The sequence below is a fragment of the Malaclemys terrapin genome, chromosome 10, assembly GCF_027887155.1.
Source record: "Malaclemys terrapin pileata isolate rMalTer1 chromosome 10, rMalTer1.hap1, whole genome shotgun sequence".
Taxonomy (NCBI): domain Eukaryota; kingdom Metazoa; phylum Chordata; order Testudines; family Emydidae; genus Malaclemys; species Malaclemys terrapin.
Window position 1 is genome coordinate 71240904 of NC_071514.1, and position 100958 is coordinate 71341861.

A 100958-nucleotide genomic window follows, 5' to 3' on the forward strand; every position below is an offset into this window, starting at 1 on the left:
AAGTTACTGCACCTTACAAGTATCCCAGAAAGGCAAGTACCTCCGAGTGCTGAATGTAAGGGTAACTACTGACAATGCACCCCAAAATTAAAACTGTTCTGATCCAAACTAGAGATCAGATTAGAAATGTAAACAGATTTTACTTTTTAGTAAACAAATATTTTCCTCTTTATACATATCAATACTAAGCTTGGTATGTATAAATTGCTTCCATCCACTGTTCACTGGGCTTTTAGTCCAAACACTGGGCCTGATTCACTACTGTGTTACTTCAGTTTACACTGGTGTCATTACATTGATATCAGCTGTTAGACCTGCATAGAACTGGACAGCAGTGCATCAAGCTCACAGTTTATAACTGAAGGGCTTTACATTTCCATTTGGTGTTTGAGTGGGTACTCCAACATCGGGTGGCTCGTCAGTAGCACTTGGTTTAGCTGTTATAGCCATATATCAGGGGGTAGCCGTGTTAGTCTGTATCTACCAAAACAACAAGGAGTCTGGTGGCACCTTAAAGACTAACAGATTTATTTGGGCATAAGCTTTCGTGGGTAAAAACCTCACTTCTTCAGATGCATCCATATAGACACCCACCGAAGGCAGGGCAGAGTCTCATTGAAGTCCTAGTGGACGGAAAAGTCTGTACTATCAAATACCATTGCAGGATCAGGGCCGTAACTGGGAAATCTCTCTCTCAGATATTCGATTAGTATGTGCTCTGAAAAAGAAACCTCACTTCAGTGGATTACAGGTCCTGTCCTGCTCCCATTGAAGTTAATGGCAAAATTCCCTAGCTTTCAATGGAGCAGGACTGTTCCTGGAAAAGTTTAGGAATTACTGTGTGAGCAACTGGCTGCTCCATTTCCCTAGCAAGAAGCTCGTTCTTTTATGAATGCTGGTGGACTTTCTCCAGGGTTTATCCTGAAGGAATCTCTAACCTTTACAATAGAAGTTTTGTTCCAGAAAGCAAGACAGCACCAAACCACATTTAATTTGCTATTTTTTCATTATTATTTTTATTTTTTTATAAATTAGGTGGAATTTGTTCAACAGCTACCAAAGACAATCTCTGGGAAAATCCGAAGGAAGGACTTAAGGAACAAAGAGTGGGGGAGAACTTAGCTTTGTTGTGGAGTTAAGAGTATAAATTTTCATTTCTGCTATAATCATTCATTGCTTCTTCAGGCTATGACCTGTCCTCTGTTGATATCAGAAGGAGCTAGATAGTATTTGTGATGAGGAATAGACATTGTCACTGTTTGCTGTAATTTGCATTGTTCCGGGGCCTTGGGATGGTTATGAAACTCAGTGGACTTGATTCTCCTACCTTTTACACTGATGTAAATCAAGAGAAACTTCATTGAAGGCAATACTGTGAGAGGAGAATCAGACCCTAAACTCCTCTTCATCTTTCTGTTTGATTATTTTCCATCTATGCCTTATCATTCAATACTGACTGTTACACTGCTGGCAGGTATGTGTCAAATGTTGTTTTGTGAAAATATTGTGTCATTATTTTTAATGGTCAGATTAGCTTTATAGAATACTAGATAACTTTGAGGTGGTAATTATTGCTAAATTGTCTTCTATCAGCCACCATCTTTTTGTGCATGTTAGTTAGGGTTACCATTCGTCCGGATTTACCCGGACATGTCCTCCTTTTTGTGCTAAAAATAGCGTCCGGGGGGAATTTGTAAAGCACTCACAATGTCCGGGATTTCCCCCTCCCCCGGCACAGCAGAGCGAGCGGCTGGGAGGGCTGCAGGAAAGTCCCGGGCTGGACTCCGGAGCAGCTGGAGAGGAGCTCCGCCCTGCATTCTGAGCAAGTGTCTCAGCACAAAGTGCAGCCCTCCCCTTTTGCAACTGGGAGCGGTTTCTGCCATGCAGGGTAGCAAAACGGGAGCGAGAGCACTTTGTGCTGATACAAGGGCAGCTCTCCCCTGCAACCCGGTCCGGACCAGGGACCGGGTTTTGTTGTGCAGGGCCAGGGACCGGGTTTTGTTGTGCTGGGGAGCTCAGCCACGTGTCCGGCTCGCACAGAGCCCAACACCCTGTTCTGAGCAGCAGGGTAAGGGGGGGCAGGAGAAGGGGCAGGGAGGTTCTGGAGGGGGCAGTCAAGAAACGGGGGGGGGGCTTTTTGGGGGGAGTGGAGAAAGTTTTGGGCAGTCAGGGTACAGGTAGGGGGTAGGGTCCTGGTGGGCAGTTGGGGGGGGGGTCTTAGGAGGGGGCAGTTAGGGGACAAGGAACAGGGGGGGTAGGGGGCTGGGAGTTCTGGGGGGGAGCTGTCAGGGGGCAGGGGTGGGGAGAGGGATCGGAGCAGTCAGGGGACAGGGAGCAGAGGGGTTTAGATGGGTTGGGAGTTCTGGGGGCGGCTGTCAGGGGGCAGGAGTGCGGAGAGGGATCGGAGCAGTCAGGGGACAGGGAGCAGAGGGGTTTAGATGGGTTGGGAGTTCTGGGGGGGGCTGTCAGGGGGTGGGGAGTGGTTGGATGGGGCGTGGGAGTCCCAGGGGTCTGTCTGGGGGTGGGGGTGTGGATAAAGGTTGGGGCAGTCAGGGGACAAGAGGCAGGGAGGCTTAGATAGTCCTGGGGGGCAGATAGGGGCAGGGGTCCCAGGAGGGGGTAGTCAGGGGACAAGGAACGGGGGGAGGGTTGGGAGGTCAGGGGGGGCGGGAAGTGGGAGGGGCAGGGGCGGGGCTAGGGCGGGGCTCCTCCCGTCCTCTTTTTTGCTCGCTGAAATATGGTAACCCTAATGTTAGTTTAAAAAAAAATAAAAGATTTCCTGGATTGTGAAATTGTTAGGTCACAAAATGTTGCTGTGACAACCAAATTTTCCTCTCCAGTACGCAAGCAATGATCTACGTCAGTGTCTTCATTAGGCATTATTAGGAGTCTGGGCCCAATGCTTGCAGCCATTAATATTATCCTACTGAGTTCCACGGTAGTAGGCACTATTCTTGTTCGCAGCATCAGGTCTCGCTGCTTCCCTGACATGGTACAAATAACCACCTTTGAGGTCAATGTTACTTGTGCTCTGTGGGGGGATACTCTGACTCCAGGACTGCACAATACTGTATATTAAGAGTAAACCCACACGCTGAAGACACTGTGATATGCTTTTTATTACTCTTTTAAAAGAACATGAAAGACAACTGAGCTTTGTGACTAAAGCAGGTTACATTTAGAGGTAATATAAAAACACTGGTAAACCAGTAAGTACAAGAAAAGTGTTATTTTATCTCAGAATCTCTGGTTCTGCTGTGAACTCGCTCTAATTAAGGCTCCATGTCTGTCATGGAGGACACAGAAGTCACGGATTCCATGACTTTCTGTGACCTCTGTGACTTCTGCAGTGGCCGGTGTGGCTGGCTCCAGGGCTGCCCGAGCAGATCAGGCAGCCCTGCCTGGGTCAGTCGCATAGGCCGCTTCTGGGGCAGTTTAGGTGGGGAAAGGGGCTCAGGGCTGGGGGTTAGGGTGCAGGGCGGTGCTTATCTTGGGGGAGAGGGGCTCCCTGAAAACAGCGGGCACGTCCCTGCAGCTCCTAGGCAGAAGGGTCTGGGGGCTCTGCACACTACCCCTGCCTGGAGGCACCACCCCGCAACTCCCATTGGCTGCAGTTCCTGGCCAATGGGAGCTGTGCAGCCAATGGGGTCTGCGGAGCCAGAGTTTGAGCTCATGGCGGGGGTAGCACGTGGAGTCCCCCTGGCCTTCCCCCCCCCCCCGCCTGCCCCAGGAGCTACAGGGACATACCAGCTACTTCTGGGGAGCTGCGCGCAGCCCAGTAGGGAGCCTGCCAGCCCCACCAGCTTTCCTCCTTCCCTCCTCCCCCTCCAGCACCAGCAGGGGTCCCAGGACACACGCCGCCCCCGCCCCCCCGCCCTGCCTCCCAGCACCAGAGGGGGTCCTGGGCCACTCCCCACAGCACTTGCGGCACTTCTGGACCACTTCCTCAGAGCACCCGTGGCCCAGCCCAAGTTTTAGTCAGGGGTATATAGTGCAAGTCATGCACAGGTCACAGGCCATGAATTTTTGTTTACTGCCCATGACCTGTCCATGACTTTTACTAAAAATACCCGAGACTAAAACGTAGCCTTAGCTATAATATGGCACTCATGAGCACATCTGTTGTAGTGCTGAGGGCCTGGGAAAATAGCAAATGTTTTATGCAAAGCTGTTGATTACCTTTCAGTAGAATTAATTCAGTTACTAATTGGCAAACAAACACAGGTCCCAGCAGAGTCTGTGCCAAGAGGTTTTCTGCAGGTGAATCTAACCACTTAAACATCCTCAGGCTTTCAAATGTATATTGCTTTGCTTTAAAACTACTAAGTACTTAATTACCACTGGTGGAATACAAAGGACTATTCTCCCGCTCACTATATTGGTGTAGATATACACTCTAATGAAGGCCCTGATGCTGCATGATTGAAGCCAATGAGAGTTTTAACATTAACTTCAATGGGAGCAAAATCAGACAGCAAATGAAGACAGACTTGCAAAATATTTACATGCTGTAATCACTACATTTGTTACAGAAATGGGGGTGAAGCATTTCTGGCAGTGACTAACTGGCAAGGAAAGGGGGCTTTCTTTATTAATGAGTCCCTTGGGGTTGTTACATACTCCCCAGCTAAGGTGTGTGCTGCCTAGCCTGCCACTTATCCAAAGACACTGTATTTTAAGTAAGCAACACAAATGACAGATTTGGAAGCTTCAGCTGCATGGGGATGAAACGTGCACTCAAAAGCAGCCTTGCAAAATCCTACTTACCAAGGTCAATAATTATGTTTCAGTGAGCAAATTAAAAAACTGTTTCATTATCACAATCATGTCAATAGAGTCTGTGCATGTGCCAGCAGTTTTACAAAGCTGATGTAGAACGCTCAATCCAACACCAGGATCATGTTTTTGGTTTTAAATACAAACTCTTTGGAACAGTGACTGTCTCTTCCTATATGTGTCTGCAGCACATAGCACATTTTGCACCATTGTACTAGTCAATGAATAAGCATTAATAATATTTCCAAAATGTCACAGCTGTGACATTTACTTATCCAATGAAGTGAGGGTCACACAGGGTCTGGTCAATGGACCTTCATGCAACCCCCTGAAAATTATTACAAATCTAACCTATGCCACTCTGGGGACGGAGGCAGGGCAAAGACATAGCTGCCTAAATCCATACACACTCATGATTTTCAAACACTCCAAGCTGGTTTTGATTCCTGATTTCCACACTATTGCATTTTTATATGTTTCAAGTGGCATGTGAGTATTTGTGTTACACAGCTCAGAACCCACTTAAAGCAACCACCGGAAAGACCAACTGCAACACACAGTGTGTAGTCTGAAGCAAGTAGGGGACAGAAGAGCAAGAACATATGTTTACCCCTTTATGCGGGCATGCAATCCCAGGGGAAGTTTCTCTGCCATAAATCCCTACTTTATTGTATTGAGCTAGCCCCTTGAGATCAGCTCCATCTGGATCTCAGAGCACCCTCTCTTAATCCAGGCAGGAAACAGAGTCTTTGCATTTAAAGAGCTGCTGATCGTACAATATATTCTTCCAGGCTTTAATTGAATCATGAGATCATCATCTAATATATTTTAATTTCTTTGATGTCTATGCCCAAGGGCCTCTAAGCACCTTAACCAAAGTGCTAAAACATAATTAACCTATCTAGGCACCTTGCCTGAATAATGTCAAGAGAGGAAGCAGAACCAATAAAATACACCAGTCAAGCCACCCAATGGGATAATTCACCTTTCCCTTATGCCAGTTTAACACCAATGTAACTCCAGTGATGCAGCAGAAGTGATTGTGATTTGCACCGGTTTAAGTGAGAGAAGAGTCAGATCTGATATCTTTAGATATGATGAGTCTATAGTTTACTGTAATATTGTATGTACCGAGTTCTCAGAATAAGGGAATAGGTATGTCTCATTGGTACTGGCTTTGTGATGAGTTAAAGGGCGTAGGAAGAGTCCAGGCGTCATACCTTACTTGTGCCGGTCCAAGTCACTTACCTCCTGACATTTTTCAGGTAACACTTTCAAAAGCTTTGATGCCCAAGTCACATTTTCAAGTGATTTAAGCACTTGGCTTACAAGAAAACTGAGGCTCCTACATGCCTACATCATGTTTGAAAATGAGACTTAGGGGCTTTTCAGATTTTTTACCTAGGATCCTTTCAACTCACTATTGAATGAGCCAGTCATCCAGTGTCTAGATGCTGGTTCTCACAAGAACTAATTAATATATTTGGTTTTCCTAGGGAAATACAGCACTAACGGCAAATAGCAAGCGATTTCAGTGACTGCTAATCTTATTGTGAGCACAACTGCAGCTATGTGCCAGTCATACTGAGTGGCTAAAGCAACATGATCTTTACTCAGGTAGTTTACAGTGCAAGATAGACAATGCAAGATGTGGCTGTAAGAAAGTCAATCTTACGTCATGAGTCTTGCCTTCTCAGTCAGCTCGTGTTAATATGTCTGAAACTCAAAACTGATCAAACTCAAGGGGCTGGTTCTTGGGTAAGAATAATCACATTAATCTGTAAATCTCAGACATTTACTGCTACTACTGGAAGGATCATAATTATCTTGGTGCCTGCTTTTTAGGTGAGACAGATCCCCTTAAGAATTAACCAAAGCTTGTGCCTCAGATTCACACACTCCCTTAGAATTACAGTACAATGAGGCCGCCGGGCTCACCAGATTAGTCACTGAAAGGTTTTCAGTAGCTTAAAAATGTACCTAAGTTGTCTTGATGAATAGCATATTATTAAATTGTTGTTCTATTATAAAATAAGATGCCCCTGACAAATAGCAACTTACAGTACACTGGCACCCATCATGGTATATCTGTACTAGAAAAGACAGGCCATCAGTTTGGCAACCATTTGCATAATCCTCAGAATCTGAATGCAGTCTCTTGCAAAGTAAACTGAATGCAAACAGGCTCCAGCTCGGCAAAGCATGTAAGCATATTCTTGAATTAAACGTCTGCAAAAGTGCTATGCTGAGCTGGTTTGCTGACTCATGACCACAGAGAAGAAGTCAGAATATTAAATAATGGAGCAATATTTTTAAGGTTAATATACAAACAATAGGCCAGGTTCTGATCTCACTTCCACCAGTGTAAATCTTATGCTGCTGAGGCATATGCTGCCTACAGAAATCCCACACATCATTTGGCACATCCAACACCTCATTCAGGGCCTCTGTATGAATATAGGCCATTGATATCTTGTGTTGCTGTATCTATGTCCTCTAAATTCATATCCAGCTGATTCTTAACACTGGTCTGCAAATTTCTCTCCCTCCAACCTCTCCCCTGCCCCCAGGATCATTACACGATCGTGCCTTTCTCACTTAATGGGTTTATGGATGCATCTACAATACATTGCTTACTCAGGTTCTACAAAACTTGGGTGATTTCATAGTTTTGTTTCTTATATTGTTTAAATTGCCTGTCGCCTTCATGTTGCCATCTTCCAGACCATGTATATCTTCTGGGATCAGATGCAGTACGAGGCCCCTGTGCATGTAAGATGGTGTACCAGTTGTGTCAACAGCAGTGGTTCTCTAGCTTGAGTTCTCATTACTCTCCTCAGGGCTGGGGAGTCAGGTTTGGTCATGTCTGAACTGTTTACATTTTCTCCTCCAAATAGAATAGGTGCGATTTATTTGCACTGTGATTCCTGACACTTTTAATTACATTTATCATGCTGTGTCTCATAGAGTGTTTGCCTTGAGGATCTGATAAACTCCTTCAACTCCACTCTTGTGGTACTACAGGATGAAATTATAGATTAAGGCATTGTGAATTATCTAGTCTCCTGAAGTAATGAACCAAAAACAAGATAGTTCAGACAGTTCTCTTTCCATCTTCTCTCACCCTTCTTAAGTCACCATACCTTTCATCGGTGAATAATTGGAGAAATGAAAACTGGCTTCCCATCAGGGACTAATCCTTACCACTGAACACTATACACAGTACTAATAAAGGGCAACAACTGCTTAAAAAGACAAGTTAAATTAAATTAAAGGAGATATCCTATCTCCTAGAACTGGAAGGGACCTTGAAAGGTCATTGAGTCCAGCCCCCTGCCTTCACTAGCAGGACCAAGTACTGATTTTGCCCCAGATCCCTAAGTGGCCCCCTCAAGGATTGAACTCACAACCCTGGGTTTAGCAGGCCAATGCTCAAACCCATCTCCCCAAAAAAATAAGTGAGAAGGGATAGCTGGGAAGAGGATGTTATTGATAATGATCATGCTAGACACATGTGGATGAGTTAAAAGAAGTCTTACCTAACGATAAAATATCATCTGCAGGTAAGGGCAATGTCTTTTATGATATACTTAAAACACCTAGCGAAATGAGTGCTTTCAGAATAATTGTTAGATTATTTAAGCTTCTCTGAAATGAAAGAGCACTTCTTGCCTTCTGGTAACATACAAAAAATTACTCTATAGCAACCATCCCTATCGTCCCCCTTCCTTAGGGTGACTTGGCACATTTCTGAAGGATTTTGGGATACGGGGAAGACGCTGTAATTTTATGTTTGATGGACAATAGAATACAAGTAGCTTCTCTACATGTTAATCTATTCTATGATGTGATGCTCAGATCAATAGATGAGGTTAAAAAAAAATCAATTTTTAATGAGAATTTATGGTGTGGTCTGGACGTGAGTTTTGCTGCCTGACTTGTGTGGAACTGAAATAAGAAGCAATATGTTAAGCTGATCACACAATTACAAAAAAAAAAAAAAAAAAAAAAAAAATCTATCCTTTAACATCTAAGGCTGAATGCATAATGTCTCCCATGCTTTCATCCATAGTCCCTGCTCTAATTCAATTCATTCTTTGCAAACTGCTTTGAGGAGAACTTATATATGAAAGATGACTTAAGAAATCAAATTCACCTGTATATTTAGTGCTAAATGCAGATGTGGCAAAAGCACTAATTCCGTAAGCAAGGAGAAGAAATGGAAAAACACCCAAGAGTTATTCATGATACCTTGTCATTGGACTAATCAAATAAGGCAAGCATTCGAGGGTCACAGCCTTTTCTTCGGGCCATGCAAAAACAGTGCCGGGGAAAACATGAACTTCTAAATACATTCCCAATTATAACATAATTCAGCTTTATAAATGATGCCAGTAAGAATAATTATAATAAATATAATTTAAATGAATCTTATTATTTCTATAGCTGTAGTGCCCAAAGGCCCCAGTCAGGCTCAGGGCTCTATAGTACAAAACACTGTACCAACCCATAAGATCCAGTCCTTATCCTGAAGAGTTTGCCACCTAATTGAAGACAAGAGACAATAAAGTAAGTGTAACAAACAATGGGAGGAGATGGGGTCTGGGAGGCGTGGGAACAGTAACAAGACTATGGGGTTTCTCAGGCTAGCTAAGGCCTGGTCTACACCTAAAACTTGGGCTGACCTAGCTACATTGCCCAGGGCAATGAATAATTCTGCACCTTGTGTGATGTGATTAGGTCGACCTAACCACCACTGTAGACACAGCTTGGTCACTAGAAGAAATCTTTGCCTCGACCCACCTATGGCCTCTCGGAGAGGTGGATTACCTATGTCAATGGGAAAACTCCTTCCCTCAATGTAGGATGTGTCTACACTATGGTGCTATGGTGGCACCGCTGCAGTGCTGTAGCTGTGCCATTGTAGCTGCTGTAATGTAGCCAGCCCCTAAGTTCACAACTAGATGGTTCCAGATCAATTGAACATTTTTTTCCTCTTATGAATAAACAAATAGTTTGGGGGCAGTGACCATTTTTTGTTCTATCTTGGTACAGCACCTAGCACACTGAGGGCCAGTCCATGACCGGGGCACCTAGGTGCTACCACAATACAAATAATAAATACTAAATTAATAACTAAACGATACCAGCTCTTCTCACTGATGCTCAATCTAGCTGCAGTTGGCTGGCTACTTTTTTTGCAGCCATTACAAAAGCAGTGGGCTAGGTGGAGACATTTGAAGCAGGAGAGGGCAGTATTTGTACAGATGATCTCAGAGAAGGCATTCATGCCTAAGGGGCAGCATGAGAGGAAGCACTGGAACATTTGTGGAGGAAGCAGACAGATGTGAAAGCATTGTACACACACTAATAAATTATCTTCACAACCCTTCTGGGAAGCAGGTAAATATTATTATCTGTATTTTACAAATGGGGAAACTGAGACAGATTAATTGCCCTGATCTTGTGCATGTGCTTAATTTTATGCATGTGATGTCAGGGGGCCCACTCACATGTAAAATTAACATTTCAATGCGTGTTTGTGCACTCAGGGCCTAAGCGAAATGTTTGAGTCAGTTAACAGAGGCAGGTCTGGGATGCTGAACTCTGGGCTCTCAATCCTGTGTCTTTAACACAATTGCATCCTTCCTCCTCTCAAATCTTTGGAGAGACAGTCCTGGTGGAAGCAGATTGCTCTAAGAATCTTAGTTTTCTATGCAGGGATTTGAAGCATTACTGCCCATAACAAATTAAGTTTCTTCAGCTTGAAGTGAAAAGTTGCAGCCCTCGAATGTGCTGAGCTGTCTTGTACTTCGTATGGGTGCCTGCAATTTAAACGAGGGATAATGGCAATTTTGCCAATGCATGTCATCCTCCTTTTGTGGGAAGTGAATACTGTACAAAGTTTTCAGAAGTTTATTACCTAGTTGGAGTGCAAATCTCTCATTTAAATCTCCTCCTTATTTATAACCTGAAAGCAAATAATAATGAACAGCTGGACTTGTCTCAAGCGGAAAACCATTCTGATCTTAGAAACAGCAATATAACAATGTTGCTGCAGGCTTAGCTATTGGAATAACTGTTTTGTTAAACCTCAAAGAGGGAGGAAAGAAAAGTTCATGATTTATTGATGTGTTGTTCCTTCTATTTTGGATTTAGTGGTTTGGTACCAATCTTCTATACAACGATTGATTATTTAGTAGTACTAGAAAGAGTGAAGTGGTTCCTTTATTAAAAACCCATCCTGCAAACACTTACATACCTGCTTTACTTTATGCACTGTGAGTAGTTCAAGGGGATTACTCACATGCTTAAAGTTAAGCACATTTGAAATCTTTGCAATAGCAGTATTCTGACAGCTGCATCGTGTTAAGGCCTTGATCCTGCAGGCCTAACCAATCACAAATATCATACAGCTCATCTGGTTCTTCTGACAAGGGATGGCCTTTAGTTTATACCCCAAAGTACCTGTACCATAGAGAAAGTCTATTTTTCCTCTCGGTAAATGTAAATTATTAATGTTTTAAGTGATTAATTAGGAAAATAAGGATACATTCCAAACCAAAAGCCTGATTCTGCAATCCTTACATTGAGTAGTATGGGCTATTTGTAAGTGCCTTTAAAATATGGACTGTACAATGGGGCACAATTAGGAAACTTTCCATTTACTTCAATGGGCTTTGACTCAGGCCCCAAGTTAGCTTCTCTTTATATTCTGCAATTCATTAACTCAAATTCTGGACCTTTAATTCTGAGAGCCAAAGTTCTACAAAAGCATAAATCAACAAGGAAGAAGGAGAGTATAAGGGTTATGGATGGGGCTGCTCAAAGTGATTAAAAATATTCCCTGAGAAAATCTAAGAGTTTTTTTCAGAGTAATTTCAACTAAAAGACCATAACATGTTTAATAGAAAATACATGCAGTCAGTGTGGTACGTGGAGTTTCTGTTCTCATTATATGTAGGAGCATTCACAGAAATCAGAGGATCTAAGGGGCTGACAGGCCGATTGGAACAGAACTGTATTTTAGTTTAAATTGTTAATTCTTGCCCTTAACCCATGGAACTGGGATTTCTCAACACGGACAGAAAATTAGAGGTGCAAACAACAGAAATCCAAAGCATAAACCCAATCCAAAACCACCAACTGCAGCGCCCCACAGCCTACTGCATGCTTGTGCAACATGATCTTACTAGGTACCTCAATCCTATTGACGGCATGAACATAATTCTACTTCTATAAAAGTGCCCAGCCAGATGTTTTGCTCATTAGTAATGGGCTCTACCAATGACACCATATTGCAAGTTTAGACCACTGCAATGGGAAACAATGTGCTGGAAGAAGTGAACCATGAAGAAGCGCAGCACATTCAGTTAATAGTCAGCCGGGTGTAACAAAGCAAGTGCAAATTCCCCCCTGGTTACTGCTTGCAGCTCTGCAGCTGAGAGTGACTTTTCACCTGAAACATTAAAAAGGACAGTAAACAAAGAGGGGAAAATACTCTTAGCTTTGCAGGGCTCCCACTGATGTAAGTGGGTCAGGTGTTTCTGATCAAATTGGAACTGATCGGAATCCCTACTGAAAAATTCAACCAGGACCTGAACCGAACCCTTGGTAAAGTATCAAAATGTTTGGTTAATGTTTTTAAGTCATTTTCACTTTAGCAATTGGCTGCAGCTTTGGATGTGCTGAGACATAGCAAAGAAGGAAGTTCTTGTAGTATTACCAGGCCGAACCCATTGTATGTGGCTAATGCTGTTGCAAGCATCACAAAGCATTTTGAAGAGGGTCAAAGGTGTGTGAGTGGGGAATGGAAGATTCCTTTGCAGGAGTACAAGAGGCCAAGAGAGGGGGAGAAAGGAGAAAGCAGAGAACGGGTTAACTCAACACTGCAGCTAGCAAGCTCAGTCCGAAGATAAGATACTGGCCCTCACCCAAGGCCACTGCTCACAGCCGAGACTTGGCTGACAGCTGAGAAAGACAGAGGCTTGAATGTGCCCGAGTGGCCGTGAAAAGAGAAGAACAAAGTGAAACACAGAGTTGCAAAGATAACCGTGAGAACTGTGAGAGCAACTGAGATACAGAGCGACAAAGATAACAGCGAGACCAGTGAAGGCCAAGACAGAAAAGAAAACAGTCTCCGGAGCCGGGATGTTTTGGGAAAGGGAAAGAGACCACAGAAAGTGGTTTGGATTGGCACAAGGAGCACCAGGAACAGAGGTCGCAGAATGGAACACCCCCAAAGGAGCCCAGGACTTAAAACCCTCCTGACAACTGGAGCAGATTGAAGATTACAGCAGATCCCCCGGACGACCTGGGCCCAGGGCAAGAACTCCCGTCCACCCCTTCCCCTCTTCTTCTTACGTTACATCCAAGCCTGACCAGTTTTGGGTAGTGTGTGTATGAGTATGAAAGTGGGTTAGGGCTTGGGGCTCTAATGCTTGCTTTCTTCCCATGAGTGACATGGGAGCGTTCCCAGCACTCTCTGCTGTATTTTATTATTTTATTAATAAAGCTTTAAAATTTAAACACTCAGTGTGTTACGTCATCTCCTCCCCAAACGATCCTGCGGCATCAGCCTGATCAACTGACGCTCCAGGCAGATCAGTAACGAAAATCTGTCACAATGCTCAGGCTATAACTGATCACCATATTTGGGGGTCAGGAAGGAATTTTTCCACGAGTCAGATTGGCAGAGACCCTGGGGAATGTTGGAAGTTGGAAACATCAACAACTAGCCTATCAGGTACAATTAAGAAGCTAGACAGTGCTAATGGCCCATCAATAAGGACAATGGACCATGGAAAAGGTTTGGCCTCACCTGGGAATGTTTCAGCCAGTCTATGAATAATGGCTGCTATGACTCAGCAAGGCACGCAAGGGCATGTGACCAGCCCACACGATACTGAACTCCATTTTGGTACCTGGGCTGGGAGCCTGGCTTGGAACAAAGGGGCTCCCGCCATCTGGAAAAACTATATAAGGGGGAAGTGACTTCATGACTGGAACTCACTCCCCTACAACACCTGGAAACACCAGAGGAACAAAGACTGAACTGGGGAGAGGATCCCAGGTAGGACAGAAGCCCTGCCTGTGTAATGAAGCTAAAACTTGCTTGTATCATGACTCAGGGTGAGCTATTGCCGATTCAAATCCTATCTAGTTTGTGTGAGACTGAGTCTATACTGGAAACTTTCAAAGCGCCTCCACAGGAATGTTCCCGTGGCAGGCTTTGAAGTGCAAGTGTGGTCGCGCGTGACAGAGCTCTCCCAGCGCTCCTGGTAATCCACCTCCACGAGGGGATTAGCTCCCAGTGCTCGGACCCTGTCTACACAAGCGCTTTAAAGCGCTCAGACTTGCTGCGCTCAGGGGGGTGATTTTTCACCCCCCTGAGCCAGCAAGTTAGAGCACTATAAAATGTAAGTGTAAACAAGCCCCTATTTATTTCCTAGGTAACCTGCTTTGATCTGTTTTCTATCACTTAAAATGTAGCTGTCTGTAGTTAATAAACTTGTTTTATGTTTGATCTTAACCAGTGTGTTATTGAGTGACACGTTAGAGAACCTTAGCTCTGGTAACAAAGGCTGTTGTATGTCTTCCCCACGTCGAGGGGGGAGCAGACTATTGAACGAGCTTGCAGCATACAGACCCCTGTGCAGTGCCCGATGGTATAATTCTGGGTTTATACTCCAGTAGGGGTGCAAGGCTGAGGAGCTGGGAAATTGGCTGGTGTCGGTGTCGCTATTGTTGGTCCATGAGTGATTTAGGTAAAGCACCCAGGCGACTCAGTTGGGTATGTTGCGGCACCTGCTATTGTGCTGGGTAATAACAGGGCCCAGAGGAGGCTGGCTGTGAGTTGCCATCAGAGCAGTGTGTGAGAGACGGGGCGGCTCTAACTTTTTTGCCGCCCCAGGCAAAAAAGAAGAGCACTGCCCCGCCGTAACATGTCCCCCCCAGCGCTGCACCAGGCCGCCCAAACCCCCGCGCTGTGCCGGGCCGTCCAAGCCCCCCTTCCCCTCTCCAGCGCCACGCCGGGCCGTCCAAACCCCCAGAGTGCCGTGCCAGGCTGCCCAACCCCCCCCCAGCGCCTCGCCGCCCAAACCCCCGCCCCCCCTCCCCCCAGCGCTGTGCCAGGCCGCCCAAGCCCCCCTCCCTCCCTCCAGCGCCACGCCGGGCCGTCCAAACCCCCAGAGCGCCGTGCCGGGCTCCCCAACCCCCCCCCCCAGCTCCTCGCCACCCAAACCCCCGCCCCCCCGGAGTGCCAGGCCGGGCCAGCCAAACCCCCGCCGGCCTTGGAGCGGAGTGGAGCGGAGTGCCGGGCTGGCAAAACCCCCTCTCCGCCCCCCCAGCGCCGCGCCCCCCCAGCGCCGCGCCGCCGAAACACCCCCGCACTGCCCGGCCAAAACAAAAAACAAACAAACAAAAAAATCCCTCGAGCGCCCCACCACCACCCTAACATTGGCCGCCCCTTCTGAGGTGCTGCCCCAAACACGTGCTTGGTCGGCTGGTGCCTAGAGCCAACCCTGGTGAGAGGCCAGCCCAGCTGAAGGGTTTGGGACAGTGGTTCCCAAACTGGGGTTCATGAACCTCTGGGGGTTCACAAAATGTTACAGTGGGTTCTTGGGAAAAAATTCCCTAATGGCAGACAGAGCTGTCCCTAGGGACCGCGGGCAGCATGAGGCCAGCAGCCTGGAGCCCATGGACTTCCAAGAGATAAGCAGATCAAAGCAAGATATCGATCACACTGAGGAGATTTAAACTTCAAGACTCCTTATAAGAAATGGAAAAGGAGTGGATTTTTTTGCTGTTTTTAAAATTAAATAGGCAGCTAGTATTGTTTTTAAAATTATTATGAAGAACAAGTTTAAGCTTTGTTGTAATGTGCGTTGTTTGCCTAGACTGCTCAAGACCTGAATGCTTGTGTAGGAGGAACTCTTTGAGTTGGCTTCTTAAATACCTTCATGCTGTTTCACATCTGATGCTCCTTGATGAAACATAGGAGCCTTTCCTTACAACAGGCTTATTCAAAGCGATACAAGCTACGAACGTGAGATCTTGGAAGAGTATTGCTGTTTTCATAATGTAATAAAAATACTGTAATGATAAATAATTATTAATAATAAATAGTGTGTAATAACCATGTCATAAAAACAAATTTCCAAGATCACTGCTTTTATAATTTATATTCAGGTAAGGAGAAAATCCCTGGAAATATTCATTTTTAGGAGGGAGTTTGCGACGCTTGACATTTTAGTGAAAGGGGTTCACAGGTTGTTAAAGTTTGGGAACCACTGGTTTGGGGGCACAGCGGTTCCAATGGCTTCCTGGCTTCACTCCGGGGGTGACAACCTGTCAATCTGCATGGATCATTTGCTGGCTTAATCTAGTGTAAATGGTGGTTTCTCTGTAACCTGAAGTCTTTAAATCATGATTTGAGGACTTCAGTAACTCTGCTAGAGGTTATGGATCTATTACAGAAGTAGGTGGGGAGGTTCTGGCGCTTGCCATGCCCAAGTGGTCAGATTAGATGCTCACAATGGTCCCTTCTGGCCTTAAAGTTAATGCGTCTAAGATAATGAAGCAGCTTATACAGGATTCAATTAAAGGATTGTAATATAATTAATTCTAATCAACATGGATTTCTGCAAAATATATCCTGTCAAACTAATTTGATTTTTTTAATAAGATTACAAATTTGGTTGAGAAACGTAATCTCATTGATATAATATACTTTGACTTTGTACTATGACATTTTGATTAAAAAAACTAGAATATATAATCAACGTGGCACACATTTAAGTGGATTAAAAACTGGCTAACTGATAGGTATCACATTGTAAATGTCAACAGTGAATCAGTGTCAAGGGGGTGTGTTTCTAGCGAGGGTCCCCCAGGGATCCCTTCTTAGCCCTATGCTATTCAACAGTTTTATCAATGACCTGGAAGGAAACAAAATCATTACTAATAAAGTTCACAGCTGACACAAAAACTGGGGAAGTGGTAAAGAAGAGGGAGAAGTTACTAATACAGAACCCCCTTTCAGGTAGCAGCTATCAAATCTCCACTCATTCTTCTCTTCTGCAGACTAAATAATCCCAGTTCCCTCAGCCTCTCCTCATAAATCATGTGCTCCAGCCCCCTAATGATTTTTGTTGCCCTCTGCAACAAGGTCTGGGAGCTGACCTTGTTCATGAAGACAGAGGCAAAAAAAAAGCATTGAATACATTAGCTTTCTCCACATCCTCGGTCACTAGGTTGCCTCCCCCATTCAGTAAGGGGCCCACTTTCCTTGACCACCTTCTTGTTGCTAACATACTTGAAGAAACCCTTCTTGTTACTCTTAAGATCCCTTGCTAGCTGCAACTCCAAGTGTGATTTGGCCTTCCTAATTTCACTCCTGCATGCCTGAGCAATATTTTTATACTCCTCCCTGGTCATTTGTCCAATTTTCCACTTCTTGTAAGTTTCTTTTTTGTGTTTAAGATCAGCAAGGATTTCACTGTTAAGCCAAGCAGGTCGCCTGCCATATTTACTATTCTTTCTACACATTGAGATGGTTTGTTCCTGCAACCTCAATAAGGATTAAGAACAGCCATACTGGGTCAGACCAAAGGTCCATCCAGCCCAGTATCCTGTCTGCCGACAGTTGCCAATGCCAGGTGCCCCAGAGGGAGCGAACCTAACAAGTAATGATCAAGTGATCTCTCTCCTGCCATCTATCTCCACCCTCTGACAGAGGCTACCCATCCTTACCAACAGCCATTAATGGACTTAACCTCCATCAATTTATCTAGTTCTCTTTTAAACCCTGTTATAGTTCTAGCCTTCACAACCTCCTCAGGCATGGAGTTCCACAGGTTGGCTGTGCACTGTGTGAAGAACTTCCTTTTATTTGTTTTAAACCTGCTGCCCATTAATTTCATTTGGTGGCCCCTAGTTCTTATATTATGGGAACAAGTAAATAACTTTTCCTTATTCACTTTCTCCACACCACTCATGATTTTATCTATCATATCCCCCCCTCCTCTTTTCCAAGCTGAAAAGTTCTAGCCTCTTTAATCTCCCCTAATATGGGACCCATTTCAAACCCCTAATAATTTTAGTTGCCCTTCAATGAATCTTTTCAGATTTCTTTAAAATACAGCCAGGTCTCCTGGACTCCTTTCCCCCTCATGTTATTCTGTCAGGGGATCCTGCCCATCAGTTCCCTGAGTGAGTCAATCTGCTTTTCTGAAGTCCAGGGTCCATTTTCTGCTGCTCTCCTTTCTTCCTTGTGTCAGGATCCTGAACTCAACTATCTCATGGTCACTGCCTCCCAGGTTCCCATCCACTTTTGCTTCCCCTACTAATTCTTCCCGGTTTGTGAGCAGCAGGTCAAGAAGAGCTCTGCCCCTAGTTGGTTCCTCCAGCACTTGCACCAGGAAATTGTCCCCTACACTTTCCAAAAACTTCCTGGATTGTCTGTGCCCTGCTGTATTGCTCTCCCAGCAGATATCGGGGTGATTGAAGTCCCCCATGAGAACCAGGGCCTGTGATTTAGTAACTTCTGTTAGTTGCCTGAAGAAAGCCTCATCCACCTCATCCCCCTGGTCTGGTGGTCTATAGTAGACTCCCTCCACATCACCCTTGTTGCTCACACTTATAAACTTAATCCAGAGACACTCGGGTTTTTCTGCAGTTTCATACTGGAGCTCTGAGCAGTCATAGTGCTCTCTTACATACAATGCAACTTCCCCCACCTTTTCTCCCCTGCCTGTCCTTCCTGAACAGTTTATATCCATCCATGACAGTACTCCAGTCATGTGAGTTATCCTACCAAGTCTCTGTTATTCCAATCACATCATAATTCCTTGACTGTGCCAGGACTTCCAGTTCTCCCTGCTTGTTTCCCAGGCTTCTTGCATCTGTCCACAATTCAAGAAGGATTTTGATAAACTGGAGAGAGTTGTGCCACAAAAATGATTAAAGGTTTAGAAAACATGCCTTGTAGTGATAGACTCAAGGAGCTCACTCTACGTAGCAAAGAAAAGATTAAGGGGTGACTTGACTGAAGTCTCTAAGGCCTGGTCTACACTACGGGTTTAGGTTGACTTTAGCAGCGTTAAACCGAATTAAGCCTGGACACGTCCACACAACGAGGCCCTTTCTTTCGACTTAAAGGGCCCTTTAAACCGGTTTCTTTACACCACCTCCGACGAGGGGATTAGCGATAAAACCGGCCTTTGCGGGTCGGAATTGGGGTAGTGTGGACGGAATTTGATGTTATTGGCCTCCGGGAGCTTTCCCACAGTGCTTCATTGTGACCGCTCTGGACAGCGCTCTCAACTCAGATGCACTGACCAGGTAGACAGGAAAAGACCCGCGAAGGTTTGAATTTCATTTCCTGTTTGCCCAGCGTGGAGAGCACAGGTGACCACGCAGAGCTCATCAGCACAGGTAACCGTGATGGAGTCCTCCCAGGATCGCAAAAGAGCTCCAGCATGGACCGAACGGGAGGTACGAGATCTGCTCGCCATATGGGGAGATGAAGCAGTGATAGCTGAACTCCGTAGCAGTAAAAGAAATGGAAAAGTATTAGAAAAGATCTCCAAGGCCATGAAGGACCGAGGCCATAACAGGGACACACAGCAGTGCCGCGTGAAAATTAAGGAGCTACGGCAAGCTTACCACAAAGCCAGAGAAGCAAACGGAAGGTCCGGGGCAGAGCCGCAAACTTGCCGCTACTACGCGGAGCTGCATGCGATCCTAGGGGGTGCAGCCACCACTACCCCAACCGTGTGCTATGACTCTCTCACTGGAGAAACACACAGGGAAGACGGTTCGGGGAACGAGGAAGATGACGATGGAGGTACTGTAGGTAGCTCACAGCAGCAAGGAAGCGGAGAAACCGGTTTCCCCAACAGCCAGGATATGTTTGTGACCCTGGACCTGGAACCAGTAACCCCCGAACTCACCCAAGACCCTCAGGGCACACAGGAGACCTCTGGTGAGTGTAACTTTGTAAATATTTGTAAACATTACAAAAAAAAAGCAAGCAAGTCTGTTAACGTGTATGGGGATGGAGCGGAAATCCTCCAGGGACATCTCCAGAAAGCTCTCCTGGTTGAAATGGGGTGATTTTATTAAGGGGGACATTCAGAGGCGCCCGTTCCTGCTCTTCTGACCAGAAATGTTCCCCGCTGTTAACCACGCGGTGGGGGGAGGGGTGAAGTGATCATCCCAGAGAATCGTGTGTGTGTGGGGGGGGGGGGGGGTGGTTTACTTGTGTTTGTGCCGCATGTTAACCGGGAAACCGCAGCCCCCTCCTTTTACATTGAAACCCCATTTTAAATGGACAACCCAATTCATCCTTGATATGGGAAATGCGCTGCTGTTTGCAACCTTTCCCGCATGTTAAGAATTTGTTTGCAACCTTTCCCGCATGTTAAGAAGGTTAAAAAAGCCAAAACACTGTGGCCTACGATGGCTGCCTGCAAGCCAAAATATGCGACCTTGTAATGAAAGAGTGTACCCATTGTTCCCTAAAATGTGTCTTTTTTAACCACTTCTCCCTTCTCCTCCGCCAGCTGCAAATGTTTCTCCTTCGCAGAGGCTCGTGAACATTAGAAAGAGAAAACGTAAGACGAGGGACGAGATGTTCACGGAGCTGCAGATGTCCGCCCAGGCTGATAGAGCACAGCAGAATGCGTGGAGGCAGTCAATGTCGGAGATGAGAAAAGCCCAATATGAACGAGAGGAGAGGTGGCGGGCTGAATCGCGGGAAGAACAGAGCAAGTGGCGGGCTGAAGACGATAGGTGGCGTCAGCTTGCAGACAGACGGCAAGAGGCAATGCTCCGTCTGCTGGAGCATCAAACTGATATGCTCGAGCGTATGGTTGAGTTGCAGGAAAGGCAGCAGGAGCAGAGACCGCCGCTACAGCCCCTGTGTAACCAACAGCCCTCCTCCCCAAGTTCCATAGCCTCCTCACCAAGACGCCCAAGAACACGGTGGGGGGGCCTCCGTCCACCCAGTCACTCCACCCCAGATGATCGCCCAAGCATCAGAAGGCTGGCCTTCAATAAGAGTTAAAGTTTTAAAATGCAGTGTGTCCTTTTCCATCCCTCCTCCCCCACCCATCCCAGGCTACCTTGGCAATTATCCCCCTACCTCTGTAAGGAACTAATAAAGAATGCATGAATGTGAAAAAACAATGACTTTATTGCCTCTGCAAGCGGGAGGGGAGGGGAGGGTGGGGTGGGGTGGTTGGTTTACAGGGAAGTAGAGTGAACCGGGTCGGGGGGGGGGGGGGGGTTGGAGGGTTCATCAAGGAGAAACAAACAGAAGTTTCACACAGTAGCCTGGCCAGTCACAAAACTCGTTTTCAAAGCTTCTCTGATGCGCACCGCGCCCTGCTGTGCTCCTCTAACCGCCCTGGTGTCTGGCTGCGCGTAATCAGCAGCCAGGCGAGTTGCCTCAACCTCCCACCTCGCCATAAATGTCTCCCCCTTACTCTCACAGATATTGTGGAGCGCACAGCAAGCAGCAATAACAATGGGGATATTCTTTTCGCTGAGGTCTGAGCGAGTCAGTAAGCTGCGCCAGCGCGCTTTTAAACGTCCAAATGCACATTCCACCACCATTCGGCACTTGCTCAGCCTGTAGTTGAACAGGTCCTGACTCCTGTCCAGGCTGCCTGTGTACGGCTTCATGAGCCATGGCATTAAGGGGTAGGCTGGGTCCCCAAGGATCACGATAGGCATTTCAACATCCCCAATGGTCACTTTCTGGTCCGGGAAGAAAGTCCCTTCCTCCAGCTTTCGAAACAGAGCAGAGTTCCTGAAGACGCGAGCATCATGTACCTTTCCCGGCCATCCCACGTTGATGTTGGTGAAACGTCCCTTGTGATCCACCAGGGCTTGCAGCAGCATTGAAAAGTACCCCTTGCGGTTTACGTAGTCGGTGGCTTGGTGCTCCGGTGACAAGATAGGGATATGGGTTCCGTCTATGGCCCCGCCACAGTTTGGGAATCCCATTTCAGCAAAACCATCCACTATTGACTGCACGTTTCCCAGAGTCACTACCCTTGCTATCACCAGGTCTTTCATTGCCCTGGCAAATTGGATCACAGCAGCCCCCACCGTAGATTTGCCCACTCCAAATTGATTCCCGACTGACCGGTAGCTGTCTGGCGTTGCAAGCTTCCACAGGGCTATCGCCACTCGCTTCTCAACTGTGAGGGCTGCTCTCATCTTGGTATCCTGGCGTTTCAGGGCAGGGGAAAGCAAGTCACAAAGTTCCATGAAAGTGGCCTTACGCATGCGAAAGTTTCGCAGCCACTGGGAATCGTCCCATACCTGCAGCACGATGCGATCCCACCAGTCTGTGCTTGTTTCCCGGGCCCAGAATCGGCGTTCCACGGCATCAACCTGCCCCAGTGACACCATGATTTCCACATTGCTGGGGCCTGTGCCTTGTGAGAGGTCTATGTCCATGTCAATTTCCTCATCACTCTCGTCGCCGCGCTGCAATCGCCTCCTCGCCTGGTCCGGGTTTCGCCTTGGCATGTTCTGGCTCTGCATATACTCCAGGACAATGCGCGTGGTGTTCATAGTGCTCATAATTGCCGCGGTGATCTGAGCGGGCTCCATGATCCCAGTGCTAGCTATGGCGCCTGGTCAGAAAAAAGGCGCGAAAGTAGTATCTGATGGACTAGGAGAAGGAGGGCGGGAGGGAGGGAGGGAGGGAGGGAGGGAGGGAGGGCCGAGTGACGACATGGCGTACAGGTACAGGAACAGGGAGAAACACAAATAACTGTCACACAGAATGGTCCCCCCAAAGATTAAACTGGAAACCCTGGGCTTAGCAGGCCGTTGATTTCACGGAGGAAGGGGAAGCAAATGAACACAGAACAAATCTATTTTTTACATCTTAAGGTGGCAGCTGACGGTACAGCATGAGTGACAGCCATACCAGTATGACGACGATGGGTACCAATCATAATATACCATCATCTGCCAAAAGGCAAGGGGCTGCTGCTGTGTAGCAATGCAGCCCCACGTCTGCCAGCCCCACGTCCGCCAGCACCCAGCATCGCCCTCGGCCTCTTCTGGGTGCTTAGCAGACAATATTGGGCAATTGGCAGAAAATAGTATATTACGACTGGTAACCATCATCATCAAAACAGTAGCATGTCTGCCCAGGTGGCCATGATTGACAGCCATACCAGTATGACGATGACGGGTACCAGTCATAATATACCATCGCCTGCAAGGGGCTGGTGCAATGCAGCCCTACGGCTGCCAGCCCCACGGCTATCACTCATGCTACACCGTCTACCGCCAAAAGGCAGTTAGCAGCTGCTGCTGTGTAGCAATGCAGTCCCACGTCTGCCGGCACCCAGAGGACATATGGTGACGGTGAGCTCAGCTGAGCGGGCTCCATGCTTGCCGTGGTATGTTGTCTGCACAGGTAACCCAGGTAAAAAGGTGCAAATCTATTGTCTGCCGTTGCTGTGACGAGGGGGGAGGGGCCTGACGACATGTACCCAGAACCGCCCGCGACACTGTTTTGCATCATCCGGGCATTGGGATCTCAACCCAGAATTCAAAGAAAAGGCGCGAACCGCTTCTCGGCTCTCTGAGCTGTGGCGCAAACGTAGTATCTGACGGACTAGGGGAAGGAGGGAGGGGGGCCGAGTGACGACATGGCGTACAGGCACAGGGAATTAAAATAAAGAACGGTGGCTGTGCATCAGGGAGAGACACAAACAACTGTCACAGACTGGTCCCCCCCCAAAGATTAAACTGAAAACCCTGGGTTTAGCAGGCCGTTGATTTGACGGAGGGAGGGGGAAGCAAATGAATACAGAGCAAATCTATTTTTTTACATCTTAAGACGACGGTGCAGCGTGACTGATAGCCCTCGGCATCTTTCTGGGTGCTTGGCAGCAAATACGGGGCGGTGTATGACGATGGTCTTCAGGCCTATTGCACAATCGGCTGCTCAGGGAAGACTCTGCTAACGTACGATGACCCGACTTGTAATAGGATGGCTAACAGTCGTAATACACCATTTACTGCCAAAAGGCAAGCCCCACGGCTGCCAGCACCCAGATCGCCGATGAAGGCTACCAGTCTACTGCACCGTCTACCGCCAAAAGGCAGTTAGCAGCTGCTGCTGTGTAGCAATGCAGTCCCACGTCTGCCGGCACCCAGAGGACATATGGTGACGGTGAGCTCAGCTGAGCTGAGCGGGCTCCATGTTGTCTGCACAGGTAACCCAGGTAAAAAGGCGCGAATCTATTGTCTGCCGTTGCTGTGACGGGGGAGGGAGGGGCCTGACGACATGTACCCAGAACCGCCCGCGACACTGTTTTGCATCATCCGGGCATTGGGATCTCAACCCAGAATTCCAATGGGGGGCAGAGACTGCGGGAACTGTAGGATAGCTGTGGGATAGCTACCCATAGTGCAATGCTCCGGAAGTCGACGCTAGCCTCGTACTGTGGACGCGGTCCGCCGACTAGAGCACCTAGAGCATTTTATTGTGTGGACACACACAATCGGCTGTATACAACCGATTTCAATAAAACCGGCTTCTATAAATTCGAACTAATTTCGTAGTGTAGACATACCCTAAGTATCTAAATTGGGAACAAATATTTAATAATGGGCCTCCCACAATAAAACAATCCGCATTCAATCCATCAAAGAAAGGTATAACACAATTCAATGGCTAGGAAGCTAGACAGGTTCAGACTGGAAATAAGGCATACAATTTGCAAAGTGAGAGCAATTAACCACTGGAACAATTTACCAAGGGTTATGGTAGGTTCTCCACCATGTTAAATTTTTAAATCAAGATTGGATGTTTCTCTAAAAGATTTGCTCTAGGAATTATTTTGGGGAAGTTCTATGGCCTGTTATACAGGACGTCAGACTGGATGATCACAATGGTCCCTTCAGGCCTTGGAATCTATATTCAAGTATCAGAAGAACAGCACTGGCTGTGAGAAAGCAGATCTTAAGTCAGTCAGGATGAGGGGGGAAAGAAACACAGGAGTAGGGAAGGATTTTTTTTAATTTTCAAACTTAAAACAGTTTTACAAACACTAGAGATCATAAAACAAAACTCGTAAGACCATGTCCTTTTCATTAAATCATGATCAAGCCAGCTGGTGTTATTTGGAGCAAATGCTTTTCGATTAGTGACACCAATAGGTTTAAGCTGTAGGTGTATCATGAAACACCTAAGCCATACACTTGTACAAAAAGTGTAAAGCAACAATACTATTAGAAAACAAGCTACAGCCGCACTACATTAAAATAGGTTTTCTTTTTAATCTGGGTTTCTAGTCTTTGTAAAAATGATACTGTAACTTATCAATGATAAGTTAAATGTTATAGGAAGAGGAAAAATTCAGATGCTATTTTCAAACTGAGGCAAAACCCTCATTTTGTAAAATTGAAACCACACAAAAAGTTAAGCTTTTTCTACTAGATGCTGTGTAATACAGAGAGCTGCTTTCACATCAAGAAGTTTAAGAAGGAGGTTTAACTCAAACATGAGCACAGCTAATAAAAAAATAAAACCAATGAATGAGACTATTTAATAAAAACATCAAACTTAAATAAAGGAGTGCCACTGGCATCTGTCTGTTCTAGACAATTACAGGAATTTGAAGGAGAAGGGTGAGGGAGAGGTTTGCTTATAATACTGAGTTATTTTGATGGTGGCAATTCCTCTTCTCCACCCAACATATTTGAAAGACATGTTAATGTATTCTAAACTAGTCTTTGTAGACATCTGAACAACATACAGAAAGTCAGGTGCTTTTGGCTCATTCTGTATTTAATAAGACAAGGTTTACATAGTATGCAAAGTCATGTCACGTCGCCAAAACAAAATGGCACTGTATTTTCAAATAAATCCCCTTGCAAAATCCTGTCCTTTTCCAGACCTCTCAATCCTGCCTCTGCCACTGGCTTCTCAGAATGTCTAGAGGCAAAGGGGTTGAGTCAGCCCGGCACCCTATGGTAGTTATTTACATGTGGTAAGTGGGTGTAAAATGCTACTAGATAAGACTGGTAACAATTTACATACACATTGCACAGATATATGACCACACAAGATGGAAGGCATTGGAGAATCAGGCTGAAGAGTTTAAGTGATAAATATCACCATTCTCTGACACTGTGTGCTGCAACATTGGCTCCAATAGCAAAGACAGGATGGAGCATGACTTTTTTTTTTTTTTTAAATAATTGGTTATTTTAAAAGGCAAATTTAAAATAAAAAATTAAGCTCCCGTTTAAATGTCCATTTCAAAACTCTAAGCCAGTCTATTCTACAGTGATCTTTAGTGTTGGTCTTCCCCTTCCAGCACATTCTCTATGCCTGCTGACTGTCGCTCTCATTGGGCTTAGATTCCTCTTCACTCTGATCTTTGTCTTCTGGTTTCACTTCTTTAGAGTCCTCTTCTGCCAGTTTTATTTCTTTCAACGTCTCCTCTTGTGAAGCACTCAACAGGTTTTGCTGCACTGGTTCCTCCTTGTTGCTCTTCACCACCTCTTGTAGATTATATTTTCTGAACAAAACATAGTCTTTCACCACGCTCAAGCAACAGACGTTTTTTATTATTTCTACCACAATGGTATACTGGGGGTTATTAAGATCCACTTTGTTTTCTGGATTTAGGCTGCCCACTATTCCTACAAAATAAAAGGAAACGGTCTTAGAATCAGTGGGGAAACCAGAGTGTAAATGAGGTGTTATGTTCATCAGTTGAGCCCTCACTTAAAGTGCGAGGACTTTTAATCAGACTAGTTCGAAAAAAATCCGATAGAGGGGATAAACTTACTGCCAAACAATCAGAGAAACCTGCTGTTGTAGCAACAAGACAAAATAAGTACCAATTTCGCAAGAAAACGGTTTCCACAAATATTCTGAACACTTGGTTCTGGAACTAAAATCTCAGAGCACAAACTACACCACAAAGCAGAGGAAAACAAGGCACCTTACTTTAGCTATGGCACCTGCAATCAAGAATTTTCAGTCACTGAATTGGTCAAAATAGCAGGACAGATTGGGACTCTTAGAAACACTCTCTCGAACCAAAGAACTATTCCACAGCAACTATCAAGGAGAAAGCTGCCAAGTGAAATTAGAGTTATTTCATTAAGGCCATGTCTACACTACAAAATTAAGTTGACCTGATTTATGTTGGCATACAGCTGCCACCGTAATTACATCTCTTGTACATGTCTACACTTCGCTCCTTGTTTTGGTGTCACGTGTCCTTACCAGGTTTGCTTGTATTGATTGTACTGCCAGTTTGAGGCATTGTGGGACAACTCCTGAAAGCCAGTAACAGTCAACATAAGCAAAGCAGTGTCTACACTGACACTGCGTCCACCTAACTACATCAACCTTGCCTCTGCATTGCTTATGGAGGTGCAGTTATTAAGTCAGTGTAGTGGAGCAGTTACCTTAACGGGAGTGAAATTCAAGTGTAGGCCTTTCCATAGTTAGGTAGACATAAGCAGTCTTGCGTTGACCTAACTGTAGTGTAGACCAGACCTAAGTCATAGTCTAGGGAAACATCGACAAGCCATTTCCCAATATAATGTTCAGTATTCAAAGAATTTTTAATACAATCCTGGACGTTTGCAGGAATGGTATTGTCAAGTGAGTTATATCCAACAAAGCTGGACCGCACACTCTTCTGGTTTAAGATGAAAATTTCTGATATCAAAAAGGAGTGTTGTTAACGTCAGGTTACTTTCACAGAGCTTAAGGAAAAAAATGTGAAAGACTTTCCTAATTCAATATGCTTGAGTTTGCTATAACGCAACATTTATGTCTACTAAAAATTTTTTGCTTGAATAATTTGACCTGTTACACATGCAGTCTTAGGTAGCTTATACACTTGTCTACAATCATGCTATGTCAGATAAGTACATACCTGCCAATTCTTTGATTACTTCTTCTCTACTCATGTGACTGTTATTACGAGCTTTGTAAACAATCTGAAAAGTACCCTTATTAGGGGCTTTAAACCATGGCTCAAAGAAGGTCTCTGAATACTTTTTCATATCTTCCACAAAAGCCTTGCAGGTTCCAGAAATGGGCAACATGCGCAGAATAACTCTTGTTTTCTTCTTTTTAGTAGTGTGCAAGTCCTTTAATATATGATGCACGAGCTTCTCGGGTTCTACAAGACAAGACAACAGAGTAAGAGCAACAAATGGAAAGAATTTCCTTTTAAAAAGCAATACAGCATCAAATCTTACTTGCTTACAAGTATAAAGAAACTGAATCATCAAATTCTACAGCACCCTACTAAATTCGATAGGGTTCTTACAAAAGGGTAGGGCGTTTGAAAGTATGGAGAGATTATTTCCACAATTCTGGCTTGTGAAGTACAAGAGAGAGTACCCAACAAGGTGCAACACTGGAGGACTACCTCTGCAGTTTTTTACTCAGGCAAAGAGTTTTACCTGAGCAAGGACTGAAAGATCAGACCATACACATGTCTATTGGATTGTCAATACACTGGCTGTTCTTCTAGCTCGTATTTGTTATTTCACAACAAGGCTGAGGATCTGGGAACATCAGCCTTTTTGCATGCTTTCCGGGTTCAGCAAAAGATCAAGCCCTTTTATGTTTACAAGGGTCAGATAGTTATTTTGCCCAAGCAGAACCAATCTGGCTGTAGTCACTAGAGTGTTCAATGGGAAAGCAAAAGGGAAAGAGGAAGGCTGCACGAACATTCAGCATGCTTCACTTCTTTGGCAGTCACACCATGAAACAGTCTAATAAACTGCAAAGCAGCTTGTGTGTGTTGCGATATGCAGCAGTTATTTCACTACACACCTACACCCAGCGTTCTAATAAAGACCACATTGTTAGCTCCACTCTCCACTGACTGGAATCTTCTCAGCTTCTGTTCAGTCGAAGTGCGAATCTGATCAACTTCTTTCTTTAAGGCAGCTTCAACATCATCTTCCTCCTCTTCACTTCCTGACAACCTGCCATCTTGATCTGTAAACTGTTGAAACAAGAGGATGCATCTTAAATGAGATGGTACCGAAGGGTTAAGAAATCACATCTAATGCTCAATAAATGAAAGTCACAACCACCACTATACCCATGGCCTAAAAAAGACAGAATTCAAGAGTGATGCTGTAGACAGTTAATAAGTAGTGAGACATTTTAGGAGTAGGCACACTGGGTTAAGACAAGCACCAGAAGTTATTGCAGTGAGAATCATCATTTCATTTTCTCTATCTCTGTGGTGATTTAATTTTAAAGCATGTTACGTAAAATTTGTCTCTTGCACCATTAGGTAACAGGTGGATGATCAATCATCTTTTAAAAAAAAACAACCCAAACTCATCACCAGTTTGGAAAGCAAACTTTTCAAGATTATTACCCGTAGCAATTTATAAATGGGAGCTGCGAGTAATAGGCAAACCTTAGGCCTGGTCTATACTAGGAAATTAGGTTGGTATAACTACATCACTCAGGGGTCAAACTGACCTAAACCCCAGTGTAGATAGCTCTAAGTCAATGGGAAAATTCTCCCATCAACCCATCTACCACCTCTCAGGGAGATGGAGTACCTACACCAACAGGAGAAGCTCCTGTTGGCATAGGTAGCATCTTCAGTGAAGCATTAAGTGTAGACAAGCCCTTAGTCTGTAGGCAAAAACTTAGAGAGATAAACAGGCCAGTTATGTTAACCAGGAGTTATTAAACCAAGTGTGTATCCATAACTGCAAGAAACACTTATACTAATTTGTAGAGTGCTTTTAAAGAGAGTGTTCTCCTGTGGCACTTTAACAACAACAAAAGATTTAGATGGCCTGTTTAACATTAATTCACTTCTTGCTCTAAAATATCCACAAACCAGAACATTAACATGCTGCCTTTTTTTGTTGCTTATTATTATTTGGACAAGAGAGATGCCCAAATTATCCAGCATTGCCATTCTTGGGCATCCTTTAAGGACGCCAGATCTCAGCAGTGGCCGAGATGCCAGCAGAGCGCAGGAACCCCAGCCAATCCCAGGCCTCTGCTGGTATGGGGTTCACTTTGGTGCTGCCACAAATAAACTGCTTACAGATGACTCTGCCACCACAGGAGACTGTAAGCTCCTCGGGGCAGGGACTAGCTTATTGGTGTGTGCTCAGGTATCTAGGAGGGGGGTCCCGAAGTACCATGCTAATAATCTGGCCCCCTGATGCAGCAGCACAAAAGCGCAACCCCAATGCAGGGGACCATGCGAGGCCCGCTGCAGAATGCACAGGGCAGCAGAGCCAGGCCAGCGGCACCCAGCCCCGCCACCCCTGGCCGCACGCACCTTCTCGGGCCCGTAGAGCAGGTCCCCGTACTCGTTGAGCAGGCTGTAGGCCTCCCCCACGCACTTGCGCTCGTTCATGTTGCAGGTGATGAGGATGCCCTGCATGCCGAGCTCCAGCTGCCGCGGCCCACCGCCGCCCCGGGGCCGCTTGACCTGCTGCCCCGGCACGTACTGCGCCTTGTGCCGCCGCTTCATCGCCGCAGTCGGCTGCTCCGAGGCGGCCATGGAGACAGCTGAGCCACGAGTCCGGACTCCACGCGGGCGCCAAAACCACGCGTTACCTCGCCGACGTGCGGCGCGAGGCGATGACGCCATAGCAGCGCGACGGAAAGGGGGCTCTTCCCAGCAAGTCCTAAGGGCTTTCTGGGTCCTAAAGCCCGCCCAATATAGCGGCTCTCCGGCTCGTGCGCGTGCTGCCTGTCCCCGTAGCACCGCGCTGCTCGTGAGCGCGTGCAACGAGCCAGGCCCCCCAGCCAGCTTCGGGAGAGGCGCGACCCAGGAGCTGGCTGTGCTACCGCCTTGGCTCTCGCGGGCCGGGCCCTGCGTGCGTGGGACTGGGGCGAAATCCCAGTTTGTAGCCGATGCCCCAGTGTGTTGTAATGTTTGGCAAAGAACGGCCATTGGGGTAAAGAGAGAGCCGTGTAGTTAGCCACAGCCACACAATGGTGAGCTAGAGTCGGCTGTGTTCCCACCAGTGTCTTTAACAGCCCTTATTTATCGGTTGTACTAAAACTTTACCCCCACCCAAGCAAAGCAGGTAGACGAGAATGTCAGTTTGGTTTATCCTACAACTTTGGGTCAGGGACTGTGCGTTTCATTATTATATAGAGGGAAAATTGCCAACTCCCACCTTCAGAAATCGTGTCAGGCCTCAAAAATTCTGAGAGTAATTCAAAAATCCTGATTTCCCCTCCCTTGCAAATAATATTTTGGGGGGAAGGGGTGCAATGCTCCCCGGTGTACACAGGCTTGTGAAGAACCTCATCACCATCTGGGGGGAGCAGCAACAGCCGCCGCCGCCGTGGGGGAATCTGCCTGCAGCTCCCCCCAGACACCTCAGCTCTGTGCAGCTGAAGAGCCGAGCTGCCAGAGCGCTACCAGCTTCACGGTTTGCAGCCCCCAGACCTCCAGACCCTGCACCCGCCTGGGCGCTTCCCATCCCAGGCTCCGGCTGCACTGGGGAAGCGCCCGGCCGGGGGCGCAGGGTCTGGGGGCTGCCCGGCAAACCGTGAAGCCGGTAGCGCTTGGGCAGCTGTTTCATGTGGCTGGGAGGGAGGAGGGGGAATGCGGGGCGCTCAGGGGAGGGGTCGGAGTTGGGGCGGGGACTTTGGGGGAAGGGGTGGAGTTCGGTGGGGATAGGGGCAGAGTTGGGGCAGGAAATGGGCAGGGCCAGGGCTCCGTGGAGTGTCCTCTTTTTTTAATGTTTAAATATGGTAACCCTACACTATACCGGAAACCTACTGACCGCTATACTTACCTACATGCTTCCAGCTTTCATCCAGAACACACCACATGATCCATTGTCTATAGCCAAGCTCTAAGATACAACCGCATTTGCTCCAATCCCTCAGACAGAGACAAATACCTACATGATCTCTATCAAGCGTTCTTAAAACTGCAATATCCACCTGCTGAAAGTGAAGAAACAGATTGACAGAGCCAGAAGAATACCCAAAGTCACCTACTCCAGGACAGGCCCAACAAAGAAAATAACAGAACGCCACTAGTTGTCACCTTCAGTCGCCAACTAAAACCTCTCCAGCGCATCATCAAGGATCTACAACCTATCCTGAAGGATGATCCCTCACTCTCATAGATCTTGGGAGACGGGCCAGTCCTCACTTACAGACAGCCTCCCCAACCTGAAGCAAATACTCACTAGCAACCACACACCACACAACACACAACAAAACCACTAACCCAGGAACCTATCCTTGCAACAAAGCCCATTGCCAACTCTGTCCACATATTTATTCAAGTAACATCATCATAGGACCTAATCACATCAGCCATGCCATCAGGGGCTCATTCACCTGCACATCTACCAATGTGATATATGCCATCATGTGCCAGCAATGCCCCTCTGCTATGTACATTGGCCAAATCGGACAGTCTCTACGCAAAAGAATAAATGGACACAAATCAGACGTCAAGAATTATAATATTCAACAACCAGTCGGAGAACACTTCAACCTCCCTGGTCACTCAGTTACAGACCTAAAAGTTGCAATTCTTCAACAAAAAAACTTCAAAAACAGACTCCAACGAGAAACTGCAGAACTGGAATTAATTTGCAAACTGGACACCATTCAATTAGGCTTGAATAAAGACTGGGAGTGGATGGGTCATTATACAAAGTAAAAACTATTTCCCCATGCTAATTTGCCCCCTACTGTTACTCACACCTTCTTGTCAACTGTTTTGAAATGGGCCATCCTGATTATCACTACAAAAGTTTTTTTTAATCCTGCTGATAATAGCCCACCTTAATTGATTAGTCCCATTAGAGTTGGTGTGGCAACACCCATTTTTTCATGTTCTCTGTGTATATATATCTTCCTACTGTATTTTCCACTGCATGCATCCAATGAAGTGGGTTTTAGCCCACGAAAGTTTATGCCCAAATACATTTGTTAGTCTCTAAGGTGCCACAAGTCCTCCTCGATCTTTTTGCTGATACAGACTAACACGGCTACCACTCTGAAATCTTACAGAACAGTGAACCCTTTGGCAGTTGGTATCGAGGAGTTCTTAAGGTAACAGGAAGGATTTGCCTTCTGGTTTCTGAGCCTTTAGGGTGCATGCATGTCACATTTTCAAGCTTTTCTCTGCCACCATGGAGGCTAGAAACTTACTTTAAAAAAAAAAAAGCTGAGATTCTGACGTAATCACTAGACTACAAGAGCTAGGACTTTCAGAAAAATATTAAATATCAAGATGCTCACAATACATCTGTGGCAGTTGGTAATACTGCCTATCTGTAGCGTGTCTAGCACAATGAAGCCATGTTCCATGACTGAACCCTGTATACACTGTAGCAGCACAAACAGTAAATAACAATAATAATTAATAATAGACCTGGCTTCTCTAGGCTTTAGGCTAAACTTATACACCTCTATCCCGATATAACGCGGCCCAATATAACATGAATTCGGATATAACACGGTAAAGCAGCGCTCTGGGGGGGGGGGGGGGGGGGGGCTGCACACTCCAGTGGATCAAAGCAAGTTCGATATAACGCGGTTTCACCTATAACACGGTAAGATTTTTTGGCTCCCAAGGACAGCGTTATATCAAGGTAGAGGTGTATACACAAGCAAGCATCTGTTGTAAAAAAAACCAAGAACCTTTCTCTTATTGATATGGAAAGTATTAGGAAAGAAATTGGTCTTTAAAATAGTGATTGATCCGAATTGTTAATAGCTCGGTCTGAATGTAAAATACTTTATCCTGCTACGGTGATCTGAACACAAAGTGAATTGGAGTTTTGATAGATTAGAATCTTGTTGATTTATGCTTTTGTAGAACTTTGGCTCTCAGAATTAAAGGTCCAGAATTTGAGTTAATGAATTGCAGAATACAAAGAGAAGTTAACTTGGGGCCTGATCCAAAGCCCATTGAAGTAAATGGAAAGATTCCTAATTGTGCCCCATTGTACGGTCCGTATTTTAAAGGCACTTACAAATAGCCCCAGACTACTCAATGTAAGGATTGCAGAATCAGCTCTTGGTTTGGAATGTATCCTTATTTTCCTAATTAATCACTTAAAACATTAATAATTTACATTTACAGAGAGGAAAAATAGACTCTGTCTATGGTACAAGTACTTTGGGGTATAAAATAAAGGCCATCCCTTGTCAGAAGAACCAGATGAGCTGTATGATATTTGTGATCGGTTAGGATTGCAGGATCAAGGCCTTAAGCTGATGCAGCTGTCAGAATACTGCTATTGCAAAGATTTCAAATGTGCTTAACTTTAAGCATGTGAGTAATCCCCTTGAAGGCAACCAGACTACTCATAGTGCATAAAGTAAAGCAGGTATGTAAGTGCAGGACGGGTTTTTAATAAAGGAACCACTTCACTCTGTATCGAAATGCAGCAGCCTCTGGAGAGAATGATGATAGATGTCTTCTTAGAGCACATAGTGACATTACAAAACAATTGAAAAACACGAAGCAAAGAGTAATTTCTCCAGATGATGCTGCTTGGTGAGTTTTAGGTAGGCAGAATTTAATTAGCCAATCTGAATTTAACTAGGACACTGGGATTCAGGGCCCTACTCTTGTGAAAAGTGCCATGAGATTTCTAAATGACAACATGTAGCCCGGAAACCAGCTTTATGCCTCATCTAAAAGAATGATGCACAGAAACAATTTAAAAGATTAGGTTGTCACGGAGAGTATCATTTTATTCCTGAACCATAAAAGCTTCTCATCCAAGTGTTCTCAGCACATTTGCTGACCATGTTGTCAAAAAAACAAAAAAGAGTTTCTCCATCGTTTTCTATTAACTTTCATGCATCCTTTGTGGCAATTTAATCTTTCATTTGAGGATTCCTTAGGACGAAACTTCTATGCCTCCTCTGTTGAAGGATTTTTCTGGGTATATTTCAAAGAAACATTTAAAATCTCACTCATGCAGACCTGCTGCATGTCTCACTAACTGTTAGGGAGACAGCAACTCCCTTATTTGGGGGAATCTTTCTAGAGCCGTTTCTTTTAGACACTATGGAGGTTTCCCTGCGACAGTTAACATCTATTCTCCCCTGATGCAGGTAGCCCCAGTCTGGCATGGTCAAAAAGCTCCCAGCAGGGCAGCCGATAGTTCTTGTAGAGAAAGCACACGACATAAATGCTAAAATGCATAATAGCGGCGACATCGGTTTCTTTCCGTGTATCCTGCAACCACAGAATCAGACGATCCAAATATTTCTGATGAGAGTTTCTTCAGATTCCCTGCTGGCCCCAGAGCCACCGCTTGGGGGCTGAGGGTTGATCGTCCAGCAGCAGCAGCAGGAGGAGTTTACAAACACTATATACTTCCTGGGGCTGGAGCGAGAGGCTGTGAGTGCTCCAAGCAGATCAGAGAGGGTGTGCCTTGGCTCTTAGCCGTGCTTTATCAGTGCACAGCCGGAGTCCCTCGGGAGTTGTTGGTGGGAGGGAACAGGATATCCTGCACTTTCCACCTCGCTTCGGAGTTGTGCAGAAAAACATCAGCTTCTTTCCTGTGTGTGCAGGATTTGGCAGCCCTTCGTGTGAGTCTGGAGCATTCATGCCACGTTCAGGGTTAGCAGCGCACTGTTATCTGTGTGTCTCTGAGGGACATGGTGCGTAGCAGGGACCCCAAACAAGGGGCACTAGGCACAGTAACACAGTAGGACACTGTGTGGGATGTTGTGGGAGTCATTACTTTAGCACAGTCAGTGTGGTCTATTACATTAAATCTAGTTAAGGGCTGATATGGTCTAGTTAAGGTTTCTGATGGAGATCAGCTAGGACAACTCTGAGAGGCCCCTCCAACTGTGCGAGGCAGTGGGGCATTTGGGTCTGAAACGACAGGTGTCTCTTATAATGAGGATGATTGAAAGAGGTGCAGATAAGGTTTGGTTCTGGGGATGGCAAAGGGGGACTGAACCCCCTGGGGAGCTGCCAGGGATATTTTTGGTGTAGTGCCAGTATTAGTTTTCCTCTCATCTGTGTTTCTCTGCCTTGTTCATATTCGGTCCTCTTTCTCTGGCTTTCCCACTCTTTTACATAAGTGAGTGTCTCCTGTGTCTCTTTGTAGCTCATGTGCAGGTTGAACGCCACAGATCAGTTTTGTCCTAAACCGCCTCCTTTTCCTTAGTTGGTGCTTGTTTATTCAGTACAAACATCATTGAACAAACTTGGCATTGCATACTGTGTTTAACCGTTGGGTAAATATTTATCCAAGTAGAAGCTTCCAGCGTTTCCAGATTTATTGCTAGGTTTTGGTCTTTGGATATTGGCGAGTCCTTCACTTTGGATCTATTATCAGGAAGTTTTTAAAACTTCTCCCTCTTGTGAGGATGAATTTTGCTGCATGTGTTTCAAGGAGACGTTTAAAATCTCATTGCTTGACATCTCTGCTGGCCTCATTGAGGAGTTGTGTCCATCAGAAGCATGGCCAAAGGTTATTATGCTGCGCCTGGCAAACAGGACAATGCTGCTCCTTGCAGAATACAGTCAAGTTACTAAACATATTGCTGTACCAGGTAATGTTCTGGCTAGGCGTTAACTCACACAAGACTGTTGGTGCACTCTGCAGAACAATGTGTTCCCTGCTATTTTTCAATCTCTTACATTCTGGCTTTGCAGTGTCTATTGTTTATTCAGATTACACTCAACCAAAAGGCATGGTTAATGTGATTGGACTGTCAAGTATGTTCATGTATTTGCAAGAGCATAGCAATACCAGTGCCTCTCAATTATACATTGCAATTGAAATATTAGCAGCTGGAGTATGTTTTTTTTTTTTAATGTGAATATTAATACCCATGAATGATGCGACATTGACAGCTCTGGAGACTAGAGTTTCAGTGCTCAAGGGATGCAGAATCAGGTCCTCAACTGCAAATTCACCAATGAGTATAAATGACTCCTAGACAGTTTTGTATCCAAGGTTTAAACACGTGGTTGTTTCAGAGATTTCATGCTGATATTTTCCTTCTGTCTCTGTATACTGGTCTTTATTGGTCTCTCTGTGATGGTGCCCCATGGGTCCAGGATTTACAAGACACTGCTGTAGCAATCCCAAGGGTGGAGCATGACTATCTCCAGGCTGTCCAGCAGACATAAATGAATTAAAAAGTGCATCCTCTGTGGCTAGCCCCCTCTCCCCATTCTAATTCCTTCCTTCTACCCGGTGGTAGAATCGTTTTCATGTGCATATTGAATCCCCTAATTTATTGTTAGGCATTTTTATTGTGGTTTTCAATTCTAAAGCAGAATCAGAGTCTTCTCTTATTACCACTTTTCATTCCAAGTGCAGGGCTTCAAATATATAGGCACATAGCACAGTCTAGGGGCAGAGAGAAAGAATGACCACAGGTGACAGATGGTAGTAACGTTGCTTACTGCAATACTGGAAGGTGCACTTAGCTACTACAGTGATGAGGGCAGTATATGAACCTGTTTAGAATTGATTTGTTACTTAGTTCTGCTTTCCATGAATAGCTACTTCAGCTTGTGAAATACTAAAAAGAACAATCATTATAGCAAGTATGCATTGATCTTTTTTGAGTCATTCCACCTCTAGACACAGGCTGGGGACTGAACACTGATCACATTTACCCTGGAAAGAAGATAGTATTCCAAAATCTTCCCCACTCTGCCTGATTTTGTGCTCACTTACATGAGTTTTCCAACAGTGCAGTTACTCATGTACCCTGGTGTGAGATAAAACAGTCCCTCTGTTGCTAAAACCTCTTACAAGTGCCATCTTTGCTTGAGGTGCCGCTGCCTATACATCTGGGGTTTTGCCATGACCATGTATTCTTCTTGACTCTGAAATACCTATGAATACATGGTTCATTGAGGGGCTACAGGGGTTGTTTTATACAAGTGGCAATGGTTTAATCCCTGCTTTGGTGACTAATGCAGAATGCTAGTTTATGAGTCTTCTCCCGCTAAACACTGACACACTTTTTAAGCAAAACCAGTGAGGTAGGGGGTGGCAGTTATCAGGGACAGCTGGAGCCTGTGATAGGTGCTCTTCAGCCCTACTTGTTTTCTGGTTGGAGTGAAGCAGAACAATTGCAGTAAGAGACCCTCATAGCACAACCAGCTTATACATTTGTGACAATATTATAACAGTTCAAAGTGAGGGGCACATGCTAATCCAGGTATTTTTTTTATTAAGAAAGTGCATTATAATGTTCAATTATTTCATAATTGACCTATAAGGACATTTTAATTCTATTTTGAAACCACATGGCAATTGTTTATTTTGTGTGTCTTTCAGATAGATGGTCCACAAAGACTATCCTGACTACAGAATAACCTGAAAGGACCCATTATGGCTTGTGCTGTCGTGCAGTTTTTACTGAAAACCCAAAGCTTTAGGTTCCGGTGGACTCCCTTGACCGCATCCTTCCGATTCTCTAAAAAAGGCTACAGGGTATTGGCTCCTCAGAATTTTTTAAACTATGAATCCTTAAAACAACAGTACAAACCAGAGGTGCCAGAGTACTTCAATTTTGCAACCGATGTGCTGGACAAATGGACTGAAATGGAAAAGGTAACATTCCTTTAACTTCCTTATGCTAAGATTTTCGTGTTAGGTATCAGAGGAAAAACATAGTTGGCAGAAGCAAGTGCTATTACTTCCTGGCTACAGATTGGTAACCCTCTCAGTTCAGAGAGGCAATGCCGTTGGAGTATAGGACTAACAGCCAGGAATTCCCAAGTTATAGATGCTACACTGCTTTTGGGCCCTCTCTTATAGCTCTTGCTTACTTGAATAGCCTCCCTGAGTGCAATGAGACTGTGAGCATGAGTAACAGAGAAAAGAGGGTCTTGTGACTGAGACGCTCCCCTGAGACTCAGAAGATCTGAGCTCTGCCACTGTCTTCCTGTGTGAGTTTGAGTAAATCACAGAGGGCTCGTTGACACTTACAGCGCTGCGCCAGCGCAGCTGCACCACGGTAGGTAGAAGATGCTACCTACACCAATGGGATTGCTTCTCCTGTTGGCGTAGGCACTCCACCTCCCTGAGAGGTGGTAGCTATGTCGACAGGAGAAGACCTCCTGTCAACATAGTGCTGTCCACATCATGGGATAGGTCGGTATAACTGCATCGCTCAGGAATCCACACCCCTGAGCGACATAGTTATACTAATATAAGTTGGTAGTGTAAACCAAGCCCTAACCTCTCTGTGCCTCAATTCCCTTCTGCAAATTTCACTTGCTACCCTTCATCTGTCGTATCTACTTAGAATGTAAACTCTTCAAGTCAGGAATTATCTCTGTGTGTATGTACAAAACCTAGCACAGAAGGACCTCAGTCTGGATTGGGGACATGACTATAATATAAATACTAGTAATAGGTAGAAGAGATGCCGGATTAGACCCATAGACAAATCACAAATTCTCTGTGTCTCAGTCTTTCTGTCGGAAAAATGGGGGTGATAAAATTTATGGGGGTGAATCATCACTATTGCATAATATGAGGTTATCATTCTTGGGAAGTAAAGACAACTTTTCACAGGATGCAAGCAACATTTTTCAAGAATCAACATCTGAAGAAAAGGTCTGTGGCCAAGGAAGGAGGCACAGGATTTCTCCTTAAAATGCACAAATAAAAATCTACTCACCTTGTACCGATGCCTGACAATTACACATTATATTACTTTAAATGGAAATTGTTCTTAGTATGTACAGATCTCTGCCACTCCAGTGAAGATCTCAGCTAGCACGCTAGGCATAACCTATACTCTATTTCACTAGGAGGGTGGTGAAGCACTGGAATGCGTTACCTAGGGAGGTGGTGGAGTCTCCATCCTTGGAGGTTTTTAAGGCCCGGCTTGACAAAGCCCTGGCTGGGATGATTTAGTTGGGAATTGGTCCTGCTTTGAGCAGGGGGTTGGACTAGATGACTTCTTGAGGTTCCTTCCAACCCTGATATTCTATGATTCTAAATAACACTTGGTCCCTCGATAGCAAGTTTTAGCCAAGGATTTCAATGCATCTTACAAGCATCAGTTAATTTATCCACACAACACCCCAACACACACAGTAACCTCTGCTGACAAATGGAGAATCAGACTCAGAGAGGTTTAGATCTGCATTTTCAGAAGGAGTTTATGATTTTGGCTGTTTAGATTTTTGGACCTTTGGTCTAATTTAAAGAAGTGCTGAGCACCCCCCACTGCAGTTGAAGTCAGTATGAGCTGCGGGTATTCCACCCGCCTGAAACCCAGGCTGTAGGTATCTATCTGGGTACAACCCCCCAAACATTGAGGCATCCAAAATTACAGGCCACTCTGGAAAATATAGGCATGGCCAGAACCAAAGTGACCCTCAGTTTTCTGCACTAGCCATTGTGCAGCATTTTCTCATTATCTAATGTGTTAGCTTCAGGAAAGGAACTTGACATCTATAGACTATTCTAAATCTGGGGTGAAATCCCAGCTCCATTGAAGTCAATGGCAAAACTCTACAGATTTCAGTGGGGTGAGGATTTCTGCCTTTGTGTATAAGAAATGAACATTCCTCTGTCTTGGAAAGTTGGACTTGAGGGACGGTTACATGCATATCAAGCTAAGCACTTACAACATGCCGTGTCGTTCATTAGGAAGGAAAGAGGCCTACAAGGCTAGCCCTGTGGTGGGTAAACGATAAAGGCGATGAGGTGAGGTGGAACTTTGAGGAGCTTGGATTCCGCTCCAGAAAAGTGGCCAATGTCCTCTCTGAGGTATGTGGTCTGCAGAAAGGAGACAGAGTTATGCTGATTCTACCCCGGATACCAGAATGGTGGCTAGTAAATGTGGCTTGTATGCGAACAGGTTAGTAAAAATAATAGGAGTTATGAATGAAATCATCAATAATCAGTAATTAATGAGGTCAAAACTACAAACACATCCATGATGAGAAACACCAATGCTGTACAGCTAAAAAATGCTTTTAACATCAAGATCTGTCTTCATTTGTACTATTGGATTTTCAGGCATACTTTACTTCTCCCATTAATAAAAGCCTACTATCCTATGTGCCTGTATCACTGTCCACTGCTCATGACAAACTGCAAATGTACCCATCATATGCTCGCAAGAGCAATAGCACACATTTATATTTGTTTGTCTGGCCAAGTTTTTGCCACAGGGTTTGTTAAATATTTAGGCTTTTCTAAGTCTGAATATTTAATAAAACCCAAAGTATCTCAGTGCCACATGGACATTAATAACTTATCTCACAACACTCCTGTGAGGCAGAGGAGTATTATCCATATTTTACAGATGGGGAAGTGAGACACAGAGAGTTTAATTATTTCAGTGGGAGGCATGGGTGCTCAGAAAATCAGGCCCTAAGTGACTTGCCTAAGGTCACAGAGGAAATCTGTGCTAGAACTGAGGCCTTGTCTACACTACAGGGGAAATTCAATTTAAGTTACGCAATTTGAGTTATGTGAATAGTGTAACTTTGTCTGCAGTTGATTTAGCAGGTCTTCACTAGACCCGCTAAATCAACCACCGATGCATCGATTGCCACTCGTTGATTCCCCAGTAAGTGTAGACAAGCCCGTCGGCTCTCCTGAGTCCAAGCCCAGACCATTATCCACAAGTCCGTCCTCCCTCTCTAGTATAACCAATCACATATCTAATAATCTATATATATCTATCTATCTGCATATAGACACAGGCTGCTGGTAGAATAGGGTCTTTTATATAGGGCTTTTCTCTATGTTGCTAATTGGTTCCCATAGTAAAACATATGAGATATATGATGAAGAATAGGAATGGAAGGAAGATACTGTTTGAAGGAAGAAGGTGAAGCTATCAAACTCCTAAGAGACATTAACCCATCCACTCTTATTAATAAATATTCAACCCATCCAGGGGTGAAAGTAACTTAAAGGACTTACCGGTACTCTGGAGTCCTGAGCAGGGGGCATGGCCTCAATCGGAAGAGACATGGCCTCAACCAGAAGAGGCGGGGCCTTTAAATTCCCGGGGCCCTTTAAATCAAGATTTAAAGGCTCTGGGGCTCCGGCTGCAGCTGAGTCTTTAAATCACCCCCGGAGCTCCCAGATGCAGAGGCGGCTGGCAACCCCAGGGCTCAGGGGTGATTTAAAGGGCCCAGGGCTCCTGCCACTACCACAGGGGAGCTCCGGGCCGTTTAAATTACCATGGGAACCCTGCCGCCACTACCCCAGGGCTCCGGCAGCAGGGCTCGGGCGACGCTTTAAAGGGCCCAGGGCTCCCCGCAGGGGCTGGAGCCCCTGGCCCTTTAAATCACCGCCTGAGCCGTGGCGCCGCTATCCTGGGGCTCCGGCAACCGGGCTCGGGTGGTGCTTTAAAGGTCCTGGGGCTCCGCCGCTGCGGGGAGCCCCGGGCCCTTTAAAGCGCTGCCCGAGTCCCGCTGCCAGAGCTCCGGGGTAGCAGTGGCAGGGCTCGGGCGGTGATTTGAAGGGCCTGGACTCCCCGCAGCGGCAGAGCCCCTGGCCCTTTAGGGTGCTGCCCGAGCCCCACTGCACCGCTAAGGCTCCTGCGGTGATTTAAAGGGCCCAGGGCTCCCCGCAGCGGCCGGAGCCCCGGGCCCTTTAAATCACCGCTGTAGCCCTGCCGCCGCTACCCCAGGGCTCTGGCAGTGGGGCTCAGGAGGCAATTTTAAGGGCCCAGAGCTACAGTTGCTGCAGGGAGCCCCGGGCCCTTTAAATCACCAGCAGGTCTGGTCCATCACAGCCTACTGGTTCTTGCCGGTACGCCGTACCGGGCTGTACCAGCTTACTTTCACCTCTGAACCCATCATTCTTACAAGTCTATCACTTTCATATGAGGGAAATCTTTCTATTACTAGTTTCTCTTATCCCACTATGCTAAAGACATTTTGTGTGATAGTACTTGCTAATTTATATTGATCCTAATTTATAATTCAGTCTGTGAAAAAGCAATATATGTACAAACACAGAACCAAATCCTATTCACAGACATAACTTCTATGCTAGTGGATCTATTAGTAAGAGTGAGGTGGGAAGAATTTAGTTAATAGATTTGTACAATCCTATTATTAAATTTTAAAGCTGGCTCCTCCTTTAGGAACTATCCTTATTCCTGGGACAACACAGTTGACAGCAAAAGATATTCTCCATAGAGTACAAACATCAAAGGCAAAGTGTATTATCACTGATGATGTTTTGGCACCAGCTGTAGATTGCATTGTGTCCGAATGCCAGTCTTTGAAATTCAAGCTAATTGTGTCAGAGGACCAGAGGGAAGGATGGCTGAACTTTAAAGACCTATTTACGTGAGTAGCTGCCACTGTCAAAGTGCTGCAGTAACATGAAAGAAAAGCCTGGTGGCTGGTTTGTTAATGTTGAATATGGTGAAATATTTTCATCTCTTTAGAAGGAGGAGAAATGAACATTGGAAAAAAATACCAATGAGCATGTAATTCTATTGACTGTTAGGAACCAGAAATAGGCCAGTGCCCGTTTTGTTTGTATTTAGTGTGTACGAACTAGTATTTAACCACAAAATACATGTTCAGGCAGCATTTCCCCAGGGGTGGAACACCCCCCATGGAGGATGCAAGGGACTAGCTGGGGGTTGTTGGCAAAGAACATTGGCAATGCTAGTTTTCCCCATGCTGCCCTGCTAACATAATGGGGCTAAAATGGGGGCAGGATTGGTTTTATTTTCCTAAAAGCAGGAGCACCGCCAGCTTTTTTGCCGCCCTAGGCGGTGGAAGGTCCCGCCCCTGAAATCCCGCCCCCGACAGAGGCGGCGGAAGGTCCCGCCCCCGAAATACCGCCGACGACTGGGGCGGCCGAAGATCTGGCCGCCGCGGTCACCGCCCTCCAAATGTTAGCGCCCTAGGCAACCGCCTAGGTCACCTAATGGGTTCCGCTGGCCCTGCCTAAAAGAGTGGGGCTCAGTTATTAAAGGCTTGGGACATGCTGTATTCAGATAATAACATTGATTCCATGGTCCCAGTTCACAAAGGTGTGAACATACTGATCAAAGGCTCACACTCAGTTCTTCATAATTAGGCTAACGCTTTCCCTGGTATAACTCACTGCCCCAGCTCGGCTGTGCTTACTAGTGTTGTGGGTGGGTGGAGCCAAGGTACTCTCCCACTTATTTCCTTGGCATATGGCCAGGCTCTCTACTGGGTGTGTGATCCCCAGCTTGAGGACACATAATCGCGCTAGCTTTCATCAAGCTAGAGTGCTAAAAATATAACGCAGCCACTGAGGCACAAGCGGTGAGATGGGCTAGCTATCCCAAATAAGTGCCCATCAGAAACCTTAGACACATACTTAGGGGCAGGGCAGCTAGCCTAAAATTCTATTTTTAATGCACAGAGCTGGGAATCACACCCCTAATTCCAAATGTAGACATCCCTTTTAGTTGATTACTATCACAAGATTTTCTTTTAATGTAAAATTTTAAATGCAGATGGTGAGAGAAAGAAAAAAAGGGGAAAATTGAAATGTAAAGTTTGCAGTTTGTTTGTTTTTTAAGCCAGATCTCATGCCATCTGACCTGTTAATAGGCAGCCAAGTTCTGCGCATTATCCTTGATACGTAGTCACACTTCTCTAAAGATAAACCTGGGAAAAAGCTACTCCCTTCAGTTCAGATAAGCACCGTCTCTTGTAACTCTGCAAGGGTTATTTTATTTGAACATCATCTGGGATCCATAAGTTATATTTTTTTACTTACTTTATTCACCATCTTGTATTTTTTAAAGAAACGCTAATGCTGATCATAGGTGTGTGACCACGAGGAATCAAGATCCAATGACCATCTTTTTTACCAGTGGAACAACAGGGTCTCCAAAAATGACTGAACATTCCCACAGTAGTTATGGCATTGGACTGACTGTAAATGGAAGGTATGGATCATAACTGCTTTAAACCACATGGGTATTTCTTCAAAATGGTCACACGGCAGCAGTGAAGGAAGCATAGCACTTCACTAATATCTCTCTGTTTCAATAGCTTAGAAAATATCAAAATTCCATTTAATTCATGACAAGATTATTGTTCCAGGAGACAAGAATTAATTTGAGTAATTCCACTAGCCAGTTAAGGTTACCTTGAATCAGAGCACTGGTATGTAGTTGCTTTTCTTATCTTAAAAAAAAAATCCAAAACTATCTATTAAGAAGGGAACCAACCTCTCCTACTGGATCTTCAAAGAAGCTCAGGTGATTTATAAACCATCTGCAAGGACCTTTATAAAGAGAGAAAGTTTGTGGATTTATAAGGTTTATAAAGGCATGGGTTTATCACAGCATATGAGAAATGTACAGAACATCTCCCACAAAAACAAAATAACTTTATGAAAGCTCAGATTTGCAAATGGGATATTTTACCTTGGGAAAATAACATTGATACTGTAGTACATTCCACTATGACTGGCAAGTAATCATAGATAAGAGAAAACCAAATAAAAGTAAAGTAAAATGAGAAACTCTTACCCCCCGAAAAACAAACTGAACAAAATCCCCTACAAATTCACAAATATGAATTCAAGATGCTCTGTTTTGAGACATCATAAGCCTTTGTACTGGTACAATATTTTAATGAAAAAATGCAAAGCTAATCTGTAATAATGACACAGTGGCCATGTTTGGTGGCTTACTCTTGTTTGGGGTTTCAGCAGTTCGCTAACCTCAATTAAGACAAGATAGTGACTGTTTGTCCCAGTAATATTTTTGCTGTTATCATTTTTATATGTATTCTGTTTAAAAAAAATTGTTCACAGATTTTTCTTTACCAGGTACTGGCTGGATTTAACCTCCTCCGACATACTCTGGAATACATCAGACACAGGCTGGGCAAAGTCAGCTTGGAGTAGCATTTTTGCACCATGGATTCAGGGGGCATGTGTGTTTGTACATAGCATGCCACGTTTTGACCCAACCACTGTCCTAGATGTAAGTTACAAGAACAATGGCATTTTCCTAACAGCATGGTTTTCCTCCCTTGCTGCTCTTGCCCAGATGTTCACCTCTCCCACTGCACAGCAGACAACATGCTCCTTGGCTGCAGCTCTTTACCGAAGAGGTCACCAATCACATTTTAGAAGTGATATATATTTATATAGGTCCTGATTCAACAAATTGCTTAAGCACCCGTTTACCTTCAATTAGGTGTGTGAATCACATTGGCATCAAAGGTAAGCATGTGCATAAGTGCTTTGCTGAGCAGACCTTATAGTTAGGGCTTCTGATTTGAGGTTTTCACCAATAAACAGAGATAAAACACCCCCAATTTAAAAATAAAAGAAAGAACAAGATATCAGTGTTTATCCAGTAAACACCAGAAAAACCCTGGAAATGCTTACTTGTAACTAAGCGCTTATCTATTTGGAGCAGTCATGTGACTATGGGGATGTGATTTCTAAAGCGCGCTACCGTATTGTGCAAACACCTGTCAGGGATGGTCTAGATAATACTTAGTCCTGCCTTGAGTACAGGAGACTGGACTAGATGATCTCTCGAGGTCCCTTCCAGTTCTATGATTCTATGATTAATTGGTCTGTATAGACCCTGCTGGTGCACACTAAAAGTTCCTTAGTGCATGTTAATGTAGTGCCGTTTGAAACAGTACTATGTTAAAGTGCATTAGGGAACATTACAAAGAGATTACTCATTACAGTCTATACTGCTATACTGAGCAGAGCCCATGACATTTTTATTTGTTATCATTTTTTGTTTTATTTTTTGCGGATTTTCTTTTCTTTTGTTTGATTATGGGAGGTCTGGGAGGGGTGGGGGGCTGGGTCCTCCCTCTGGGATGGGAGGTCCAGGCGGTGTCAGATCTTTCCCCCAGGGGGTCGGAGGCTGTGAGGGGTGTTGCAGAGAGAACTCACCCTGTACTCACCCTGCAGTAGGAGCCTCTCTCCCACAGGCCTGGGCCCAGCTCCCTGCTCTGTGCATTGCAAGCTGGTGCACAGAGGTTACAGCGCCACTCAGGTTCGGCTCAGACACCCCTTTGTCACGACAGGGAGACTGCCAGCCAAATTTGAGAGAGGGGTGCTGCAATCCAACATGCCAGGTCACAATGCCACTTACTCAAATTTGGCCTGTCTCCCCCATGTCATGTTGGAAGGGCAAATGGGCCAAACCTGAGTGGTGCTGTGACCCTGTGCTCCAGGTTGCAATGCTCCAAGCAGGGAGCTAAGCCCAGCCCCATGGACAGAAGTCGCAGGAGTAAGTATAGTATGCTGTTTTTAAAATTTTTGTTGTTTTACATTTGAAAAAATATGGGGCTCTAACACTGAGTAATGTACATAACATACATTACTCATTACAATATATACAAAGAGAAAGCCCCAAGACCCCTGATTTTTGAATATCTACAGAAAACTCAAAAATTGCTAAAAATAAACCCTGAAAAATGAAATAAATAATCCCCCAAAACAAAACCCTAGTTACAGTGCATGATTCTGCAAACATTTACTGTTCGTCATAAAGTGAAGCGTACACACACAAGCATTTGCAGGACTGGAACCATAGTTTGTAAAGCACTTTAGGATCCTCTGCAGTGTTATTATTACACAGTGAACAAAGTAGTGTATACATGAGCATCTTGTATGGCATTTCAATCATGAACTGTAAATATTTCAACACTGAAGAGTGGAGATGATACAAGACTGAGTTTTTTAACCTTATAAATTGGCATTGGTATTATATTTTATAATATCCTGCACATACAACTTTGGATGCTATGAGAAACAGCCAAGCATCATTCACTTCATATGGGATATTCCACATCCCTACTACTATGGTCTCCTTACTGAAGCTGCACTTATAAGGTAGTGTCCTTAACATTGCATATCCTTTTATTAATCTGATTGCTGGAAAACACTAGCTAGCGTCAGAATATTTGGGGAATGTTTTACAGATGATACTTTTGGTTCCAATTGTTTTCTGAGTAATACGAGCTGTAACTGTAAGGAAATGCTTTGAGAATGCAAACCCTTCTGTGACAAGATGCTTGGAATGTGACGCTAACTATAAAAGCTATTTAAAGACGAAAAAGTATTTAGGACTTCAACACTTGCTGTATTTTCAAGGCTAGTCAGCATAATGTTCATGTGTTTCATAAATTGGTTGGCACTATTACATTCATAAATACATAAATATCTTACATTTAGGTTTCCTTGGGAGTAAAATAACTGTGGGAAGCATTGTTATTTTTGGTTGCAACATTTAGACAGTTTTTATTTTAAATTCTTTAGACTTTGTCCAGATTTCCCATCACAACCTTCTGTTCTGCTCCAACTGCTTATCGACTGCTTGTGCAGCATAATCTGACCAGGTAAACGATGATCAAAATATTTTATCATATTAGATCATCATATTTTACCAAAACAGTAGCCAAATTCTGCTTTTAGTTTGGTTAAGTTACTCAAGGTTTACAATGGTACAACAGAAATTTTGCTGTGTATTTCTCGATGTCTTGAATTTTATGTATTAGAAATAAAGTCAGAGTACCATAATATGAGACATGGGGATAATATAACTCCCACAAATTTAGCAAGACTTTGAAAAGCAGTTTAGCAGCACTGACAGTACTTTGAGTTTTAGTATTGGAAATATACTTTTATAATCAGATCTTAAGCTTTGTTTTATAGTCCGAGTTTATAGGAAGACCACTTTGATAGGGCAATCAAAATATTTTCCCCCATTACTGGTGTTCCTGGAATACAATAACTACCAGGTTATGTTTGTATCAAATTGGTTTGACTGAAATGTACAAGGATTGGTGATTATGACAATGCTACTATGGCATGAATAAGCTTTTGATAAAATCATTAGGGCTCAATGCCAATACTCTTCTGTATTTTAAGATCCTATTGAAAGCTTAGAGTAAGAGACTATTTTACCTTTAACATCTTGTAAAATATGGAACTTGCAGTTTTACGTGCATTCTTCCACGATGTGCCAAATTTATCTTCAGTTTAACTTCATGCAATTACATTAAAATGAACTGGGCTCAATAAATATTTTATGTATATTCTGTAGGAAGGAGACATGATAAAGGGATACAATAGTGAATGGACAAAGAAGGTAGATCAGCCAATTCTAGTCACCCTTTCTAGAAATACAAGATCAAGAAGCCATTTCATGAAATTGGAAGGCAGCAAATTGAGATTCTGATCATGTCGGTGATTCCACACAGGTGCAGCACTGACATGGAGCCCTACTGGCTTCAGAAGAGCTGTGTGTGGGTACAGGGGTCTGCGTACGCAGAGCTCCAGTGTAGTCAGTGTGGCTCTGCATAGGCACAGGAGTCTGCTCATGTGGAGTCACTTGCAGGACTGGACCATTAAAACTAACAACAGGAACTACTTTTCATGCAGTGAACAATTAGCCTGTGGAACTCATTGCCACAAGGTATCATTGAGGCCAAGCGATGAAAAAAAGACTTTATATTGCTATGGATATGAGAGGCTCCACAGCTACGGTAGTGAGGATTTAAAACATACACACAAACGAAAAACAAGAGTTCTGGAAGGATATAAACCCTCATGCTTCAGGGCATAAGCCAACTCAGCAACTCATGTCATTTAAGATCTGATTATCCCTCCCCCCTCAATTCCTCTACAGAATCAACTCCTTTTGACACATTTCTACTAAAAGAAGAGACACAAAGAATCTAATCTGCCTTTTATTTGTATTTCCTTACTGTGGCAGTTTTAACCCCTTTAAATACTTTATATGTATTTCCTTACTGTAGCAGTTTTAATCCTTTTTCTCTTTCATACAAAGCTATAAATTCAAGAGCCTGCAGCACTGTGTGAGTGCAGGGGAGCCAATCAACCCAGAAGTGATGGAGCAGTGGAAAAGGCAAACCGGGCTGGATATCTATGAAGGTTATGGCCAGACAGAAACGGTATAGTCAGATGCTTTAAAAAACACAGAAGTAAATTCCATTCAGACTGCTAAGAAAATACGTTTGAAAAAATAATATACAGTCATGTCATCTTTCAGAGGGAAAAATCAATTGTAATATTAAATGATGATGGAAAAATCTAGTTTTAATAAGTCACCCAGAAAATTAAGGCCTTTATCAGAAGCCCATTTAAGTCAGTGGAAGAACTCCCACTCCAGTGGGCTTTGGATTGGGACTTAATACTTCTGTGTTTTTTAAAGCATATTCCTCTTTATCACAGGTGAAATTCTGCCTTTGTTAAAGATTTACATTCACAACTCACATTCACTTCAATTGGAGCTATAAGCACAATTCTGAGGGCAGAATTTGGTCCCTAGAAGTTTACTCAGTGAATGTATGATTATAATGAAGCATTCATTGTTGTTTCTCGGAGAGGTTGCTATATACTGTAACTTTATTTGCCAGACTAGTTGAGTATATTAAATATAAATTAAAAACTGAATACATGAGATCGCAGAGTTTACTTCTAAAAACCTTTTGGTGCAGGTGCTGGTTTGCGGAACTTTCAAGGGAATGAAAATTAAACCAGGTTCAATGGGAATGCCGTCTCCAGCATATGACGTTAAGGTATTGTGCAGCAGATCTGTAAGCCCTAGGGACCTTTTTCTCCAAGCAAGAAGGTACTGATTTCTCCTCAGGGAGGCTCAAGCAAGTTTAGGGTAGACACAGAGAGGATTTTCCCCCCATGCTGAATCATTTTCAGTTTAGCTCTCCAGAAAGTCAGATTCCTCTTATGTTATACAAATTTTCATTAGATAGTTTGTGAAATTTCTTGCTTGGTCCCAGGTAGAGATAAGCCAATCAGTAGGGGAAACAAAAAACAAAAACAAGCCCAGGCTGCATTCAATAGTTACACCATAGGGAAGGATGATATGACAATGAATGAGAAACTCTCTCTAGAAAAATGCATATGATGATACATTGAACTATACATATATGTTATCTGAGTGATTGCACTACATCCCTACACCAGTGGTTCTCAACTAGGGGTATGCACCCCTGGAGGTACGCAGAGGTCTTCTAGTGGATACATCAACCCATCTAGATATTTGCCTAGTTTTACAACAGGCTACATAAAGGCACTAGCAAGGTCAGTACAAACTAAAGTTTCGTACAATGACTTGTTTATACTGCTCTATATACTACACACTGAAATGTAAGTACAATATTTATATTCCAGTTGATTTATTTTATAGTTATATGGTAGAAATGAGAAAGTAAGGAATTTTTCAGGAAACAAAAGAAAAATCAGACTCCTGAAAGGGGACTACACCAGTAGTCTGGAAAGGTTGAGAGTCACTGCCCTACACCAGTCTCAGTGGAAGAGTTAGTTAGAGGATATTGGAAATCAGTATTGTCTACTCCTGACTTGCTAATGCAGGCAAGTCTTTGGGCAACTTTTTGCACTTCAGTTTTCCCGACCGCTCAATTGCTATATACCTTTTTGCTCAGTTGGGTGTTACTAAGCTTAATTAATGTTTGTATAGTGCTTTGGAATCTTCAGGTGAAAATTTATTCTTCTGTTTCATTTAGGAGGGGAAGCTTCTCTTGCTGGTTACAGTCACTTCTATTATTGACTTTTTAAACTCAGTATTTCCAAATAAATATGCAGGTTTTATTAGTTTAATGAAAATTATGGCTTAAATTAAACGCCAAGATAACACCACTGTGTATTTTGTTGGGGTTTAGATTATAGATGAACACGGCAATGCTCTGCCTCCTGGAGAAGAAGGAGATATCGCCATCAAAGCAAAACCTACGAGACCTTTTTGTCTTTTCACTCAATATATAGTAAGGAACTTCACAAATTTAAATTTCACACTTGTTAAATTCCTTATTTTTATATATGTGTAAAACACACAAAAATTATAAAATTCAATTACTATTCAGCCACTGAAACTAGACATTATTATTTGTATTGTGGTAACACCTAGAGATTCCATCCCCATTATGCACGGTGCTGTACTAACACATAACAGAACGATGATCCCCACCTCAAGGAGTTTACAATCTAAGTGTCTGCAAAGTCTCTTTAGCACAGACTATACCCCACAAGTTTACAAAGCTAGATACAACTAAATGGATAAATAATAGCAAAAGATGGAAACTAAGATGAATTGGCAAGGGAGATTTGTTTTCAGACCAGATTTTCACTAAAATGAAAAGTTACAGAAAGGCTGTTACAGATGGCAGGTGCTGCAAACGTGAAGGATGTCACACTAACAGAGCCCGCTCTCTAGAAAAAGTGAATATGATACATTATATGGTTGAAAGGAAAGTAATACTAGATAAGAAGCAATGTACATGTACTTCCTCTTTACTACTATTGCAGACTAAATTAAAGCTAACAAGACTTTTCATTTATTAAAACCAACTGTGACCATGCCATCCCAACAGTGCAATGAGGGAGGGACAGGAAATATCAATGTTTAAATTACCCCCTCTAGCCAATCCAGGAGTCAGTTTAGTTAGCTTTAGAGGGAGCTATATATATCCCCTTTCTTAGCTAGGATTGGTCAACCTAAAACACATCTTTTTTTGACAACTAGGGGGTGGAGGGAAAGGGAGGAGCAGAGACAAAAAGGAAAATAAGAGCTGGGAAATCTTCCCCCAAATAAACTTAATACTACATAACAGACATCTCAGCCCATAATCCTCAAAGGTTCCTAATGTGGTGGGCCAAGATGCATATTTTGGGTAGTTCATTATGATTAAAAACACACGTCTAAAACCTAGTCAAAGACATAACCCACAACAATTATATATTAACTCCACATCTGTTGAGTTTTGCTCTGTTTATTTCATACATTATAGGCTTTGTATTCAATCCAGAATTATGAATATGAACAATGTTTTCCATTCATGTTGTTCATATCTGCTGGTATTTTAATACGTATCACTATGATATGGACTACTCAGCAAAGTTGAATTTTTGCATGCTAAATTATGTTGTAATATAAATTAAAAGCTGGAATAAAATGAGATCAGTTTCTTGCATACATTAGAGTATAATTTCTTTTATTTGCAGAAAGGTTAATGTTTGTCAAATACAATTTAATGTTTACTAGGATGATCCAGAGAGAACTGACTCAACATTACAAGGGAATTTCTATATCACTGGGGACAGGGGGATTGTAGATGAAGATGGATACTTCTGGTTTGTTGGAAGAGATGATGATGTCATCAATTCTGCTGGGTAAGAATTTGTGTGTGCATTCATTACAATGTTAGGACTAAAATAATGCAGATGATGCCAACACACAGTTGTTTTATATGCAAACTTCGCCAACTAATAAATGTATATAACAATAAAAGACTTTTCTTCATTTTAAAGATATCGTATTGGACCATTTGAAGTAGAAAGTGCACTGATCGAGCACCCAGCAGTAGTAGAATCAGCTGTTGTCAGCAGCCCAGATCCCATCAGAGGAGAGGTAAAGGACTTAAGATATCTTATGTGCTTGGACTTTTTATAGAAATAGGTATTTTAAAAAAAGCCTTAAACAGAATTCTGAGGCAGCTGGCTCCTCCAAACAATTGTTGAAACGTTCCATTCACATCAAAGCCCTCAGCAAATTCTTAATGTTCATCTAGACATAGGGGTGGCTGAAGTGGGGCCATCGCTGCATTGCAAAGTAACTGCAATCTTCGCTACATGCCATATCTTCATTTGAGCAGCCATATTGCTTATGTAGTTTTTCATCCTGGGACTTGTAGTCCCTATAGGTTGAAATTGCAAATTAAAGATAAGGATGGCTGCAATTTACTCCACTTCCTGCATATTACACCTATAAGCAGCTGCTGGACTCAAATTGTTAATGGGGCATTCACCTTGGTAAAGGTTTTTGTACCTGCACTGTAAATTAATTACTTTGTAATGTGTCAGCAAGTGAATTTTGTTAAACACTAAGACCTTGTACTGTATTATGTGCATTTTGTTTCATCAACATTTGATCTTTTAAGGTGGTGAAAGCCTTTGTTGTTTTGGCATCTGACTATGTTTCACATGAGCCAGAAAAACTGATTAAAGAGCTACAGGACCACGTTAAAAAGGTCACTGCTCCATACAAGTATCCAAGAAAGGTAAGTGCTTAACCATAAGTATTTTAGATAATTACATTACATTTAGTCAACAAGTGGCATAAGAGAACTTCCATGTACAAAAGCTTTATTATACCCGCCCCCCCCATACAAATCATAAGCAGGCTTGACAGGTTTAGATTTCTATCAGTAAATGTCAGTAAACATTGATTTTACCGTATATATAACCAAACAAAAAACATTTCCATTGAAAATAATCTAAATTTAAAGACCGGCAAAGAAAGAAAAATGCTGCTTGAGAACGAGTTTGATTTAAGCATATTTACTTTGTATATTTTGACATGTGTTGTTGACAGTTTGTTTTTAACAGTTATAAAGCTTAAACTTTTTGAATCTCAACATCTACTATCATTAAATATTGTCCAACCCCCCCCCCCATAATTTCCCATAGCTGTGAAAAATGTCAAAATAAAAATAAAAAGTTTAAAATCGATACTCTTCTGCCCTGTGAAAACTGAAATTGATAAACATTGAAAAAATGCTTAAAACTAAGCATTGATATATCAAAATGATAAAAATCACAAATCAAATTCTGCCATGATTAAAAATAAGAAGCTAACAGAGGACAGGTGAGTAAACATAATTATTCTAACATCTCCCATTTTCAATGTTTATTTTTAGCAAACATATGATATACCCTTTGTAGATGTTCATATACCAGAGTGACAAGGATAGTATAGAAATCCAGAAAAATGGATAGGAGAAAAGGGGAATTAAGAGCAGTAGGACACACAATCTGGAAAAATATATACACTTACTTGGGAGCTGTGGTTCCAGTGTTGCCTGAGAATGGATTCCTATCTTAAATAGGTTCTCTTAAAATTATCCTTTCGTCTTCTCCAGACTCACAGGATTTCATTTTAGCTCTACTGTAAGGACCAATGGATATTTGAAATAGAAATCCTCGCTCTTTGCCCTCTCTGCTACATTTAATAGCAGGTCAACAGCAAATATGTTTGTTTGAATTTCATAGCTCTACCTATCTCCACTTTATATTAAAGAATTTATAGCAATGCTAAATTTGATTCTATGGTATAGAAATAGTGCATAGAAACCCTGTGCTGCAGACTCTAGAGTGTCTATAATAGGCTCTGGGGGAATATTTGCCATTCATATCATTAATCCTCTAATCCAGGGGTCGGCAACCTTTCAGAAGTGGTGTGCTGAGTCTTCTTTTATTCACTCTGATTTAAAGTTTCGCATGTAGGGTGACCAGATGACAAAGATGAAATATCAGGATGTGGGGGGAGAGGGGGGCAAAAAAAAAAAAAAAAAAAAAAAGCAGCCAGCGTGTCCCCCCCCTCCCCCGCCAGGCAGCAGTGGCACAGCCCCATCTCCACCCAACTCTTGGCTCCTACCCCCGATACACCCCCAGACCCTCGCTCCCGGGCCCAGCCTGGGCTCCGAGCTGTGCAGTCGAGCTGTGCTCCGGGCCCCTCCTGCCGCTCCCGGCCCAGCCGCTCCCGGGCTCCGTTGCCCTGGCCCCGCAGCAGAGGCTGCTCCGCTCCGCCCCACCTGGGACACTCGCCCCCGCAGCCCCTCTCTGGCCGTGGCAAGCTTGGGGACCCACCCGGGCAGGGGGCGAACTAGGCAGCCGGGCCTGGCCCCTCCCAGCAGGAGTGTGTCCTTCCCATGCATGTCTCTGCCCCCTGCCTGCTCCACACTGCCCCTGGACCCACTGCGCTGCCCAGGGGGCTGCAGGGCAGAAGCAGCCTTCGCACTGCCCTCCTGGCCCCAGCCTGTGTGCAAGCCTGGGAGGGAGGAGGAATGCCACGTGGTTGGGGAAAGAGGTGGGGATTTGGGGAGGGATCCAATGGAGGAAGGAGGGTGCGGAGTCGGGGCGGGGGGCAAAATTGCTTGTTTGTCCCGCGTCCCGACCAAACATCGGTTGGGACGTGGGACAAACAAGCAAATATCAGGACAGTCCCGATAAAATCAGGACGTCTGGTCACCCTATTCGCGTGCCATACATTTTAATGTTTTTAGAAGGTCTCTTTCTAGAAGTCTATAATATATAACTAAACTATTGTATGTAAAGTAAATAAGGTTTTTAAAATGTTTAAGAAGCTTCATTTAAAATTGAATTAAAATGCAGAGCCCCCCAGACCGGTGGCCAGGACCCGGGCAGTGTGAGTGCCATTGAAAATCGGCTCGCGTGCCGCCTTCGGCACGCGTGCCAGAGGTTGCCTACCCCTGCTCTGATGCATTTAGCCCACATGCATGTATTTTGATGTTTGCACTGAACAAATCTTACTTTTCCTGCAGGGTGCATAAGGCTCATCCTTTAGCATTTCTGTTGCATGGAAGGGGCAGAACACTGAAAGCCAACATAGATTTGCAAAGACTCCTGGGTGGTGGCATTGCGTGATCTGTCATAATACAGACTCCCCAACCACAGATCACCCTCACGATAAGGAGGGCAGAAAAGCTGCAGAGGTTACTGAAACCTGAGGCTGAAAAGCAGCTACAGAATGGCCACACTAACACTCAGTGACTTGCAGTGGCTAGAAGGAGATCCTGTCCCAAAGAGCTTCCCAACACAAAGTTTAGTTATTCTGGCTGGGTACAGGGAACAAAAGTTGCTCCTCAAAGAGCAAATTACTAAACAAGAAACATTTATAGTAACAGTGTCAGAAAGATGCATAAACTAATTATTTCAAGATGCACTGAAATGTAACCGGTTGATGTTTTATAACTATAAAGTCTACCAACTGTTAATCCAGTTTTGGAATTTCTTCAAAATTTTATGCAAACTATACATTTTATTATGGTGGAGAACCATCTAGCAAAATGTTTCCAGCATAAAGAATATGACATTGAGAAACTGAGGAACAGAATCTTTAAAAGTTTGACACTAAAGTTTCAGTACATCATGATCATCAGTTTATTTCTCATAGTGATGGGCCTACAAGATTTTTAAAAGATAAAGTCAAAGATTTTTAATAATCCAAAAATAATCTATTATTTATTCAAAAAGAATCTATTTTTCCTTTGCTAAACTTTCTGTTGCTGATACTTTTATCCATTTAAACTCCTTACAATAGATCTCATGGAAAATGTCTTCCTTTTCCATAACTGGATCGATTTAATGTCTTCCATGTCTGTACAAGAGAGCAAATATTGTACACATGAAGAGCAGATTATCTACCTCTTACTATATATTGTATTAGTTGTAATTTCTTCTCTTTTCCAATAGGTGGAGTTTGTTCAACAGTTGCCAAAGACAGTCAGTGGGAAGATCAGAAGAAATGAATTGCGCAAGCAGGAGTGGGGAAAAGCTTAGAATTATCTACTGTTTATTTTCCATAATTTGTTCTTCCAAAAATATTATATATTGCTGATATATGGTGCAATTTTTTGTTCTCTTGACCTACTATACATATTACAAATTTAGAGCATCATCGTGCATTGTATGCACAACTAAAACTTCACTGACTGTAGTGAAAATTTAGGCTATGCAAGCAATGCAGGGTTAGATCCTTGGTGAGCATTCTTTCCCATTTGTTCTAGGCATAAAAAGCCTAAAAGCACTTTGTCTCAGTTAAAAAACCTTAGTTTTGTTATTCTCACTCCAGTTGTCTAGTTATAAAAGCACACAGGAAAACAGTGTACATAGTAGTGAGCCCCAAACCCATGTTTCCAAAACTCACCCCTTAGCACTACTATGAACTAGCTATTAACTAGAAAAGCATGCTGGGAAATAGACATGCAAACAAAAACACCACTTTTTATTTCTATTGCATCTTCCAACTCAAAGTGCTTATTAAACACTGAAACTTGCTATTCAAGATAGTCCACATTTCCAGGCCAGGTCACTAAACATGTTGTTAAGTTCTGACAGGATGATACCAGGATCCATGATTGCATGTCTGGCCTAAATCCTACTCCTGTTTAAAAATTACTACCTGTGGTAGTGGCTGGATATAAGAATTTAATAGCAAAGTTTGTGTGTTCTTGTGCATTTCAATATCCAAGATGCTTATTCAACAGCGTTCACATCCAAGCTCCTGGAGCAAACAAATTTGAGTGTACTTGCCTGCATTCAGTTCCTCCTGTGTTCTGGGCAATCAAGTTGCAAGGCTTTCCTCAGTTTAAGTGTTAATATATTTATTAAAACAAAAATTTGTAAAGACAATTAACCCGCATAAGCAGTTTTCCGTATCTGTTAGTTTTAAATAATACACATGCAATAAGCATCTGTACTCACTGCTTGCATACTCCTGGTTCACAGCTCTCAGATATTTTTTGGTTAATCCTTTCTACTACAACTGTTTCTCTTTCTATCATACATTTTTAATGCACCCATAACCCTGGTAAATTGGTAATCTAGGGCTTACGCATACATTTTCAAGTCAATGACTATGCTTTTGCTTCTCAGCATTCATATTTATGTTCACAGTAAGCAGTGGTTGGAACTGATACATAAAAATATTTTCCCTAAAATTTCCTTTTAGGGTAGGAAAATCTTCCCAAAATTGAGTTTTCACTTATGATAATCCTGGAATTTAAGTAGTCATTTAGTGAAAGTGGGTGGATTTACAAGGTAGTCTCTGTTATTAAATAAAGTACAGGTATCTAAATATCTGCCTTGACACAACATTTGACTGTCCCAGACACTGTGTAATGAGCATGGTGTGAGACTAGAGATAGACTGATAGAAAAATAAATGTTACATCAACTGAAGGGCTAACATTTTTGCTATGGTACTTTTAAGTTTATTTACTCAAAATGTCACAGGAATGTACGTTTATCTTTATTTCATTTCAATAATAAAGACTATATAAAATAATTTTAAAACCATCATTACTGCTTCAAGTATCATTTCTTAGACAGACAGTTAAAGATATATGCATACATTGTAAAGAGTTATTTATATACAGATGTATTTTTAGGAAAATGTAGTCACATAAACAAAATTTGTATCACTAACACTAATATTTAAGGATTGGGCTGGTAAAAAAAAAAAATCTAAAATACCTGATAAGAGAATAAAAATATTAAAACTTGGGATACCAGCTGCTTATACTTTCATGTTAGTCACTCTAACCTCCTCAAATTTTCTCAAGTTATTAATGTCTGACTGTCTCCACTTATGCTTCACGAGTTCCATTTTGATCTGAAGTAAGCCCAGCAATGTCACTTATGCCCAATCCTCATAAAATTGAAATCTGTGGCATCATTTGCTTAATTTTTTTTGTGGTATGAGTGAACACTTAGCATATGTTAAGATTTGGACAAAAATTAATTAATATTCAAGTTCTCATAGAAGGTCTGAGACCCGGATATTTCCTGTGAGAATTTCCTGAAGAATCTGAGTTTATTCCAGGAGATGTTAAACCAGCTGCAGTGGGGGAAAGAGTAGAAATAGCATTAGTGGATTTTTCCTTTAGAAGTACATGCTCCCACTTGAAATATCCACAGCCTCTCTTCTTCCCTTCATGTTTTCCAACAGGACAACTGTAGAATACTTTGCCATGATTTGGACCAGCACTGGACACATTTAGTCTTTTAGCCCTTCGACCACAGTTACATAAGGGTGGAGTCAGTTTGTCACTTTTCACAGCTTTTAAAGATTGGTTCAGGCAAACTGTGGAGTTTAAGAGAACAGTAGGCACTTTGTATGAACTTGAATTTCTCAAAGATAGGGGCTGATCAGAAGATGAAGCTTCATCTTCATGTACAGTGAATGACTGTTTTTTTGATGGAGGTAAAGTTTTCGGACTAGATGGTTTCCTCTTAGGCGTCTGAGAGAAAGGGGTGGAATGATTTCCAATTAATACTGTACTTGATAAAGTAGCATTTACCTTTGCAGATGGTAACTTAAAAGCAGAACAATTTAAGGCTTGCCTTTGGGCTAATCCTACATCATAGATAGTAGTATTAGGACTTTTGTACACAATAGACTTAGAAGCCTCCAAATGTTCATTACGTTGCTCCAAACATTCAAAGTCTGAATTCTTCACAGATGGTTCTTTCAAAACCATCCCTTCTCCAGAGACTGATGAAGTCTTTGCATCTGGGTCATCTTTAAGCTTCACAGAGTCTGTATTTTCTTCATGCTGTGATTCTGGTATTAAAGCTACATCTTCCCAATCAGCCAACATAGATAAACAATCAGAACTAGTACTTATATCTACATTAGAGATATTAACAGAGGAAATAGTAGTGGAGACAAGCACTAGCCCTGAACCAAGTATTGAAGAGCTATACTTGGAAGTAGAAATAAGATGTCCATTATTTAATCCATTCTGGATGCCTGTCAGTAAATTACAGTGAGAAGCCTGTAGTTGTCCAAAGGGAACAGGAAGTCTGCCAATATATGGAGGTAAGCAGCTTTGGGTTTGACCACATCCATCAATCTTTGTACGGATTCTAGATCCAACATGGACATTTGCAGAGGAACTTGTAGAACTGGACTCCTGCTGGTCTTTTCCCTTTACATTGGAGTTTATAACCATTTTATCAATTTTATTATGTTCATTCTCAGCTAGACAGCTGCTGTTGCAAATTCTATCTTTAGCTGAAGTTTCAGCACCATCATCACTTCCCAGTGGATTCTCTTCAGTGGGGTTCACATTCAAAGATCTGGACACTGAATTCTTCTTTGGATGTACCTAGGGATTCCATAAGCAAATCCAAGATTTTGAAAATTGGATGTCAACAGGTTTTAGAAATCAATGTATGAGACAAATGAGAGAGTCTGCGAAGGATGCTTTAACTCAAATTCAAGTTTAAAGTGTTTGTTTTGTTTTTTCAGTGAACTCACCTTTTGTCTGCACTCTGGGACTTGAGGCAAGAAGAAAGGAAGATATGAAGAAGTCACTAACCTTATCCAAAGATTTTGTAATTTTCATCACACATCCATCACAGATCATCCTCCAAGCAAGACGGGCAGTATTCCGAGAATCATCCAACCCTTCAGAAGACATGTTATCATAAACTCTTTGTTATTTTAATGTACTACTGGCAATAGTAATGATAAGTAGCCTAAAGACTTACTTAGGGGAGAGTTAAGAGAATGTAGTGCTTGTTAAAAGGGATACAGACAACAATGAAAAATATTCATCCACAGTACAGGTACAGGATGGGCTGTAGCAGTTCAAGCTCCTCTACATGACACTATGAGAGTTACAATCTGTGTGGGTGGAAACTTCCATGATTATTCCAATCTTTGGGGATCTCTCCATTTATCATGATCATCAAACTGCTAATAGTTTTTGTGATGTGTATTAACTGCTACCAGATGGCACCAACTTTTGGTCCTTTTTTGCACTAGTAACTTAGAGCCCAATCTTACAAGTCCTCTACACAAAGCACTGCGATTGACTTCCGTGAAAGTTCTGTGCCTGGAGACCTTGCAGAATCAGATCTTAGAAATGAAAAGCCCAGTGTCCTGAATCATCCAGTCCCTCTTATTCAGATTTATTTTTTTGTAATGCAGAACATTACATAACATGGAAATAATTAGGGTTATAATTGCTGTATTTTGATCAGCTTCATGAAACAGATTCTCTAACAAGAACTGTCATGTTGTACTCACCAGAATGTTCCCGTCCTGCAAAGTCTATCCCCAGATCCTGTAAAGCACCATTTAGTCCTTTTGGCTTTCTAGTGTAGAAGAGCTAAGAAAAAGAAAAACATTTCTAAAATGTTATACTATATTAACCAATTCACTGTTGCTGCCTTACCCTGTCAAATTCTTCAGTTACATATGTACAGTTTGCATCTAAGACAGAAGTAACTGAATAGCCTATCGGGAATACAACTATAAATTGCATCAGTCTGTTCATTTAAATTGTAGTATGTGGTGTAAATTCCTTTTAAATGGAACACAGAGAAAGTATTCCAAGAAACACCTAATATTTCTTTCAGAGTAACAGCCGTGTTAGTCTGTATCCGCAAAAAGAAGAACAGGAGTACTTGTGGCACCTTAGAGACTAACAAATTTATTAGAGCATAAGCTTTCGTGGACTACAGCCCACTTCTTCGGATGCATATAGAATGGAACATATATTGAGGAGATATATATACACACATACAGAGAGCATAAACAGGTGGGAGTTGTCTTACCAACTCTGAGAGGCCAATTAATTAAGAGAAAAAAAACTTTTGAAGTGATAATCAAGCTAGCCGAGTACAGATAGTTTGATAATAAGTGTGAGAGTACTAACAAGGGGAACCAGTGGGAGAACACTTTAACCTGTCTGGTCATTCAGTGACAGACCTGCGGGTGGCTATATTACAACAGAAAAACTTCAAAAACAGACTCCAAAGAGAGACTGGTGAGCTAGAATTGATATGCAAATAGACACAATCAACTCCGGTTTGAATAAGGACTGGGAATGGCTGAGCCATTACAAACATTGACTCTATCTCCCCTTGTAAGTACTCTCACACTTATTATCAAACTGTCTGTACTCGGCTAGCTTGATTATCACTTCAAAAGTTTTTTTTCTCTTAATTAATTGGCCTCTCAGAGTTGGTAAGACAACTCCCACCTGTTTATGCTCTCTGTATGTGTGTATATATATCTCCTCAATATATGTTCCATTCTATATGCATCCGAAGAAGTGGGCTGTAGTCCACGAAAGCTTATGCTCTAATAAATTTGTTAGTCTCTAAGGTGCCACAAGTACTCCTGTTCTTCTTTTTGCTAATATTTCTTGTTTGCTGAGAAACACAGAATATGCATTTTGCTATGGTAAATGAAAAGTGACTCTATTCAAATAATTTTAGACCAGTCAAGAGTATTTTATAGTCATTCGTTTTTACAATACCAGTCGTGCTATTTAGAATGCACTAACTGGGAAAACCCCAATTCTTGTGTTAAATTCAGAAGTGCTATCTAAGCAGAGGAAGCTTACTGTGTCTTAGCCAAGGGGGGAAAGCAGTAATGGAAGCATGACAGACCAGAAAGGAAAGAAAGCAGGAAGAGCAAGAGATGGCAGGAAAGTCAAAACAGCTGGAAAATTTCTCATAGGCCTACTGACAGTATAACAAGTGATACAGATTTTGTCTGTAAAATCAAGCCTTCTAGAATTAAAATGTGTATAGTTCTGAAGGATACACTGTTCTTTTCTATTGATCAATAAAATGTGTGTGCATGCATACAAGGAACAAATAGGTAACCCTAGTTACTTGTACCTTCACTATCTATTCTTAATCCTTTGAGGTGGAGGTGAAACATTTTTACCCATATAATCTATTGATTTTCTCACCTTGTATGTTGCTCTGAGATCAATCCAAGAGTTTAAAATATCAGGTTTTCGCAGCTGCTTCCTTTTGCACTCATACTGCAAACAAACCCCCAGATCCCAGTCTGCACGAGAGAAAAACAACAAACTTTTCACTCTTTATTTTCATGATTACTAAGTATGTGTATTGATCAAATCTGAATAAACTAGAATTTGATAAAAATACTTAATAGATCAGCAAAATAAACTAACCACAATGGTTTACAAAATAACCACTGCAGGCAGAATGCTTCACTTTCCTTATACGGGGAACTGATTGGCCAAGTAATGAAGGCACTAAATCAGGGGTGAGCAACCTTTTTGTCCCAAGTGCCACATCTGGGAATAGAAATGGTATGGAGGACCATGAATGTTCACAAAATTGGGGTTGGGGTACAGGAAGGGGTGAGGGCTCTGGTTGGGAGTGTGGGCTCTGGAGTGGGTCCAGAAATGAGGAGTTCAGGGAGTGGGACGGGGCTCCGGGCTGTGGGATGAGGCTGGGGATGAGGAGTTTGGGGTGTAGGAGTGTGCTCCAGGCTGGGACCGAGGAGTTCGGTGGGTGGGAGGGGTATCAGGGCTGGGGCAGGGGGTTGGAGTGCAGGGGGAAGCTCAGGGATACCGGCTCCAGGCAGCTCTTACCTCAAGCGGCTCCCGGAAGCAGCGTCATGTCCCTTCTCTGGCTCCTACGTGGAGGCGCAGCCAGGCGGCTCTGCATGCTGCCCCGTTCGCAGGCACTGCCCCTGCAGCTCCGATTGGCCACGGTTCCCGGCCAATGGGAGCTGCGGGGGTGGCACTTGGGGCGGGAGCAGCATGCAGAGCGGAGTCCCCTGGCTGCCCCTACATATAGGAGGCAGAGAGGGGGCCATGCTGCTGCTTCCGGGAGCCATGTGGAGTGGCCCCCAACCCTGCTCCCAGGCCGGAGTTTGCCTACCCCTACACTAAATATATGTCGAGAACTCGCTTCAAAGTTGGCTTAAATCATATAAGGACAGAACACCCTGAGGTAAGTGGGGAAATGGGATCCTGGGAGGAAGCACAAGCAGGAGAGCGCAAGAGGGGAGGACTCCTGTCTCATGCTGAGAAAGAGGGACGATCGATGAGTTATCTTAAGTGCCTATACACAAATGCAAGAAGCCTGGGAAACAAGCAGGGAGAACTGGAAGTCCTGGCACAGTCAGGGAACTATGATGTGATTGGAATAACAGAGACTTGGTGGGATAACTCACATGACTGGAGTACTGTCATGGATGGATATAAACTGTTCAGGAAGGACAGGCAGGGCAGAAAAGGTGGGGGAGTTGCGTTGTATGTAAGAGAGGAGTATGACTGCTCAGAGCTCCGGTATGAAACTGCAGAAAAACCTGAGAGTCTCTGGATAAAGTTGAGAAGTGTGAGCAACAAGGGTGATGTTGTGGTTGGAGTCTGCTATAGACCACCAGACCAGGGGGATGAGGTGGACGAGGCTTTCTTCTGGCAACTAGCAGAAGTTGTTAGATCGCAGGCCCTGGTTCTCATGGGAGACTTTAATCACCCTGATATCTGCTGGGAGAGCAATACAGCGGTGCACAGGCAATCCAGGAAATTTTTGGATAGTGTAGGGGACAATTTCCTGGTGCAAGTGCTGGAGGAACCAACTAGGGGCAAAGCTTTTCTTGACCTGCTACTCACAAACAGAGAAGAACTAGTAGGGGAAGCAAAAGTGGATGGGAATCTGGGAGGCAGTGACCATGAGATGGTCGAGTTCAGGATCCTGACACAAGGAAGAAAGGAGAGCAGCAGAATACGGACCCTGGACTTCAGAAAAGCAGATTTTGACTCCCTCAGGGAACAGATGGGCAGGATCCCCTGGGAGAATAACATGAAGGGCAAAGGGGTCCAGGAGAGCTGGCTGTATTTTAAAGAATCCTTATTGAGGTTGCAGGAACAAACCATCCCGATGTGTAGAAAGAATAGTAAATATGGCAGGCGACCAGCTTGGCTAAACAGTGAAATCCTTGCTGATCTTAAACGCAAAAAAGAAGCTTACAAGAAGTGGAAGATTGGACAAATGACCAGGGAGGAGTATAAAAATATTGCTCAGGCGTGCAGGAGTGAAATCAGGAAGGCCAAATCACACTTGGAGTTGCAGTTAGCAAGAGATGTTAAGAGTAACAAGAAGGGTTTCTTCAGGTATGTTAGCAACAAGAAGAAAATCAAGGAAAGTGTGGGCCCCTTACTGAATGAGGGAGGCAACCTAGTGACCGAGGATGTGGAAAAAGCTAATGTACTCAATGATTTTTTTGCCTCTGTCTTCACGAACAAGGTCAGCTCCCAGACTGCTGCACTGGGCAGTACAGCATGGGGAGAAGGTGACCAACCCTCTGTGGAGAAAGAAGTGGTTTGGGACTATTTAGAAAAACTGGACGTGCACAAGTCCATGGGGCCGGATGCGCTGCATCCGAGGGTGCTAAAGGAGTTGGCGGGTGAGATTGCAGAGCCATTAGCCATTATTTTTGAAAACTCATGGCGATCGGGGGAGGTCCCAGATGACTGGAAAAAGGCTAATGTAGTGCCCATCTTTAAAAAATGGAAGAAGGAGGATCCGGGGAACTACAGGCCAGTCAGCCTCACCTCAGTCCCTGGAAAAATCATGGAGCAGGTCCTCAAGGAATCAATTATGAAACATTTAGAGGAGAGGAAAGTGATCAGGAACAGTCAGCATGGATTCACGAAGGGGAAGTCGTGCCTGACTAACCTAATTGCCTTCTATGATGAGATAACTGGCTCTGTGGATGAGGGGAAAGCAGTGGATGTGTTATTCCTTGACTTTAGCAAAGCTTTTGATACGGTCTCCCACAGTATTCTTGCCGCCAAGTTAAAGAAGTATGGGCTGGATGAATGGACTGTAAGGTGGATAGAAAGCTGGCTAGATCGTCGGGCTCAACGGGTAGTGATCAATGGCTCCATGTCTAGTTGGCAGCCGGTTTCAAGCGGAGTGCCCCAAGGGTCGGTCCTGGAGCCGGTTTTGTTTAATATCTTTATTAATGATCTGGAGGATGGTGTGGACTGCACTCTCAGCAAGTTTGCAGATGACACTAAACTAGGAGGCGTGGTAGATACACTAGAGGGTAGGGATCGGATACAGAGGGACCTAGACAAATTAGAAGATTGGGCCGAAAAAAACCTGATGAGGTTCAACAAGGACAAGTGCAGAGTCCTGCACTTAGGACGGAAGAATCCCATGCACTGCTACAGACTAGGGACCGAATGGCTAGGTAGCAGTTCTGCAGAAAAGGACCTAGGGGTCACAGTGGACGAGAGGCTGGATATGAGTCAACAGTGTGCTCTTGTTGCCAAGAAGGCTAACGGCATTTTGGGCTGTATAAGTAGGGGCATCGCCAGCAGATCGAGGGACGTGATCGTTCCCCTTTATTCGACATTGGTGAGGCCTCATCTGGAATACTGTGTCCAGTTTTGGGCCCCACACTACAAGAAGGATGTGGAAAAATTGGAAAGAGTCCAGCGGAGGGCAACAAAAATGATTAGGGGTCTGGAGCACATGACTTATGAGGAGAGGCTGAGGGAACTGGGATTGTTTAGTCTCCAGAAGAGAAGAATGAGGGGGGATTTGATAGCAGCCTTCAACTACCTGAAGGGGGGTTCCAAAGAGGATGGAGCTCGGCTGTTCTCAGTGGTGGCAGACGACAGAACAAGGAGCAATGGTCTCAAGTTGCAGTGGGGGAGGTCCAGGTTGGATATCAGGAAAAACTATTTCACTAGGAGGGTGGTGAAACACTGGAATGCGTTACCTAGGGAGGTGGTGGAGTCTCCTTCCTTGGAGGTTTTTAAGGCCCGGCTTGACAAAGCCCTGGCTGGGATGATTTAGCTGGGAATTGGTCCTGCTTTGAGCAGGGGGTTGGACTAGATGACCTCTTGAGGTCCCTTCCAACTCTGATATTCTATGATTCTATGAACACTAGCCTGTTAGTAGTGTCCAGCAGTCCCATGAAAGAAATACAAACTAAATTGTTAATCTGTAGTCTTGTTTTTAGTCCAAAGTATTAGGATTGCTGCAACTTGGCATCAGAGAAAACAAGTGATGTATGTCACTTCACAATGACCTGATTAAAGAATCATGTTGGATAGGTTCTGAAGGACCTCCCGGCCAGTTGTCTTAACCTAGAAGTATGGTGACATGCCATGGTGACTATAAAGCAAAGGAAATGTGGAATGAACCTCAGAGCCTGGAAACAAAGACACAGGGAGCATCTCAGGATAAATAATCACAAATTAAATGTATTTTTTTGGTCTAGTCCCAATGTATATTGTCATCATAGACACACAACAATGGGGTACAGATCAGAAATATATGCTCCCAGAGACTGTATAGAGACAGCAGGGATGATGTAGGACTGAGGCCTGAAGTTAGGACTGTGACACACTGCAGAGCTGTGGTACAAAAGTTTGCATTTACACCTGCCTATACTATGCCAGAGGCTAACCCATGCCATCGGTGTTTCACTTTTATGAATACTAAATTCGAGCAAAAACACAAACAAAGAAAAACTGTTCTTTACCTGACCAAGTAACAAAGGTACTTGATTTTGCTTCAGAAACAGAATGGCTTGAAACATCTGAATTGAAAATAATTTTCTTCTCCTTTTGTATCTTTTGAATCCACTTAGAAAATTGTGATAAGCAAATATTAAGAGGAACCCCTTCATCAACTTGATTCTTGATAGGATAGAACAAAAGGCACATATAAACATCTGTTAGTGTGCTCATCTCATGTTTAAACAATATATGCACTTTTAGACTGTCAGAAAAAATATCTTTCTGCACAGCTGTAAACAGGACTGTTTCCAAAATTAAGATCCTAAATGTTTTTATAAGCCTCCTGTAATGTATAGTATGAAGACTTTACCTGCTTTATGCCAGTTAGTTCAGTACAAAATTCAGAAAGAATTGGATGTTCCTCAGGCTGGACGTACATGTGGAATTCAGATTCAATCTCTCCAGTTGAAGTGTTTAACAAAACTGCTGGAAATTCAACTAGATTTAAAAAAAGGTTATTTGTATAAATGATTCAAGTTGCTTTATATTAGGATTTAAATTACATGACTGTTAAGCAAACATAGATACCATACATAGGCAGAATGTGCCCCCAGATAGTGATTTTATATTAATGGAAAATTTCTCCCTTTCGTATGTATCATAATATATACAATTCTAAATAATACTTATTTCAATATATCAGAGCACGAATGTCATTTCAGAGCAAACAAAGTGTATTCTAGCAGAGTGTTAAATTAAACTATTATATCAAAGAACTCTTACTTATAGAAACATAAGATTAAATTATTTAATTTGCAAACTAATATCAGTGCAATTGATAGCCCTATCTAATTTTAATGCAACTGCTATATATCTCATTACATGATATAGACATTTAATAATCTATATTTCAAGTTGCAAAAGGCTGATAGTTTGGATATACAGTTTCTGACACTTCATAAAGTGAATAATGACACTTCTTTCCTGATTTCCTTTTAAAAGAAAAACTCTGCAATTAAATTATTCCAATTTTACCTTTAACTAAATAAGCCAAACTTTTTTTAGATGCAACTGCTATCAGACATTATTACATTTCCACTTACTTATTTCCTGGCTGTAATGACGTTTACCATCTTTCCAACATGTAGACTCAAAGTCAATAATAATTAAATAGTCAAACGACTGCCCTGCAACACATAAAAGCACCTTGTAAATCTGTATCACTGTTTATAAAATTAAAAGATTTACATTAAGAAGGAAACATACCACTTACTTGACTTGGTTCTAGTCTGATTCTTGCCATTTGAGGAAGTTATGGAACTTTTTCTAATTAATCCAAGTTGCCTTAAAAACAAAGAGAATCATGAATAAATTAGCTATTACAACTGAACCCAACAACGTACAAGATGAACTGTTTCAACTGATGAACTATCCATCAGTTGGTGGGACTGGAATCTCTAATCATACTGGAGTACAAAGAGTTTTTCTTTTAAGGGCTGATCTCCTTGGGATTTCTCTCCCTGTCAAGGTACTCCAAAATGTATGTATTAGAGTAACAAAAACATGCATCCGAAGAAGTTAGGTTTTTACTCACGAAAGCTTATGCCCAAATAAATCTGTTAGTCTTTAAGGTGCCACCAGACTCCTTGTTGTTTTTGTAAAAACATGCACCCGTTTACTTAAGCTTCTGGGTACATTTGCAAACCAAAACCACAAAAACTAACTGTAATGGCAGACTCAATTAATCTCTATGTTGGCTGCATCTCAAAAAGCTTTAGGGACAGTCTCAAGAATGCATTTCCATTGTAATCTTAGCTGTATATTGTTACTACATTTATTGCCTCACACTCACCCTCCTCCCCGCCTGCTTCCAGGTGGCAGGGGGTATTAGGGGTTTAGCTCAGTTACCAAGAATATAACATCTTGCATTGTTTACATGTTTTTGTTTTATATGTATTTTGTTAACAGCTTTGGGGACACAAAACAATGAAGTCATAGTGGTGAATGTACAATTTTCAGTTACAGTCTAATCGGTGTACAGAACAATTTGCCCCAATCAAACCATGGCACGAATCATAATGAGCTTCTCAAACTGAAGCGTTTAAAAATTGGGCTCAATAAAGTGGACCCCTCTCTGCCCCCTTACCTATCCACACCCCTCCACACACAGTCCCCCTCATTTCCCTTCACACATAGGTGTGTGTGTGTGGGGGGGGGGCTGCCACACCCCCTGGCTTCCATCAGACACAGGGGTTACAGTTTGGTTCAATGGCTCTCAGCACCCCCACTATACACATTGTTCCAGCACCCCTGCCCTGCTCCCCTCAACCCCCCTCCATCCAGTCCGTCCCCAGCGCCTTCCTCGTCCCCCTACACACCTCCCCCCTCCATTGCCCCCCGCCCCCAGTGCAGCCTCTATGGTCCGCACCGGGCCAGCTGCTTGGTCGCCATCTCCGCCCTCAGCACCTGGCCGGAAAGAGCCGCCTGCCCCGGCCGCTCCGGGGCGCGGAGCAGCCTGAGCAATTCCGGCCATTTCAAACCTCCCTCCGCCTCCCCAGAAGAGCCGTTACCGCCCCCATTGATGCTATCGGCGAATCTACTGCTCCGGTCTGGCTCCGAAGTCGCAGTTGCCCACCCCTGGGGAGCCGGGCCGTTCCGCTAGGGCCCAGGAAGAACGAGTCGATAGCCGAGGAAACGGTTGAGGGAGCAGCCGACACCGGCTGAACTGGGTGAGACCCTGGGGCAGCTGTGGGAGGCCTCATTCCTCCTCGGCGGCCAGGAGGGGGCATCCTGGGGAACCTCCCCCCTCCGCCAGTGGGGTCCGGGGGGGATCCCTCCTCTCCCGTGGGCGGGCATCGTGGGGAACCCTCCCCTCCAGCATGGCACCCCCTCGAGAAAGGCCACGTTTTTACCCATTCTGGTTGCCAAGGTGTAAACCTGTTCTCTTTTCCTGAGTCTGCAGCCAGATGGTACCAGTGCCTCTGCTGCTGCTCAGGGCTTTGCCACACTGTATCTAAGTAAAATTAACACAACCTCAGTCAGTTTCACAACTGCTCTTTGTAACCTTATTGGCAGCAGTGAGCCTGCCAAGAAAAATCCCATTTTCATTCTGCTGCTGCTTGGGAAGCAGCTGTAACTATTACAGGAGAAGGGAATTTAGCAAAGCAAAATATGAGGTTGGAGTAGTGGAAACACCCCCATGTCCTCCAGCAGGCAGGAGGCTGTGACGGAATCCTCCCTTCCTACAAAAACCAGGAGGCTTTGCTGTGGAAGCTTCAAAGAAAGAAGCCAGATACAGATGGTGAGAGAGAAGGCTTCATGTTTTTCTGACTCACTGGCTGATATAAAAGATGGAGCCTCTGAGTGGAGTCTAAGCAGGGCCGGCTCTAGGTTTTTTGCCACCCCAAGCAAAAAATTTGCTGCCCCAAGCTCCGAGAGTGCAACTGCCCAAGCAAAAAAAAAAAAATATATATATATATATATATATGGCCGGTATGCCACCCCTGGAATTGTGCTACCCCAAGCACATGCTTGGTTTGCTGGTGCCTAGAGCCGGTCCTGAGTCTTAAGAACAAAGCTCTAGAAGAAATTCCACAAACTGAAGCAGGCTGGTATGGGTGGCCCATATCACACAGACCACGGCCTCCCCAAACAACCCAGCATGGTCCTGCCCACGCTCCACCCCCAGACTGCCTCCTGCCTGTTTCCAATTCCCGCTCTTCCCCCATGGCCCGGGCTGGGGCTGGCAGGCCTGCAGCTGGGACTTGGAGCAGCTGTGGCCGGTGCTCACTTCTGCCCAGCATTCCGGTGCTGAGGCCGCCTACCTGGTGCTCCAGTGGAGGAGAGGGGACGGAAAGGGTGGAGGATGGGCAGGGTCTCAGGCAGAAGGGGGGTGGGGAGGATTGGCCTCCCCCCAGCAGGAGGTTCATGTGCCGCCCATGGGCTGGCATTTCACCAGACTGTTGCCCTCTGACCTCACTCATCTTTTGATCTCTGGGCAGTAGGAGTCTGGTAAAGTTTCCAAGCCTGGAGATAATCCTGCACTGGGAGGAGGAGGGTGGACTAGATCAGTAGTTCTCAACCAGGGGTACATGTAATCCTGGGGGTACGCAGAGGTCTTCCAGCGGGTACCTCAACTCGTCTAGATATTTGCCTACTTTTACAACAGGCTTACATTAAAAGCACTAGTGAAGTCAGTATAAACTAAAATTTCATACAATGACTTGCTTATACTGCTCTACATACTACTATACATTAAAATGTAAATATAATATTTATATTCCAGTTGATTTATAATTATCTGGTAAAAATGAGAAAGTAAGCAATTTTTTAGTAACAGTGTTCTGTGACACTTTTGTATTTTTAGGTCTGATTTTTTAAGCAAGTAGTTTTTAAGTGAGGTGAAACTTGGGGGTACTCAAGACAAATCAGACTCCTGAAAGGTGTAGTAGTCTGGAAAGGTTGAAAGCTACTGGACTAGATGGTATAGCAAAGTTATTATTTTTTATATATTCTAATTTTTGCAGTTCACCTCTTCTGTGCAATAGCTGGAGGAAAATCACTAAACAAGAGCAGCAGGGTTATGTGACTGGAGTACTGACAGGCAAAGTTTAGTACCATCACCAGTTAAAAGGTAAGGAACAAGCTCCTTCACTCTGAGATGCTGTGTGAGGTTATGATGGGATCCCCGGGGTGCAGCCTATTACACTGGGCAACATCTAGATTAAGCAGTTTTTCTCACCCCACTGGATATTGCAGTTCTTAATATACAGGTTTGTCCCTTAAACCTGGGCCAGTCCCCTCTGTTGGGGTTTTCAGTCTTCTGAGTATCTTTGTTGCTTGCAGCATAGGTGTGGGCAGGAGAAAGTGGCCACATGCTGGGCCTGTGTTCTGTGTTATATCCTTGGCCTTAGTCCATGTCTGGTGGGCATTACTGAGTCCCCAGGCAAGGTTGAGCAATTCCCCTGGTGTGACCTTATGCAGGTGAGTCATTGAATTGTAGCTCCCTTGCTGGACAATGGCTGTTAATGGTGGTTTGACACCCGCCCCGAGGTTAGTTACTTTCCTTGGCATTGTCTCTGGAGAGCTAGTATTTGGGCGCTTCCCAAACCCACAGCATATTTTAGTGACAACCATACAACACAATTCTTATAACTTCATATGCATTAATGATATGCATATTTCGATAGAACAGTGACTTTCAGCAGATCATAACCTTTCTCCTGATACCTCACATGGCCTGCTTTATATGCAATATCACAATTATATATAAATGAGGAATATGGGGGTTACCGGGTGCTCCCCCAAGGTATAGAATGTCACAGAGGTCAGTACAGGAGTTTAAATAGAAGTTAGGGTTCTCAGAAAGGTGGAATAAGAAACCATTTCTGTTTGAGTTCATCATCATAGCTTTTCCATCCAAAATTGCAGCCAAGACCTGGTGTTGTCACTTACCTTTAATAGTTCCTCAGGAGTACAGGATGTGTTGTTCTAGACTCTCAACAATCACATTTGGGTTCATTCTTCAGCTTCCACTTGGTCACATTGTCACCAGTCTTTGCCACTCTAGCTCTCTCTCCATTTAGAGCACATCAGCATAGTCATTTTAGGCCAGTGCCTGAGGGAGTTGTTCTGAAGAAACCGGATTCTCCAAGATCATCGGCATTTCCTGCCATTTTGTTACACTGTAGCCTTCCACAGTAGTATTTTGAAGTAAGGGACTTTGAGAGGCAAAGCTCTTTCTGGACTTCAGCCTCTTGCATGGTGGAATGTGTCCATGGCAGTATATGTCTCGGGGAGACAACCAGGTGCATGATCCTTTTTATTGAAGGCATCCCACTTCACAGATGGTGGTGCAGACCCTGCAAGATAGTATAGCGACAGTGTGGGAGTTGGTTTCAAAGTTCCTGTGTTAATCCTACAGGATTAATTGAGTTGAGTACAATTTGGTGTGCATGGTTTGAGTGTAATTAGACTGGGGCATAGTACTCTGCATTTGAGTAACAGAGGGTGAAACAGATTGTTCGGGGTGTGTTGTGATCAGCTCCCCATTTTAGGTTGGCTAATTTCTGGAGAATACAATTTCGGGAGTTCACTTTCTTTTTCTTGATGTGCTCTTTGAATGTCAGCATTTGGTCTAAGGCAGTGGTTCTCAGCCCATGGGCTGCTTGCAGCCCAATCAGCACACAACTGCAGCCCATGTGACAACCTCAGGGCCATATAGGGAGTATATATATTGTGTGAATGCAGCCCACATAACACAGAGAGAGCTCCATATGTGGCTACAATGGTAAATAGGTTGAGAACCACTGGTCTAATGTGACCCCAAGATACACCGGATGTTCATAGTGCTCAAAGATTGTACCATCCCACAATATCTGGAGTTTTTGTTCAGCTTGATGGTGTTTCGGGTGAAAGGTGCACAATTGTGTCTTGCTATGGTTGGCATTCAAGAACCATGTGCAATAGTATTTTTCAGTGGAGGCACTTAGAATGAGTTCAGTGTCCTCAAATCTTTCCATTTGGGTAGCAATACAAAGATCATCTGCATATGTAAATCTTTGCATGTTGGGGAATTCTAGCTGGTCATTTGTGTAGACATTTAACAGCAAGAATGATAGCACTGAATCTTGGGGCAATCCATTCCGTTGAGTACACAATCGACTTTTCTGCCATCCATCTTGACAAGAACATCAGTTCGAGAGTAAGGAGGAGATGACTATACTATCTTGTTATTTCTCAGAATTCTTGCCAATTCAGTAGAAGTGCATAACGGTTCCCAATGTCATAAGCAGGTGATAGCTCAACAAACACAGCCCCTGTAATTTTGCAGATTTTGAAGCCATTTTAGAAGTATTGAATTAGGTTTGCCACTTGGCTGCAGCATGAACGTGCTGGGTAGAAACTGGCTTAGACTTCAGTCAGTTACCCTTCCACTATTGGTACTATTCTACCCATCATCATCAGCCCCTATAGCTTGTAGGTTGAGCAGAGTAAGGATATTGGGAGGTAACTCTTTGCAGAGCTAGGGTCTTTATGTAGTTTAAGTAGTGCAACCACTTTGGCCTGTCTCCACACCCTGTGTATATGCATTATCTCCATCCAAGAGTTAAAGTGAAGCAGCCATTTCTGTGCTCTCGTCCTGAGGTGCATGTAGTAATAATAGTTCACTAGCTATACCATCGAGTCCAGCTCTCTTTCTACATTTCAGGGTTTTCATGACTATTGTCAGCTCCTCAGTGTTGAGCTGCTCATTGTGGACTTTGCTGTTTCCAAGGAGCAAGCAAAGTTCCTGTTTGACTTGTTTCATTCTGCACTTTGCTTTGTGGCCTGGTTTACCATTTAGGATGAGCTGGTGTGCCACTTAGCTGGGAGAGACTGTGGCGATGTGCTTTGCTTGTTGTCCATCAGGGTTCAGCTAGCAAATGATGGCCTGTGCTTTTTAGCTATTATGTCACAGGTTTGTTATTTCACTCCGTTCCCTCCAGCAGTTGCGTCGCTTCTCTCTAATCTCTCTCGTAAGCATTTCCCCAAGCCCAGGGGTTTCTTCACCATTCTGAATATTTCTTATATTGTTGACTTGTCTTTATATGTACCTGGGCTTTCAGAAATGTCCAGCATCCCCTAGGGGTGTGCCTTTGGGCAGTCTTCCGCATCAAGGGGACAAATTTTCCATGGTGCTCGTGTACTGGAGTAACCTTACAGATGGCTTCATCCAATTCAGAGAGAAAACCTTCCCAGTCAGCCTTTCTGAAGTTGAATCTCAGCAGATACTCTGTTCAAGTTGAAGAAGCAGGAGTCATGATGGACTGGACAAAACCTCTCCATTAGTAGCAGCAGTGCAATGAAACTGAGTTTTGAAAATCAGGCTGCTGTACATTTGGTTCCTTGCTGATCCAATCCATTGTTGTGCTTAACCCAAGAAATATCAGTGTTTAAATGGGAACCAAGGCGTGCTTAAAACAGTGCTATACTTCGTTTCAGTTTTTAGGGTATCCAGGATTGTGAGTTACCTTTTTCCCCCCGCGTGAGGGGAAATTGCTTGTGCTTAGTTGAGTGTCCGCTCCCTGCATCCAGCAGCCTGTTAGCCACCCAAGCATTCGCCTCTGGGCAATGCTAGCCCTTATTTTGCTTTGCAGGTTAATAATAGGTACTCCCCAGTCCTTGAGTCCCTTTGAAGCATTCCCCTGTAGTGCCCAGCCCCTTATTCACTTTACACTCACAGAAATACCAGATCTGCTGTCCCCAAAGGAACAGTGTATGCACCAGCTTGTATGATTCAGCTCAGGATTAGTACCTAACTTAATACTACAGCACTGAGATAAAGTGAATCCAAGGATAAGTTTATTACCAAAGATTCAAGGGGTAGTTAATAAGAATATTGGAAACAAATGGGTACATATAAAACAAAACCATAACACACTTTCTAGAGGCTAAATTTAGCTAACAGTTTAACGTCCCGTCTAAAGAAATTTATCTCACCCCGAAGTTCTCGGCAGCACTTCAAGCAAGGTTGGCTGAGATTTCATATTCATGCATGTAAACACACTGCCTGTTTAATTCCTAGGTGCTGAATAAGGGGATGTCTTCTTTGCCTTTTACTTATACTCCCCAAAGTTCATTGTCTGAACTCACAGAAAGGATAACCACCCGTGGCTTATTTTTCCTGCATGCTGCTTCCCTGTTGACTACACCTCTCTTTTTTGACTTTGAATATACATAGGTTTCCACTGTATTAGCTTACAATGCTTAATTTACATCCTGACAGAGAGACATGTGAATAAATGTCTCTTGTCTGACACAAACCTGTTTTATTCACCTCTGCTGGTGTCTCATACCTTGATACAGACATGAAGAACAAATTATCAGTATATATATACATAACTCCCTACCTAGTAGCTATACATACATTGCACAATGATTTTAATGACCATTGTGACCCTAGCTTTCATTTAAAAACCCTATTGAACAGCTGTATTATAGCTGTTCACACGATATTCTTTGGTGAACCAGAATGTATGTACCAGAATCAGGACATTCCAGCTGGCATTAACAAGTTCTTGGGTCACACAGTTAAATTCACATCATATTACAAATGAAATTGTGACTGGACTTGTTTTTAAATGTAAAACCCATTACCAAGAGTATGACTGATTTCTAGTGTTTTAAATGTAGGTACAGTCTGTTCTAAGCAATGTTTGCAAATGAAATGGCTGAGGCAACCTGCATAATTGGACACAAAAGGCCCCATGAATGTAATGAAGAAGTGGAAGAAGCCCAGAAAACTAAAAAGAAAAGGAAGGTAGATGAAGACACTTGCCAAAACCAGCACCAACGTAAGGTAATCAGTGTAATCAATAATTTGTTATATTACACATGTAGGTAGGTGGAGATCCATCATAGTTATATCTATTAGCTCATTTTCAATTCATGATCACTTCCTTCTGAAGAGGTATTTTTGCTTTTATTCCTCATGAATAGTGTGGCAAAAGTCAAACTCCCTGCTATTATATATTCCATTTTATATATGACTCTGTACAGACTTTTTTTACAATTACTAGTCCAGCATGTATAATTCCTCTCTACTTTCCTGCTCCTGGTTTCTCTCAGGATGAGCCTGCAGATGAGACCTTTGAAAGTGGAGGGGGAGGAGGGATAAGAAGATTTAAGAATTTAGGAGAAAAAAAGCACCCAGCTCTCCTCCCCCCTTAAAAAAACCTATCCTGTTTTCTTTTCAAGAGTCCATCCTTTTTCTCCTAAGATGTTGCATGTTCTTTTCCCTTCTCACCCAGCTGCTTTAGGTGGCCTGATCTGCAGGCTCAGTTTGAGAGAACCCAGGAGTAGGCCAGGTGGCTCTTGCCAAGGCCTCAACTCAGCCTGCCTCCAAAACTCATATCTCCGCACCAATCAGCCCGTCAGTCACATCTGCATCTCTCAGCCTTTTCTCAGCACATGCACAATACATGCTGAACTCGTGGAAAGTTTGAATTCCACATTTTTCAGGGAGATTTGTAATTTTTCACATCTGTGCCAGCTGTGAAATAACACAGCTGTTCAAAAGTTATGAGTTTTTGAAGAGGGTTGAGGGTTTGTTTTGTAGAATGATGATATGATAGATGTAGGCATCTGGCTGTTTGAAATGATTATTTTAATGCTGCTGAGATTTTATTGTATTACTAATTTCTTGTTAGGGCACCTAGAGCCTTGTATAGGTATTTTAGTAGTAGTAGTAGTAGTAGTAAGAATTAACTATAATAATAATAAAGTATGTGTTGTATATTATTAGTTGTAGATGTAATAATAAATTTTGTTCCTGCTGCAAAAACTTGAAACCTTGAATCTCCACTTTAAAATCTTCTGCTAGAAAATACTAATGTTTTTAAGAAAGTTTCATAAAAATAAACGTGATCCACACTGAACAACTACATGCTTTTTAAAGAAAAGTTACACCTTTGAGCAGCGTTGCAGCAGATTACATCAGTAAATCTACATCTGATGGAACGTAGCACAAGGTCATATGACACAAGTCAGCCCAAAGCAATTATTGCACAATACATTAGATACCCGAGTTAAAATTAGTGTGGTATCTACTCTGGGGAAATTATAAGCATATCAAACATGTGAGCTGAGTCTTATTTGCATCTGATTAGAGACTGAAGTGTCTAGATACCTGCTAATTGCCAGGTAGACTTTGTTAATGGAAACTGCTGCTGGACTATTTTGTAGCTCTTTCGTTAGGGTTCATTAAAAGTGTCTTTACATATTTGTTCGACCTAGCATGATAGATGAGAAACTATTATTATGAGCCGTCGTGTTTAAGAATAACCTTAGTAAAAATACTTGGACCTAACAAAATTGGGACCTTGTTTTAGACTTTTCTTATCTGATTTTATGACTTCAATATGTGCACTAGCTCAATTTTATATTAGCAGATTATTAAATACAATTTAACAAAGGGTGTGCTAATGTAATGAGAGAAGCCTTAACGGTACCTGCATTTTACCACATGGCATTTTGTGTCATGACTATCAATCAGAATGTTTCAGAATCTCATCCACAATATTTGGTAGGGGAAATATTTTCAGTGTGTGGAATAACGCTATATATGATGAAAAAAGGTCCCATCCTGCAAGGTGCTAATCTCTCCCTCAACTCCCACTGAAGTGAGTGGGAGTTGAGGGCACTCAGCACCTTGCTCACAGTGCCTCCTATATTTGGATCCATATGCTCTTTCTATTTTCCTTGTCCTGCGTGCGTGTGTGGCAGAGTTCTCCGTACTTTCAGTAGGCATTCAAGGCATGATTATTGCTTACCACACTCTATTCCATAGCTACTTTTCTCCTCTGTATAGTACAGTTCCACAGACTCCCTTTCATTTTAGCAACTGCAGCCATGGCACCTTTCCCCTACCTGCGTATAATGTAGAATATCTTATAAAATTGGATCATACAATCTCCATTGGAACTGGTTTTATTGCCTATGAAGGTCCCCAAAACGTTTTTTTTTTTTTTGCTCCCTTCTAGCAAAGTAAGAGACACATGCAGGCTCCATAAACTGCTAAACTGAATTTTGTATGTTGAGTTCTTCATTTCGACTCTAATAAAGTGATCTCTGTGACTTTTCCTGATGCAGTTTTCCTTTGATTGTGTTGTTTTTTCTGCAAGTGGACAGCAAACCCATCTGCCCAGAATAGATAGGATAGTGTAAACTGAGTAGAAAGGTTTAAACAAGTAAACCTGCATGAAAGGGACACAGATTTAGCCCTGGTTTAAATGGGCACAACTCCACTGATAGCAATGGGAGGTGTGTACGGAGGGCAGAATACCACAGCTGAGTTAACCTAGATTGTGAGCTCTCTAGAGCAGTGAAAGTTTCTTTATTGTAGATTTGTCCAGTGCTAGACGGCAGAGTCCCTGACTGGGCACCTAAGCTACTGTAACTAGTAATTAATAATAATACCATGTGATCGGAAAGGAGAATGTTGCCTAATGATTGAGGGAAACCTAGCGATAGGAAATAGTGTTTTAAATGTTCTTGGTCCTATCACACTAATAGCATTAAGATGCCCTTTTGCAATACAATCCCCTTCATTTTTTCCATTGAACCCCTACATTATTTACTTAGTTGGGCATGTAAATGGTTCTTTGCTTTCACTCACTTTTTGTAGGAGAAGAAATCCCGCTTGTCAGCTGAGTTGTTTGGTGAGGATTGTGAAATCAGCCATGAACAGGTATATGAGTTCCTAAAGTACGCAGCTTTGGGAAAACGTCACAATGCAGCTCAACCCAGGTATAGTATATGTTTATATTCTGGACACAATCACATCCCATGCCACTGTACATGTGCTAACCTACCTAAAGGCACATAAGTACTGTTTTTAAATATCCTCTGATTATTTTTTGCAACATTGTCACCATATCGGCCATCTATTATATAGATGAGTCATAGCTAGATTTTGATTGTGTACTCATTTTGATGAACATGTACATGAGGCAAGTTATGGGGATGAATACTACAGTAAAGCTCAGAGCTCTGTCTTCCCCATGTACATTGTTTACATGATGATGTGCTTGTATGGACCAATATGTAAGATAAAGGGCTAGATTCTGTTCTTACTGAAGTCAGTGAGAGCTTTGCCAGTGACTTACATGGGAACAGAACTGGTCCTATGTTTGTTTAATTTTAAAGTATTGATAACTGTATTGCTTTGATTTCTAATGCAGCTGGTGCCGTATTTATCACCAAAGATACCTGGCTAAGGTTGTGGTTATTGTTCTTCAGGAAGTCAGCCAGCTCTATTTCTACAGGTTCTATTTGCAGTTCAAACATCTCAGAAGGGCATTTCAACATGTAAGTTCCCAAACTATGTTTCTATCAAGTAAGCTTTTTCAGCCAACAATGCCCCAGTGGTTTAACTGCTACAGTGAAATTATTCTCCTCGCACTGGGAAGTGGACATCTCTGAATCCCAAGGGGCAATATGAGAGAATCCCCCTCCCTTCCTACCTGCTGTTAGCCCAGGACAAAGGATCAAGCTCTGATATTAGAAGCAGAGTGATTAAAGATTTGTAGTTTTTGAAGTCATAAAATGTTAAATAAATACATCAACAGTTCGACACTACATGTATAATATTTTCTGCATCTTCAAGAGGGTGAGGATATTCTAAATATATCTCAGTAGACTTAGGACTTGCTTTCAGTGGGTATAAATTGGCAGAGGTTCACCAGCTGAGGATCTGTCCCATAGTGTTTGCAGACCATGCTGTGTTTTATGGTAACAATTCCTCCTGTTCCTTGAAGAGATTATTGCTGAGGCAGGATGTAGTAAAGTTCTTTTAATTTGCCCAGCTACATTTAATCCCCTTTATATGTCTTATTTATTTTAACAGTGTGCTTTGAATCAGTAAAATCTTAGGAAATTCTCCCTTAGCTGCAGCAAACATATGTTTCTAATTTAGAGCAGTTTCCTAACTTTCCAGGAACAGGGAACCATCAGTTCTGCTTCTGCCAACGAGATGCTGCACTGAGCCGGATTGCCTCTGGAAAGCCAAGGCTATAATATGATAATTGAGTAGCTACAAAAGAGTCCTGTATTATTCAGCTAAATCATTGTGATGTTCCCTTGAAAATGTATTGTTCTTTATAAATGATGGGCGAAGCCCAGAAATAAGTGAATAATGAGACAGCAGTATTTCTCGGCAGTAGAGGGGAAAGGGGTGGTCCATCTGGAACAGAGGTGGAAGCTTGTGACAGGAAGATGGGGGCGGGGGGGGGGGGGGGGACCAGGCAGCTGCTTATATTTTTTTAATAAAGGTCACTTTAGTTTTCACTGCTGCTTGTTCCTTAACTCTTACTGCTGTAACAATTAACAGCATTTTACTTAAGAATATGGTGTGCCGATTGTGGATTTATAGAGCATCATGTCATGAGCAAAAACAACAAGGAGTCTTTGTAGCACCTTAGAGACTAACAAATTTCTCTAAGGTGCCACATGGACTAACACGGCTACCCCTCTGAAACATGTCACGAGCAGTTTCTCAAGAAGTTAGTTGCAAATCATACTCACTTAAACACAAAAAATTGCACTGAACCACTGAGGACACCTCTGTCTCTAACTTAAGTTAGTCTTGTATACTTACCCTTCTTTGACCTCAGTGGAATTACACTAGTGGCAAATTTGGCATGGGGAAAGATAAAGTGTCAGAATTTCCATAGTAGTAAGAGTACTGTTCCTTACTTGTTAATTTAATTTTGAAATATTTTACTTTTGTTTGTGCAGCAAAGTCCTTTAACGTGTTTTCTTTTTTGTTCGATAACAGAGATTCAGTTTACCGCCTACTTCAGCTAATTTTATAGCTAGTGTGTGTGGAGAAGGAATAAGTATGAAACATCAGAACAGCATACATGGTACCTCGCTTTGCACTGTCAGTTTCAACAATTGTTTACCCATTTCAGAGGATGTTTTGAATCTGTTTGTATCCTATGCAATCAATTTTAAACTAAATATAGTTTATGCAGGATTACAAGATACAACTAATCACTGGTTTAACTCTGAAATAAATATCCCTAGCTAATTTCTATTACTCTGTTTTGCTTATTACCAAAAGTAAATATGAAGGAAGTTTACAACAACAAAATTGTAAAAGGGATATTAAAGCTGCAAATTGTTCTCTTATGAAGCTGTTGTAAGTATTTACACTATCATTCTAAAATGTATTTTATAAGAGAAAGATCTCTGAAATAGATTCAGGCTTGTTAGGTATTAATTTCTTGACTTCTGCATTAGTCTCAATAATAATTCTTTGTTTTGCTGAACAGTGAACTAGGTAAACTACAGTGTGGTGACAGCTGGCTTCTCATTATTTATATTCCTTGTGATCCTAACTGTAATTTTAGGGATCGGTCTTACACTCTTTGCACACTCAAAACTCCACCTAAAGTCAGTGGAAATTCTCAGTGCAAAGAATACTGAATCGGGCCCTGAACGGATGAATTAGCAAGTTTTACTTTGTAATGTATTCATAGATAAAGTTTTCTAAAATCTGGACAATAAGCTACAGTCACAGATTGGAGTTTCAAATAAGTTTTTCCTGAAGTTATGCTTCTTTATGTGACTTCAAACATAACGGTAGAAAGGCTTGTTTAGTCTGGTGATCTGGGGACTGGACGGGGTGTCAGGAGGCCTAGGTTCAGTTCCTAATTTACAGGCTTCCTCTGTGACCTTGGGCAAGTCATTTAACCTACCCTGTGCCTCCATTCCCCTTTAAAAGGGGGCAAATACTGCCTTATTTCCCAGGGGGAGTGTGTGGATAAAATCCATTCTGTTTGTCACATACTATGACAATGGTTAAAAAATAACTTGGATAGTTCAATAAACACTGTAACGAACACCTTTGCTAGAACTTGTATTTTCCTAGTGTAACACATACCCTTAGTATCACCTAGTGGAGTGATCCCCAAACTGGGGTGCAGAGGAACTTTGGGGGAAAGGGTAGAGGTGGCAGGGCCAGGGCCAGCCCCCTCAGGGGTGGGAAGGGACCACCACGCTTCCAGCCTCAGTCCTCCCCAAAACCTGTTCATCCTCCCAGTCCTGCTCTGCCCTCACCCCTTCTCCACCCCCAGACCAGCTCCGGTCCCAGTTGCAGCTCCACTCTACCCCTTGCCTGGCTCCGCCCTCATTCCTTCTCTATCTCTAGCCCCAGCTCCGCCTTCAGCACAAGCTCCACTGCCGAGGAAGCCTTGGCTGTGCACTAATGGAAGAGCAAGGGCAACTGAAACAGTTTGAGCACCACTGACTTAGTGGAAAGATCTCTCTTTCTGCTTGCTTTGAGGAGTTAATAGCAACAACAGATAAGATGAAATTTTAAATAATTATAATACTTAGCATGTATCAAAGCAGGGCAGTATCATTACCCCTATGTTAGAGATGGTAAACTGATGCAGAGATAGATGAAGCGACTTGCCTAAGGTTACCTAGCAAGTCAGTGGCAGAGCCATGAATAGAACCCAGGTCATCTGAGTCCAGTCCATTGCTCTGTCCTCTAGTCAACTCTGCCACCACTCAAAGTGAAATGCGATAGTGTGCATGTTAAGTACAGTCGTTTATCCACTCTTAAGAAATACGGTATGAACTTGTTGGCAGCTTTTAAAAGTGTAATTTCTTATTATAGGCTCAGCTTCTGCCTCTAGTGGATGTATTTCTAAGAACTCAGACCTGCAAAAAGACCCGATCATTGAGAAATACGGCAAGGAAAAGCATGGTCTGACCAGCTATCTTCTAACCTTGGAAGAGATGAGAAAACACGATTATCCTTTAGAAGGTCAGGCCATATACATTTTGGTAAAAATCCCAGCCTAATGCATTTAAATAAATCCCATTGGTTTTCACTGGGAGTTTTAGTTGCACAAGGAGTGCAGGCTCTTTAGCAAAGTCATCCCAGGCTTTCATTCTCCTCATCTATACCTGATGAGTTGCATGAGACAGATTTCTTCTTCTTCTTCTCAGATCTCTTATTTTTCTTTCTAGGATCCCCTGGGTGTGAGAATTATGTCCACACACAATGCGAGAGCCCGAGGACAGACAGCAGCCCCCTCTTTGGGCTGGATTGTGAAATGGTATAAAAATACTTCTTGTCTAAAGAATGATAAGAAATTAGTTGTACAATCTCCGCTGGCTCCCAAAATAAAGCCAGCCATCTTCTGCGTGTTCTAGAGCATTTCTACCAAAAAAAGACAGTTGTAAAGACACCATCTGCACCAGCAATTCTTCTGTCAGTCGCACGAGGGCAGCCTCCCCAATGAGAGAGTTCTCAAAAAAAAATGCAGCATAGCCAAGACGTATGCATTAATGCTCCCACCATAACACTCAGCTCCACAGTGGTTCCCCACATAACATGCAGGAGGCAGGACAGGCAGATCCACTGCTATGCAGACTGTCCCTCTCTCTGCAGAATGGACATGAGGAGGATCATGGGGGCTGTTGCAGCCTTTGCACACTAGAGATGGGGAAGTGGGAGGATTTCTTCTCCTTATGCATTTCCCCAACGCCAACACAGTTGTTCAGGCTCTGTGCTGCGCTAAGGATTGCCCCTTCATGCACTTTGGTCCTTGAAGAAGAGCCTTGTTTTGGCATCACCTGCACCCTTTTTAAATAGGTGGGCCCATCTCTTGCTTTAGCACTTCGTGGCAGAGCAGTTGCAAAATTCAATCAGTTGTGGCACTCTGGATGTAAAGTATGAAGTTATTCTGTGATCAATTCTTCCTCTTAAAGATTAACTGCGTGTTACAATTTCATGTGCACCTGCTACATTTGTAATGGGCGTCAAAGATTAATCAGAACCGTCTGCACTATTGAAAACTAGTACACCGCTACCTCGATATAACGCCACCCGATATAAGATGAATTTGGATATAACGTGGTAAAGCAGTGCTCTGGGGAGGCGGGGCTGCGCACTCCGGTGGATCAAAGCAAGTTCAATATAACACGGTTTCACCTATAACGCAGTAAGATATTTTTGGCTCCCAAGGACAGCGTTATATCGAGGTAGAGGTGTAATAGATAAATCTTCCAGGTTAGTAACTTTTTTAGTGGTGATAGCAATTATTGCAATCAAAGCAGATTTTAATCTGCTGGTATTCTTGAGACAACTGATTGGCAATAAGCCCAGTGCTGATTTCTGATCTGACTTTTTTCTTTTTATTTCTGCTAGTGCCTCACTGAGAAGGGGAATGAAGTAACTCGAGTCTCAGTGGTGGATGCAGAGGGTCAGTGCATCATGGATGAGCTTATAAAACCTGAAACCCAGATACTGAACTACCTCACCAGGTATCCGGTATATAAACTTCCTCCGTGCCTCTCCTGTAAAAGTGAGAGCCAGTCAGACTGAGTCTGGTCCCTGTGGCCTTTCAAGAATGTCTGATGCACTTAGCTTTCTGCACTGTTCCAAGAAAAGCCTGGATTACAGGTTAATGATTCAGCACAGGTTACTCTTTTACTGCTAGTTATAGAAGACATGGTAGAGCAGGAGATAGCAATCCAGGCCTGTGCTCTATAAAAGGAGTATATTATTTCACTAACTTTCAGAGGTACCAAGAGCTGAGCTGTGTAGAACTTTCATAATGAAACCAGGCAAAATTCAAGCTACATTTCATCCCCAAAATTTTAAGATTGGGCCTAATTTCACGCTTTTGCACATCTGGAAAATTCCTTCTCCTACTTTCAGCAGCCTTCCTTCACCCAACAGGCCCCAAAACATTTCTTTACCAGTTTAATAAATCCCCCTGTGTTATGTCCTCATCACACTAGAATAATTTATACAGGAAGCCACAGTTATAAATCTGATATGGTCACATTGTAATCTATGTATTTTATATGTCTTGCTTGAAATAATCTCTAGTAAATGAAGTTGCTAATATGTTGGTTTATATTTGCCATTTTTGTTTTGAAGATACTCAGGAATCACAAGAAAGATTCTTCTTCCAGTGAAAACAAAACTGCCAGAGATTCAGGACAAACTAAAGAAATTGCTTCCCCATGATGCGGTATTAGTGGGTCACTCTTTAAATGTTGACCTCCACGCTTTACAAGTGAGCATGCTCTTATGAGGATTTCCCCCAGCCCTGTTGGACCTGTTTTGTCTGGTGCTTTTCATACTTGAACCAAAATAATTCTGGTTTAGAGCTGTAATCACTTATTTACCAGGCTTTTGTTAAGATGGCCTACGGGTGTAAAAATGTATAAGTTTAAAACATGAGGACTTCTAAAAAACACAGAAGTCAAGAAGTAAGAAAGCTGTAAAAGTCTTCACCAGCAGCCTTAGCTCTATAGCCTCCTTTCCCTTCAGTCATTGCTAGATACACCTAATTGTATTGTGGTAAAGACAAATCTTTCGTATGGTAAATTTAAATGACCATAATATATCATCCTACAACTGAAGAGCATAATCTGTGCCCATTTTGCCAGTTTATATTAAGTAGAGGGGGATTTCAGACCCTGTCTTGTGGTAATGTGTAGGGTATTTTGTTGGGCACCTATGGCCTGTATATACATGATGAACATGCAAAAAGTTGACCTCTTTTTATGTCTGGAATCTGGGCCAATAGTCAGAGGGTCTGTGGGAAACAATTGGGGAACCCAGCCCATAGGAGGACTTATCTCTACATTTGCAACCTCTTCTCCTTGTATTTCACCACATGGAATTCTGTCAATTCTTCCTTATCCCCCAGGCAACATAAGAGGCTATTACAAGGTTAAGAATGGGCTTATAATGGAAAGCCCGTCACAGTGTTAACTGTGGAGTTACTACCACAATTCCATAATACTGATGTTCTTTACTCATATTATTGGTGACATTCTCTCTTCTCCAGATGATACACCCCAGTGTTATTGACACCTCATTGCTTTTTGCCAGACACAAAGGTCGACGGTTCAAGCTAAAATTCTTAGCAAAAGCTGTTTTAGGGTATGTTTTTTTACTGTGTTGTCACACTTTATGCCAACGGATTACCAGTACTACTATGTAATATTTTACCAATCACAATTATTACACCAGGTGCATGAGTGTTTATCTAAAACTTAATATGTTTAGAAAAATCAGATTATATAATGTACATGAAATAACACATATAATGTGAATTATACTAGTACACTTCTACCCCGATATAACGTGACCCGATATAACATGAATTCGGATATAACGCGGTAAAGCAGTGCTCCGGGTGGGGGTAGGGTTGCACACTCCGGCGGATCAAAGCAAGTTCAATATAACGTGGTTTCACCTATAACATGGTAAGATTTTTTGGCTCCAGAGGACAGCGTTATATCGGGGTAGAGGTGTAGTAGGCGATGTATGTATTCACAGCAAAGGTATGTCTACACTGCACATTCCTTATGGCAGTGTGTTGAGTACAGACATTACAAGCCCCCCAAGCACAGGTATAGATAGCAGTGTAGATGGTGAGGCACTGCTTAGGCGAGTCGAGCATATCGTACCCTATATGGCTCTCTACACACCCAAGCAGCGCCTGCTGCTATTTCAGCAGTGTAGTGACCCATTGCCTCCCTGCTGCTGGAGCCTCTCTGGTGTGGAGAAAGACTCTGGCAGAGGGGAGGCAGTGGGGACAGACTCCACATACCCTCCATGTTGCTGCCAGTGAGCGTACAGTGTAGACTTAAGAGTCCTGCCCTGAACATTAAACAGTTGAAGTGGACATGGCAAAGAAAGGATTACTATCTCCATGTTACAGGTAGGGAATGGAGGTAGAGAGGTTAAGTGACTTGCCTAAATCATACAGTGACTATGTAGGAGAGCTAGAATTGAACCGAGATCTCCTAACTCCCAGTCCAGTGCCTCAACTACAAGACCATGCTTCCTCTAATTCTGTTAATTGTGAGCTGCTGAATCTTACATCTAAGAGGCCAGGATACCCTTTCTCAACACTTTGGCTTGAATGTGTCTAATTCACACACATGACTAGGAGACTCATTTCAAATTAGCAAGAAAGTGAATACAGCAAGCAAGGGTAATGTTTCAGAAATTGTGCTTTGACAAGTTTATTTTGAGTTTTTAATGATATTCCATAGCGTGCCAGCAAACATTCTATAGTATGTTTTGTAGACATAATGTATTCTTTAGTAGTAATAGTTTGGTGAGATGAGAGGAGAGACTGCTGTACTACATGCAAATTATGAGATGGGGAAACTAGCAGAGTGTAGCTGGTTGAAGATAAAGATCGCTAAGGTCTGTCAAAGCACAATATAGTCCAAGGCAGCTATGAAATCTTTAACAGTTGTAAGCAATATTGAACAATGCAAAAATTCTTTATATATTTCAGTGGCTTTTGGAACATTTCAGAAGAATACAGTTTCAAAGATAATTGAAATACAACGGTCTTTGAGCACAGGGATAAATATACCACCTGAAAAGAACAAGCTATGGGGCTTCTGAAAAACTAAGTACTATATCATCTAGGGTGTGAAAACTGCTAACCTTTCTGGATGTTTTACTTTGACATTTTAGGAAGGAAATTCAATGTGAAAATAAAGTTGGTCACGATCCAACAGAAGATGCTGAAGCTGCACTTGAATTGCTTCAATACTTTATTGACCAGGGACCCAGAAAGGTATGTAACTTTGTAGGATATTAAAAAATAACTTTAAAAGCTCAATAGATATCATTTGTAGCCCTCCTAAAGAAAAAGTTGATTGTTTCATGGTTTCTTTTTATTAGGATAATTGTGCACTTGGACCCTGATCCAGGAAGATAATTATGCTTTAAACATGCAAGCATCCTATTGACTTTAGTCGGACCATTGATGTGCTTAGAATCAGGCACATGTTAACGTGCTTTGCTGAATCAGGACTGCTATCATCATGTCTGGGAGCAGCATTCCCCACTTGTGGAGTGTACAGGGACACTCTATCAGTCTTGGTAGAAATTGGCTGATCTTCAGGAATGCTCCAAAATATATCCTGGGTTTTTTTTTAAATCCCTCTAGTCTCTCCGTTATGCTCATGTTATTGGTCTTTTCCCTGTTTTCAATATTACCCATTTTGGTTCCAGTTCTTTTTCCATGTCTTTTGCTAATTTAAGGCACTTGTACACTTTCACAGTTGCAGGGGATTGGCTGTTATGCACAACTCTATCTCCCAAATCCTTGGCTTCCGATTCTAAATCAGAGATGACTTTATGGAGACACATTGCTGGATTGATGCCCGTGAATGCTGTGTGCTTGAAAAGTACCTTGAAAAGGAATTAGTGTGTTTTTGTCTTTCTAGGTAGTAGAACTAAATTTGGAGACAGTGCTGTCAGCCCCAAATCTGATGGAGTTGTCACAGCAAAAATCTGCGTTACAACTGCAACAGAATGGAGTCCAGGAGCAGTCAAGTGAACCTCCAGGCATACTCAAACCACGGTAGTAGGACTTCCACTGCATACACAGCCAGTTCATTGGCGTCAGTTCTTTGTGAAATCATGTTAATACATTGTTTTACCTCAAAATGACATTTCTCTCTTCCTCTCAAAATACATTACTTGCTATTGAGTTACACTAATCTAACCATTTTTAAAAATTAAAAGGCTTAGATTACTTCATAACAGTGAATTTTATGTGATTCTCATTTTTTTAATATATTCAGGACACAAGATGATTATTTTCAGGCAGTGGGAAGTTTGTTAGTTTTAAAAATTCTCTTTCAAGGAGAACTAGCATTTTTTTTTAACAAATACTTTCTCAAAGGTTTCTAATTCAGTCTAAACTAAGAGTTAGTTTTAAAGATGAGGTGATATTTACCATGACTCTGTTAGTTTTTTAGACCATTTGAATGCTACTGGCCAAAAAACTCTCCTTTTGAGCAGAAAGGAACTAGCCTCTTCTGGCTTGTGTCAGAACAGTCTGAGCACTTTGAATAAACAGGTAAGTGAACTTAGAATAGATTGTTCTAAATATGTATCTAAGAAATAGAAGTTCTACACATTCTTGTGTGGTTTTTTGTTTGTTTGTTTGCATTTTAAAAAGTTGAGTAACCTAAAATGGTAAATGTCAGCAACAGTCTTAATGCTTCCTTGGATTAATCAGTTTTGTCATCTTTGAAAATACATTTTGATCCTGTATTGTCCTGAAATATGCCCATTTTATGGGCAAGTAAATAGGAACTAAAATAGGTGAAGTGACTTGCCCAAGGTCACCTACAGAACGAGAGGCAAAGTTGGGAATTAGAAGCTAAAAGTTCTCATTTGCAGTCCCCTGCTTTAATCACTTGACTGCATACACTGACCATCATTACTGTGTGAATTTTTTCCTCCTGTAGATACTTAAAAGAGCTATACAAGAAGTTCCTCTGTCCTCATTCAGTGTCATTCAGTTCGCTTTGCGTTCAGAGCATGTTGCACCAGACCTTGTTGCTGAAGTTTGTGAAAAGGTAACAAAGCTATATCTTAGAATATTCTTTAAAGCTGAGCTTGGAGAGGGACCCAGCACTTTTCAGATTCTTTGTTTTGTAAAATCCCTGCATTAACTTGTATTCCTATAGATGAGAATCCAGCTAGCTGACATGCTGACTGTCTTTGTGGGTCCATTTGATAAAGACTTTTGCCTGAAGTCTTTAAGGAGAGAATTTAAGAAGTGTGGTCCTATCCAATCACTTACTGTGCTCACTGAAACACACCAGGTGAATAACAGAGAGAATCCTTTTAACTATGTTAACTTGCTGACATACAAAGTCACTGTTTAGTTTTACTAAGGTCTGGTCTATACTACCCGCCTGAATCGGCGGGTAGAAATTGACCTCTCGGGGATCGATTTATCGCGTCCTGACGGTGGTAGTAAGCGCCGCCGACAAAAAGCGGCAGAAGTCGATTTTGCCGCCGTCCTCACAACGGGGTAAGTCGGCTGCAATACGTCAAATTCAGCTACGCTATTCACGTAGCTGAATTTGCGTATCTTAAATCGACTCCCCGCTGTAGTGTAGATGTACCCTAAGAGATGTGACTCAGTGGAGGGGTGGAGATGGTACAACTTAAACACTGATTGGTCTGCTTGTTTGGCAGTGTGGTCAGCACCACCAAGAACTCATTGGGGAAAAGCTATTGTAAACAGCCAGTATGGTTTAACTCCACCTTTGTTGTGCTACTAGCTCAAACAGTGGTCTTTCAAAGAAACTGTAGCATAAGAGTCCAGGATACTGGGGCGATGGAAATCTTCTCTCCTTAGTGGAGGGAAGAGCATTAAGGCCCTTAATGGCAAAACAATGGGTTGTGAGTTAAGTTAAAGCAATGAAAAATCCTATTTAATGCTGTGTCTTTAATTTATTACATATAGAATATAAAAGGCTTCTTAGGATATCTTCCAACAACCTGTTAAACACTTATTTGTGAAAGGAGAGGGATACTGTAATTGAAGACTCAGCTTAATATTCTTCCTTTTAAAAGCCCCACATCTGTATCCAGTATGAAGTATTAGAAGCTGCTCAACTTGCTATGGAAAGTCTGAATGGAGCTGATGTTGCAGGGTCCTATATTAAGGTATATAAGCATGTGCTAAAAGTCTGAATTATATTCAACGTAGGACTACATTAAAATATGGACATGAAATATTTTTATATCCTCTTTCATCAGAGGATCTCAAAGAACATTACCACCATTAATGAACTAGGCCTCACAATACCTGTAAAGTTTACAGAAGTAATTAAAACCATTTTACAGATGGAGAGATTTGGTTATAGAAAGGTTGTGACTTCCCCCAGGCTCCCAGTCTTGTGTTCTGAATGTAAACCCTCCTTAGGGTTCAAGTTGCTAGATGTCTTCAATGACTGTATTAGTTAAGGTTGCCATGGCACCCTGGTCTCAATCTTGCTATGTCTCGATCTGGTCATCTATCAAAATGGTATATAGTCAGTAATTCTTTGTACTAGATTCTTACCATCTAATTATAAGTGATGCATTTAAGATTATCTGCCCATCATGGGGTCCACTCACTGCTAAGGATGACGCCTCCTGGCTGCTCTGGGGGATTAGCTCCTTCCAGATGCTATGTGCTGCTTTGGTGGTCGCTCAACCTGTCTCTGCAACATTAGCTGCTCCTTCTTCATAATGTGGACCTCTGGCAAGGTCACTATGCATGTTTCCCCCTTCTGGGGTATCAAAATCTTCAGCACAAACTGTCCCAGGCAGTATGTTCTCCACTGCCTGGTCTGTGCCACTTCCACAGTGACTGTTAGGGGGACCTAGGCCCGCTCTCTACTCTGGATTCCAGTCCCAGGGCCCTCTCATCAGCAGACAAGATCTACCCTAACCCATAGCCTTTCCTACCTTTCTATGGCTCTCTCCCCTTCTCCAGCCCAAACTCCCTCCTCCCAGGGAGTAACTGTGCACTACCCTCTATAGTGCCAAACATCCCCCCCCTTCTCCCAGGGGTTGACTGTATTCTACTTCTCTGCAGCTCTTGGGCTTTGTACAGGCCTTTCTGTTCCCATCCAGCTGAGCCCATCTAATTAATCCCTGCTACCTGGCTGCTCCTCCAGGTGCAGCCTGGGGAGTTAATTGGCTCAGCTAGCCACCTTAACCCCTCCAGGTGGATGTACATAACCCAAGGAATGTTTAGAGAGGTGCAGACGCACTCATTTTCTTTAGACAAACTTGTTTGTCAGACTTCTGGGGAAAAATGTAATTTGTAAATAGAAGGTAGAATTCCTGAGACCCATAGTCCCTAAAACAGTTCAGACTGGCACGTTACATGTATTTCCATTTGATACGCCCAGGTTCAGAGACCCGTCACTGTGATGATGCTAGACTGTGACATGCTGATAAAAGAGCTAGAAATGGATATTGAAAACGAAGGTGTGATTTATGTGGCGGGGCTGAAGAAAACCCTAACTGAGACAGACTTGCAAGAGAAATTCAGTCATTTGAAAGACCTGCAAGCTCTTTTCTGGCCTAGGGATCTCAAAAGTGGGAAGCACAGAAATTACTGTTTCCTGAGTAAGTAAATGTCACACACAACACCCAATAGGCCTAATTTTGCAGACACTCCTCACCTGGGTCTCCTATTGAAGTTAGTGGTGACTATACTCCCTGTAGCTCAGAGTAAGGTGACACTATGCATTGCCATTGGATCATTTCTAGCCAGCTGCCTAATCCCTGTCACCCGTGTAGCTACATTTTGCTTTAAATTTACAGGAGTTTTTAAAAAATTAATACTACTTTAGATATTAATAGCTCCTGCATCTAAGGGAGTTCCGAAGTGCTTCACAAACTATATACCCACTCCAGCACTGAAATTCCTTGGGGGGGGAAGATGGCTGCCATGCAGCTTGCAATCTGACAAGTGCCATGGCTTGTTTGTCAGGAACTCAGTTTATGGTCTTATTTAAAAAGACATCCAGCCAGTAAGCTGTGTAGAATTCAGCTGCCCTACCCAGGGATGGCTGAAACGCTGAACAAACTCCACTGGAATTTGGATCTGTGGCTCTACAGAGTCCGATGCTTAGATTGAAGCAGAAGACGATGCTCCCCTTGTGAGACTGTGCTACAACAGTGACTCTAGGCCTAGTCTCCCATAGGCCACAGCTTTGCCCTCTGGGTGCTGAGAATGTGAGAACTACGACTACTGACCTAGGGTACTTGTGTTTTTGTTTTTTCTTTTAAGAGTTTCAAACCTCAGAAAGTGCCTTAGAGGCTCTTCAAGATATAAACAGGCAAGGAGCTGAAGGCAGCCGACTGCAAAGTAGGAAAGCTCTCACTCCTAGCCACCTCCACCGATGGATTTGTCATATGGACCGTAATGATGGGAAGCCTAGTCAGCTGGCACATCACATCCTACATGTGAAAAAGGAACAACTATCTGCCTCTGTGAGTTAAATACCTTTGTCATAGTAAATCATAAGGCAAGGCAGAGTGGAATGAATACAGCTCTGGGAGCTGGGAAACCAGACTTTCCAATCATAGGTCAGACACTGACCTTCTAGGGCTTTGGATAAAATTTTTAACTTCAGATTCCTGTCTATAGAATGGGTTTACCTTATTCTGGGGGCAGAGGGGTGATTAAGAATGAATTAATGTTTGTAAAGCAGCTTGAAGATGGAATGTGTTAGACAATTTCAAAAGACCAGTGCAACTGGTTTCAGTAAAATACAATGCTACACAGAAATCCGAGACCTACATTTTTCAAAAACAAAAAGACCTGGTGTTAAAATAAAATATATGGGGAGAAACATGAAAAAGAGGGGGTCACATGCAATGGGGATGGCTGTTAATAAAGCGTATAGATTGATGGGGATCTCCATGGTTGAGTACCTCAAAGGAAAGAACACAATCTTTACTGGATAAAATTACAAATTAGTTTGCAACAGTCCTGTGATTCCCTGCAGCTCCCCAGTCACCATGCTTCAGCTCCAGCCTGGAGAGACCACCTAGGAATGACAAGATAAGGTACTAACCATTTATCCATGGCCATTCAGACCCCGATCACAGAGTCTGCCAACAAAAGATTGCTAGTTTTCATGTTGTACATTCACATCCAGTAGGAACTGTAGTGAGTCCAACTGCTTTTAAGGCAGCAGTCAAACTTGGATTGCTGATGAAACCTAGGACAATAGGATCTAATACTAGTACCATTTTGTTCCTGTTCTACCCAGGAGCAAGACCTAAGGAAAAAGCTGAAGAAGTTAGACCGCAATATCAGAAAGCTTTATAGAAGTCTGGAGAATAATACACTTTGTGTCATTCTGTTGCCAGGTGTGAACAGGTAATATTTACAAATAGTTTTCGAAGTGGCCAGAGAACAATGTATTGCCAAGCAAGTTAGTATTTCCTGCATTACAATGAAATTTAACACTGGACATGGGGGGTGAAAGGGATTCTTCATAGAATCATAGCTTGTAAGGCCAGAAGGGACTATGAGGATCATCTAGTTTGACTTCTTGCATAACATGCATGCTAAATAAAATTTTATCCAGTAAATACTGCATCAGGCCTATAACTTCTAGTTGAGCCAGAGCATTGAAATCAATTGTGATATGATGGAGGCTCAGATTAGGCCTCCATACCTCAATTTGCTAAACTGCCAAGGAAATTCTTCTCATTTTCAGTTGTCACTCTTCACTTGCCTTCCTGTCTTTGATAAAGGTTCTTCCCACACCCCCTCCTATTTTAAATTAATGTAGTTTCATGTCCTCCGATCTTGCTAGTAATGAGTTTCAAGCACTCACATAAAGGGGCAGGTTGGCACCTCTGGAAACTGTAGTCCTGCATTTATACATATAACAGCTAAAGCCCAGGCAGCAGGTGTGCGCACTTCCTTATACAGTCCTTACTTATATGCTTCATCTTTGACTTGGGACCACATCTAGTGAGAAGAGGAGGGTGATAAATTGTTCTCCTTAACCACTCTGGATAGGACAAGAAGCAGCAAGGAAGATTTAGGTCAGAGTAGACATTAGGAAAAACGTACTAGTTAAGCACTGGAACAAATTACCTAGGGAGGCTGTGGAATTTCCATCACTGGAGACAAACTCCTGTCAGGGATGGTTTAGATAAAATGTAGTCCTGCCTCAGAGAAGGGGAGTGGACTAGATGACATAATAAGGTCCCTTCCAGTACATTTCTATGATTTTATAACCAGTGTATTCTTCCTAAGCCATTGAATATCCATCGAGTGGTAACGGGACTTACTGGACTTGAAAGGCTCCATGTATTCTCAAAGCCAGTTTTTTGGATTCTGTTAGATGATGGATTTTTCAGCATTCTAAACAGGCTATGTAATTTCAAACTACTTAGAATGGTAACTTGATATTATGAATTAGAAAAATTCAAGTGCATTCAAACTTCACTTTTGTTAGCCAGAGACCTTGTCCTTGGCTATGTACTTATTTCAGTTAAATCTTCCTCTACTCCAGAGCTAATTCAGCATCCCCTTATTCCATTCAGATAGAGATTGGACCATTTTGTTCAGTTATATTCTTGGCTTTCGTTCATCTTCAATAGAAAAGGCATGATAATTTCATGGAGATGTAGAGAACATTTAATATTTACCTTTCTTGTATAAGAAAAAAGGGCAAACGGAGAAATTAAATGGGTCAGAGGCTTCTCTGAATTAGCTCTTGCCTGTCTGACCATGCATGCTCTTTACCATCTGTGAAAGGGGTTTTGAAAGTAAAGAGATCAGTGTGCTGTCAATGAAGATGGTGCAAACACCTCCTTCCATACCAAACAAAGCTATCCCTGAAAGTTATTCTCTGCCAGAGCGAGACTGGGACAAATACATACTTGGGTTTAACTTGGACTTCAGATGAATGAATTTAGATCAGGGCTGCACATAGTTGCAGCCTAAGGTACTTTTATGGCCCCATCACCACAGTATCTGAGTGTCTGACAATCTTTATCTTGAAGCTGGATGGTGTCACCATGATGAATGTTGATTAGCTGCTAACTTACTGCACCTGACCATTTGCTCTGAAGAATGGAAGTAACAGATTTCTCTTCTTTATGTTGCAGTGTTTATGGATCATTCTCTGGCCTTGGTCTGATGGGAATAAAGGAAGAAAGCAGGAGTAGTGCCTGTTAGACTGCCAGGTTTTAGAAAAGTCTTAAGATTTTTTTTTTTTTTTAATTAATTCTATACCCCAAGAACAAGAGGCTCTGCCAATGTACTTTTTTAACATTTAAAAATAAAAACAATTCAAAACTGTTAGTGCAGCAACCCCTTCTTCTATTAACACTTCTAGATTTGGTGCTTTTGGCTGGCTAGTAGCCAGCTCAGTGCTTAGGGAGCTGTGTGTGTGTGCAGATACTGCCAAGGCAAAACCGGTAAGCTAGGATGGTCAATTTTTCTAGAAGCTGAATGGTCCCTATCTCGAGGGGGTTTAAGTCTGTAAAGGGCTTGAAAGGATACTTGTCAGCTGGGCTGTTTTCACTTGGCCGATCCTCAGCAGACACACTATGCAAAATTAACGGACATCTGTCCGCCAAAAAAGCTTCTTTGAGGTTGCAGGAGCTCTACACCGGTGTTGTGGAGCCTGCTGGAAATTGGGCCTCAATTAACATTTCATGTAAAGTCTATTATAGATGGTGTGTTATGCTTTTCAGTGTCAATGAAGTAGCTGTGCACTTCATGGAAAAGCACTTTACTTTGCCCTGGGGAAGATGGAATTGTGATTCACATCTTGGGCCATTTCCACTTTTTTTCCCTCATAAGAGGAAAAATTACAACTCAAGCTGCAGCAAGAGCAAAGAAAAAGTACTTAACAGGTGAAATTCACATAGCCATAATGATGAGGTTGCACTGGGCATAAGATAGGAAACCAGGACCCCACACCTACATAAAGAGGTAAAGAGCAGCAGACTTCCCTAGGCAGGAGGAGCAGCCTTGTAACCTTTTGGGTTAGGCCTAGTTTTGGAGGTAGGTTTCACAGCCGAGAGCAGAGGATGTTGTTGTCTTTAGCAGGATACAAATAATTTGCCTCATTCCCTGCCCCCCAATCAGGGCTTGCTTTATGTCCTCACAGGTTAACTAGTTGCTGCTAACTGTTAGTAAATCAGGACCCCCAAAAAACTAAACAAGCTCTCATTTGATAGTGAGACAGTAATGCTCCAGTTGAGAAAGAGGAACATTTTTTCCTGTAAGAGAAAGCAGTTCTAGAAAGAGGAGAATTAATCAGCTTGAATTATCTCGCAGTCCTGAGAAGAGGCATTCAGTTGTAAAGCAATGATTAAGGACAGGCCAAAATAATCAGTGGAGATATGAGAACATCCCCCACCACATCCCACTCACCATTTTTCCACAGGATAAAGTAATTCAAGTTACTCATTTGGTGAGTTACTCTGCCTTGATCCATCTGAGGAAGTTCCCAACAAAAACAATGAATGGAGCCATTGTCTGTACTAAGAGGGATAAAAAAAAAAAAAAAAAAAGCAAGATTCCCACTGTCCATTAAGCAGCTTAGTCCCCTTCTGGATATGCAGTGCTTTTACTGGTGGAACTCCTGTGGGTCAGCTGAAAGCATTCAGACCTTAGAACTATAAATGAAGATACCTGGAATGTCAGACATACAGACAGGATTTGTTGAAGGAAGGAAAGAAAGGGGAAGCAATACTGAATGTGACAAAGGTATCAAATAAACAGCAACAAGTTTAATTACAACAAAGATTGTACTGTCCTCAGTCTCTATTGCAAAGCTCTCACTGTCAGTGGGAGATCTGCTGTGGATAGAAGGGACTCTGAACTCCTGAAATATATCCCACCCTAAGGGCTATAACTGAACATGGAATGCATCCCTCCCCTCCAAATGAGTTGGAGCCCCAAGCTGCCAACACTACACATCTAGATGAGTTACACCAGGGCAGCAGCAGCATGAGAATCAGATGGCTGGAACTGGCTCCCTGCCTGGGATCCCATCCCCCACTCCAAGCAGACCTGGGCCCAGCTTCTCTGCTGCATCATATTTTAATATAGGAGGGGAAGATGATGCTAGGTGACCAATCTATGAACGACTGATCCAGCTCCCACTGAGGTCAATAGCAAGATTCAGACTTCAACAGGAGTTGTACTGAACTCTGGAAGTAGAGGCCCCACTGATGGCTGGCTGTACCCAGCACACCTCCTTGCTTTGGTGTATGTCGACGCTGCAGCTAGGATAGTGCTTCCTAGCACAGGTAGACATATACACATTAGCTCTCCTCGGTGAACGAGCAGCCGCTCAGACTAGCTGCCCGAATACAAACTGGCCCAACCCATTTGGTACATACTCCGGCAGCTAGCCTGAGCCCCTATCGGTCCCACTGCGGCCTCACTGAGGTTTTAGCTCTGCTCGAGCTAGCGTGCTAACGCATGGTCTTGCTACTTGCACTGGAAAGTGCCCTCCCAGCTGCAGTGTGGACATAGCCTTTGATTCCTGCACTGCAAAGTAAAAGGCTTGTTTCCCCATCATGCGATTAAATGAAGCAGTCACTGCATTGCAAGCAGTGAAGACAATGTTTAGTTGGTAAACATCCAGGATCCTGTTTGAAAAGTTATGGAGATGACAAATAATGCTGGCAACAATCCTATTTATAATCATTAAAAAAATAATTAAAGTTTCCCCTTTTAATTGAAAATTTATGTAAAAAGGACTTCAGCTTTAAATAAGACATTTGTACAAAGCTTTAACACAAAACAGTGAACACCAACCAAAATGTGCATTATGTAAACACCAAAATGTTCATTTGTTCAGTAATGCACCAAACAATGCTGCAAATTCCCTTTCCAGTGGATTGAATTTCTGTAGCTATCCCCCCCACAAATCTTACTGGAATACAGGAAATCCAGAAGCTTTGAAACATTTACAGAGCTCAGTAGTCAAAATACATTGTGACTAAAGGATTTTTTAAGGGATAGTTTAAATACAGAAATATTTTTACAATCTCACAGGTAAATGAAAGGCAGATCAGATTAGAAAAAAAGCACCAAAATATTTAATATACATCTGGCACAAAGTCTACAAGAAGTCGGTAATGGACAAACCAATCCCTTGCTTTTTAGAGAAAGGAAAAACCAGATTGCATTTAATGCTCTTATTTAGTAAGGGACACAGCTTACAAAACAAATCAAACCCAAGACTACTATAACTAAATAGAATCTCTTAGTTTGTTTGCTTTGTGCTTTTGACAGCACTTCGTAGAGCACATTCACTGTTTCCACTCTGTGGGACTTTCACACAGTAACAACTGGTGAGAAAAAGTGTAACCGTAAAACCACAAATATTGGCAAGGGGACTCAAAGCAACAGGTATAGTACCTGGAATTAATATTATAAAAAGTTTCAAATTGGCTCTATCCCTTTAAAAATAAAAAAGGAACAGGATGCACCCCAACCAATTTCAAGCATTGAAATTGCAGAGCACATCTGGTACGGTTACATATACAAGAGAAAGCATGGTCCTGTAGACACCCGACACATTAGTATTTTCCAACACTGAGAAGACTGTTGGATGGGGTATTGGGCATCTTTTAGGTAAATCCAAATGGCAAAACATGAATCCTCTGACTATTCCCAGCTATGTAACAATAGTGGAGTGTTCTCTTCTGACAACGTTTTTCTCTCTCCCTGCCCCCAGCTGGTTTTAAGCAGGAATGCCGCTTAAGAGAATCAAGTGCACTGACTTGTTACATAGATACTGGACAATATTAAACCAATTGTGTTCACATATGATTGAGTGAAAGCCACATGAAGTTGTCCAAAGCTGAACAGTTCTAGGTTAGCTTTAGTTATTTCTCTGGGGATACATAAGCTACATAAAAATGATTCCTCCTGTCACGGGCAAATTGAGGCTAGGTCTATACTGGGAGGGGGGGGGGGTTGACCTAAGATACGCAACTTCAGTTACGCGAATAGCGTAGCTGAAGTTGCGTATTTTAGGTCGACTTACCTGGCTGTGAGGACGGCGGCGAGTTGACCGCTGCTGCTCCCCCGTCAACTCCGCTTCCGCCTCTCGCTGCGGTGGAGTTCCGGAGTCGACGGCAGAGCAATCGGGGATCGATTTTATCGCGTCTACACTAGACGCGATAAATCGATCCCTGATCGATCGCTACCCGAAGACGTGCCTTAAGACTAAGCCGGGCTCAGATCCATCCAAATATTAAGTGTTACAAAAACAAACCTTGCTCTCCTCAAACTATTTTACTCTCAGCAGTCCACTTCTAGACAATATTCCTTGATCTTGCCCTCACACTCAGTGACTCACTGCTGCTACAGCCCATCATGGATCCCAAATATCCAGCCTTAGGAATGAATTCTGCAAGCTGCAGCAACTTCTCCAGGACCTGAATGGCCAGCAACAAGCAGGATTAGGTCCTTAA

The 100958-nt window shown here is 43.0% G+C and overlaps 5 protein-coding genes across 18 annotated transcripts in view; 3 read left to right on the plus strand and 2 right to left on the minus strand.

The window, feature by feature from the left end:
* The window catches only part of LOC128844678 (acyl-coenzyme A synthetase ACSM3, mitochondrial-like), a 23391-nt gene extending 21918 nt beyond the window's left edge, over positions 1-1473 (plus strand). For both annotated transcript variants that reach the window (XM_054042600.1, XM_054042601.1), the window contains exons 13-14: positions 1-32; positions 1036-1473. The exon at positions 1-32 is cut by the window's left edge and continues 88 nt beyond it. In XM_054042600.1, coding sequence (XP_053898575.1) covers positions 1-32; positions 1036-1122 — 119 coding nt within the window. In that variant the 3' untranslated portion in view covers positions 1123-1473. The remainder of the gene's footprint in view (positions 33-1035) is intronic.
* Positions 1474-24817: 23344 nt separating this feature from the next.
* Positions 24818-30434, minus strand: THUMPD1 (THUMP domain containing 1). The gene is made up of 4 exons (XM_054041556.1): positions 30120-30434; positions 28631-28805; positions 27720-27968; positions 24818-26466 (listed from the first exon to the last, which is right to left on the minus strand). The coding sequence occupies exons 1-4, from the start codon at positions 30432-30434 to the stop codon at positions 26147-26149; spliced, it is 1059 nt and encodes a 352-aa protein (XP_053897531.1). The 3' UTR covers positions 24818-26146.
* A 4795-nt stretch (positions 30435-35229) lies between these two features.
* Positions 35230-60788, plus strand: LOC128844201 (acyl-coenzyme A synthetase ACSM3, mitochondrial-like). 8 transcript variants are annotated; one of them, XM_054041705.1, is made up of 14 exons: positions 35230-35374; positions 38101-38376; positions 40432-40642; positions 42893-43100; positions 44549-44692; positions 45583-45739; positions 48049-48128; positions 49583-49706; positions 50253-50333; positions 51456-51557; positions 52835-52962; positions 53101-53200; positions 53730-53849; positions 60625-60788. In XM_054041705.1, the coding sequence occupies exons 2-14, from the start codon at positions 38155-38157 to the stop codon at positions 60625-60627; spliced, it is 1680 nt and encodes a 559-aa protein (XP_053897680.1). In that variant the 5' UTR covers positions 35230-35374; positions 38101-38154; the 3' UTR covers positions 60628-60788. The 8 variants fall into 8 exon arrangements, with proteins under 8 accessions (XP_053897680.1, XP_053897677.1, XP_053897678.1 ...); XM_054041702.1 differs by lacking the exon at positions 60625-60788 and adding an exon at positions 57064-58670 and having other exon boundaries at positions 35231-35405; XM_054041703.1 differs by lacking the exon at positions 60625-60788 and adding an exon at positions 57064-58670 and having other exon boundaries at positions 35231-35405; positions 38105-38376.
* Positions 58555-70303, minus strand: ERI2 (ERI1 exoribonuclease family member 2). Of its 6 annotated transcripts, none has more exons than XM_054041697.1 (9): positions 70269-70303; positions 68900-68977; positions 68737-68820; positions 68004-68131; positions 67657-67813; positions 63086-63186; positions 61408-61489; positions 60695-60783; positions 58555-60481 (listed from the first exon to the last, which is right to left on the minus strand). In XM_054041697.1, the coding sequence occupies exons 2-9, from the start codon at positions 68934-68936 to the stop codon at positions 59120-59122; spliced, it is 2040 nt and encodes a 679-aa protein (XP_053897672.1). In that variant the 5' UTR covers positions 68937-68977; positions 70269-70303; the 3' UTR covers positions 58555-59119. The 6 variants fall into 6 exon arrangements, with proteins under 6 accessions (XP_053897672.1, XP_053897668.1, XP_053897670.1 ...); XM_054041693.1 differs by lacking the exon at positions 70269-70303 and adding an exon at positions 70062-70196 and having other exon boundaries at positions 68907-68977; XM_054041695.1 differs by lacking the exon at positions 70269-70303 and adding an exon at positions 70100-70192.
* Positions 70273-96816, plus strand: REXO5 (RNA exonuclease 5). Its single transcript, XM_054041708.1, has 21 exons — positions 70273-70362; positions 72160-72266; positions 76808-76973; positions 79800-79921; positions 80356-80482; positions 81951-82038; positions 83802-83951; positions 84158-84246; positions 85341-85456; positions 86079-86217; positions 86998-87092; positions 88650-88752; positions 89408-89544; positions 89937-90045; positions 90440-90550; positions 90662-90799; positions 91560-91652; positions 92888-93107; positions 93775-93977; positions 94763-94872; positions 96621-96816. Exons 3-21 carry the CDS (start codon positions 76827-76829, stop codon positions 96688-96690), a joined length of 2367 nt encoding a protein of 788 aa, XP_053897683.1. The 5' UTR covers positions 70273-70362; positions 72160-72266; positions 76808-76826; the 3' UTR covers positions 96691-96816.
* The last annotated feature ends 4142 nt before the right edge of the window (positions 96817-100958 follow it).

Bases quoted from the DNA above. Each gene is read 5' to 3' on its own strand.
- THUMPD1 (XM_054041556.1), bottom strand. From the start codon at position 30,434: ATGGCGTCATCGCCTCGCGCCGCACGTCGGCGAGGTAACGCGTGGTTT. The intron at 27,969-28,630 runs GTGTGTAGTGAA...CTTGTCTTGTAG, and splicing joins TATTAGAACGCTGGGTGTAG to AACCCGAGAAGCTCGTGCAT. The intron at 26,467-27,719 runs GTATGTACTTAT...TTTATTTTGTAG, and splicing joins AGTAATCAAAGAATTGGCAG to GAATAGTGGGCAGCCTAAAT.
- REXO5 (XM_054041708.1), top strand. From the start codon at position 76,827: ATGTTTGCAAATGAAATGGCTGAGGCAACCTGCATAATTGGACACAAA. The intron at 88,753-89,407 runs GTATGTAACTTT...TTGTCTTTCTAG, and splicing joins TTGACCAGGGACCCAGAAAG to GTAGTAGAACTAAATTTGGA. The intron at 93,108-93,774 runs GTAAGTAAATGT...TTTTCTTTTAAG, and splicing joins CAGAAATTACTGTTTCCTGA to AGTTTCAAACCTCAGAAAGT.
- ERI2 (XM_054041693.1), bottom strand. From the start codon at position 70,084: ATGGCGACCAAGCAGCTGGCCCG. The intron at 68,821-68,906 runs GTAAGTGGTATG...TATGTGTTGCAG, and splicing joins TCAGACTAGAACCAAGTCAA to GGCAGTCGTTTGACTATTTA. The intron at 60,784-61,407 runs GTGAGTACAACA...TGTCTTCTGAAG, and splicing joins TGCAGGACGGGAACATTCTG to GGTTGGATGATTCTCGGAAT.
- LOC128844201 (XM_054041702.1), top strand. From the start codon at position 38,155: ATGGCTTGTGCTGTCGTGCAGTTTTTACTGAAAACCCAAAGCTTTAGG. The intron at 40,643-42,892 runs GTTAGTAAAAAT...CTCCTCCTTTAG, and splicing joins TGTGGCTTGTATGCGAACAG to GAACTATCCTTATTCCTGGG. The intron at 43,101-44,548 runs GTGAGTAGCTGC...TATTTTTTAAAG, and splicing joins AACTTTAAAGACCTATTTAC to AAACGCTAATGCTGATCATA.